At 47.4% G+C, this 117,419-nt stretch overlaps 1 protein-coding gene across 3 annotated transcripts; it reads left to right on the forward strand.

The window, feature by feature from the left end:
• Positions 1-6,617: 6,617 nt before the first annotated feature.
• Gel (Gelsolin) lies at positions 6,618-115,824 on the forward strand. Of its 3 annotated transcripts, none has more exons than XR_012825990.1 (20): positions 6,618-6,938; positions 28,604-28,678; positions 67,843-67,911; positions 69,655-69,785; positions 73,990-74,270; positions 81,979-82,120; positions 87,435-87,513; positions 88,353-88,451; positions 91,835-91,988; positions 95,471-95,586; positions 97,031-97,168; positions 100,212-100,298; positions 104,291-104,480; positions 105,595-105,674; positions 105,803-105,864; positions 106,559-106,742; positions 107,440-107,550; positions 109,944-110,069; positions 112,029-112,092; positions 114,485-115,824. XR_012825990.1 is itself a non-coding variant. In XM_075680792.1 (20 exons), exons 1-20 carry the CDS (start codon positions 6,867-6,869, stop codon positions 114,530-114,532), a joined length of 2,283 nt encoding a protein of 760 aa, XP_075536907.1. In that variant the 5' UTR covers positions 6,618-6,866; the 3' UTR covers positions 114,533-115,824. The 3 variants fall into 3 exon arrangements, 2 of the variants coding, with proteins under 2 accessions (XP_075536907.1, XP_075536908.1); XM_075680792.1 differs by lacking the exon at positions 112,029-112,092 and adding an exon at positions 112,785-112,823; XM_075680793.1 differs by lacking the exon at positions 112,029-112,092 and having other exon boundaries at positions 6,619-6,938.
• The last annotated feature ends 1,595 nt before the right edge of the window (positions 115,825-117,419 follow it).

Consider the following 117,419-nt stretch of genomic DNA (forward strand, 5'->3'; position numbering starts at 1 on the left):
GGAGGTCCCATAGTCAAAGACTGTATCAGGACTACGCTCCACGGGCCCGTCATCTGTGATCACGGGTCCGCGGATTCTGTGATCTGTGAATTTGTGATTGCGCAACATGTTTATTTGCGTTGTTTGATGCACTATACAGGGTGTTTCAGCGAACTTCAGCCAGAGTAAAAAAAAATGTCGGTGAACTCTAAGATGACGCGACCAAATCAAGTTGCTCACTTTTGTATGCAGTGTGTCACGCTATCTTTTATTTTGTTTAGTTAAACTATTAGTCAAGATTAATTAACCAACTTCTGAAGCGACGAAGCTAGGAAAAAAATTCCAATTAGAAAGTTGCAGAGCCGTTTGCAAAACGTCCGAATAAACAGTTTCTGTCTTTCTATCTATTAAGTGCCAGTTTTTTTTCAGTTTACTGTGGATGCCCGCAAAATACAAAAAAAAACACACACACACAACGTGACATTCTAGATTGCGCGTCGTGATTGCACTGCTCCCAAGCGTTCCGCGCACAGACAGCCATGCTGCCGTTTAAAAAGCGACAGAGCAGCGCCGCAAGCGTTGGCTGTTCGATTTAAGCTGGCAACCGTTATCGCTTGCGCTTAGCGACTGGCGGACGTGATGGTGGTGGTAGTTCCAGACAGCAATAAACAGACTATCGTGCATCGGCTGTTAAAGCGCGAGAAATTTCGTAATGCCTTATTCTTTTTTTTTTATTGCGATAAAGACTTGCCCTTAAGGCATAATTCTTGGTGCGTATATGTGTATTATATGTGTGCTGTTAGGTCTGTGTTGTGTATGAATTGAAGCAGTGTTTTGTGGAATCTGTTGTCATGTATCCAGCGGTCATAGCTGGTTGTCGCACTGTAGCGGAGGCCGGCTTGCAGTAGGAGACGCGAGCGTTCCGATTTTAAACCAGTACGTGTTCATATTAGGTGGTATGTATCTGCTTCCATCACAGGAACGGAGCAGTATGGACACGTAGCACCCAGTGGTAAATGCGACCAGTTCCACCTTGAGATAACAGCCGGTGTAAGGGCCACCCCGGCCCGAAGCCTCCTAAGCACAACTTCCTCCGCCCTAGTAAGGTGAAGGGAGAGGGAGCAGACACACGGTGGGATAAGAGCGCGTGTGTCCTGCCGGAGAAAACTTTTACAAGTGCGGAGCGAGTCAAGGGGTTGAGGTGGGAGGGGAATAAATGCCTTTCTCCAACGAGGAAAAAGCAGACATGATCCTTGTCCTAGAAGCTGCAGGCGGACAGAGGCGGCAGGCTGCAAGAATATTTCTAAGCTGGCCCCCGGGTACGCGGCCCAGCCCGATGACATTAATGAACACCTAGGATAGGATAGGGATAACTTTAATAAAGTGCCGGCAAACGACGGTTTAACGCGTCGTGACGCTGGCCAAGAGTTGACCCGGGGTTATACCCTACTCTGCACTACCCCAGTTGGGCCCGTTTGTAGTGGGTCATGAGGCTTGTGCTTTTCGAGCGCACCCCGGGCCTGCTGGACGGCCCATAGTTCTGAGTCCTTGTCTGCAGACTGCAGTGCAGCTTGAAGTTCGGGCGGGTAAGTCCTGGAGGTAGCTGCCGTCGGGAACCTGACACAGTCCCACATGATGTGCCATTGGTCCACCGGACCCGCTGCACAAACACCGCACAGCCCACTCGGATAGAGCTCTGGGTGAAGCAGTGCAGCATTGCGGGGGCGAGGAGTGACGCGGTCTGCATTTGCCTTAGGAATACGGCCTCGTCCCGACTGAGTGCCGGGTGGGGAGGCGGCATAGTCCGTCGAGCTAAGCGGTAACACTTGGTTACTTCGGCATAACTCGTCAATCTGTCCTTGGTTTCGAACCACAACACGGAACGGTCACTCTCGGGGGCGCGAAAGGTAAGCGCTCGCGCCGCCGAATGGGCCGTCTCGTTGTAGTTCGGTGAGGATGCACACTCGCCAGCGTGCGCCGGGAACCACTTAATACGGACGGTGCTGCCGCGGTCTTGAAGTTGGAGCTTGCCGATGATGGCGGCCGCCGGCGCGCATATTCGCCCGTTGGCAAAGTTGCGCACGGCATTCCTCGAGTCGCTGAGCACGGTGCGACACTCAGCCTCGGTGACCGCCAGAGCGATGGCAACCTCCTTAGCGTCTGTGGCGTTCGTGCAACGCACGCTCGCTGCCGTTGTCTTGGTTCCGGTAGCCGCCGCAACGACCACTGCCGCGAAGCCTTCCCGCTTGTATTCCGCTGCGTCCACGTACCACGCGTGCGGGTCTTTGGCGTGTTGTTCGGTGAGAGCCTTGGCCCGCGCCTGCCGCCATTCTTGGTTGTACTCTGGGTGCATGTTCTTCGGGATGGGGTCCACGTAAATGTGGGCCCGCGCCTCATCTGTGATCAAGCACGGTTGCCGTCTGGGAGCTTGGGGGTTGTAACCCAGGGACGTTAGTATAGTGCGGCCCGTCTTGGTGGTAGAGAGGCGCTTGAATTGCGCGGTGAGCTGCGCCTCGGCTATTTCTTCGAGGGTGTTATGGACGCCGAGCTGCAGGAGCCGAGCCGTACTCGTGGTCTCCATTAAACCCAGCGCCGTCTTGTAAGCCCGTCTGATCAGCGTGTTGATCTTGGTCCTGTCAGTGACGTGCCAGTTGAGGTAGGCCGCAACGTAGGCGATGTGACTGATCACGAACGACTGGACAAGGTGCACGAGACTGTCTTCACGCATGCCCGCCCATCGTGTGGAGACTCGGTGTATGAGCCGGATGGCGTCCATTGCCTTGGTGGTAAGCTTGTTGATGGTCTCGTCGTTGCGGCCGCTCTTGTTGAGCAGCAGGCCGAGGACCCTGATCTTGGGAACTTCGGGGATGCGTTGCCCCGATGCAGTCACAATCTTGATGTGGTCACACTCCCGAAGGGGAGCGCGCTTCCGTTCCGGTCGAAACGGTGTGAGGACGAACAACTCGGATTTGCCGGGCGAGCACATTAGGCCTGTGCCGTCAAAGTGCTGCTCGATGGCGGTAACCGCCGCTTGCAGCTGTTGCTCGATGCTGGCATCGGTGCCGCCAGCCGCCCACAGGGTAATGTCGTCGGCGTAGATCGTATGCCGGACGCCGGTCCCCGCTACTGCCCTCGCTACCCCGATCATGACGAGGTTAAAGAGCAATGGCGAGATGACTGAACCCTGCGGAGTACCCTTACTGCCAAGCTTGTGTTCGGGGAGCTTTAGGTCTCTGGCGTGCAGTTCCACCGTGCGGTTGGTCAAGGAGTCTTTAATATAATTGTAGCTCGTTACCCCCATGTTGAGTCTTGATACTTGTGCTAATATGGCTGAGTGTTTGACTTTGTCGAATGCACTTTGTAAACCGAGACCCAGAATTACTTTGAACACCTACGAATCGCTGAAGCAGACCAGAAGCTTCACAAGAAAGAGGCAGATATCTTCAGTCATAAATAATGAGGTTCGCTTACACGTTTTGTCTTTCATGGCAGCTAATCCGCACGCTAGCACGCGCAGCATGGCCCACAGCTCGGTGTGTCCAACTACCTGGATGATATTGAAAACAGCTGAACTGCGCCCCTGTCATCTGCAATTGCATCAATGCCTGCAATCAAGGGATCTCCAAAAGAGACTTGACTTTGCGAATTGGATTCTGATTCAGGAGGAGCAGGATTCTCATTTTCTCACCAAGGTACTCTGGACTGACGAGGCGAACTTTTCCCGAAATTGCCAAGTAAATATCCACAACGCACACTATTGGGGTGAGCGAAATCCCCACTGGCTAGGACGATTCCGCCACCAACATCAGTGGTATTTTAACGTTTGGTGTGGAATCTATGACAGCACAGTCATTGGCCCAGTGTTTTTTAACGACACTCTGACCGGCAATAGGTATGTGAATTCCTCAAAGGGCCGGTTGAAGACTTCTGCTGCAACATGACATAAGCCCAGCTTGACGCAATGTGGTATCATCGCGACGGGGCCCCAGCCCACAGCTGCTGTCAAGCACGAGCATGGCTTGATGTTACCTTCCCAGGGCAATGGATAGGGAGAAACGGGGCTGCCCTTTGGCCGGCAAGGTCACCCGACCTCAACCCTGTTGACTTTTGCTTGTGGGGCTATATTAAGGATCACGTATATACACGATGGAAACGGCGACTCCAGAAGACTTGCAGGAGAAGATAATTGAAGCCTGCCACAGCATTTCACCTAGGGTTCTCAAGGCAGCGACAACAAGCCTTCTCGTAAGTTCCCAGCGTTGTATCGCTGCAGAAGGTGGCCTCTTCGAGCACTTGCTGGGAAAGCGCATGAAAAATAAACGTAAATTCACTGAAAGACGGCGTCTGGCCATTTAGGATACTCTTATTCTACCATTTTCAGCCTTCATAAAACTGAGTTTTTTTTATTTAGGGATGTTCAATTTGCTTACAGCTATCGCGAAATGACGGACTTGTTACTTCCGGCAGCACAAGCGATAACCACTGCGTCTGCTTATCGCTATAACGAACATTCGCGAGGGAAGCACATCGCTGGCGTAAATGGCACACCCAACGCCTACGTCGCTACCCTGTCGCCTTTTAAGCGGCAGCGCGCCTATGGCTGGTTGTGCGCGGAAGGTTTGGGAGCAGTGCAATCACGACGTGAATTCGGGTATGTCACTTGGTGTTTTGTATTTCGCGGGCATCATTAGTAAGCTGAAATACACTAATACTTAACAGATAGACAGAAACTGTTTACTCGGACGTTTTGCAAGCCGCTCTGCAACTTTCTAATTGGAATTTTTTTTCCCTATAGATTCGTTACTTCACAAGTTGGTTAATTAATCTAGACTAAAAATCTAATCGAACAAAATACAGGAATAGCGTGACACACTACATACAAAAGTGAGCAACATGCATTTGGTCGCGTCGTCTTAGAGTGCATCGGCATATTTTTAAACTCTGGATAAAGTTAGCTGAGACACCCTGTATACAGTGCCTTTTGCTTAGATTGGTGGATTTATTGGAGACTTATACGTATATTTAAATATCTTGTTGCGAGGTTTCGTGGATACATGCAGTGAACTTTGTTTCCAGTGACACTTTTTTGCCCTTTATCAAGCTATATCTTCGAATTTGTGTGTTCCATTGTATCTTCGCATTTCTAATGTATATTGTGCAGAACTTCTGCTTTTTATAAGTTATCTCTGTCGCGACTATAATTTTGGTGCAATTACAATACACGACCGGTAACAGCTGCTCCTACGCAATACATTGGAACGAAGGACAGCGTCATTGAGATTTCTCCCTGGCCGTTGCATATGTACATAAATGTAAACAAGGTTCTTGAATGACAAAGTTCCATTAAAATATTTGTCCTCAACTCGTTCATTTCACGTTCTTTACATTTATCATATCAGCGGGATGCACTGCTTTGCTGGTTTCGAACTGACATTGTTCTAAAGTTCGTGTGATATTTTCTTTACTTATTAACTAAATAAAAAACGTGGAAGCGTTCATATCATGCAGTTAATGGCACAATTTTCTGGGACATACGAATATATTCTTTTATGAAAAAATACATATTTTACTTGTCTTGATACATTTTTTTACACTGGCGTCTACACAAACATCAGCGCGAGCCGCTATAACGACACTGCTGAGTTATCTCAAATATACCGGACTTGGCGACAAATTGTTATTGTGCGACAATGGGCACCGTGTGACGCTGTATTACTCAGTGGGACATTGATACTGTGTATGACTATGCGGCGTCTTCACATGCTGTGCGCGAACACGCAAACAGTTTTATATCGTACATTCCCTCATTCTTTTTCTCTTATCTTTATTACCACTTTTCCCCTTCCCCATTACAGGGTAGCCACTTGGAGATATCCTTTGGTTAACCGCCCTGTCTTTCACTTGCTTTTAAAGCGAATAGCATAATTTGGTTCTTTCGGTCGTTTTTGTGATTGCGCGGTGGTCGGTGGTAGAAGGTCGGTTGATGGTCGATAGTCCTACTCAGCAAGGAAAACATTCGCTCTGTCGCTCTCTCTCATTCGCTCGTTTGTCTGCTCGTTCGGTCGTTCGTTCAGGTTATTCTCTTACATTGACAATCATTGCTGATGGTTCCTGCGCAATTTTTATCTCCCTCTCTCTCCACATGTTGTGCACCAAAAAAAAAAAAGAAAAAAGAAGACTTTCAGGTTGTCTCCTGAGAGTCCTTTCACGCATCTAATCTGGCTTCGAAGCACTACCTCTTGAATCACCATAATCTTCTCTTCCGATTTCATATTTTTGCTGTTCGATATTGTTCCAAAACGGCTTCCTAATAACTGCCACTGTGACGTTACATTTAGCACCCCTTTCTTAGCCGCTGTCCACAACGCTATAGCGTAATAATTACTGGTTCATTTCCTAGTTCCTTCTCTCCACTGTGAGTCAGCAAATTTCTTCACCGTTTGTCAACTTATCCACAATTCTTTTCTTTTTTTTTTTCGGAATATTGCAGCGCCATCTCCTGAGTAGCATGAGAAATGCGCCGCCGAGCCAGCCGCCCTTATTGCCTCCAGATGGCTGTAGGCGCAGGGAGCTCCTGCGCGCATTTTTTATCCTGTTTCATTGATTACGCATGGCGGCCATGCGAAGCTGCAACCGGCTGCAACATCAGCTCCCCCCGGCCTATTTAGCAGCCGGCAGGCAGTCGGTGTAGACCCATTTCTTCTTTGCGGCTTTGGGACGCGTGTGATAACCGCTCCGAGAGGCTGAGCATAAGCACAACCTTTTTGGACTGCCAGTGTCGTCTGCAAAACGTCGTCCACTGCGCGTCGTCTGCTCTCGTTCGCCGCTCGCCTTGAGTGTAGCCGACGTTAATATCGTTTGTGTGATCCGAGGAAGAAAAAAATAACATGGGCGTCACAGTCGATCCGGCATTTCAAGGAGTCGGGATGCAGCCCGGCCTGACAATTTGGAGGATCGAGGTAAGCACTGTATACGCCGCTATTCGTATTAGGGCGATGTCTTGCGACAATATTTCGCTACTTGAAATGAAGAATGCAGAAGATTTACTAGTTCAGATTCGATCTTTACGCTGCATGGGGAAATTCAATATTATATACGCAGTTAAATGGATAAGGGACATGATTTAATTTGTGTTGTGTAGCGATTCCGCGTCCATTACCTCTACAAGGAAGACATATTCTATTTAGTTACATAAGACGTATTCTATTTTGTCAAATGAAGTGCAAAAGGAAGACGGTAGTGTTGTGGTGTCTCATTAAATGAAAATAATGCTTACTTAGTAAATCTTATCTGCGATGATTATGTATGCAGTGGTTTTGCATCAAGCTCGCTTGTGGCTGTCATTCATAATTTAGCATTTCTCCACTTGTTGCATCTTATGAATGTAAATATATACTTTTGAGGTTCTCTATGCATTTTTGAATTATTCAGAAAAATATCATTTCCCTTATTTTATTGACTGTGTAAGCAAAATTTGCGGCTAGGACGAGTTGAAAGCGTTGTGGCTGAAAGCTGTGTGCGACTCACAAGGCGGAAAAACGCCGCGTCCTTGCTTTTATTTCGCGTTCTTTTACGACCGGGTCGCTCTGAACAGGGCACAGGTTTTGCGACAGTCCAGCCTTAAAAGTGCTCGTATTCAAAATCAAATGCACCCGTTGAAGCTTTTACGTGCTGTAAATCACACGCTGCCAGCTCGCTAAGCGTGTTCGTTTGGTTCAGAAAGGAGCTTTCGCGCCACATGAGCCCTACGATGCATCTGCATGTGATGTCAACCTCTTTACACAATGTCGTTTCACAACAAAACCTTTCGCATACTACGACGTCCATTGGAGGATAAAGGTTCTGCGCTCAGTTGATTGAGTGCATAGTTTAGAAAGCCTTTACACAGCCGTTTCGCAGCAGGCAAACACAAGTGAGAGTAGGAACTTGCGGTATGTGCGTATAGGTGACTAATCTTCTATACCTTGGGTATCTGAGCTACGGCGATCGGGAAATAAGTATATAAGGCTTAAAAAAATGCATTGGAGTACTATAAGGCACTGCCATTTCACCCATCTTCACACTCGCTGAGTGGTATTTACGTTGACATATGTATGGTGGGCAAAACAGAGTCTTGGTCCTTTCACCACTATACTACGTCACTACTGGTGCTATCAGGGCTGCGTACGTCACATTTCCCAAGCAGCCTCACGGGCAGCAAAAAATTACGTAGTTTTGGTTAATTCTCACATATACGGAAAAATAATAATAGTGTCATTACGTAAATTAATGCGCGACTACTGGTAGCGTTTTTTAACGTTCGATTCGTGGTTTCATTTATATGTATTTAGTTAATTTCGACATAACCGTTAATAGGGCTATCTGCTTAACAATTCTGTTTCGTTCACTAATTATATATTTTACTTTTCTTCCCATTTTCTTCGCGAAGCTCGCTCTCCAGTTTCCACGTAGGCACCGATATTTGAGAAAAGCGCACGCGAATATATAACATGAACGAAAAGCCAAGGAACGCTCCAAAGTAAAACAAATTTTGGCTGAAGCGTGCCGATAAAAAAAAATTGAAATTGCTTAAAATTCGTCAATTCTCCCAGTAATACGTTCAATAAATGTTATAGGATGAGTCACAGCTATTGTTCTCCGAAGTACACATACGAAAAACAAAACTCCGCTCCTTTAAGACAAAACGGCTGTTTCTCTGAAAATGAGCTGGTTAATTATTCCTTCCTTTAATAATGACACACAGACAGGAAAATAAATAATAAACAAAGGAAACAGGAATGGCTCCACGCAGCTGTAACTATAATTTGACATCCGTTGAAAAATGAGTGATATCAGAGATAAAAAAAAAGAAGAAATAAATGCGCTGTTGTAGCAATTTTGTCAACGCGGCTAAAAGAACGAATGCAAACGGAAGGTCGATAAAGAAAAAAAAAATGCGAACTAGCCCTAATGTGGCTCGGTAGTTACAAGCACGTTATCGTAACTGCGAACAATCATTGCAGAACGTCCTCTGCAACATTTAGGGAACCTCTGAGCGACCATACTATAGTTTGGGGCCAGCATCGAGACACGCCAATCAGCTTGGGAGCGCGACGCTTCGTTGTTTTCATTTCTTTCCGCGGTCTTTGCGGTGGAGACACTGACGATCGGGTTTACTTTGCCTACGTAAGAAATACGTTTACCCCGACCTGCAAGCGGAGCGCTTTGATAGCGCCCTTTTCACGTTCCGCGGAAAGAGGTGAGATAGGAGAACGGTCTTGCGGGAGAATTCACCGTATGCTATCGTAAACGTCGGTGAGCGTTTGTATTTCTTTTCTTTTTTCAGCGGTACGGGGCACTGCTGGCTTTGTGAGCTCACTTAAAGCAAATCGACGCTGATAGCAATTCCTCGAAAAATTCTTCGCAATCCCAAGCGGAACACTATGTAAACGGCAACCATCTTATCCAATCGTACATTGTGCATCACATCTTATATACGTCAATGCTTTACCGTCATCCGCCCGGTTTATGTCAACGTTTCAGATGGGAACGAGAAGGAGATTCATGCGGGAAGCTGATGCAGGCACCTACAATATTTGCAGTCTATAAGACCTCTCTAGCTGTGACTGATCCCCCAGCTAAATCTATTTAGTCTGCAAGGCTTAGTTATTATAAGTAACCGGTACTAGCCTATTAAATAACTTCACTCTCCGCGGCGCGATAGTTGTCTTCGTGTATAGAATATGTTCACACTTTCGAGTAGCGGCCATCATCTTTTCGATGCTGCCTTTCGAAGTATTATACATGCATAGGGGTGTGCGAATATTAGAAACGTTCGAATAGCGGATCGAATAGTGTCCCATTCGCTTCGATGTTGGATCGAATAGTCACTATTCATAAATGCGTATATTTTTCGAATACATTTAGAATATTTTCACTACGTCAGCTGCACCCAAATAAACATAAGATTGGAGCAAAAGTACGGCAAGTTTTCAACCCCGCGGCCTATAGTATATACCGAAAACATGAGAACTTGCGTATTGGAGCAGGCTACATACCTTAGGTAACCATACTTTAGAGGCTGTACAGCAATAATTCCCACTCTCTGAAGAGCCCTGTTTATGTGAAGAAACTACGTGTTGAGTGGCTATGGTGTTGGGCTGCTGAGCATGAGGTCGCGGGATCGAATCCCGGCCACGGCGGCCGCATTTCGATGGGGGCGAAATGCGAAAACACCCGTGTACTTAGATTTAGATGCACGTTAAAGAACCCCAGGTGGTCAAAATTTCCGGAGCCCTCCACTACCGCGTGCCTCATAATCAGCAATTTGTTTTGGCGTGTTAAACCCCATAATTTTTTTTTAAAACCTACGTGTTCTCTCCTAATGTTCCATTCGTGCTTTTAATAAACAACGCTTCGTAATGTACTATGTAATGACAGAAACTTGCTAACCTTAAGAATACTGGGATGTTAACATCGCTCTATATTAAGTGAGATAACGGCTATTTAATATTCGAAAGATATTCATAAAGTATTCGATATTCGAGTCGATTCACTTCTGGCACTATTCGATTCGTATATTCTATTAGACCTGTCTCAAAAGTCAATATTCGCACAACCCTACACATGGATGTTTTCGCAGACCGCCCTATAAGCATACAGTGGAGGGGTTAAAGGTTCAAATGCTCCCCAAAATGTTTTCGACAACCAAGGCGTTTCGTGTGATATGTCTAGCTTCAGGGATACGCATGGGATTCCAGTAGGTATCTTTTTAAATATTTATTGCCTAAACAACTGTAGCCAGCGTAACTGCTTGTCCGTACTGTTATGAATCCATGCGTAGAAAGTTTCATACGTAGCAGTGACCCTCCAGAATGGTCACCGTGGGGAATCCTCGTGGCAATCCTTGAAGAAATCTTCTGGAAATCCTTGGCACTTGGCGTCCACATTCAAAGTAGTGGCCGCTTAGGGGAGAAGACTGCCTAAAGATGTATTTCTAGTCCAATCCAATCCGCCTACTACGTAGCGTCATGTACGACATACATTTTTTTTCCTCCGTTTATCACGGCCACGCATGTCTATAGCTGCTACCTCGTTTAATGGTGAGTGCTAAGCAGGCACGGTTTCCGTCTCCCTTCGTGCAGCTTCAATTATCACTGCCGCGTCCTCTAGCCACTCGACTCTTGCTGAAGGAACGAGCGCCAAACACGCATTCGACTTCATTCAGCCCGCGTTGCACGACACTCGAACACGTCCGTTCCACGCTTACACTGGGTGTAGAAACTGCACCTTGTACCGCGAGAGCTAAGGTTTGGCCTGCACACGTGCAGTCCGCCACAAAAGCTTACGGGACATGAGTTGCACGAAAATTGTGAACTTCTCTGTTAAATGGACACTATAAATGGAAAAACGTTATTCGAACTATTGTACCAGTAAATCATCTTGCCATAATGCAAAAATAAGAAGCCAGTCTTACCGTGAGAAGGCGCTTATTAGATTTAAAAAATATAAGAAAGGTGCAATCACGATATTAGAGCGGCGCGGCCACCTCGAATTGCCCGCGCCAGCTCGTTTTGACGTCTGGTATTTTCGGCGGCGTCCGCTTGAGCCGAAGGCTGAACTAAATTAGCAAGTTTCAAGAAGGTTCACAGAGCCACGATGGCCCTATAATACGAAGAGATTATTTGAAATTTATGCCGTCGAATCGGGACGTAGCGTAGCTGGAATTTCGCCGCTAGATTTAATTTTTAAATTTAGTTTTCCCATTTTGCGCCGATATATTTAAACTAAAATTTTGACATTTACCTCCTCCTTCACTTGATCACCTATTATCGCAAAGTAGGCCGAATTGAATGTTTTAAAGAATACATTACCTTTGTAAACCTACAGGGTTTCTTCTCAGTGTCCCTTTAATGTAATGCATTGCGCTTCTAATTTAATGGTTCACAGTTTAAGTCGCAATAATTACTACGAACTGAAACTTTAAATTCGAAGCTATTCACCCAGGGTTTGCGGGTTTTATTCTTTCTTTCTTTCTTCCTTTCTTTCTTTCTTTCTTTCTTTCTTTCTTTCTTTCTTTCTTTCTTTCTTTCTTTTAATTGTGATAGCATCTATACGGACGCTGGAGGTTTACTTGCGCCGTCGTTTTCGGCGTCGTCGTGCTGTACCGCTATCGAGGCCTGTGCAACGCCGCTGGTATGCTGATCATCACGGCAGCGTGTACGACGCCTTCAGCGCGGCGCTAAAGCTTTGCTATACGCCTCCGGGTGGTATTGACAAATTTCTGTTTTCACAAATCCCGCGTGCAGTAAAAAGACTTGCGGCCGCATATATACGTTCTCCGGATGACATCACTGGTTTATATACGTAATCAAGGAGTGTGAGGTCCAAAAGAAATTGCGCGCGAAACGTGTGTATGGGGCTAAATTCAAATCCACAAGAATATGAACAAGAAAGGAAACGGTTCCTCTATTTCTTTTAACTCCTCATTTCGGTGTCCCTCTCTTTTTAGTTCACCGTTTCGCACGACTCTATTATAGCCCTAAGTCGATTTACACCCTCAGGACGTGACACATATATCGCGTGAATGCTTCAACCGGAACAATGTCGCACAGATGAATTGTGAAACGCAAGAAGCTCGCGTGTGCGTTTTTCTCCGTGTCGCATGCGAGCGCTTTCCTCCGTTTTGACAAATATATACCGGGCAGCGGTTACAGTTGCTTTTGTCCAAAAGGCCCCGTCTTGCCGTTTTACGTATCCGTGTTCTTTTTTCTTACTTATAATGGCGCGAAATGTTGCCATTTGGTAGGAACAGAGAGAAAGAAACATTTTTGAATTAATGTACTAAAGGCGTATGCCTGGCCATGCAGGAGATCGCCGACTGTGAAGATATGAGTTCGCCTCGTGGTTGGGCCGAGTTAGGAGACCATCGCGCCTCTTACAGATCTTTCTTCACTTTTGTTTTGTTTTCGGCCTAACAGCTATATCAGCTTTCCAAACTCGATGTTATCAGAAATAAAAAAAGAACGAGTAAAACAATATAACAATGAAGGCGCCTCCACGGATGAAAACTGCCACCTATGTCGTTACAGGTTGTCTGCCCTACAGTTAGGTGTGCATTTTATCTCGGTTCACGCATTCTCACAAAATTTATTGTAAGCTTTTCAATTCGTAAATCAACTGCAGTAGTGTCAGTGAGAACACTGTGGTGCAGCATTCTGGCTCTACCGCAGTGTTAATGTAACTATGTGGGCTTAATTCTGCAGTACTGCAAAAAGAACTGCAGTACTGATGAACAAACAAACAAACGAAGGAAGGAACGCACGCACGCATGCACGGACGGACGGACGGGCAACAGGACAGACAGACATCGCAGACATAACCCACTAACCTCAACTTAAACCGTTGTTTCTCACTTCTGCTTTTTCTCCAGTGAAAAACAACCTTGAACAAGTTTACGCACAGGGAAACGCTATCGCAATGCCCGTTCATGGTCCAGGTATTTATATATTCGAATTGCCTCCGCGTGGCTTACTTCCTCGCACTGGGGCCGCAAGAACCGCATATCTCGTCAACTTGCCTTTATTGCCCTTTTCAGTCGAGCTTTCCGTTACCATCTTATCACAAAGTAATTCTAGCAATTTTCCCGAGCTGTATACTGTCAGGCGTAGCGCGATGTGTGCCGCCCATGTTTTTCTTTTTTTCTTTCTTTTTGCTTCCCTCCTCCAATTTATCACCTCTCAATTTCGCTGGCGTTTTCTTTTCGTCTTCTTCTTTTTTCTTGTGGGGAAGGCGCTTCAATTGAATTCGCCATGTACAGAGAGAGAAAAAGAAAACAAAGGAAAGGGATAGCTCCGTTGACTACCTGTACTGGGGAAGGGGCGAAGGGACGCGAAAGATGGGAGAAAAAAAAAGGAACAATAGAAAAAAAAACTAGCAATACAGAACTGTCTCTGTGGGTGCCGTCACACAGTCTGGAAAGGTGCCACGTACTCATACACAGCGTCAGTGTCCCACTAACACATTCGACGGCACACAGCGCACATAGTCGCAACTTGTCGCATAGGCCGGTATCACTTAAATAACGCAGCAGCGCCATTATAGCTGCTCGCGCTGACGTTCGTGTTGGCCAGTTTCCAAGCATTTTACTTTCCATGAGAAAGCACTTGTCCAGTTGGCCTAGCGCGGCTGAGAGCACTGCTCTTCGCGGATTAATTGAAACGAGAGCCCTGGCAAAGAAGATGCGCGATCGTTTCACTGCACTCGCAGAAGTCGCATATAGTGGGCTATTGGCAATTCCATTCATAAGGGAGTATACGCTATCCACGCACTATCCTTGAAAGTTGGCCGGTGGTCTGCCGTTACCGGCCAAAGAAACTTCCCTCTCTCCCGAATTGGTGCTTCGGCTTTGCAACTAATTTTGTGAATGCCCTGATTCGTGACGTCCGTTTCATTAGTCATTGTAATTCTTTTATCACAATAAAGAGACACTTAAGGCACTGTTAGCTGCAGAGTATCGAACTTTCAGGGTGTCTTGCCGCTGAACGATAGCAACATTGTACGTTCCAGAAACAAAAATCATATGATAGTTTGAACTGGGGCACTAAGCGCGAAAAACTGCGGCAGATGCATCAGGTTCAGGGCAGCATGCATAGCAGTACAACCTGTGCAAAATAAAAAAAGCACACGCTTCCCGGTGGCTGAAATATTGCATAAATGCATTGTTTGATTGAGTCTCTTTCTGAAGCGGTAGTTAAATTGATTTCGGTTGTTTTAATTTCGATTATGATACAACAAACACTACACCTAGCAAAATTTGGTCGGATGCCACATGGGAGCTCTTTCAGGTCGACCTAAGTACACTCTGTAAAGCTGGCGCAATCCTGCTGTCTCTGCAACATGTCATATCGCAGGAAAGACGGATTGGGAAGTATATGTCTAATGGGGGCAGATTTCGCAAGCAACAAGTGGGATGAGACGAGCATATGGTGTTATATTTCTCACTCTGCAGTGTGCAATAATTTACAGCCACCTAGCGAGCCAGATATGGACTAAGGGCCTTCGATGCAGTCACCGAACAGGCAAATCAAATGCACGGCACAAAAGGAAAGGTCGTCCACCACTCCGCGTAAATCAGTGTTGGGAAAAAATACTTGTAAATCTAATCGTGGACTTCACTAGTCGATTAGGACAGCAGGTCGTTCCTGCTTAGTTGCTGAGAACACATGCTAGTGTGGTCGACCCGGTGCGAAATGGCACGCCCTGTTGACAAATTCAGAGCAAGGGCCCTGTTTTCAAACGACCCACTCCATTTCCCGTTATTTTTTTTTTTATCGCGCCTCCTCGCGGTAACGGGACTACCGCGCGGTGTCGTTCGAGCAAGCGAGGCAGGGTGAAACGGAATGGAAGGAATGGTTACAAAATAACCCCAGCCTTCTTAATAAGCGTGACGTCGCACCGAGCGTTCATCACTCGTGGAGGCACAGAAAATACACATTGATCAGTGACATCCGCCATGAAATACAAGTCCAACCGAGGAGCTGTAGGAAAGAGCGCGAATATATAGTAGATTGATCGCCGCAATGAAGTCAATGGCGCCGCGATATTGACACGCGCCGTGTCGCTCACGTGTCGCTAAAGGGCGCGACGGTCCCTTTGAGCGGAAGCCGGCTAGCTCTTGCCGAGCGACGTGGCGTGCGTGCGCCGCCGTCCGCCAAGACGTTGGCCAGGCAAGGCGCGATCCAATCTCTTTTATGCGACCTGAAATGGCCCGCGAGTGCAACCCGAGGCCCGCGCCTGCGAACAATTTGCCGCTCGGAGCCGCCATTTGCGTTTCTCTCTCCCTCTCGTGGCCGCATATAGTGCGCAGCTGCGGCATTTTTAACATCTTCTTTTCGCGCGCAGGACGCGCCGTGCCGTCAGTGTTTCGCGGAACCGCAGCGCGCTTGCGCTGTGTCGATGTGTGATGCTGTAGACGGGAAATAGGGCCACGAGGAAGGAGAGAGAAAGACTGGAGAAACTGAACGGAAGAGACGAGGAGGAGTACAAGGAAGGGACAAGGCGAATAGAAGAGGTAAAGGTCGAGAATACGAGAAAGAAGGGGTAAAGAAAAGACCCCCTCCCCCCTTCTCTGCCTGCTCCTTCTTGAAGAGAGTCGTCGGTGACGGCTGTTGGTTGCAGTCGTTATGCTCGCTCGCGCATTGCTCGGAAGACGAGCAAGCACCTGTTCGGGCTTTAAAGAAAGGAACTGGCGGAGAAGCGCGTACTTTACGACGCCCTGCACTCTGGAAGAACGGTTGACCCTTCCCCCCCTCTCCCCCCCCCCCCCCTCTGAGCACTTGAAGGCTCGAGCCTCGCCTCGGGAGCAAGCGCGCGTGCGTGCATCATCATCATCATCATCATCATCACCATCATCATATTTTTATGTCCACTGCCGGACGAAGGCCTTTCCCTGCGATCTCCAATTATCCCTATCCGACGCCAACTGATTCCAACTTGCGCCTGCAAATTTCTTAATTTCATCATCCCACCTAGTCTTATGCCGTCTTCGACTGCGCTTCCCTTCTCTTGGCACCCGTTCTGTAACTCTAACTGTCTACCAGTTATCCATCCTACGCATTACATGGCCATCCCAGCTTAATCTTTTTCTCTTAATGTTCATTACAATATCGGCTATCCACGTTTGCTCTCTGATGCTCACCGCTCTCTTCCTGTATATTAAAGTTATGCCTAGCATTTTTCGTTCCATCGTTCTTTGCGCAGTCCTTAACTTGTTCTCGAGCTTCTTTGTCAACATGCAAGTTTCTGCCCCATATGTTAACACCGGTAGAATGCAGTGATTTTACACCTTTCTTTTCAATGACAGTGGCAAGCTTCCAGTCAGAATCTGGCAATGCCTGCCGTATGCACTCCAACCCATTTTTATTCTTCTGTAAATTTCCTTCTCATGCTCAGAGTCCCCTGTGAGTAATTGACCTATAGAAAACGTACTCCTATACAGGCTCTAGAGGCTGGCTGGCGATCCTGAACTCTTGTTCCCTTGCCAGGCTATTGCCAGACTTTATCTTCTGGATATTAATCTTCAACCTCACTCTTACACTTTATTTGTAAAGGTCCGCAATCATTTGTTGTAATTCGTTCTCAGTCTTGCTGAACAGGACAATGGTACCTGCAAACCTTGCTGAGATATTCACCGTTGATCCTCACCCCTAAGTATTCCCAGTTTAACAGCTTGAATATTTATTCCTAGTACGCAGTGAATAGCATTGGAGAGATTGTGTCTCCTTGCCTGATCCCTTTCTTGATAGGTAACTTTCTACTTTTCTTGGGGAGAACCAAGGTATAGCTGTAGAATCTTTGTAGATATTTCCCAAAATATTCACGTAAGCCTCCTGTACTCCTTGATTACGTAATGCATCTATGATTGCTGGTATCTATACTGAATCAAATGCCTTTTCACAATCTATGGAAGCCATATAGAGAGGCTTATTGTACTCTGCCGATTTCTCGATTACCTGATTGATGACATGGATGTGATCCACTGTAGAATATCCCTTCCTAAAACCAGACTGTCTTCTTGGTTGACTGAAGTCAGATGTCGCTTTTATTTTGTTGGAAATTGTCTTGGTGACTATTTTGTACAATACTGAAAGCAAGCTAATGGGCCTATAATTTTGCAATTCTTTAACGTTTTCCTCCTTGTAGATTAGCATAATTTTGGCGTTCTTTCAGTTCTATGGTACACTTGAAGTCGATGGGCATTGCGTATAAAGGGCCGGAAGCTTTTAAAGCATGATATCTCCTCCATCTTTGATTAAATCGACTGTTATCCCACCTTCTCCTGCTGCTTTTCCCCGGGTGATGTCTTGAAAGGCCCTTCTAACTTCATGTCGAGTTATAGAAGGAGTTTCTGTAACCTGTTCATTACTACTTCGAATGAAGGTAGCGTGGCTGCTCTGGGTACTGTACAGGTCCATATCGAATTTTTCCACTGCTTTTACTAGATTTTAGAAATTGCTGATAATATTATCCTGCTTATCTTTCAGTGCTTACATCATTCCAAGTTTTCTTCTCACTGATTTCATGTTGTGTCTATTTTTTACTGCTTCCTGAGTCTTTCTCACGTTAAGATTTCGAATATCTCTTCCTTCTCCTTGCTGATCAGTTCTGACAGTTCCGTGAATCCTATCTGACCTCTTGTGTTGGACACTTTCATGCTCGTTTCTTAATTAGGTCCTTTGTTACTTGAGAAATCTTACCTACTGGTTGCCTTAGTGCCTTACCTTCCACTTCAAATGTTGCTTCTGAAATCAACATAGTTATGGTTACATTCATCACCTCTACGTCATCTTCATCTCTATGTTCTAAAGCTGATTATCTGTTTGCAAGCAGCAGCCTGAATTGCTCTCATTTTACCCTTACTGCATCTGTTGGCCTTTTTCTTGTTCACTAATTTTACTCTTTTTCTCTTCATATCGAGAGAAATCCTAGCCCTCACTTTTTTGTGATCACTGCACTTTACCCGATCTAACACTTCTACATGCTGCACTATGCTGGGATCGGCAGAGAGTACGAAATTTATTGCATTTCTAGTTTCTACATTAGGGCTTTTCCAGGCCCACTTCCTGTTGCTGCGCTTCCTGAAGAAGGTATTCATTGTTCGGAGCTTATTCGATTCTTTCGGCGAATTCTACCAACATCTCTCCTCTGGTGTTCCTAGAATCGATGCCGTAGTTGTCAATTGTTTGTTCACCAGCCTTCTTTTTTCCCACTTTTTCCCAAAGCCGTATAGTGAAGCGTAGATCACGTTTTCCTGTCGGAGTTTCTAACGGCTGGACGGTTCAATAAACGGTGTCCCTTATTTACAAGAAGTACTATACGTAAATTTGTCACTCCTAGAAGCTGTGACATACATTCCGAGTACTCGAGTGGTCTGAGAATGATGAGCGATGGCAGTGAAGTGACCGGGAACTGATACAAGACGGGATTAGTTGGCCCGTCATAAAACAAATCTCAATGCGTAACTCAAAAGTTGAGTGCGCAGCCTGTATCTACAATTTCGTCTGCGTCAATGCCTATGACCAGCTGCGGATGGGCACATCATATGTCGGCAGGCGAGCGAATGGGTCAGTGTGGGACGTCTTGTTTGACAGAGAATAAAAATAAAGATCACTAACTCAATAAGTACTGCCGAGGAGACGCCTGTATGTTCCAGTGCTTCTTTAGAGCATCTAAAGAGCTACGTGCAGAATGCTAGACGCCTTGCGCGGCCACTCAAATGAATGAATGAATGAATCTCTGCCCTCATGTTGCGCTTGCGACGAATTGTACAGTGTTTGACAAATAATGAGCTTGCGTTAACATATCTCGTCGGCCGTGGTGTGCATGTTTCCTGTTCCAAACTTGTGGCATGTGTTGGAATGCCAGTTGATGAGGGTTCTGGATTCTTGCAGGCGTAGTATTCCTTTCGCTCTTTTTCGCGTACACGTATTTCGAAAGAGAGTCGCGCGCGCTTTTCAACATCGTGTGCAGTTCGACTCAGCCGTCTTAGCCAAGAACCAAGGAATCAAATTAGATACGTAGAGCATGCTAGAAGGACTGCACGTCTTGCGTTCCGTTCCGCGTCGACGGTTTGTTCCCGTAAACGTCCGCTGCAGCGGATAGCGAAGGCACCCGCGTGCACCTTTCCATTGTACGCGAGCACATCGCTCACCTTTCGACGAGCAGAAACCAATGTTGCGCGAAGTTGTACACTATTCATTGAAATGTTTCATGAAAGAGGGGGCAACAGCACAGTCTACACACCTCGCATCCTCGCACTTCAATCCTGGCAAAGGCGAGGGCAGCGCCACAGCGGTCAAGCGTGACTGCGCGACACCATGAATAGCTCGATCGCATCCGCTCGTCTACTCGAGAAAGAACAAGCCCCGGTGGATGGAACATTACGCGCCGTGACACGCCGTTTTCTGTGCGACTGCGCATAGCACTATGTGCGACGTAACCGTTCATTATTTATCCACACGCCCACGCGACTCGCAACTGTTGACAGTCGCAGGACGCATCGCTCGCGGTCGCTATCGACTCCTTTAACTCGTTCGACGCCTGAGTAGAGCTATGCTCGCATATAAGCAGCGTCGAGAAGCACGCTTCGATTGTCTTGTAATGCACGCGCCACCGCGAACCGAGACTGAATTATGCAGTTTTCGCAACTGTCGATGATAGAAAAGAGAGCTAGCTCGATTGACGCACCAAGAAAGCGTATGCACGGCGGTTTATTGCACTCGACCACCACCCTATCCTCGCTCCATCGCTCGTTTGCTCGCTCGCTGACCCGTTCATCGCCTCAGAACAATAAAGAGACGCACGAAAGACGCTGGGCTCTTTCGTCGAGTTCAGCTGAGGAGGTGAACAAGATTTCATCATCGAAGAGTTGACGTGCACGCATGGCGAGGTGTTCGTCGGTCGCTGGCGCTTCCAAGTCGGTAACAGCGCCCGAACCATATCACTTTTCCCCCCTTTTTTCTTTCTTCAGTGTTGTGCGCGCGTTAAATATAGGCAGCGTGACACTACATAGCCCCGGTAGCCGCCGGAGGCATCGTTCTACTTTCGGACAAACTTTCAGCTTAGGCGCTAAATGTTGCCAGGGCCGCACAAATTAATTTTTTTCATAATGTATACGCACGAGAAAGACGTAATTGTCGTCATGGTGCAAGTACGAAGAAATTATTTTAATGAAGTTTTTTTCGTTTCTAACATGCGCTATGGGTCTCGAATAAAGGCCTAAAACGAATTTTAGGAAGTTAATTATGAAGCACGCTTAAGCTAATTATCTACCTAACGAGCGCACTCAGATGCACTCAGGCGCATTCAGTAACATCCGGTACTGCTGTTCAAGTGCTCCCATTGTGCTACGTGCTTTAATTATGTGCATTTTCGGAAGCATACTATACATGTAGATGGCGGTGCGTTGCAGCGCGAAATGATATCTATTTTAAGTCATAGCTTGCGCAGCAGTAAGAAATTATTCTATCGATTTACTTGTAAGAGTTAAATACTAGGATAATTTCTTACTTCTACGCAAGTGCCTCTCCTTGTCGGAGTTGCGCGTTCAGCTTATTTAACCACGAAGATGCGAAGGGTGTGTATTGTATGTGTTTGCGTGTTTTTACGCCTGTTTTATTTTTATTTGTCCCTCTGTCATACCGAAGCCACATGCAGTGCCGTTTTCTATCTGTAAAGGGTATCAATCAATCAATCAATCAATCAATCAATCAATCAATCAATCAATCAATCAATCAATCAATCAATCAATCAATCAATCAATCAATCAATCAATCAATCAATCAATCAATCAATCAATCATTTTATATGTTAGACATTAAATAACACCTATTCGCAAGCGAAATGATTACAGATGGCGGCAAGAGAGAGAGAGAGAGCAAGAAAAGGGCGAAAGAAAAGGCGGGGGGGGGGTTGTGTTAAGTTAACCACCGAAGGACTCTTTATACCACGGGCGGGGTAAGGGGTATTAATGAAAAGATAAAGGCGGAGGGAAAGGTCATAATTACGTATGCGCTGATGTGCTACGTCAGTCTTTCACATAACCTAGTCATCTTTAAAAAAATGGAGCAGGGTTTTGAGGGGTTGATCCGCAGTCGATCGAGGACAGTAGCCTAGAGGTCTATCTATATTCCGAAAGCGGACGGCTGTTCAGATTATCAGTGACAGAGGCGAGCGCCCGTTTCTCTTCGTGCAATCTGGGGCAGCCACACATGAGATGCTCGATTGTTTAACACAATAGCATTCTTTGAAAGCTGGGCTTTCTGTCATGCCATTGTGTTGGAGGCAAATGCCTCTAATTCCGTATGCAATGAAGTTTTTCTACTACTACCACTACACTTCGGAGTCCTTCAGTTTACCAGCTTTGATCTTGGGGATGTTGTAATGCGTGCACATTATAAAATATGACAGAAGCTATTGTATTTCAAGACATGAAGCAAATATTGTATCAACGCAAATGTGCAAGATTTATAAAGAAAGAATCACCGTTGTACTCGAGACAATTAGTTGATAAAGGAAGTACACATATGGGGATGTCTGACGCGGTAGGCTATTGTTAATAGAGTGGCCTGCAGCTCCAAATGTTCATTAAGTGGGCAATTTTGCAACGCTGTCAGATTTTGATGCCACTGAGGTTAAGAATCTTCGCTCGTTTCTGCTTATGAAGAGCTCAATATTTACCCTTTGCCATTATATGTTTGCTACTACTTTACAGATTTTTTTCCTGGAGATTCTTTAGTGCTGCGCACGAAATAGAGCACTTCATCATGGAAGTCTTACTGCCTGGGCGTATTCTAAAGCAATGGTGATAGAGTGGCGCCGCAATACTTTTGCAAAGAACTTGAGACGTTGTTGGCGCTGAGTAGTTCAATCTTTCGGCGTTGATTTAAGTTTACAGGAGCGTGGAGATTGGGATCCGTGATTTGTGTGCACCACAGAACCTGTTTACAAAGGAGAACAGCCGCGATCATTTATTGTTGTTGGAAGTGAGTGAGTGAGTGAGTGAGTGAGTGAGTGAGTGAGTGAGTGAGTGAGTGAGTGAGTGAGTGAGTGAGTGAGTGAGTGAGTGAGTGAGTGAGTGAGTGAGTGAGTGAGTGAGTGAGTGAGTGAGTGAGTGAGTGAGTGAGTGAGGTTGAGAACTTGCGCACGTGTGAGCGTTGCCGGAACTCTCACGATTCGCGTTGCAGACATGTTAGCTAAAATCGAAACAATGAATATGTATGTTCCCGTAGCCGCACGCGGGGGTTGGGGGTGTCTTTGTGTGAATGCGCGCCTCGAGTCCTCCGCCGGTCATCCTCGACTGGTGCGCAGTGCGCGTCCAGCCCTCCATTCTGGTCATCGCGACTGCTGGGATTTACTTCCTTTGAAAACGTTATGGTCGTTCGTGACGAACCACACAAACATGTCATCTCAGAAAGACCGACTTTCATGTGCTTTGCTTAATTGTTTCAATAGCTATCCTCGTGATTTTTTCGGGCAGCGTGAACTGCAGTTACGTAACATGTCGCAACCACGTCGTCGACACCGCATCAAAAGGCTTCATGCTGAGTCCTCTCACAAACACTGCGCCCAGAGTAGCGACCCGCAATTGAGCACGCACTTATACAACACGGGCTCAACAATAGAGTGTTATGAAATAGACAACAGGGAACTGTTGAAAAGAATGGATCCATACAACGAGGGAGGCGGCAGGCGAAGCAACGTCCACATCCTCGCTTATCGATGGCTGCAGCCATTGTATATTAAGCAGAATGGTGGGCGTGTGAAGCGATTCGCGCGTGGTGCCGCAAACCGAAAGGATGCCGCCACTCGACGGAAATATGATACCCCCTTCACTAAAAGGGCATCGCACACGCCACCCCCATCCTGCTCCGCCGGCGCAAGGAACTTGCACAGACGTATTACACCGGATGCCCACTTCCCTTCCTTTTTCCTTTTCTTTCTTTTTCTTCTTCTCTTCCTCGTCCACTCGACCATCACGAGATCGAGTGGGTGTGGCCCGTCCCCCCGGGAGCGTCCACGGGCCAGCGAAAGCACGACTTCTCTCATCGCCACGTTTGTTTCCATAGGCCAGCGTAAACAAAAGCGCGCGAAGGAACGGCGGCGCAGACGGCTTCGGTATAAATCGTTTTAGCCTTTCTGCAAGAAAGACGTCGATCCAACCCTCCGCGAGTTATTTTGACGAGCTGGGCAGGCACTGCCTCGAGGTTCACTTCGCACGTAGCGTTGTACACCGCGCGAGAGGTTTTGCTGTGTATTTCCGCTGACGTGGCGTCAAACAAGCGATTCCAAAAGCTTACCTAATACAGGAAAGCGCTATACCTTGCGTGATTATCTTAGAGTGATTTGAACTGTAATTCAACAACGGTTTCAAAATTATGTGGTGGTAGCGCCAGCAAACATCTGTGGGTAGTAATTACAATTGTAAGTCCAGGAACTGTTTTACTTTCTTGCATCATTTCCGCAGTAAACTTAAGCGCCAGCCCACATTCTCCAAATACTTTGAGAATGTCCACACTTGCCGGCTGTAATCTAGGCAGCGAAAAATTACGAAGAAATCGTCGACATACCAAAACACATGCTTTACCATTGCGTCAAGGCCCACCGCCAACTGCCTATCAACACGGCTCAGAAAAAATGTCGCTTAGTACGGGGGTAACTGTAGATCCTGTACATACACGCCGCTTTTCTGCATGTACATGCTACGGTCGTGTTGGACAACAGTGGATTTAAGGTGAAAATATAACAGCTCGAGGAAAGATTCGATTGAGATGCCGCAACTTTCGTAGAATACGTATTTGTCGTTGTAGTCACAGATGCACATTTTTACGCTTTTCATGAGCTCATTGTCTGGTAATGAGTAAAACAAGAGTTCCACATCAACGCTGACAAGTATTCCACATACGCATCCATGCATTGTGCAAGGAAAAAGTGCAGCAGACAACTGACAAGAACTTCGCGGGCTTCACTGAGAAATTGTCGAAAGTTAAACAAAGAGCCCTGTCCATGCTAGACAGCTTCAAGTTATACAGAATGGTAGCAGCGGTTAAGAAGGCTTACATAGATTCCTTACATATAAGGTAAGTTTGCTGATGAAAAGCGCAGACCTATCATTGCTAAGCGGACATATTTTAAAGATAAAGGACGCATCTTGGCTTCTGCGCACAAACTAAAAAGTTCTGGTTTCTACGTTCGAGAGGACTTTTCATTTTCTACACGACAAGCCAGAAAACAATTGATCGACCACGCGAAAACATTAAATAAACCATTCAAACTTTCAGTTGACCGACTGCGCATTGATGACAAATCTTATGCACATGATGCCACAAAGCGTTCAGTAGTGGAAATCAGCAGATAGCTAGACCGAGACACATGTGAATCGCCGTTAACTCATCGCATTGCTACATCGTTAACAACATAATTCACTAATATTAGAAGCCTGATGTCGAAACGCGAACTCGTCTCATCTTATCTTGAAGACTGCGACTGCACTATTCTTGCTCTCGCCGAAACCTGGCTTTCCCCCGACTTAGCCGATCGCTAAATTCTTCCCATTAAGCTAACCTATAATATTTATCGCTGCGATCGCTCAGATAGAAGAGGTGGTGGCGTCATCCTGGCTATTAAAGAGACTATCGCATCGTACATTACTGACACATCTTCAGGTCTGGAGATTGTCTGGGCCGCATGCCGCTGCCGTTCTGCTAAAGTTTTGATAGGCGTTTGTTACCGCCCTCCAAATTATAGTCATTGCTACGTTGATGAACTGCGCAGCAGCATTGCTAAAGCCACCCAGCTCTGTCCAACCGAGTTCACATACCTTATTGGCGACTTTAATCTTCCTCTCCTTGACTGGTCAAACTTGTCGTCATCCTGCAGTTTTTCATCAGTATTCATTAGCCTAACATATATTTTTCGCAGCAAAAACACGTAAGCCCGAGATACCTTTCAAAGATATGGTTACTGAAAATGGCACTTGGCAGCACTACGTCGCAGGCTATCTGCAGAGGCAGCTGAACACATTGAACAAAGATGACCCGTACCGGATGGCAAATTCCTTTGCTTTGAACCAGTTTCTAAGTGAAAACAACCCAGGAAACTGTCAAGCCGTCAGCGTGGATGTGGAAGACTTGTTTTACTCACTACAACACAATGAACTCATGAAAAGCGTAAACGTGTGCATCAGTGGCTACAATGACGAATACGCACTCCACGAAAGTTGCGGCATATCAGTCGAATCTTTTCTCGAGCTGTTACTTTTCACCTTAAACCAACTGTTGTCCAACACGACAGTAGTATGCACTGCACACAGAAAAGTGGTGTGTGTATACAGGATCTGGAGTTGCACCCGTACTAAGCGAGATTTTCTGAGCCGTGTTGATAGGCAGTTGGCGGTGGGCCTTGAAAGAGTGGTAAAGCCTGTGTTTCGGTATGTCGACGATCATTGATCATATTGCAGCCTAGACTATAGCCGGCAATGTGTGGACATTCTCAAAGTATTTAGAGTATGTGGGCCAGGGCTTAAGTTTACTGCGGATATGCTGCATGAAAGTTCCTGCAAGAAATTCAGTTCCTGGACTTACAGCTGAAATTCCTACCCACACATGTTTGCTGGCGCTACCACCACAGAACTTTGAAACCGTTGTTTAATTACAGTTAATATCACTCTAAGATAACCAAACAAGGTATAGCGCTTTCCTGTATTAGGCCAGCTTTAGGAAAAACGTGCGTGCACGGAGTGCGTGTTAGTTTTAACGAGCAGGTAGAAAGGCTAACACAGGCAGGCTACCCTGTTCACATTGTCTTCAGGGCTTGCGAAAAAAATGTTCAGATGAACTAAATCCGAGCAACAAGCGACACAAGATAATAAGAACGGTCGTGGACAGAAATGCGTGGTTATTCCATACGCACACAAGCTTTCGCATGGCTTGAAGAAGGCTGCCAAGCGCTATGGAGTAGACGTCGTCTTCTCTTCACTCAATAAATTGTCGGCAACGAGTGTTTAATTAAGTAAATCGGAAACTAAGAATTTCAACAATGTTTCTCCAAAATGTCTGCGCCATTAGTCACAAGCCTAAGTATGTTGACTGTGAAATTGGCATAGTTTATCAGGTACCGCTTTCCTACGGAAATAGGTATATAGTCCAAAGAGGACGGTGTGTCAACTTGAGACTCGGTGAGCACAGACGTTCGCTGGCTGATACCAAGCCGTCTCACCTAGAAGGTCGTTGCCGAGAATGTGGTTGTAAACCATGGTCTTATCGAGACACAAAGGCCAGTCTGCGCGTGAAATAATCGAAGCATTTCACATGAGAAGAAAAGCGGATAGATGTGTCAGTCAACCGTCAATTCGGCTATGGAATAGGGAACTTGAATATTTGTCGAGCACGCGTGGCAAAGTCGGATAGGAGCTCATGATGTGCTTCAAATTGGAGTATGCGCCAAGAAGACAGCAACGCTTCGGGTGGTTCGGCACGTTTTCAAAGACTACGAATGGCTTTCTTTATTAATGTTTTTTTTTTCAAGATAAACGGCAGTTGCGACTCAGCGCCTGTCCCGCGTGTTTCTGCTTCGTCCTTCGTCGATTTGTGAGCGCTGCGCAAAAATACATCATAAACTTCGAGTGTAAAGCGCCTTGCACCATATTGTGCGCCCTCTGAGATAGTTACGCTGCGGCAAGATTGCGACTCAACAGAATGAAGATAATATAAAGCATTTCGATAAAAATAAAACAAAAACAAAAAGACATAAAATCAGAGCTCTGCTTATGCTCCTGGCAAATAAGATGAAGCACGAAAATCAGGACAAAGACTACCTTCGGTTTCCTTGAAAAATGTATTTAGAAGTGAAGAATAATGGCATTAACGTACAAATCTGGTAATACAGCTATGGAAGAGTTGGTTGCAAACAGTTGCGAACAGCGGCTATTAATAAGCGCCAATGTTGCAAAGACGTAAATACTCCACTTAAATAAGTAAAAAAAAAAATTCGAGCTAGCAGATTCTAAGTACGAATGTCGAGAACGATACAGTATAGAGTATATCAAGTTCAGTTTGGAATAACGCGCTTCTAAGCAAAGCAAAGGCGTGATACGCATGGCGCCTGAGCCTTCGTGATAGGGTAGTGCTTAGTTTGTTTAGTATTATCTCATGGCGCATTTGGGGTTACTGTTTAGTCGCGCGTTTCTTGTCGGTTTGTGTAATACACTGAGCGAGCTCATTCCGGATGACGAAAAGACCGACATTACTGTGGTAGTGTCACGTGTTTGTCCTAGAGTGGTCTGAAAAGCGAAGCTTCACTGCAGTACTTGAACCTTTTACCTCTAACAAAATGAATAAATAACAAAAATATAGAGAAGAACTTGTAAACTCTATTAGAATGGCATTGCTGGGCCACGAAATATTCGCTTCTAATGAACGTAATGCGACGCAAATGTTCCCGCGTACACCTCAGGTTCAATTGCGTCGTCTCATTGCTTTAAAGAAAGAAGTGCATAGACGCGAGAAGATGCGTCATCCTGCGCATAAAAGAACACAAGCTGCTGTTGGAAGGTGTTACCCATTTTCGTTTAAACGCGCTGCCTGTTTATAAGACTTCATCCTATTACCACCTCAATAATCCTCGATCCTCTATTTGTCAAAGCAGATTAACTTTGCAGTGGCTTTTAAACGGTTCCTTTTCGCTTTCTTCACCGGTGAATGCTGCTTTATGACGTTTTACTGGAATGGTACAAAAACATCCACCTGCTTTGTGGGAGTGAAATAGACTAAATACTGGGCAAATTGGCAGCCGCGGATGGCGTAGAACGTGCGTGCGATGCGCACGCGCGAAAGCATACGACCTGAAAGTAACGTAGCTCAATACCGAAACACGTACAGCCGCCTTCGTTGTTTTGAGGGGACTGACGCGCAAAGCCTTGACGACGATCGCGCGGGCCCACCTGTTGGGCGCTACAAGACCTGCTGACGAGAAACGCTCTTGTTCTTGCATTGTTTGTCGTCCGTACAATTTATCTGCCCACGCTCTCCGGTGTCTGCGGCTAATTCTCTTCTATCTTCTTCTTTTTTTTTTCTTTTTGGTTTTGCAGAAGCTGGAAGTGAAGCCTGTCGACCCCAAGATGTACGGAAGTTTCTACTCGGGAGACTCGTACATTGTCCTCCACGTGAGTGCCTAAGCATTTTTTCTTGGTCAATACATGTGGAAGTTGGTCCCAGGGCATTGCATTTATTCAGTGTTACGCAGTGCTCAACAGCGCCTTTATTCACCATTGACAGCATATTAGTGCATCAAGTGACGATTCACGCCGCCAAATTGTTGTTGTGTTGCATATGGCTTCCTCCATCGTCTAACGCCTTCCATTTCTTTCTTCTTTTTTCTTCTCCTATAAAAATATTTAACCAATTCAGTTTCGAAGTATGACTGGGTGTTTCTCAAGGCCTCCAAAATCATGCATTTTTCTGGAAGCACGAAGCAAACTATGAAAGAAGGGATATTTGAACGCGGAACATAAATATTTAGGTCACGTCAGGCTAGAAGTCGTAATTAAAAAAAAAGGAAAACATAACTGTTACGGATGTTCACCACTTATGCGTTGATTTTATAAAAAGAAACCCTGAAATATTTGGCCGCAAATAGATTCGCTGGTTAATATTGAGTAGAATGTCTTCTGCCGCCCGAATGAACACTAATAATATCAGCGATACCGAATGACACATTGAACTTTTCATCAAATCTGGTAGTGCTTAAAGTGCCATTGTTTTGCATTACTCTCCGCACTAAAGTTATTCATGAACTTTTTTTTTTTGTTAGCAGTATAGATTACATTTGCATGCAGCGCTATGTTAATCTTGTCGTCACCAGTAGAAGCGTACAAAAGCAAGTTGCGTCTTCACGTGTACTCACCGTGACTGAACGAGATAAATATATAGATTTTTATGGCCGTATCTCCTGCGTTATCCCTTACACATCTCCACCTTGCGTTAAACTAAAATGAATGAACAAAATAAATTAAAAAATACAGAGGGCGTGAGACAAGAACGCGACAACCATTTTACTGGATCGTGGTGGCGCTTCTCTGCACTGCGATTCTCACCTACTAATGACGACTCGGGTCACTACCGCTCAAACGAAGTTGAAACGCAAATTTTTTGTGCTGGCACTTTGCTGTATCGCCTGATTCCATCGCAGGTGCTGCGTCGACGTCACTGCTGCCACACAGCAGGTGGTCTTCAGATATAACCGCTTATTTAAATATTAGACGCTCCGTCATTAGAATGACCGATTGATAACCCACGAAAGCTGGCTTCCCCAAAGATATCGAATTATCTGTGTGCTTTGTGTACCGAGCTGACATTATGCCTTCAAATTTCCTAATCTCATCAGTCAACGTGAACCTGCAGAAGGGAAACAGAACGGCTCGACATTTGTTAATCACGACCATGTAACAGGCCATGAAGCCAACGAAATCATAAGGTCATAAGGTCAAATCATAAGGTCAAATCATAAGGTGCTATGGTCGAAATTGAAATGTAGAAAATAATGAAGGGAAAATAGGAAATGAAAGTAGTCGAAAAGATAAGTTGTCGCCAGTGGGGACCGAACCCACAACTTTCGCATTACGCGGGTCACACGCTCCACCGCTTTTCCATTAGTTGGCAACCGTTCGGTTATTGTAATTCTGCGCCGTTCTGTTAACCTACAGAAACTCCGCATCGATTGTATTTCAAAATGTCCAAACGCTCCATTTCTGTGAACCTTCACCAACGTGCTTCTGTGCTCGCCTAAACGCTCGGGATCCCTTCCTCAACCGTGCACGTCTGACTCGGCCATGCTGCTGCTGGCTCTAACCGTGGAACTGCGACCTTCAAAGGCCAGACAAACATCGGAGCGCGTACACGTAGGCCGACAACCATTATGGGCAACACGCATGCGCGCCAGAGTACACTTTTGTCTGCGCCCGTGCCGGCAGCTGACACAATTCTCTAAAGCTGGCGAAGTGTGGTTCCGCCCGCGGGAGTAGTGGGCCGCCTCGCGACGCTCGCAGCCTCTCGCGGGCGGATGCGTCAGCCACGACGCGACCAGAATTCGTTAAGACGTCGTCGTTCGGCACGGCGGTCGAGTCGACGCTATCTCGTTATCCACACTCAATTGCATTCGGTGAGTCGGCGCTATTATGCTGCCGCGAGGAGTGAGTATATACACGCGGTCGACGCTGGCGCCACTAGGCGGGGCGTCCCTTCATGAAACGGGGCCTCGACGGCGATTCTCCTAACTTGCGATTTGGGGAGGTACGTTTACATAGACCTTTGTCAGATATGCCCGCAGGTAGAGAGCTCTGCGCCCCGAAGGTTAGTACTGACCAGCATGACAAAAAAAAAAAAAAGAAAGAGGAAGAACTCGATTGAAAGCTTACGACCGCCGAATGAGCGCTGCAACAGAAAACGATAGATGTAACGCTAAGAAGTATAGAAAGACGGCGGTGTGCATTTCAGAGCAAACTTGGATAGATGACGTTATGGCTAAGCTCAAGAGGAATAAATTGAGTTGGGCAAGTTGCACGAGTCCAAGAACGTGAAAGTTGGTCCAAGAGAGATTCTGTGTTTCGCGTTGTGTAACAACGTTATCAGCCATGTGTTAGCAGTATATTATGTACAGAAAGTGACCATTTGCACAGTCAGAGCAACAGTTGGTGCCAAGGAAAAGGGACTGCAATAAATGGAGGCGGATGAATTGGTCGATTGATGAGGCTATATGCAGTTGGCAGACTAGGACGAGTTCGGCTAACTTAGGAGAGCGGTAACTGGAGATGATCGGGTGACTTTTTTGCAGCGCATTAGATTTAAAACAAGTTACTACTGACGATAAAAGATGCGTCACTTTTAAGCAGAGCTTAAGTAAGAGTTGATGAGAGAAAAAAAGCCGTTACTTCTGGGGTAAGTTTATGTTACCCTTTTTCCTTAGACATCGTGCTGTGCAGCAACATTTACTGCCGTTCTTGTGAAGCTTTTCACCCGTCGGCAATTTACTCGCGTGTAAAATGCTCCGTTCGAGCAGCCTTCGGTGCCTTCCGTGGTCTCATGGTCACCACGTTTGTCAACCTCCTCGCTAAAGGTTCGGTTGTGGCGCCATCTCTGAGACGCCGGCAGACGGTAGATCAAGGCCAAAGCAGCCGGTTTTTCACGGAAACCTTGCACATGGCGTGCGGGGCCTGGCTTCACCTGCCTCGACAACTCTCGTGTCTGAAAACAAAGAAACAGTCGTAGCGGCTTGATTTTCCATTCTGCCGGCTTTTACTGCTATTTCCTTCTCTTCTTGCTTTATTCAGCGCCGCCTTTTCTTTTTTTTTTCTTCTGTAGGCGCGTGTGCGGTGTTCGACTATTTCTGGCATTTAGTTGTCAACAATAGCCAGCCCGACGTCCCTTACTTTCGCCTCGACTGTCTCTTCACTATCATCTCTCGTCATTGTTGTCGGAAGGCAGAACACTTTCGCAGTTTGTAGTTACGGAACTTTGGTGGCAGGAGGCACGAAACAATACCGTGCTGACGGCAGCTGTCGATACCGAGGTTGCGTAATTCGGCTTGGCAAGAGGAAAGCAGTGCCGAGTCGTTTGTGTCTTTTGGTATACCGCAATAGAGTCTTGGTACGAAAGGCGAAAACCTTTCGTATGTCCTGAGCAAACATAAAAGATAAACATAGAGAAGGCGCGATATGAGCAATGCGGCCGGGGAAAGGCCCGAGCATCGAGCGGATGTAGACTCACGAGCCATGTGTGTTTCATATAGGAGGTGTGAATGTACGGAAGTGTACGTGGCAATGTTTGTGGCCATTGCAAAATGCGAACTTCTTTTCTCCTTCTCACCGTTCAGTCTCTATTCTCTCTTCACCAGTAGATGGTAGCCGACAGGGCTCAGCCTAGTTAACCTCCCATTCTCCCCCCCCCCCCTCTCTCTCTTGTGGCCTTGTGACGCAGTGTACTGGTATAGGTGAAAAAAAAAAAAACATGCGTCTGCATGAAGCCATGCGAAAATAACAGAATGGAGGGTTGGGCTATTTGGTACATTATTTAAAGGAGGAGCTTGGACAAAAAAAAAAAAAAGAAGGAAATCGCGAGCCATTCTACTTTGTGAAGGTGGATGACCAGCGAAGCTGTTTACCACACGACACAGAGGTGACGCAGAATTTTGAACAAAGGTGCGAACTCATTTACCGTAATTTTTATATGCATTCGCGTAGACGACGGGAGCGCCACCTCGAGGAACCGGAGGAAACTAGTCAAGCATGACGTTTATGCTTGGAGTGCTTGTAGTCCTGCTTGCTGAGAGCTTGTAGTCTTGCTTGCTGAGCGCTTGTAGCCTTTGCCTTACGAGGGTATGGGCCATGGCTGGGGATGACAGATGCTTGTTTTGAGCTTGTTCTTTATTGAAACGTACGCCGTTCTGTAAGTTGTATGCGTGATTCCGATGAATGTATGTACTGTTCGCTTCACTTTGCTGAATGCCTGTAGCCTCTGCATAACGAAGGGGATGAACCATTGTATTTTGGCTTGATCAGAGGGGGGGGGGGGGGGGTGTATGAGCCATTGCTGATGATGATACTTTTTGTTGACGCACACGAAAAACAGATGGAACGCTAGTCACATACAGCTGCCCTGTAAAAGATAAGTATGGCTGAACTAAACTTAAAGGTGGTCGGAAACTTCTACAGCCAAGTTCGCGATAAAGGGTCCCGACGTTTCGAGGCCGATTCGGTCTCTTCTTTGGAGGTGACTATTTGAGAGGAGTCTGGGAGGCGTCTTTATGTGGTTGTGATCGTGTGTGGCTTTTGTCGTGAAATACCGTGTGGCATGCATGCATACTAGTTCCCGTGGACCTTTTGATATTTCCTGTTGGTGCTCCCGGCCGGGCAAAAGACGAACGAACAAGAAGGTGCACAGCACGTCACCATACTCTCGGCTGAGAGAGAGAGAGAGAGAGAGAGAGAGAGAGAGAGAGAGAGAGAGAGAGAGAGAGAGAACTTTATTTGGTTCTTTCAAGGATTTAGCGTCTCGAGGTCTCCGTCGTCTTCTTTGGCGCCGGCGACTTGGAGCCTCTTCCGGCGAGGGTGGGCCCATATTCCAGGGCTCCACTGAGCCTAGCTACCTCACTAGCGTGCTGCACTAAGGCCCTCTGGGCCGTGAGCTCGCAGCTGGTAAGCCGACTCTCCCATTGCTCCGTACTCGGGTTATTGTGTTGGTGAAATGATTGATTGTGTTGACATTCCCATGTGACATGATAGAGTGTGGGTGTGGCCCCGCACCATGGGAAGGTGTCTCTGTATTGTGTTGGGTACATTTTGTTTAGGATGGCTGAAATGTTCTGAGCAAATCAGCATAGATGCAAACATGAGGTTGGCGTAGAACGTCAGAAAATATGTATTTTGATCCTTACACGTATCTAACTGTTTCATCAACACTTGAAGTAGTGGCTATGGCTGAGGGACGAGAATTTTATTCCAACTGGCGTTTCATCCTGTACCCTCTATAGTGACAGACGCACGTCATAGTGTTTCCGTTTACAGTAGTTTTCTTTAAACAATGTCTGCTTCAAGTCCACCGTAATCTTGTGTACTCCTTCTTGTTCTTGCACTTTGTTACGCTCTCTGGTTTTGCAGCCGTTCAGCTGTGGGTAAGAAGAGCACCGAACGAATGTCGAAGCACTGTTGGTTTTAATTTACGTAACTACTGCCGATATCCTCGTGCTACCCCTTCACTATAATTACCATTGCCTTCAACCACTTCTAAGAATAAACTCAAACGCGATTATGTAGAACATTCATTCCGGATGGGCACGGAATTGTGTGGATGCGGTTTCAGCATGCTCTTGCCGTCAGCGTTCATAAAAATTCACACTAATTTGATCTAGACCATTTTATCTTTACCTGCGACTCAAAGCGCCCGTGAAGAGGGTTTCGAATACCACGAGTTGACCCAAAAATACAGGACGTAGAATCGATACGACGACCTATACCACACGATGTCAGACGTCTATCTTTTCTTTAATTATCTTTCTTTAGAAGAGGAGTAATGAGGAGACAGTTACGTTAACCACTTGCATGGAGGTGCTGTCTTCGGCATCTAACCATAGATGTGTGAAATAAAAGGGAAGACGCGAGTTAAAATTATATTTTCCCATCCAGTTTTAGATACCACTGTACTCGTCCCTCAAGAGCCGAGCCATGAGAAGACTTGCACCCCATTGTTTGATTTGCCTCGAATTTAGGCAGCGAGTTGTTTTGCAGGCGATATATACAAGCGCACGATATAAGTAAGCATCGATTTCTCTTGGTGTTATATCGGACGCTCTCGACTCAAAGCTGTCGTTTGAAAGTGCAATGTGTAATAGCGGGCTCACTGCAACGACCCAGGGTAAAGATAACCCGGTGAAGCACATTGGGAGTAACGCAGAAGCCTGACTGCTTCTAGATTAGGCGCAGCGCTTCTTCGTTAGCGCACTCAAGCAGCGCGGTCAATAAATTTCTGCTGCTACGCGTCGTAAAACAGCGCATGACGCCAACCGAGCAAGGCGGCTTGCGTCACCACGGAGTCGTTGCTGTAGAGTTTCGTGCCAAAGATTGGTCTAAATGTCAACACTTTCTCTCAGTTGACTCAATCGCGGAATTTTTGCGTACTAAATAAACTAGGTAGCTTTTTTTTTGTTATTGTGGGCGTGACAACAGCTCAGGATGGTAATTTAAGAGCAACAGCCTCACTCAGCAAATTGCTTTCAATATTTCATGCGATTTGTCCCGTAGTAAGTTCTTAAGACAACCAGATTGTGGCAGCTGATCAGACGTTATATACAGAATTGCCATAGAATTGCCGTAGAATAATTGCCATAGAATAACTTTGTTATGGCAAATAAGGTTTACGAAGATTAACGTGAGAGCGCAGGAGGGTTCTCGGAGTCACTTTTCCCATATATGAGTATAGTGTTGGATTAAGTAATTAGTAATTATGCAACGCGGACCGCTCCGGTTTCCAAAAAAAGGAGCTAATTAAATATCTTAGGGTGTTACTTGCCGAAACTACGGTCCGATTATGAGACACGCCACAGTGGTGGACTCAACAATAATCTAATGTGTTGTGAGCTGTCTTTCCTACATTTATGGGAGAGGAGCTTACGTTGAAATTTGTTCTTGATTTTATTTGTGCCATGAACTGTTTCAGTGCATTTACGTCACCTGACTGTCTGAATTTTTCATTGTTACCTTTCTTGTGTTAACTGCCGGCTTCCCACGTAATATTTAGTATATACTTATCCTATGATAAAAGCAGTAGCCGGCACCGCCTAAAGGCGCCAACATCTCCTAAATACCACGTCTTCACAAAAATATTGACCACCTGGGGTTCCGTAACCTATATGCAAATGCACCGTGCATGAGCGTTTTCGCATTCCGTCCCCATCAGAATGCGAAAGCGCTCGTGTACTGTGCATTCGGATGCAGTTATTAAAGGAGCCAGATAGCAGTTGGCCAGATGTTAAATGCTACAAATAGTTGGCATATTTGGGGTGGCAAATAAGTTTCATGAGAGAGAGAGAGACAGGAGGAGAGGAAAGAGAGGGAGGTTAGCCAGTGTAAGTACCAACTGGCTTCCCTGTGTTGGGGAAAGAGATAAAGCGAGTAAAAGGTTTCAAGAAGATTAACGTGAGACTGCAGGAGGGCTCTTGGTGCCACCTTTCTTGTACTAGCCTACCTTTCCCTCTTCTTTTCTCTCTCTAGTCTTGTTTATGGCTGTCTGCTGTTGAAAACGAGGTCGCGGTTTCGACTCTCTTACGCGGCGGACGAATTGCGACAGAGCTGGTATGAAATAAATGTCTATGTAATGGAATATCACTACAAGTTCAGCGACCACGGGTGGTCAGAATGGATGAGGGTCTCCCCCATTGGATTGTCTTCTGAGGCGCTAAACGCCGTAAGCCAAATAAAATTATTGCTATGCCCGCATGCAGTCTCCGTCAAAAGTTTCGAAACCACACTGTCAGTCTCGTCGGTTCCTGTGGCAGCGTTCTTGAGGCCCGCCTAGTCCTGCGAAGCTCATGAGAGGGAGGAGCCCTGTTACTCTGAATCTTCGGGATTTTGGTGATGCTAGAAGCTGCGCACTACCAGCCGCCTTTTTAGGTGCAGAGACTCTTGCAGTGGCTTCAGATATATTGACAATTACCGTATACAATCCATCAATCTCGTGCAGGTAGAACAGACATATTTGCTACGGTAGCAGACATTAAATTATGTCAATTACGGGATTCAAAACGCCCCAAAGCAACCTACAGGCTGTAAGAGACGCCGTAACGGGTCCGGGGCTTCGTATTTTGACTGCGTGAGGTTCTACCGCGTGCACCCGAGGAACGGTACACGAGCGTTTCTGCGTTCGCCTCTCATGTATAGAAAGCAGCCGTCGTGGCCAGCAGTCGAATCCGCGATCTTGTGCCCAGATTAGCCCAAAAATGCATTCGCAATAATACTTGTACACAGAACTGCATACATCTGCGGACGTGGCGCGCGGGCTGGCAAACGTCGTACGCGTGACACGGGGGTGCAACCAAGCAGCTCGAGCTGCGAATACCGGCGCGCGCTGCCGGCTGAACGCACTGTCGGCGTCATTCAACAAGCATGACGGCTCGCCGGCCGCAGAAGCGAGAGTGGGGCCCCCTCGCGACTAGAGTTAAGGACGCTCGAGACCCTGTCGCGGTTTTCACCGATGAGCAGAGCGGTGATTCATGTCGACGGCCTTGAAGTTCGCTGCGCCCGTGCTCCACTTATAACGACGTTTTATGACCAGATAAGTCTAGAATGAGCGTCAGGTGGGGATGTCTACGAGTTCATACGGTGGCTGGAGAGGGGAACGTATATGTAACAGGCAAGCCGTGTCATGGCTCCGTACACGGTTGCGAAGCCCGTGTTGGTTGTATATCTGCCGGGTTGTATATGTCACGTGTAAGGACGCGTTAAAGTCTCTCGTCACGCATCCAAAGCCAGCTTGTTATGATTCTCCGCTCACGGCGAGTTAGCGATGCGTTCAATGTGGGCCGCTGTGACTGCATGCGATGATCAGCGCACTTCCACGTGTAGGTTAGCGCTCGGTAGCGAACTCGAGCGTGTTGTATTAACGAGAGTTTTGGTTGACGGCATAAAATATGTAATGTCCTATAGCTACACCATATGTTCAACGTGATTTAAACTGAATTGAAGACTTTATTCAACTGTACATCTTCACGCAATAGCAGCAACGGCCTCACTGGGCCCTCCAACTTCGGACTTGATATATAGGTAATTTTACCTGCTTATTTTCAGCTACAGAGACTTCTTGTGCATTTAGAGTGCGTATACTAAAATGATCAATTTATTTCTACTTTTTTAACATTTGGTGTGCTTCATATTGTAAATCTGTTATCTTAGTAAGTACCAACATCCACTGTAATTGCGACATGTTCGCTTTCATTTTATCGTCTGTAAAACTGTATAATCAACGTCGCATGTTGCCAATGCAAAGGTCTTCAGCGACCCACTCAAGCTGCCTAGATCAGCTTTTAGCCCTGAAGACCATCCAGATTTTCTGGATAAATAAATAAATAAATAAATAAGTAAATAAATATTGATTGATTGATTGATTGATTGATTGATTGATTGATTGATTGATTCATTGATTGATATGCTTCGGATTCGACACTAACGATAAAAGGAACTGTTGCTAATATTGTCGGATCATTGAGGTGCCGTCGATCACCGATTGGAATGATTGGGTCGGCTGCCGGCGCCACGCGGCGTTAGCTTACGGATCGCGCAATACTCTGCTCTTATCAGAGCAAGCGCCCGTAGCTAAAAGTCAGAGCAAGGAAAGAGCAGGATATACGTTGCATTGGGACATCGCGGACAGTGCCCGTGAGTGAGGCGAGCGCCTCCGGCGCAGTTAATCGGCCAGCGCTCAGTGACGATTGCAGGGAGTCTGGACAGACTTCTTGACCATAATTCGTTTGTTCTGCCGCGCAGACCGCACTGGGGTTACACGCCACAGTGGGTTGCTGCGGATGAATTTTCACCGGATGATGACGTGCGTCCAAATGCACGGTACACGAGTGTTTTCGCGTTCGGCCCCGACATGAATGCGGCCGCCGAAGCCGGGATCGAACTCGCGACTTCGGGCTCAGCAGTGAAACACCATTTCCATACACTATACAGATATCGCGGGGCGTAAAAATAGCGCTTCGTTCGCTCCAACGGTTCCAGCTGCTGCTTCTCATTTGTGAGGGCCACCTCGGACCCTGCAAAGAAGCCAAGTCGCTTCGAATTGCCAATCGCTTCGGCCGATATTTCTGCCTTAGGAAGTGCTACGATTCTATACGGAAGTTTGACATTCACTTTATTTCAAGAATGTTCCATAGTGTGTCTGTGTGGCAAGTCGAGTGTAAAGTGCTTGACGGTTTCTGTTCGGGGCTGGGCCATTGCATTATTCGCGTTAGGCGTTGATAAGGGACCTTTCCAAGCTGCGCTACTGTGATAACGAAATATATCGTGCCCTAACGCAACATGACGGTTTCGAAGGTATACTCAGGACACCGACAAAGCCCGCGTGCAATCAGAGGCACTGCCGCTGTGGGGCAGATGGTTCGTATGTGCTGCACGAAGCGCCTCGTTCGAGTCGCCGTCGCTGTACTGTATATCGCCAACGAGTCCAAGCCGGAGGCTCCTTCGTCCCGTAGCTCCTCCTACCGCTGCAGCGTAATGGTCGACGTTTCCGCGAAGTTGTATCCGCGCACAGCCCGTGTTCGCGCGGACGAGAGCACGCGTGTCCGTGGGCGCCTACGGCCGTGTCTGGGGCACGCTTCGCTCCGGTTATTGCGCTCGCTCGCACGGCTTCGCGGCGGCCGCGTTGCCGTTGCCTCGCGCAGTGCGCCATCGCGAGGCACGCGGCGCGGTCGAGATTTACGCTTATAACATTATTGTCCGCTTCTCTCCCGCCGGGAGGAGGCGGAGGAAACGGAGCAACAGCAGCAGCGGCGTCTGCCGAGGTCGCTGTAACTAGCTCTCCCGCGCGTCTGCGTTTTGACACGCGCTCGTCTCCATTCCTTTCCCTCCGTTCTTTATTTTCCCGCCCTGCCAGAGCGTGTTACGCACGTTTTTCTCGCTATAAGGGGAGAGAGGGAGAGAGGGGGCTTGCCACTGGCGTTCCGGTGACTCACGGAGACACAGCCCTTGCTGAGGAGGAAAGAAATGTAAACGTGCGGCCCATATATACACCAACAGCGCGGCGCCGACGAAGCTAGGGGCCGAACTTGAAATAGAAGGTAGCTAGAACGTGTGGGCCTCTTCGGAAGGCAGTTCACGCCTAAAGGCCATTTTTTTGCTTTTTATTTGTCGTTTCTTCTTCTTTTCTTTTCTTTGCTTTGTTTATAATGACCCCTGTGGCATGCGCGCCGTATGCTGTCGCTTCGAACGAAAACACGCCAGGAAGACGCGGGGAAGGCGCGGCGCCTGCGTGAAGCGATCGCGACGGTACTTGTTTAGCATGGCTTGATGGGTTAGCGGCGAGCCTGGGCCGCTCATGGGGGTGTCGTCCCCGGCTGTGTTCTTTTGCGCATGTGCCTTGCAAACACTGCGGCACTGCAGTCCCTGCCTGTCTCGAAGGAATTCCTTGCGTTTGCAATGCGTTTTGACAGATCGATGTTCTCCTAACTGTGGTTGCGGGAATTTTCGCTTTATTTTCTTGTGTGGACAATTTTTGGCCGCGAAGACGCACGCAGTAGGACGCTGACTGCAAGCACACTCTGCAGTAAGGCGGCAGCAAGAAAAAAGAAACAATAATAATAATAAAATGTGAACTCAGCCGACTTTTGAGCTCCGTTGGCTCGCGTCAGTCGGAGAGGAATTCAGTCCGTCAACAGAAGACTCCAAGTGCGAGCTCGTTTTACCCTGTCTTTAGGGTTGGTAAGACGGGTGCAATTAACACTTGCGTAAATAGACCCTTGAGCCTGTATGAACGAAGCTTTATCAGCCTGCTCCGATGCATTCACATCGACAAACACAATAAGTTCCGCGAAAGCTTTGAAACCGACGTTGAGCTGAGCCTGCCACGTGGAATTCGCTGGGGTAACATTTCGAGAGAGAGGGTGGGGGGGGGGGGAATGACTCCATGTGGCTGTCAGCGAACGATTAATCAGCGGTGTGCGTGCCATACAGGAAGTTTATTTTGCTCTCAGCTAAATAAGCACGCTTTAATTAACACAACATCACTTAGCGAGGTTTTTTTTTAGTGTATCGTCTCACTCACTGCCGTCTAGACGTCCGCAATATTTACTTCAACGTGGTTACTACTAAACGAACAATCCCTAACGGACCAACAAGGCACACCCATTCTTATCAGGTCATTGCAGCGTCATGGGCTGTCGTTGCCTGCGCGTTGAGCCGCTCGCCCTGCCAACACGCTGTTAGTTTCACGCAGCGTCACTGGCGACCTGAAACATTAAGACTTCGGTGTGTTTGAAGTATACGTATGTGCCTGCGAATATTTTGGTTGTCATTAGCATTAAGGCGTAGCTTAAGAGAGGCGAGTCAATGGTTACGCTTGTGTGTCAGCACGTTCATGTACCACAGAGTTGAAATTGTTGCTTACATAAACTTTGCAATCTCCCTTACATCATTTTTGTATGCATTTGATCGCGCATATTCATCTAGCATATAGCCACATGTGACTGCTTATGCAGCGCAAAGGTACTGAAGACAAATTTTATTGTACACGTTTGGGATGAACATATAGAATGAAGTTATGGGGTTTAATGCATCGGAAGTTGTTGGAACCTTAGCGCTGACGCCCGTTGTTGCACCTGGGTCGCAAGCCCCAAGGGTAGCGTTGGCCTGGCGGCCTGGGGCACAACTGGAAGCATCCGAAGGTCCCGGCAAAGCATGAGTCGACTGGTAACAGAACAACTTGTTTATTCAAGCATAGCATAAGAGCGGGCGGTCAGGTCGACCGAAGTAGAGAGACGGGAGTGCACGTTACTCAACAGAAGAAATCGGAGCCTTTCTCTTGGCGTCCGGGGGCAGCTGCTTTTATACTCTCGCAGTTGAGGGCAAGAAGGAACGCCTCTATAGACGCGCACGTGACTGTGCCGCTCGGGAACGTTGGGATGAGTAGGTGGCGCATCCGCCGGGCCGGCGCCGCTCGGGAACGTTGGGACGAGTAGGTGACGCATCCGCCGGGCCGGCGCCGCTCGGGAACGTTGGGATGAGTAGGTGGCGCATCCGCCGGGCCGGCGCCGCTCGGGCACGTTGGGACGCGTAGGTGACGCATCCGCCGGGCCGGCGCCGCTCGGGCACGTTGGGATGAGTAGGTGGCGCATCCGCCGGGCCGGCGCCGCTCGGGAACGTTGGGACGCGTAGGTGACGCATCCGCCGGGCCGGCGCCGATCAGACCTCCTCGCTTCACAGTTGGGGGAGCTCCTCTCCCCGGCTGCCGCGCTTCGACAAGCGTGGGCACCAACATGCACACACACACACACACGCACACGAAGACACGTGGCATTGGAACATGCCTGGACGCGCTTGGCGGGGAGGCGTAGCGGCGGCGCCGAACGGGCCAAAATGTCTGCCGCTTTGAACGAAGCCCCGGCGTCCGTTGCATCCGCGCCGGCTATGGGCACCATGCAATGAAGTTTGCCTGTACATGCCGCGCCACCTAGCAGCAGCGGTGAGCACCCGCGGGTAGGCCCTCGCCGTCATTTCATCATTGCTCGCGGTGCGCTCAGGCCCACCTCAAAGCCTGCTTTTCCAATTTTATAGTAGATTCACCGTGGCCTCTTGTTAGCTCCTTCGTGAGAAGTGTGAAGAAAAAGAACAAGCGCATATACAGCTGCGTTAAGGATTCACACAACCGCGAAGGGTACGTCGGCATCAAATTGTACCGCTTCCCTTCAAAACCGGGGGAAGCAACCCGGCGGCTGAAGTGGATCGTCGTGGTTCGTGTAGGCCTTGCGAATTTCTGTTAAACAAACTAAGACGTAAACGCAAAACACAAGAAAAAAAAAAGAACCAGCAGCGGTATCCGTAAAAACACGCAATAAGCGTAAACTGCATAAAAACGCGTGAATTGATTCCCGCTGTTGTAAATCAGTTTAGATAGTTGTTTAGCTCATCTTGTTCCAAAACCAACGCGCAGTGGTTGTTACGTGTCAAATCTAGCTTCGTAAGCGTTCCGTGCTGGAGCTTTGTACGCGCTGTGCTTCTCCTTGCGCTAAGATCAAGGCGCGAATGCTGGAACCGAGCTCATTCGTGCTGTTTTCTCGCGCTTAGAACAACAGAACTAAGGTTAGCAGAAATGCTGCAGCACACGTCGTGTATTTGAAAATTAGCATTTGTCACGTGCATGCTAGCGCATATTTGTTCAGTCTTCACGCTGTTTAGTCTCAGCTGATTGCTCTCTATGATGCTTCAGCGGTAATGCCCTCTCACATTCGAGCCCGAATGACAATACCAGAATATGCTCGAGGCACTTTGTCAACCGAGAAAAAAGCACTTACCTGCCAGTTCGCCAAAACCTCTACAATTGTGAGGTGCAAGGCACGCTACAAATAATGAAGCAACAAATGACAGCTCAAAGACGTCCACAGCCGTATTTGCTCACTTATGTGGCATAAAATAATTATTTGTTAACTCACTTTGAGTTCGACGTCGTAAGCATTCTTGCTTTGTTGTGAGAAATACTTGCGGTGGCTGTTTAATGGCTATGGTGTTGGCCTGGGCTGCTAAGCATGAGGTCGCGGGATTAAATCGTGGCCACGGCGGCCGAATTTCGATGGGGTCGAAAGACCAAAACACCCGTGTAATTAAATTTAAGTCCATGTTAAAGAACCTCAGGTGGTCCAAATTATTCCGGAGTCCCCCATCACGGCATGCCTCCTAGTCAGATCGTGCTATTGGCACTTAAAACATCATAATTAAATTTAAGCACCTCGCTGCGATGTCCGTGCTGTTTACTTCTTTGACACAATATACATGTTTGCAGTCGTAAATTTGACGTCCTTTCTCAAGCGTCGGTGTTCCAAAATGGGCCTCGATATTTTCGATTACCTTAAAACCGCAATTGAGAACGTCCGACAAGTATGAAACGAGCGCCGCAAAAGCATGCCTCCGTAGTAGTGGCCGCCTCGGTGTTTCGCGCAATTGACACGGTGGCGCTGACGGCTGAGCCGATCGCTGCGCCGCCTGACCATTGCAGGGAGCCCATACCGCGCGTCGTAGGCGAAACGTAACAAAGTGCACAGTGGCTTATTATGGATACCACAGTGGGGGCCTCCGGGTTTATTTTTGAACAACTGGGGTTCTTTAGCGTACGCATAAAGCACGGTGCACGAACGTTTTTGCATTCCGCCTCCATCTGAATGCGGCCGCTGCGGCGAACTATTAAGAAAAAAAAGTACATCTAAACGAATACGCGTTTCACAACGACACGAACGTTCTTTTTTCGCATGGAATAAATTTCAGGAAATAAAATTAGCTTTGTGCAAAAAAATTTATTACTCCAGGCCAGCCGATACATTTCTCTCCAACCCATAGAAACTGTCCGTTATTCATTTGTCGTGTCTTCCACGCTGCCTAACACGGAGCTTATTCGGATTAATCGTGCATGTGTATACAGTCACGTACGGTACGTCACTTTTACGGGGCTCTTGTATATATTGTCGCGAAAGGAAAGGACAAGCAGTCAGTTCCAAGCGAACGGTCGTTTACTGTTCGTTTCTGCAGTAGCTACCACAGACACTCCTTCGTCCTCGGCTTCCACCGTTACTAGCGCGTGGCATTACCTCTCCCTCCCCCGCAAAAAGAGACTTCATCTCGATGCGACTACACAAAAGCTAAGCCAAAAAAAGTTGGGGAAGTGTTAAATACCACAGGAAGAAAATGAAAGAAATTAGAAAGACAGGGACCGCACCACAAAGTTTGTGAATGGGAGTCAGCGCGAGTGGTGGTGCTTCATCCTGGTGACGTGAGCAATGTCATAGGAACGTGCACGTCTACGAGAGTGGTGCGGTGTTTCGGCTGGGACAACTTCGTGGCGGACAAGACTTACGCGATGCGAAATCATGTAGGGTCCAGAGTAACGGCGCAATAATTTGCCTGGGCGGCCTCGTTGACGTATACGGTCCAAACTCCTACGAGATGTCCCGGGTTGTATGTTACGTCTCGGTGGGGTACGTTGTATCGACGAGCATCTGGACTTTGTCGAGATAGAATTCGTTGCCGGGCTTCTTCGGCACGCTGAACAAAAAGCATCTGTATCTGGTTTGAGCGTATCAGACGAAGTTGGTAGGATCATCACGTCGAGCACAGTGATGACATCGCGTCCGTAGACCAGACGAAAAGGAGGAAACCTGGTGGTTTTTTAAAGCGCAGTGTAATACGCAAATGTTACATACGGGAGAAGTTGGTCCCAATTTTTATGATACGTGGCGACATACATGGAAAGCATATCTGCAATCGTTTTGTTGAGACGCTTAGTTAACCTGTTGGTCTGTGGGTGATACGCAGTTGCTGTGGGTGTATACGCAGACTATCGGCGTCGGTGTGTTTCCGACCAGACTTATAGACGACTGTCACGTCAAATTCCTGCAACCGAAGGCTCCCTCTTGCGAGACGGCCTGAAGGATCCTTGAGATTCGCCAGCCAGTAGAGAGAGTGGCGGTCGCTGACGACGCGGAAGTTGCGTCCGTACAAATATAGCCGGAACTTCTCGATAGCGCACAGGACCTCCAGACATTCTTTTTCAGTTGTGGAGTAGTTATTTTCAGCAGCACACAACGTGCGGCTGGCATAGGCAATAACGCGTTCAACATCAGCTTAAAATTGTACGAGTGTCGCTCCGAGGCCAACGTTGCTAGCATCACTATGCACTTCTGTGTCGGCCTCTGTGTCAAAGTGACCAAGGATCAGTGGTGTCTGTAGACGTCGCTGAAGGTAGAGGAAAGCGTCGGCTTGGTGTCGGGCACTCATAAAAAGTGTCGTCGTTCTTGATGAGTCATTGCAAAGGTTCGGAAATCTCAGAAAAATTGGGCACACAACGGCGGTAATACACACAAAGCCCTAAAAATCGGCGCACATCGTGCTGTGTCTTCTGTATAGGGAACAAAGCAACTTCCGTGACTTTATCAGGGTCAGGGCGAACAGCGGTATTGCTGACAATATGACCCAGAAATTTATGCTCCTCGTATCCAAAGTGACATTTTCCGGGCTTCCGTGCGGATGGCCTAAGAACCACATCAAGCCGCTCGGTGTGTTGTTCAAACGTGGTGGAAAAAACAATGGTTTCGTCTAAGTACACTAAACACAAGTGCCACTTAAGGTCAGATAAAACTGTGTGCATCATGCGTTGAAATGTGGCCGGTGCGGAACACAATCCAAAAGGGAGGACCTTAAATTCATAGAGACCGTCAGGTGTTTTAAACGCCGTTCTTTTCCTGCTCATTTTCGTCAACTTCAATCTGCCAGTACACCGCTACGTAGATTCATTGAAGAGAAGAAACGGGCCTGTCGCAGGCGGTCCAAAGAGTCGTCAGTCCGAGCAAGGGGATAAACGTCGTTCTTACAGCGAAAGCTGTATGTGACTAACCTCCCATAGTTTTTTCGGCGTCCGGTAACAGAAACGGACTTAGCGATTTCTAACAAATCCATACTGTGCGGCGGCGCAAATGTCAAAATGCGTAACAGATTATAACGCTCGCCGTGAACAATAGTGCGACGACAAGGTTATCGCAGTATATAAGCAGGAGAGGTATCGGCGCTAAAAACAGCTGCGTTATCGATGAGGCGGACACGTGTAGTTCGTACACCCGAAGAACAACATGCGTACAAGGAACGCCGGAGGCAACAGCAACGAGAATGTAAACGGCGCCGGCGCGAAACGACCACTGACGAAGAACGTTCCCGCGATGCTGAAGGAAAAGACAATCGCAAGCCCGGGCGACTCCGAACGCCAGACTCGTAATGCAAAAAATGACAACCAATCCACTCTGTGAAGATGGAATAGCAGCGAAAGCACTTTGCTTTTCGTTTGAGAGCTCTGACTGTCGTCAGCTTTCGCTGCCATTCCATTTTCATAAAGTCGAATGGTTGTCATTTTGCGTGATCTTGTTCAGTTTACGATAATCGACACATAATGGAAGTGAACCGTCTTTCTTCTTATCTGGTGCAACAGGTGAAGCCCAAGGACTTTTCCATGATTGAATGACATCATCACCTAGCATTTGTTTAACTTGTTGACGAATAGCATCCTGTTCTCTCTTCGACACGCTGTGAGCGTGTTGGCCAACAGGTTGGACGGTCGGGTCACTGATTATTCTGTGCTTGGTTAGAGGGCTTTGCTTGATCTTCAACGGGGTGGCGAAAACTTCGCTAAATGATGACAGTAGACTGAGGGGCTCTCCTTTTCTGGTCGTTCCAGCTGTGGATTGACGTTGATGTGACTGGTCAAGGCCACATCGTTGTTCCTGAATCGAGATTGTCGTTACCGAAGCACGGGCGTTGGACTCGTCCAGTGTTTCGAAGTAGGTCATGCATGTATGCCTGGCAAAGTGCTTGTATTCGCCACTGGGGTTAGTAACTATGATCGTGGTTTGCCTATTTTGGAGCTCTGCGAGACCTCGCGCGACGGCGACTACTCGATCCAGCAAAATGGTAAGATTACCCTCGGCGATGTCTATCCCTAGTTGGTTATGTGCGCACTCATTGAGGACGAAGATGCTGCTTCGAGGTGGTAACGTCACGCAGTCATTGACCAAGCGTAAAGCCGCGCGATGATGTTAACCCTCCACACTCGAATCCGAAGAAACATAGGAAAAGTCACGAACAAGTACTACGCAGATTAGTGATCACCCCATATTCCAGAAGAAAATCCATGCCCAATATAACCAGCCGAGAACACTTGGGTAGCACAAGGAAAGACGCTAAGAAGGTCGAAGTACAAATTGCAAGTCTGGCGGTGCATCGTCCAATGAGCGACACGAGGTGTCCTGCAGCCGTTATCAGATGTGGGCCGTCCCACGCTGTCAGCACCTGTCGTAGCCGAGTGGCGATTGAGGCACTAATAATAATAATAATATATGGGGTTTTACGTGCCAAAACCACTTTCTGATTATGAGGCACGCCGTAGTGGAGGACTCCGGAAATTTAGACCACCTGGGGTTCTTTAACGTGCACCTAAATCTAAGTACACGGGTGTTTTCGCATTTCGCCCCCATCGAAATGCGGCCGCCGTGGCCGGGATTCGATCCCGCGACCTCGTGCTCAGCAGCCTAACACCATAGCCACTGAGCAACCACGGCGGGTGATTGAGGCACTCATAATCGAGTACTCTGCTCCGGTATTGACAAGTACAGTTACCGGATAGCAGCCGACGGAAACAGTAATAGCAGCGGAAGTTCTTTGGCGGTTTCGAAGGAAGGCGTCAGTGGAACGTCGCGAGGGTGTGGCGTCGGCGGAGGATATTTGACGGTTCGCATGACAGCGGCCTCGCCTTCAGAGGTCGCCGTTTTCAGTTTCCCCGGCGCGGGTTTCCGCCTTGATTCAGTGGAATCAAAGGCTGATCGAGCACGGTTTCCTGACGCGTGCCGATGAGGGGATGGCGACCGTGACTGTCTTCGCTGCGGGGCAGGAGAAAGGCAGTTGCTTTCCAAGTATTCCTCGACTTCGTGCTGGCGTTCGCCATAGCGCGGGCAACGGGCGTCCGGGTGGTGTCCCCGCATGCTAACCCGCCGGTGCAGGCAGTAGCGATGCAAGTGTCCAGCCTCCCCACAGTGGTAGCGCAACGGACTGTTGTCGAGAGCGCGCTATACCGTGGGCTTGTGTGGACCAGGATGAAAGACTGCTTGCAGAGTCGCGCGTGGATTGGACTTGGGAAGAGTCGATGAATCCCAGCAGGCGGCTGCGATAAACGGGCCGTCGACTGCGTAGAAACCCGAAGAGCACCCGCGCATGAGAACATGGGAGGTTCGGTACGTGTTGGGTGGCGAGGGATGAACCACCTGCCTAGTTTTCTCCCGGCTGACGTCCGTAAGACCCGGGGCACTCGGAGGTGCCTGAGCCGATGCATTTGGGGTCAAAAGGAAATCTTGCTAGCACTTATCGGATTTCGCACAAATCTTGGTACGTAGATTAGACTTGCTTACACCAAGGATTTGACGCCGTCCCGCCAGCTCTTGACACTGAGAAAACAGATTGTTTGTAAATAGAGCCTTCAAAGTTAAATTTCCACTACGCATATTAAATAGGCCATGAGAGCTACGCGAATGCGCCTTTCACAGATGCTTTATTCTCCGTGACGGACACACAGTGTGCAGGAAGTTACGGGATTGGCCGGGGCGTCACTAATATTTGGTAGATTTAGGCACAATCGTAAATTCGTTCTATAGATCCCCCACGCAGCACATCGCGTCATTTGTTTAACTCATAAAGCATACGACGACTGCGTGGTTCTACAAAAACATTTAGAGCGCACCTCTTGGTCGCCCGTTCCTGCGGCGAGCGTCAGCGTCGGCGTCCTACCTCATAACCTAGCGAACGAGCACAGCGAAAGATGACAGCGAACGCAGAGCGCAGCGGGAGATGAAAGATGGGCATATCGAAGAGAGTGGGAGGAGGAAAGGGCAGGAGGAGAGTGCAGTGGAACCACGAGGCGGAAAGCGGAGGAGAAGGGTACGTCGAAAGCGTGAGAAGAAAAGAGCAGTGCCGCACACGACGAGCTTTGCGGCGACGATGGCTACGAGATGGCGCCAGAGTGGAGCGTGTCGTCTGTCTGGAAACAAAGCGCTGCATGGGCGGATGTCTGTCTGCGGTCGCTGCGGTGAATCGCGTCCACGAGTGACGATTAGACAGGCGGTGGCACCACACTTTGCTCCGTTTGCGACGTGCCGGACGAGACAGATTGTCGGCGCCAGCCAATATATTGGGAAATTAAAACACGTATACAGCTGCACTCAAGTTTCGCATTAGGAAGTATGGTAATCTTCGGTGAATTTCTTTGACCGATCGTGTCTTCTAGTTGCGATTAAATAGAATACTGAATTACCGGATTCATTTCGAAGTGAACATAACGCGTCAAGTTTCCGAGAGTCATTGTCACCTGTCTTTACAGCCAGCTACACATTCAGAGGCTGATATATTGTTACTGACCATATTTATTAATGTATAACGCTCCCGTGTTCTATTGTCCAGATCATACCATGGCTAATGTATGTGGGCCTGTATTCCCAGAAAGCCCTTACGGAAGAATCGTTCGGTTACTGTAGAATTCCAGCCATTCCTAATGCTAGACATGTTAGCGAAGGCGCCCGACCAATGGCAAAGCTCACCAACGAACGAAACGCTTCGTGAATTCGGCCCCTCTCATTAATTTTTTTCGTCGTGTTACTGTTTTATTGAGATATTATCACGATGTTATTACTTCTGTTCAGGCTTCCGAAGCTTCTTTTTTAGATTGTGTAACTACCTATATTCATGGTTTTTATTTCTTAGTGATGATTGTTCGCGCTTACGTAATACGCCGGCCGCAAGGGGGACTTATCTACCGACAGATAAGCTGGCCGTGTAAAGTCGTGCGGGGAGCGCCAGCTGAAGTGTGCATGCACTCCGCTTATCTCCGTCCGAGAAAGGTTCTGGGGGAGGGGGGCGTGTCAAGTGACGCGCAGGTGCCGCAACGCCGTATTCGCCTATCTGTGCCCACGCTCGGTGTATTAAACACGCCCGCCGGCGTCGTGAATTGACCGTAAAAGCCACGGGTGATGCACGCGTGCTCGTGCCCACGCTTGCTATACATAGAACAGCCGGCCAGCCCGTCTACCTCTGAACACACAGCACAGCGCGCGTGGCTGTCGAGGCACCGGCGGCTTCCTTTGGTCGCCCGCGGTGAGGCGGCCGACGTAGCGCGCAAAAGGCCGGGCCAGCACAAACGCAGCTCGCGGCACGCGTGTTCAAGCCCTCCCATTTGCTTTACCTGTGCCGCTTTTCACGGCGCACGTGCACGAGTTAAGCGTGAATTCGCACTGGCAGTCTTTATGGTCAGAACTTTCGAGTCGCGTGACATCACCGATCTATTCAGTCGACAATAATTGGCTTGTCGGAGTCATGGCAACAGCTGCGTATACGATGTATGCGTATGGCAATATTATAGCCAGCAGCTCTGCGCTTGGGGAAAGAGAGAAGGGAAACAAATATTAACAAGGTGGATTGCGATGGACGACAGAGGCAAAACACATAACAGGCAGGCCAAGAAGGAAGGGGGAGCGGTGGTAGGGCCATATAGTGGGCAGACGCCGTGGAATCTGGACAAAAGCTTAACGTAAAATTTGTGTATGTATATGTGCGGGCTCCGCTCCAAAAGTTCGCGCAGTGCGCTTAAAAAAATCATTTCACATGCTTTTAAACATATCGATGTGGTCACTTTAATATACTCCCCATTACACAATACACTGGCGCGCACCTCTTTTTCCATTGCGGGAAACCTCCTTGGAATTCCTCTTCTCCTAAGCGCTCCAATAGCGATGCTGCTTACTTTTAAATTGTCATGACATACCCGAAATGCTGCCTCAGGGGCACCAGTTTCTAATTGGGGAGGAGGAAGGAATGAAAGAAAGAAAGTCACAGCGTGGCAAATCTGGCGAGTAGACAGGTTTTTCTGGCAAACTGGTAGGATTGCGTGCCACAAGCACACGCAATATCAACGCAGAGTGTGCAGGGGCATTACTGTGGGGCAGCATCCAGCATAGCTCTTTCGATGAATTCGGTCGCACTCGGCTCGCACGATCTTTCAGACGCTTCAGGATCTCCACTTAGAAAGCTGCATTGACAGTTTGACCATCTGGTACAAACTCATGGGGCACAATCTAATGGCAGCCTGAAAACACCACCAATTTGACTTTTATTTTTTTTCTTTGTTCTTCCGTGCTTTCTTGGTCTTCAACGTTCTTTTCGTCTCAATTTTTGCTCAGGAGTCAGCAGTTCCGACACCACCTTGGCGCAAACCGCCCTAATATCCCAACTTTCGATCTAAATCCGGTGAACGGACGACTTTCCCAAACCAAGTGCTTCTGCTAATATTATAATAGTGGTTACAGCACTAGAAACGCAAACGATCGATGTTGTCCTCTTCGCGCGATATGGAGGCGCGGGCGTCCTGATGTTGCATCGTCCTTGGGGTCATCACGGCTTTTCCGACGGAAAGCGCAGTACAACCTTGAACACAGTTATTTCCTTTAGGGAACACTTTACACAGGCCCTTTGTAACACTTTATGAATTTCTGAGTTAAGGGAAAATCAGACATCTACCTGTTCGTAGCAGTTGCTACAAAGGAAACCCATAGGGGTTCCTCGAAAGAGGAACCCGTATTTCTGCAGCCTTCTCACTAAATTTCACAGGAAATTCGGTATAGATCCTTTGTTCCCTCTGTTCGTCGATCTCCAGCCTAAAAATGGGTTGCGCAACCCGTTTTATACGTGACCAGAATTTATATTTTGGGTGCACGCGTAACATTTTGCCTCGTCATACAGCTGTCCGGCTCGTACTAGAGGCCAACCAGGCCCTTTCAAATGGATAGTGCGAGAGAGAGAGAGAGAGAGCCGCGCCGTTGCAACCTCTCTCACTTTCTTGCTCACTCGCTGCATGAACTTTTGGGACAGACCTCGTATATATTCTGTAAGGCTATTAATGACAAAATTAATGACATTATAGCACTTTCCTAACGTAAAAACTTCTTTTTCGCCGTAACTCGCCTTATTAGCGTAAAATGGTGAAGGTCTATACCCTTGCGTTCTACGATAAAGCGAGAGGCGCTCGCGACATGGATATGCGTTGTTGGCACCACATACGTGCCAGGCAGAGAGTTCACGGTGCGTCTGTGAGAACCTCCACCGTCAAATACATCCAGCCATCCAGATAGTAGGGTTGCTACCAACCGCGCCCCAAAACTCCTCCCTGAGAACGGCCTCTCGCGACGGGACCGTTCTACACTCCTTCGTCTGCGCACGGGCTCCGTGTGGACGGCAGCTAGGCTCCATGCCAAGGGACGCATCGCCTCGCCGGCCTGCAGAAGGTGCGGTGACGCCGAGACCCTTGAGCACCTACTCTGTACCTGTCCTGCATTAGCCCAGGAACGCGCTCCAGTCACTGCCACCTACCGACGGTATGGTCTTCCGGCTACGTCAGAGACACACCTGCTCTTCCCGGCCCGCTACCACCTCCCAGCTCTGGCAAGCCTGCTTGAATATGTTTACACAAACGGGCTTCTAGATCGCCAATAGACTTCGGCCTCACACGGCCTCTGCCCGAGCGCCGGCCATCGCCCCTGGATGATGCTGACGTCTGCTGCCTGAAGCCTACTCTCCCTTTCCCCCTCTACCCTCTCATCTTTCTTTCCCCGCCCCCATTCCCCATTACGCTGCGCCGTGCTCCCATATGGGCTGCAGAACTGAGCGTATTTTCCCTCTCCTCAAATCACGAAGAAGAAGAAGAAGAAGAAATACAATGGAAGGTCCGCTGGCTAAGGACGTAGGAAGTGAGATAAGGGAGACCTTGGTGCTGCTTACCGGAAGGAAATGTCTCGCCATAATTTGGCGCGTTGCTCGGGGTGACGCTGCGTCGACGACGTGCGTTTTAAGTGCGGGATCAGTGTCGCAGCAAACGGGGACAGAATTCGATTTTTTTTAATGCGATATCATGATATGCGGACTTCACTCAATTTGGAACTATCACGTTCTTATGAATAAAGGAAGTATGGTCCGATCCCGAAGGCGGTGTCGTCTCTCACAGCGTCTCAAAGCGCTGATTCCGCGAAACTGACACGTGTGACGCACACGCCAGACATTTCGAGGGGCGATTTTGGCGCGAGCTAAGCATGCGTGCGATCGCGGCCCAGTGGTCAGAGCATTCGGCTGCTCTGTGCTGTGAGACATAGGCCCGATTCATCGCGACCGAGCATTTATTTATAGGTGCACAACCCCCAACGAGACGGCCAACTCGGCCGCTCGAGGACTAACCAACCGCGCAGCTGCAAGCACGGCCGACTCGGAGTGTTGGTCGCGGTGCAGTGCCAAGGACAAGATGACCACCTTCAACGAAACAGTGAAGTGGTACAGACTTAACAGACAGACTATGCCGCCACCTCACCCGGGGCTTACCCGGGAGGAGGCAGTGTTATACAGGCAATTACAGACGGGGTCCCTGCTCACCCCGGTGCTAGCTAAGCACGTGTGTCCGAGCGTGTACGCGAGTGACGTGTGTAGACTGTGCGCTAAGGAGAGAGCCACCGCGGCTCACATCCTTTGGGACTGTAGTAGAAATCCACGAGAAGCCAGTGAGAAGACGACGATCCCGCCGCGGCTAGAGGCTGCAACGAGGACCTATGACCAAGATACACAACTAAAGGCCGTCCAGCAGGTCTCGGCAGCTCTAGAGAGGCAGCGACCTCGCGAAACCGAGGAGAAGGGGGGCAGCACCCCCAGGAAGGGGATGGCGGCCCTCTCGGATCCGCGGAAGTAGCGAGGAACCAAGACCTCGAGGAGCACAATGCACGAGACTGACGTAGTGGCCGCGTCGCGGTAAAAGCTTGTCCTCCCTGCGTGGAGGGAGCCTAACTGACTCTGCAGGCATATTTACTGAAGTTGTTCTCTCTCTCTCTCTCTCTCACAACCCCCACTTTGGTGGCGTCTAACAGGAAACTCGAGGTACGTGTATAGCGGATACGCTAGCGCGCCACAGTGTGCACAAATTTCCAAATTTGTAATAGATGACATAGAAACGTCCCTCGGATAAATGAGAGTGTAGAAGGTCGCCCGAGGCGGATGGCACGTGCAGCTGGCGAGGCATCACACTTCAAGTATTCTGTCGCAAAGCTCGGAGAGTTGGCGGGGCGCAGTACTGGCCTAGTACTTCTGTTTTCTTCGTCCCACTTGCAAGTTAATATAAAACGTCCGTCTGACTTCTGCATAGTAATTCATTCAACCGCAGTAGTGGCTTTGGCGTTGAGCTTAAGCCCGCAGGCGCGGGCTCGAATCCCGGCCGCAGCGGCCGCATTTCGATGGCGGCGAATAAAATAAAAAATAAATAAAAAGACGCCGGTGTATAGTGCGTTTGGCTCATGTTGAAACCTAGGCGGTCAAAGTTAACCGGGAGTGTCCCTCACTACGGCATGCCTAATACTGATATCTTGGTTCTGGCGTGCAACACCCCGGAATTTAAATGTAATTCCTCCAGAAGTGCCGCGATTTCTTTTTTGCAGCATCTCTGTGACAAATTAATTTGCATCCAGGAGGCGTTGGACGACGCGCTGCCCACCTGCAAAACTGACACGAAATGTGTGCTGTATTCACTTTGCGCGCAAAGCCTCATGCGGGAAAGTATACCATATGTGGCAGCGAAATTATTCACGAACGTTGATGTCCTTTAATTTGACATGCTTCTAGCTATTCCCTCCGTTACGCACTGCGGCGGTTCAGTGGCTATGGCTTTCTGCTGCTGTGCACGAGGTCACGTGTTCGACTGCCTGCAGCGCGGCAGCCGCATTCGTCTGGAGGCGAAATGAAAGATTTAATGTACAGAGCTTCGTGTGTCCGTGAGAGAGTCTGTAAATATACATTTGGAGCACAAATTCTGCGGCGTTTATTCTAACTATTTTGTTGCTCGGAAAAAGAAAAGTATTCTGGTATCTTTCTTTTTTTTTTGGGGGGGGGGGGGCAAAACCACAATTCGAGGCACAAGGCCTTATACGGCACAAGGCACGCCGTATAAGGGGGGACCCCGGATTAATTTTAGCCATTCTAGTGTTTTTAACGTGCACCCACAATGCACGGGACACGAGCGTTGTTGCATTTTGCCCCCATCAGAATGCGGCTGCCGTGGCTGGGATTCGAACCCGCGACCTCGTGCTTGGCAGCGCAACAGCAGAGCCACTAATTAAGCCACGGTGGGTGTTGCTTTGAAATAACCAAAAGCCTCCGCTTATTTATTTAAATAGATTTTTCTGTGAACGGGTGCCTGGATTACTAACTTGCCAAATTCTTTGTGAATAGTGGCATGCACAGTATTTTATTTGTTTCTGTTGTTCATGCTTGTGTTGTTCTTGTACCTCTTATCATTTACTTTTATATATATATAACTTTTTCATACATGAACTTGCTTCTTTGTTAGTGTTTTGTTATTTCGTGCGGATTTCTTTTATAACAACATACTACTTTTCTTTTTTGTTATTTTCCTTTGCTAGCGTCGGTATAGCCGCGGCCCTTTTTTGCAGCCGCACCTCCCATATTTCACAATTAGTAAAGAAGCAAAACGATGAAGGAGTGTTTCTGTAACCAAAGTACGGAAACTCACTTCCTTCTCGCCTGGAGTAGTACGCGAAGTGGCGTACCTAGAGGTCACGTGGCACCCCAGCAGCATCCCCGCCGAGCCGCCGATGTCTCGGCATGCCACGCGGGGGTGGGGGTAGGGGAGGGTCTCCGCATATAACAAGGACCTGTCGCGCAGCGCAGTCACTCACGCGGGGGCGTAAAACTTAAGCAGCCGACAAAGAAAAACGACGCGCGTATAGGGGCCCGACTGAAACGTGAATGTCTCATTGTACGAGGCGAACTGGTCACGAAGTGTTAGTAACCGCGCGCCTTTACGGCGCACGCACGCAGTTTTGGTCTTGCGCACGCGATCGCAGATCTCGCGCTCCGTCGGCGACGCGGAGTTCCCGCTAGGCGGCGGAGGTAATTTCGCGCGCAGAAGAGCTGATAATAACTGCAATCCAGCAGGCAGTGAGCGACGGAAAAGTGATTCCAACTATCAACGCGATTCCGCTTTAGCATGTACTGTGCACGTGAAGCGGATACGGCTGCCGCCTCTATACGTCGTCACTCACGCAATGCGCTTCTTCGGCAAATATCTCTCTCCGAATGGGAAAACAACTATTATTTCCCTGCACGGGTTCTTCAACATTGCCACCGATTCCGAGATTTTGTATACATGTAAATATATGACGAAGCCTGTGCTTATTCTGTAAAGCAATGGGCATATTGCTATGGTTCATTTCTGAAGTGCGCCAAGTCGCGCATGCAAGATATCCTGAGTGTGTTGAAAAAATAGCTTTTTTTTTCTTTTTTTTTTGGTTCTGACTGCTGAGCGAAAACTTCAGCGTGGGCACAGGTCGGTCTACGTGCTATGCCGACCAACCATATTGAAGTGCTCTACAACCACGACGTGCCTGTCTTTCTTCGCCGATTTCCTGAAGATGACTTTCGCCGTAAAACGCAATCGCACTCGATATCGGGAATATTCAGAGCCGCCTCGTCGCAGTGACATTCGAGTGGCACGCACACGCCCCCGTATGCTCACTCAGCCGCGGTGTATCGCGAGCTGCTCCAGTGTGCCGCGGTTAATCCAGTCGGCAGGCGGAGGAAGCCCGTGCCCAGCGCTTGAGCTCCGAGGCGCAGCGCGCAAATAGGGCTGGCCGCATGCAGCCACAAAGCGACCACCTTCCCGGCCCCGAAGGGTCACAGCTGTGCGCGCGCTTTTAATTTACGGCCCGTCTGCATCCTCGCCACCACCTCTGCGCGGCGTGAGAGAGCGCTGTTTGTGCGTTTGTGCTCACATGTGCGTTTGTGTGTGCTCATGTCTTCTGCGTAAGTGCGTTTATATATATATATATATATATATATATATATATATATATATATATATATATATATATATATATATATATATATGAGAGGCATGGCGCCTGTCGACGCCATGCCTTAAGAGATTGCTCTTTGCTAGGGTAGTTGGTTCCTATCTAATGAAAGCGCTAATGAGAACCTCCAAAACGAACACGAATACAGGGCTATAGGGACGCGTAGAACCTTACGTCCACGTGTTTCAAAGCTGTCTTCGTCCTCATCTCGCGCTCATTAATCTTTTCCATGGACGCCGATCGGATGCACATTAGAAAACGTTACATGACGAGAAACTGCCAGACGGCGTGTTTTGGTAGCCCTCCGCCCCCCTTCTCGCCATTGAGGGGCGGTCTCTTCCACCGCCTCAGCGCTGCTGGTTATCAGAGCAGCAGCGCACGCGCTCCGTTGAAGCTCTGCCTGCCACGTCTGTCATCGGCACTCCACTCTCGCGGGCCGCGTACTTTTCGCTTCCACACCTGTCCGCCTGCGGGCGGCCAACTCGGCCTGACATAGCTTTCTCGTTTTCCCGTTACGTGGGACGCGGGCGTTGTCACTTTGGCAGCCAGCCACAGCTCGCCCAACCTCCGTGGCGTTACGTGCGCGTACCAACGCGCGTCGTGTCGCATTTGTTTTGTTGACAAGAAGTGGGGGGGGGGGGGGAAGAGGGAAAAGACGCGCGTGTTCGTTGCCGTTTTTACTTCCCGCGCAAAACCAGACGCGCTCGTTTATCATCATTGTTGCTCCCAGACCGCATACGCGCGTTACTGGAAGACTCCAGACAGATGACGACGCTGAGAGATTGTCTCGTGTGAAGGTTGCGGAGTATATATATATATACTATGGCGTGGACGCTTGGCTGGAGGTGTACTGCCGGACTATATAGGTGTCGATGAAACTTCTTTTGCAGCATTTCACGAATAAGTCATGTTCGTGAAGAGAGAACCGTTATGCTTGGTGGAGGCATTTGCATACCATCCGGAATGTGTCATACCTATCCCACGTTCCTTAACCGTACCATACTTGTGATTTTTGTTCTGTCACCCAGTCCCTACATCCGTGGTTTGAGTCGTACACAATCTGTCTGCATTTTTTTTTACGTGAACAGCCCATGCGAATTTTCGCTGACGACTTGCTCGGACACCATGTTTTAAAGATAACGGCCCTCATCGAAAAGCCCAGCTTCCAGTCGCGCTATTTAACCTCTCTATACTTAATACATTAAGACTGAGCGTACGGAGGGAGCATCAAGGGGAAATAATTACTTTGTGCGAAGACATCCCTGCCTCAAGGAGTTTAAAACAAGGAGGTTTAGTTGAACAACGTTCGGACTGTGGTCGTCATATGATATCGGGCAGTTATAGAGAGAAGACTTACCAGGCCTGCCTGGCTTCGCCGAAGTGTTATATGAAACAGATCGCCAGGCTAAACCCACCTGTTGCTACAACCCACCATCACCACCACCACCAGACGCCCTTTTCTTGTTATTATGGTTATATGCGTAGTGGAGGCGCCGGCTACACTTTACCGCTCTGACACATTAAATATGCATAAGTACATTCCGAGATGCAATCTAGCGCATCGGTGCTGCTTTTTTTCTTTCGCGTGCTTTTTTCTTTCGCGTGCTTTCGCGTGCAGCCGTTGTCAAAAAGCCTCGCATGACATGCAGTTCGTGTGCGATCGGAGTTGCCAGTGCTTTCACTGTGCTGTAGTGTGCTGCTTCTGTACTGAGAGTTTTCTTCCCTCCTCGGTAAAAATTGGGCATTATCGATAACAAAAGAGCGATGCTAGCACTAGCGATCGACCACTGCTTCCCTTGTAAAACGTCCTCGTATGCACCTTTTCTCTGTCCAATATGTCGTTGTTAGCGCGCCATATTCTGCAGCAGCAAAGCCGAACGATTGCAAGCCAACAAGGCTTACGGAAGCGCGCATGACGCGCATATGATCAACGTGCTGTCTTGCTCGCTCCTACGAGCAACCGCGTTTACATGAACATGACTGCAACACATCTCATTCGCCACCGCGACGAGTCTGCCGTTTACACGTAGCGCATCAACTCTTGGGCAACGACATCTGAAGCGAGATTACGCCCGTTTTCTGGCGAACCGTTACACAACGAGAAATTGCCAGGCGGACTGTTTTAGTATACCCGCTCTCTCCTTTGATGCGATGCGCTACCCGTTTGCCTGAGTCCGCTAAAAGGGACGTTACCCACACGAGCTACCTCCCTCCATCTGCCGTATTAAGGCGATGCTTTAATTCTTGTTTACCATGAATGCGGTACTATACTGTCGCGCTAAGGTCGGTGGCTATTACTGGGCAGTACTAGCGGTATTGCTGGTCACACATTTCAACAGCGAACGTTCTTTATTCGGTCCTCATAGTTGCATCGTTGTTCTATGCACCACATCGAACCTTGCACTATAACTACATATGGGGCTTAGCTAGCGTTCCGAAACAACAGAACGACACCGTAATAAAATGTTCCTGATTAATTTTGTCGACCTGAAGTTCTTTAATGTGCCCCTAAATCTAAGTACACGATCGTTTTTCTGTTTAGCCCCCACCGAAATGCGACCGCCGCTGTCGGAAAACGAAACCGCAACTTCGTGCTTAGCAGCAAGCAGAACGTTGTAGCCACTGAGTCACCGCGGCTGGTCGCTTATGTAGGTATATGACTTTCTAGAACTTGTCGCTGCGCAAGCTATTTATTCGCGCAGCAACGGCGACTTCATGACGGCTACGGCGGCGCACCTATGCGTGTCCACGTATACGTGTGCGGTTGGCGGATAGAAGGAAGGCCTCTTTCTGAGCCTTTTTCTTCGAGATGCTGTTGTGCACGTGTCGCATGGAGAGATGCATCTGCGAGAGAAAAATCAGAGGCGCTTTTCATTTTTCCACCTTTTCAAGGAGCCACCTGCATCCCCCCGGTCCGCTCTTGTGGAGACACGGACGGTACATCACACGCAGAGAAGAGACAGGAACGGACGGCGATTAACGCTCTAAAGAAGAGCCTGTTATAACTTCGCCGGCGGCGCCTGTTTTCCTTTTCGACTCACGTCCGCGCGTGTCGTTCATCTTCCTGGGTTGCTCTCTGAAAAGGAACTGGATGTTGTTGTTCTTTCTCTCTCCCCGCTGTATGCGCATCGCTTGACAGCAGTGGTTGCGTTGTTGTAGATGGACCAAGGAGTGTCGTCAGACTTCTACTCAGACGCCGCGACGCGTTAGTCGTTGCCTGTTCTTGCTCTCTCTTAACGGTTTTCATTTTTTTTTTGTAATTATTCTATATATAGTAAAAAGATGATCCCTCTCCAGCAATTTACAATGTTCGGATGACCGTGAGGAATTTCAGCTCTGATGTCGTAGGTCTGTTCATCTGTTCATAAGAAAGTCAGTTATGCTTTAGCTCGAAGTGCGAAGCAGAACGCTGCTTCGCACTTTTTTCTCTCCTCCTAAACAGCCTTTTTTTTCTGCTACACTTTTCTCCGTTTCTCATTGTGGGTCCCCAGCGAACTCTGATTTTTCGTTGATCTATCTATTTTTCCCTCGTCACCTTCGCCCCGAACTTTTCTCAGACGCAGCTCCATCTAAACTCCGCCACATCGACATAAACGTTCCAGGACGAAATAACGCGAGTTCTTTTTGAACTCGCTCTCAATGAGTGACAGCTACGAACGTTGTAACTCGAGAGAGCATCTGTTTACAGCAATCGTAGGTTCTCTCGACCGCCGCATGACGTCACTCTAGCTGCACGTAGCGATGTGTTGTCAGCATACCACTCAATCCAAGCACACCTGTGTTTAAATGTGAGCGGGGGCGATAAATTGTAATCACCACCGAGAAGTAAAACATACGAGTCGGAGTAAATAAGGGCAGGGTTCGACTTTCTGAAAGAGACGAAGCAATAGCAAACAGCGGAACTGCTACAATACGCGAGATGAGCAAAAATGGAAAGTGACTCGAGGCAATTTTAGCAAGGTTGGCTTCGCTCCCGGTGTCTGGCAAGCTGGGACCATGGCGAAAATTGTACTCTAGCCCGGAGTAGAGCCATTCCGCGAACATAAAGAAACCAGTCACCTCCGTATTTTGCGGCCATACTTACACGCATCGTTCATTCCACCACTCCGTACGCTTGCTTTCTTTTTCTTTTTTTCGCGACGAATTTCACTCTCGGGTGTACAGCAGCTGTAGGCACAAGACCCCGTGCGCGCGAAGTCAACGCAAAACTGCCAGGAAAGCTGGGTGCCACGAGTTCTTTTTTCAAGCCCCCCCACTCCCTTCATTTTTATTACTATATTTTTTCGTTTATATTTACATAATATGAATAAAGGGCAGATTTCGATGCATTGCCGCGCTGGTTCTACTTCCATACCGGGGGCCATAACTAATATGTTCATTCACCAACGCAGCTATTTTAATGAAGAGGCAGAAGAAAATAAAATTTAGCGATAAGAATGGTGCGGTCATTTTAATGAACACGTTTATTATTAATCGTGGAAACATTTGAACGCCACGCAGGCAGAAAGAGAAGCGAGCTAGCAATTGTCTCGTAAAGGGGACACCACGCCCACCCGCTTGCAGAGGAAATAAAATGAATTAGAAGGAGAATGTTAATTATTCATCCATTTCCAGCGCCACATATGCGGACGAGCATTCGAGACTTATGCGTAATATTTAAATGGCACCGCGTCTATACGTGCAGTGCAAATGCAACATTTAGTTACTTTCCTTGGTAACTCAGGTAGTGTGGCAAAGCGGCAAATTGGGCTGGGTGGCTGGGACCCGTACTTAAAGGCAGGTAACCGCGCTAACCACAGAAGACAAGAAGGACACCGGTGGTCGTAGAACTGATGCTGCGTAAGCACGTTATGTATACACTGAATTCACCTGTCAACTCGACTTGTATAGCAACTTTCTAGTGGCTACCCGCACGGATGGGCAGAGCAGACAAGGAGACCGCTGACAGTCTCGCGTGCGCAGCGTTGGAGTGCATGCTGGAGCAGCACTGCCGTCTCTAGCGCTGTGCCTGGCAGAAGAGGAGGATGAGAAGCGTGCGTGCGAGCTATATAGAACGTTTCAGCTTACTGAGCAACAGCAACCAACCAAGCAGCCTATGGGACTGAGCTGCCACGCAGGCAGCCGCTTTTGCCTCATGTGTGCGCACCCTAAAATAAGTCTGGCCGCGGTGGCCGCGCTGCGGACCCCCAGGATCCAAGCGAGCGGTCTTAAGCCGCTTCGGTTCGCTGTAGACTCCACCGCACCAGCCTTGTGTCACTAAGGGTCTTCAGTCACAGAGCGGAAGTAGCCCTCCTTTACCGCATCCACACGGGGTCGGCGTGAACGCAAGCGGGGTGGTTCAAGACATGACTTGCCTCGTTGTCGTGTAATGCGCACTGTCAAGCCATTACTTGTTAGAGCGATTCCAATTTGATGCCGAACGCGACGTGCGAATAGATGCACTCGAGCGTATAGAATGGCCTCGTACACAATCGCAAGTGCCCTTCTTCTTTCCGGGAGGACCACGGATATTTAGGAGGGAAGGTGTTCCCTCTCCTTCTCAATTTAATCCGCGACACAGAGCGAGAACGGGAATGGCGAGCCATGTAGGAGGGCTAGCACGGTGAGGTGGAATGGACGGCGTGCAGCATGTTGCGCCTCGGTTCAAATCCATCGTCGCAGTTAGCTTTCTTTTTATATATAGAAATGAAAATAAAAGAAAGAGATGCAGCCACCCTGTAATGGTGACGGCTACTCCTTTTCTTACAGCACAAATCTCTGTGTGGTAATCACAGCCTTCTGACTCTGGCGCACTTTGGCAGTGGAGCAACCACCGGTAGTTTTCTCCAAAGCTGTCAGCACAATGGAGGCTACCAATACTATGTTTGTCTATACGTCATTTGTCGTTCCCTATTGTTAATAATTCGTTACCTGTCCTTAACATATATATATATATATATATAAGTCGGCGAATTCTATATATATATATATATATATATATATATATATATATATATATATATATATATATATATATATATATATATATATATAAAAGTCGGCGAATTCTTGACGTTTGTTCCACCGGTTAGCGCTCGCTCATATACAGTCTACTATTAAACTGCCACTTAGGTTCTTAGCTGTTCTGTGACATCTCCGTAAGCCTCACGGAGGCAGTCGCATGCATCTATCGCTGCTAAAACAATAACATAAATCCGAAGAACCCAAAACAGACGGCAAAGAGGGGCGACATGACGATGGTACGACGTAACAGGCTCGCGGTGGTCGTTTCCTGTTTACAACTCGCCAGAGACGGTAGTTAAATGCTCAGCAAAACGAAGGGAGCCGGTGGGACGTGACTATTCCCCTGCGCGGCGTCGTGAAAAGCGCTCGACCAAGACGCGAAAGAAATCGCCCCGGCGCCGCTGAAAGGACAGACGTCGCACGCGGGGGCTTCGACGCCGTCGCGCGCGCCGTCCTTGGTGCGTCGTGGACGAGGAGGAGGAGGAGTGCGCGTCTCTCTCGCCGCGTCGTTGTTCGGCTTCGGCCTGGCGCCCCTCTTTCTTCCCTCTTCGACGTCGTCCTCGTCGTAACGATCCCGCGGCGCGTGCTTTCCTGGCCCTCGGCTGAGGGGCGTGCGCGTGGCTTGTCGCGTCGTGATCCAAGGCGGATGCTTCGTTTTATTTACTCGCGCGGACGTGTTCACCGCGCCAGTCGCACACCGTTTCTTATTATTCCGTACCGCTGGGGACAGACAGGCGCCGCAAGTGGACACGGCTTGTATGCCGGAACACGCGGTCGGCAGATGTGGAAGGAAGCGCGAAAGCGTCGCCGGAAACTTTGAAGTGCATAGTCGGCAGACTCGGCTGCGTGCTTTCGTGAAAGCCGACGCTGCCATGTAGCGTGAGAATGGGGTCCGAGAGTAATGCCCGTTCTTGCGTAGCGCACTCGCATTTGGTTTCGTTTCACGCCCAGTGACATGAGCGTAGGTCTGCACAGGCCTGTCTCTTAAGCGGGAGGAGAAATGAAGTGAGGTGGGTATGGCGGAACTGGAGGTACTGCGGCTGCCGAACACCGTGGTGAAAGCCAAAATCGGGCCTCGTGGTTTCGACTGCATACCGATGCCTGTAGTCACCTTAATCTGTATCATCACTTTAGTACGCCAATAATTAGGCGCAGTGAAAAAAAAAAAAACATTGCCAAGCCTTTCCTACCGGAAAATTGGGGCAAGCGAAGCTTCTCCTGCTTGCACCTGACCTTCTCCACGGTTAAGTAACCCACAGCCAACGGTGCCGGATTGCTTCGGCCTCTTGCTCCCTCAGCTCGGGATCTTCTCGTTGCTGTTGCTCGGCCGAGCCCAGGCAATACAACAGCAATCCAACAGCAACGACAAGATCCCGCGCTGAGGGAGCGGGAGGCCGAAGCAATCCGGCACCGTTGGCTGTGGGTTAGTTAACCGTGGAGAAGGTCAGGTGCAAGCAGGAGAAGCTTCGCTTGCCCCCATTTTCCGGTAGCAAAGGTTTGGCAATGTTCTTTTCACTGCGCCTAATTATTGGCGCCCTAGCGGCTCTAAAGTCTCATCACCTTCTGCGTTTTCAAAAGTAGCATTGCTCTGAAGTCTAGGTCAGTAAAGGCAGATACAGCGCAGTCAATAGATATGCAAACACGAAGGGGATAAATAAATACACATACCAGCTACCATTCCCGTTTTATCTATCACCGTGCCCGTGTACCCTCTAGTAATTTTGGTAGAAAACTCCGTGAAAATGCCCGAGAATTGCTCCACATCTAACAAAATTAAAACAACGTGCTCATATTTATTTTTGGCCGTGGAGAGCACATGCGTAAGAAGAGAAAGAAAATGAAAAAGGAAATGCGGAGTGTAATAATTATTTAATTCATTCATTAGTTATAGGTTTGCTGAACTATCTACAACTTAAAGCTCCCTCCAGCATATCAACAACGCTATTATGGGCTTCGCGCTAAGTTTACAACGTTTAAATCAGGGGCCGACGTCCCGAAGCTTTCATTCGTAAGTGCGCTTTGCCAGTGACCGGCCGCCTTCGCTAATGATGTACCGAGCATCGTGATTGGTTAGAATTCGCTCTTACGAACAATTCTAGCGTAAGAGCATTCTGCGAATGCGGGCCCCGAAATGGAGGGTGCCACATGAATTCTCTGCTTGCACACAATTCTAAACTTTGGTTTTCTCCTGCAGTATCAAAAAAAATAAAAGTGAAGCTATGAAAATGAGAACTCGGCTGGCAAATGCGCCGCGACAATAGTTGTCTTTGATATTGTGTTGTATATATACTGATGTACTGTACATATATAGTTCTCTGCTTTCCCCACACGCAACTATTATTATTCTTATTTGTTTTGAAAGCATGCACACATTTGACAGGAAAGGAAAACCGAGGCGCAGGCTGGCAACTGTCACCGGAAGCTGCCTATACTCTTCAGAAAGGAGGTGGCACTCCACATGCAAAGATCTGCCGACATAAAAGGGGTATCGCATTCGATGCAGAGATTCCAGGAATGCTGCAACTTCGAAGTAACGTGGCTTAGGGAATGTCCGCCAGAGCATATTCCGCAGCAATACCGTGTCTTGGTTCGCAGCCTCCTCACCCCAGGTCGCGATGACTCGCAGATTGTAAACTTGGCGAGAATCGTCGCGAAGGCTCGGTGGTTACGCAACGTTCTGCCATTGTAGCGGAGGTCGCGGGTTCGACTCCCGGCCTTGGAGGTTGCATTAAGAATGAGAGACTGGATGCAAAAAAAAAAAAAAAAAGCTTGCCTGTCAAAAAGGTGACCAAGGTTTGTCCCGAGCCCTCCACTATACGGCGTTTTTTTTCGTATTCTTTGTACTTGTTTGGGACCTTTCAATCGCATCCTTGTTAATTCAAGAAATATGCGTTCTTGTTGGCGATTACTTAGAGTGCACCACATCGTTATTGCGCCTCATCACTCGGGCTGCGAAATCTGCAGCAGTACCCATGCAATCTGCACAGTGGCTTGATTTAGGACGCACGAATATTACAGAAACATAACTGCACAAGAAAGGCGCACGTATGCTTATTTCGGTATGATTCTAAGCACCACGAAGATGATTTGACCACACATTCAACTCAGAAGCGCAGAACTGTAATTCGGACCGGTTGTTCTCTCATACTGGAATCATAAGTAGTCTAAAAAGTATATAGTATGCGGTATCGTTCTTATGCCTATCCTTATCCATTAACGTTACCTAGGACGTAGAACCCATATCGATTTTCCACAAACAAATACCATTTTGTTTTTTCAGAGATCCTACTCTAAGCGGCTGTGTATACTTTCTGAAGAGTGATTCAGCCTTCCGCACCGGTAAAATTTACGTAACGCCTAATATGAAAACTTCCCTGCCCGACAGTTTTGTGCTCAAGTGAACGTGCAGCCACTTATGTTCTCTAGCCTTATTTTCACAAGAAATATTTTTGTCTCTGAAACTTGCCCTGCCGACTAAACTGCTGGTGCTGATTAAAGTTCACTCTCTCTCTCTCTCTCTCTCTCTCTCTGAAACTTTCAAGCAACCGTTTTTCTCAAACCCTACCGTTCTTCCATCCCATGTATCCTAATTTCTCATTGTTTTCACTTTACCACCTTGCAGAAAAAAAAAAATGCTTGTCAGTCTTTTTCTGTTTCCATCCCGGCTGACATGTAATGGCTCCGTTGTAGAAACACGTGCAACCGAAGGTGTTAAAAACGGGTTACGAAACACAAATTTCTGGACTCTGCACCACCATCAACTCTGAACAGATTCGTCATACCGATTCCGATTGGATGATGCTGACTCTAACCTCCACACAAACATCCTAACGAAAAAGGAGAGAGAGGAAGTGACCGAGAAAACGAACGCAAGGGTGGTAACCAGGATTGTACCGCTTGCTATGGTACAATGAGGAAAGGAAAGCGAAGCCGCAAAAGAAGAGGATAAGGATAATTGAAGGTGTGTGAACACTCGCACGTGAGTTTTGAGCATGTGTTCCAAGGCAGAAGCCGAATCCTGTCGCCTTTCAGAAACACCGCAACGTTGTAGAATGAGAGAGAGAGAGAGAGAGAGAGAGGTAGTATAAATAGACGAAGGTAGAGAGGTTAAGTGGAAACGCATCTTGTTGGCTACTCTACAAAGAAAAAGGAGAGGAAGCAGTAGAAAGACAAGAGAGAGAGAGAGGGTTCCCTGAAAACGTGCGCACACAATGAAAGTGTCATGCGGCCGGTGTGTAATAAGTGCAACAAAGCCTGCGTGCTACTGCGTCGCTGATGCACCGAGGACCCTTGCTTACGCAACGGGTAAAGATGGAATCGGTTAGGAAAAAAAATAACGGAACCAACAGACGCGCATCCGAAAGCGAAGGCTCTTTATTCGCGCCCACGCTCGCGCGTGACCCTAAATGCATCGCAGGCGGCATATTCGCGGCGCGTCGGCTTTGTCGCACTCCCAGAATTTCCGGCGGGCGGGCCCCGCGGCGCCCGTACGTCTTTCACGGACCAGACGCGAACAGCTGCCGATGTCGATCTCGAAGCTAAGCTTTCGCTTCTCAGCCCTCGCCTGCTCTGTCTTTTTTTGTTTCTCCCTACTCGCAGACGAAGCAAGCCAAGAGCGGCCGACTCGAGTGGAACATCCACTTCTGGCTGGGACGAGACACATCGCAGGTTCGTGCTGTGTCCTGGCGTTCCGCAGATCGTGTCGTCTGCTAGTTTCCCACGATGCCGTAGCAGAAGGCAGATAGATTGGAGCTTTGATTGCGCTTGTTTTCGAAGCAACAAGTGAAGCTCTCGCTGCGCTGACGTGGTGGGAAAATCTTGTAAATCAAGTGCCGTGCTATAGCGAAACATAATATGTTTAATCATATGGAATCACGGGACACGTAAGACTTAGCGTGGTCACGTCAAAGAGGTCAGAAAAGCATGGTAAGCTTTAAGTGATCACCAGTGGCCGAACAGGAGCTTTGGCGTGGAGGAACTATCTCCGCAAGAAGGCTAAATGTCTACTCGAAACGTTGACTTTATACGGAGGCTTCTCATGTTCGCCTACTGTAGATAACTTAGCGTGGTCATTACTTCTCACGGTTAACGGCCCTTGATGTTCAAAGCCTAAGTTCAGAACGTGAGAAAGCAGGCTCTTGCTGCGGAACTCAAACTTCGGGATTCATTTAAATATACTCTGTCAGGATGAAAAGTATATATATTTTTCATTGCACAAGATGGAGGGGGGGGGGAACCAGTTCAATTTAAGGTGAATACGTCATACAGATAAACATCTTCAGGTATGCGGCAAGATCTATTAAGGGTTCCAAACCAATAATGATGTTCCAAACCAAAATTCCTATAAACACGGAACAGGTGCAGGCGTCCACGCTTACTATCACACTAAAATGGGTAAGAAAATAGGAGCACAAAAGGAAGTGCGAACCCAAGGAAGGCGACATAACAATTAGGAAGACGACGTGACGTCATCTTCCTTGTCTGAGTACTTTCTTTTCTTTAGCTCGTTTTTTCCCCCTATACATGCCCACAATAATGTAAAAAGCACAACAGCGCTGCGCTGAGAGAGTGAAGAAAGATCGGTAACACTGCAACGGATATAAGTTCAAGGTACTGCATATGTGTTAAATGCTGTATGACCCACGCGTGCATCTAACTTCGCCGTACGCAAGCATTGTCTCTCAAATTGGCCATTAACGAACGGCAATCGCAATGCGCCGATTCATTGCTCTACAGAAGACTATAGGCTTAGGCTGGTTGGCAATACATAGTTACACTAGAAGCATAGCGCGGGAAGGACGATCGACAAAGACTAGACAGGACAAGCGCTAAAGCTCGAGCTTGTCCTGTCTAGTCTTTGTCGATCGTCCTTCCCGCGCTATGCTTCTAGTGTAGTCATTGCCCTAGACAGAAGTCTGGAAAATTACCGGCAGAGGATTACCGTACAGCTGACCCGCCGACGTGGCACGGCTAACTTATTGACATCGACACGCGGCATTAAGGGCGCAGAGGCAAAAAAGAAATTATGTGCAGAAGTAAAAGGAGTGTCTATGCTATTCTTTTGTTTAATTCTTTTCTTGTTGTTTTCATTGACGACTCTAACTAACCAAGTGGTTTTCGTGAAATCTACATGGGAGTGTTAGCCTGTTTGGGGCCTTCGCGCGAGAATTTCTCTAATAGTATTCTTGTAAAGCCAACCCGTATTTGGATGACGTAACTCTTAAAGCTGCCTGATGAACAAGCGAGGTGACAATGATCCTTTAGCGAGACAACGTGAAAGAGTTGGAAATGGCAGAAAGAGGGCGCAAGAATGCTCACTCCTAATGTCTAGTTATTGTCTGTCTCTGTTCGCGCTGGCCCTCGTGCACGTAACAAGCATTCTATTCTTTCGGTGGCTCGCGGCAAACGCAGGACGAATACACGGTCGCCGCCATCAAGAGCGTGGAGCTGGACGACTCGCTGGGCGGCGCTCCCGTGCAGCATCGTGAAGTGCAGGAGCACGAGTCGGACCTCTTCCTGTCGTACTTCAAGACCGGCATCAGGTGAGCGCGCCGTTTTACGTTGTCTTGCAGTGAGGTGTTCTATCCCGATGCCTCAGCAACTCACCTTCCGTGGGCCCTGTAGTGACAAAGCGAAAGAAAAAAAAATAATAGGAGACGCGTTCAAGAGAACATTATCTGGTGATCAAGTATATCTTATTTTAATTATATACAGTGCCCTCACGGTCAAATGACGCTAATGAGGCGAGTGGTTACGCGAAGGAGTTCATAACAATGCAGTGCATGCACTTGTGATAGAAAATACCGCTAAAGAACAAATACGCATTATTATAATATACCTATGTACGTGAACAAACTAAATTGAACAAAAGCATGATGAACAAAACATGGTTTAATAACCGTGTTCAAGGAGTGTTGTTGCAAGTTCTCTTCAGCATCGCTATTATGCTTTTCTTTTGTTTTGCCTGGGTTACCACCCCCGATAATGTGGGAATGAAATTACATATAAGCATGCAAGCTCGTTTAATGTAGATGCTGCAACAGCAACTCTTGAAATGGATTGTCCATGAGCCTTCGCTCATAGTCTTCAAGTTGGTCAGTTTTCAAATTCGTATCTCTAGAGCATTCTTGCGGACTGTCTCTTTTCCAATTAAGGGCACATGTCCAATGTAGACGACGCGTGCTCGCTGCAGACGCAATGGCGGAGCACTTCGTAGACTGGAAATTCTCTTCATCGCATTGCCTTCAGCCCCAGGTACAAGTGATGGCTGGTGTAAGGGCTACCCTAACCCAAAGTCCCCATGTCCTGCAAAGTGGGCACCGCGCAAACCGGCTCGCACTTTTCGAGGCCGCACATCACTTATCCATGTCCCGCTTACGCCCAATTGTTGGATGCTGCGGTTGTGGCTTCAACACATGGCTCATACCGAAGAAGGGCACTGGCTATACTAAAGGTAACGAAAAGCGCACACAACAAAGAGCAAAAAGGGCAAAAAAAAAAAAAAGCTATTGAGAAGGAGATAATGCGCGACTGAATCACTGTATAGAAAGCGTTGACAAATGTCGACAAATTAAGCCCCACTGAACAACTTCGTGGTGATTTGGTAGTAAATGCGAGAGAAATGCTTTAGAATTATGTAGTACCTCTTTGAGGTTCTGACGCCACGATATAAACTGCGTTCAACACATTGCAAAGTGTTGTTCAGGAGCTCACTCGACACACATCCTGCTTCTTCGAGGAGCAAAGTGCAACTGACGGGGGTCCGGAGCAGACCACTGTGAGTTGCACTATGTACATATATATGCATATATATATGGATGGGAAAACTTAAAAGAGTATATATATATATATATATATATATATATATATATATATATATATATATATATATATACCCTTCTAAGCTTTCCCATCCCCTCTCCGCTTCAATGAACTTATCCAGAGCAGCTACAGTAGACCTATGGCTATAATGGACATGCGCCAAATGATAATGCGTTTAAAATTGATAGCGTTGGGCCCAGATTGCTATAATAAGATGCAGTAGTCATCTTTCACAAGAATATGAATCAAGTGTCTGAGCTAACGCGTGCGGTGTCATGGAAGTAACCACATCCGATTGCTTCAGCGCCTCGCAAAACATATACTAGACGCACGTGCTAGCTCCCATGCGCCGATTTAAAATTCATATAAGTCGCCATCATGCTGGCACGCCGTAATGCGCAGGCTGGCTCAATCAACAATACAAAAGAAAGGACTCGGGGTGCATGCCTTAACTTCGGAGCTTATATGTTACAGAATATTACGGATGGATCGATGGATGGATGGATGGATGGATGGATGTTATGAGCGTCCCTTTGGAACGGGGCGGTGGGTTGCGCCACCAAGCTCTTGCTATTATACTGCCTAATGTCCTACCTAGGTTAAACAATAAAAAAAAGAACACTATGAACTCCCACAACCAAATTTTTTCATCCCCTATTGCGAACTGTGCTTTTGTACGTCTCCGTTTTTTGTCGTTTCTCTACTTTTATTCCACCAATCCTCCAATCCCCTCTTACTAATCCCTACTGCGGACATGTTTACTATTCCACTTGTCTTCCTGAACCCAAGGGCTTCAAGGAGGCCAGTGGTGCCTAAATCGACCGCTAAGTAGACGTCTTCACATTCTAATAAAACATGCTCCATAGTTTCCCTAGCTTTACCGCAGCAAGCACATGCTTGCTGCGGAAGGGTACGGAAAGGTATCGACACCTGCCACCTACTGGGCAGATTGGTTCTATGGACTGTCGAGGCGAGGAAGTCAGCCGAGCGTGGTGGTTGCCTGCACAATGGGAGTGTGAATAGGAGACAGCGGTAGAAATAGAAAAAAAAAATGTGTGCTAATGAAAGTGCGTGAAGAGTGCTGCTCAGTCTTGACATTTATTACTGCGAGTTTTCTGCCACAACAACAGTAAAAATCCACTGAAATCCACCAAAAATTGTCTGTGACACATGCTAAAAATTCGTCCTTACAAATTCTAGCAAAACATAGATCAAGCACTAAACAAATGTATTCCTGAGTGCCCGAGAGGTATAAAATAATTTGCTAGCCACACGCATATGCAGGAACGTCACGTACAAGACGCTAGTTTACACCGACGGCAAAGCGCTTGCTGAATGTATTTCGAAAAGTACGCCATGTTTCAAGATAAAATCTGCGAGAAGAGTTGTGTGCATAGTCATTTCATGTCAGGCAAATTGTGCTTCGAGTGGCCAGTCGCACGGCGATTTTTTGTGTATTTGCGGGCTTCTCTCGTGATTGGAAAGACAGTTTTATGTAGCACGTGTTGAGCAACAGAAAGCTGTTCCGGGAATTTTTCATGTTGCTCTACAATTTTCTCATTGGCACTTTTAATCTACTTACAATATTTGAAAATGTAAGTAATTATTTATTATTGTGTAATTAATTATGCTAATTATATCACTAGGCGGAATGCAAGAACAATAAAAATAATCTGAGTATCGCCTAGCGACGGCAAAGAGCATTACCCTGGTTCCGTCCAGCTACGTGGCATTTGCATCTTTTATTAAAATTGGGCTCGAGTTACGTGGGACACCCTGTATACGCACGTGCACGTGCGCGCTGGTGAGTGTGTTCCAGCGTCGTATTCAAGAACTATCGCGGCAGCGCATTCGAAACAAACAAGCTCAACCGGCAAGAAAAGCCGACATTCCCAGAAGAACAGAAAGGATGCAGCTAATAAGTGTAAGCAGGTGCAATCTGACAGGGAGGGGCTGAATGCCGAAGCTCTTCTTCAACAGGTCTGACTGGTCCTGTTCGTACACACAACTGACTTTCCCGGAAGAGAAAGTCCGGGAGCATTCGGCACACGAAAACTCTTGAAGCAAGAAACAAAGGGAGAACAGGCGCCCGCAGCTTATTTGCCAGAAATGAACCGTTTCGCCACTTGTGTTCTAGGATAACGACTGGGATTCTGCATTTCTTGTTTACATTTCTCGCGCTATGTTTTTGTTACTTCCGACCACGATCCAGCCGAGGCGGTTTCTTTCGCTGATAGTCCAACCGCCAATGCCAAGATAAGCGGCTGTGACGATTGTTGTTGCTTCTGTAGCCGCGGACAACTTTCTGTGGCAGTGAAGGGAAAGCCACGGCAGCAGAGCTTGTTTCACCTGCGCTACCGCGCCACATAGTCCGGCAGCGTTTTAAAGTGATCTTGTTTTCTTGGAACATGAACGGAATCAGCGTACCTTCCACCTGAAGCGGTATCGTATTTGATCAGACGCTGAGGAAAAAAAAAAAACATAGATATAAATCCAGTTTAGCACTAAGTAGTGTTTTATTCCTTATTTCGCTGTTGCGAATAATGTGATTACGTTTCCTATATTCCCAAGCTAACGCGGACGAAAATGTGGGACTTCTTTCAGAAGCGCTGTTACTTGAGCGCGCTTTGCACCCGCGACTTTCCATTCATTTCCACAGAAAGTTGCCCACGAGTCTACGTCTTTGTAGTTCTGCAATTCCTTTATTTCGTTCTTATTTACGTTTACTCCTCCATCCTTATTGTTCTAATGGCCCGGTTCAACCGAGTCAACCGAGATCTTCACTGGTTAGCCTGCATGTCTTACCTTTATTCGTGCCCCATTTACTGTGCCAGCCATAACGAGAAAGGGAAGATGCGGTAGACACGCCATGAGACGCCTTAGATGTGCACGTCTTTCGCTGAACAGACCGCGTGCCACTCGCAGGTACCTGGAAGGCGGCATCGAGTCCGGCCTGCAGAGCGTGGACAAGACGGTGCAGAAGCGGCTCTTCCAGGTCAAAGGGCGCCGCAACATCCGCGTGGGACAGGTGCCGCTGGAGGCCAGCTCGCTGAACCACGGTGACTGCTTCGTGCTCGACTGCCGCGACAACGTGTACGTCTTCGTGGGTCACCGAAGCGGCGGTCATGAGCGGGTCAAGGCCATACAGGTCGCCACGGGAATACGCGACGATGTCCACGGCGGCCGAAGCAAGATCAGCATACTCGGTATGCTGTCCGCTCGTTGCAGTTCTAGTTGCGTTGTGCTGGGCGGGTATGTTGGACGTACCGGAAGTGCGTCCAGCGACGGACCTGCTAGTGCTGCTTCCGCTTCGTTTGACCTTCAGTCCGCAACTCAGCACCCCAGCGGGCGCTGAACCTGCGTATAGCATATATTCAATCATATATGAATATTGATTGTTTCTGTCAGTTGGCACTGCCGTTTTTAACGGGCTTGTCTGCCGATTATATCGTGTTGCATTTTAAAATTTCAATCGTTATGTGCTACTTTCACGTCTGTACAGTTGAGAACCCTGCGACAAATAATTGATTGACATGTCCGATAGCTTCGATACGCGTCTCGTGAGTAATTTAAAGGCTGTACAATCGCATGCCAGTTGCACGTCAATAACCGAGAAGAGAAATACCTATTTCTCCATATAGTCCATATAGTTTACTAATGAGTAACAAGTGACCCCCCCCCCCCCCACTCCGTTCCACCCCTATTTCATGGAATGCATTGCCTCCACCATTCGTTACAAACAACCGTATCACCCCATGCAACGGAAAATTCCAAGAAAGTTAATGCAAACCAAACTTATGTAAACAGCTGCGCGACTGCCGGGCTGTTCTGGCTAGAGCGACTTGCGCGGTTCAGCATAAGCCTGGGGAGAACTAAACAAAAGCAGCGCGATAACAATGGCGCAAACAGCTGCGCCCAGAGTTTCTTAGCTTCCCAATTAGCGCGGCACTCGTTGCAGCTACCTTTCTTGTACGACCGCCCAAGGTTTTCACGCCTGTCAGGCAAAACATTGCGAATATACCCGACAAATCAAAAAGAGGAAGCAACACGAACATTGTGCGCATGTTGACCACTGGTTGGGTGCCGCAACCATGCAGACACGTGAATTGAATGGAACTCGGGGGTTTCACGTGCTAAAACCACGATTTGGTTATGAGACATACCGTAGTGAGGGACTGATGATTAATTTTGACTAGCAGGTTTTAAGGTGCCCCCAATGCATCGGACACGAAGGTTTTTGCATTTAACCCCCGTCGATATGCGGCCGGGATTTGATCCCGCGACCTCGCGTGGTTAGCAGCGAAACGCCACATCCACTAAGCCACCGCGGTGGGTTCGTAGACACATGCTTTGTCATAAATTTTTCACACGTCGTTATTGATTCAAACGGATACGCGCTCTTCCGGTCACAGGACCTCCACGTCGCCCCGGGCCTATTTCTTTGAGCTATTCTGTTCTCTGTCGTAAGTGTGGATAGTTGTTTAGTATCATTTGTTTCAGTGGCTGTGTGAGTCAGAAAACAACAAAATAGGGCAAATAATGTGGAAATTGATTTAGTGCTAATGGACTACATCTAGTGTGCGGCGAAGCAGTGCTGCAAGCTGCCGGCGGTTTCTGCGTAGGGAGACGGTCGGGGTCAGGGGCGACAGTGCCGCGTACCTGCTTAATATGCGCATCTTGGTGTTGAAATTCGAGCGCCATAAACGTTTGCGATAGGTCACTTCCGCCGTAACGCTGTCACCTCGGTCAGGAATGAAACCTTCATCTTCGGCAGCGATGGGCTGTAGAAGGCCGCAGAGGAGAGTAGACGACGGGCACAATCTTTGACACTACTGGTATGCCCCCCGTGGAATTAAAGCCTTTAGCCGGTGAGCGCGAGGTCGCGGGTTCGACTGCTGGCCGCAGTGACAGTATGCTGATAGTGGCAGCATGCAAACAAGCGCTCGTGTACATTGACCTAAATGCGCAATGAAAATCAATCAATCAATCAATCAATCAATCAATCAATCAATCAATCAATCAATCAATCAATGAACTTCGCCGACATTGTTGGAAGAGGCTGAAGACCCTTCCAACCATCTCGTTCCGACTCGATTTAGCAACATTTACATGCCAGCGCTCGAGCAAAAGAAAAAAAAGTTTGCTTACGCTTAACGAGGCATCGCGTCTCTCAATACTTAGTCTACGTGTGCGGGCCTGTCATTGGCCCATTTTCTTGCATGGTCGAGCGTGAAATCTGCGCATGTGGTCGATGAAGCGCACGAAGCTATAGAGCACGGAAACACCGACAGTAGCACTGTTGCTCAATGCAGCGTAGAGATTACAATGTAGCTCAATTGCATCGGCCGTATTTGGCGAAAATGTGTCAGCGGAAAGGTGATGGAGAGAGTGAGAGAGAGAGAAAAAAGGAAAATAAACATTTCATATTAGATGAACAGATAAAAGTGTGCTACCAACGCTGCGTTGCCTCGGATCAAAGTTGCATATAGGAAATCGGACATCCCAGGGACTCGCGAGAGGCTGTATGACAGCGCAAGAAATGAAAAAAAGAAATAAAATAAAGGAGTGGTCCCTAAAAAGTTCCTGTAAGAACAATAGAAGCAGAGTTTCAACTTGTAAATTCACCTGTTCTTTACGGGTTAGTTTCAGGTCACCGTCGCCAACCACGATTTGCATATTACCTCGTTGAAGGGCTTAAGTCCATGTCGCAAGAGTCTGTATACTTCGAGGTGAGCCAGTGTCACACTCATGAAAATTAAAGGTAATTGAACATATGGTCACAAAAATATGCAAAGGCGTTAGTGCAGAATTCGCTGTGCCTCGTGTTAAAGTTTTGCGAGAATCACGCGGAAGAAAGAATATGGAGCATCAATCAAATCGGGGCTTGCATATTATGTAGTATGTTATTTACAGCCAAACATAATGCTATGGGAATCTTATAAAGGGCAGCGTTTGCACTACGGCAACCTCATTCACAGAGAAGATGTGTCCGGGTTCAAAGTCGCGTTAGACACAGCCGGAACATTTTTTTTTCCCGTGAAATATGCTGACTGCCTCACTGGATAGTGTTCCAGCGCATTTATTCCCAGAGAGTGGCCCTACAACATGTCACGTAGAGAACGAAGAGAAGATGAAGAAGCGGGAAAGAAGACCCGTACAGGGAATCGGTAGACTACGGACCAGTATATCGCAAGGATCTACATATACATCTACATCTACGAATGGGCGCTTGTGTGACCAGTTTTGCTCACATAAACGAAGTCTGGATTCACATTTCCTTCGAGTAGCCCGTCATATTCTTAGGTCCTTTGTCGACATTTCTTCAATCTGTTTTAATTTTTCGGGGTAAATTCCCACCTTCATCAACCCTTTCAATTCTTCAAACCTTCGTGTGAAATTTAATACATCACGTCACATCACTCTAGTCAGAAACCAGGAGGGAAACCGGGCTAGTTGGTAATCCATGATGTGCACAGCACGACAGCACACACACACACACACACACACACACACACACACACACACACACACACACACACACACACACACACACACACACACACACACACACACACACACACACACACACACACACACACGCATATATATATATATATATATATATATATATATATATATATATATATATATATATATATATATATATATAAGGGAGGCAGGGATGTTAACCAGTCAAGAGTCCGGTTGGCTACCCTGCGCTGAGGGAAGGGAGAAGGAGAATAGAAAGGAAGAGAAAGAGAGAGATGGGGGTAGAGAGGCGTGGACGAACAGCAGCACTACAGAGTCACAGGCGCTCGCACAAGCCAGACGTTCTCAGAAAGCACAAAAGACCCTTCAGCGCCTTCTGAGCCGATGATCGGTGGGGACATAATGGGCAGATATAGCCCACACACTTGGCAAATCGCACATTTCTAATTTAATCGAGGAGCGTACTCTAAATAAACCGCTTGGATGGATTATTACGCTTGTTTTAGGCTATTTGCAGACATGCCACGCGGCGTATTTGTGTTCGCTTTCAGATCGGGCTTCCCGCTTGCGTCCCCAAGTTCACCTGTTCATCGCGCTGCGTGCTGGTTCAGCAGAAATTATTCGAGCCGAGAGGTGGAGCCGATTTGAAGGGCCTTGGAGTGAGCTATTGTGTCGAATGTCGAATATACTCAGATGCATCCGCACACGTGACATTGTATACATTCCAGCGTCGGGCACGTGAGGCTTTCGAAGACATTTGTCCTCTACAAAAATTTAATTTTGAGCGAGAGAGAGAGAGAGACAGAGAGATGGGGATAAAGAGAAATCGCCTACCCGTATACCTTTCAAGCTGGAATCATGGTATAGCTGCTAGTAGAGATGACTAGAATTCTCGGAAATCTATGCATGGCGCGGTACATACATCCTCACGGTACAGCGCTTCCTGTGCAGTAAGAGGATTGGACAATAAGCGAACATGCGGCATAACTTCTTCCCCCAGGTGGTGGGACCCAGACAGGGGTGACATCACGTTCTGGAACCTTGCTAACACATCCCGAGAGCACGACCAACCCCGGTCTCGTTATTAACTGCGACAGGCGCACTTTATAAACAACAGTGTCAACCACGAGAGACGTGTCGCGCAAGCGGACAGCCGGCGTGCGCGCCGCGTCCTAAACTGAAATCCAAGGCACGACGGAGGGTGCGCTAGAAGTCTAATTGAGGTGAAAAAGCACCCTAGTGCCTCTAGCAGCTCCAGAAAATGCACCCTCAGGTCCTATAGCTGGTGTACTGGAGTGTATCTCTACTGCTGCTGCTGGTCCGAGACGTTTCAAAATAGTATTCAGAACCTTTGAAACGGGGAATCTCGACACCACTGGTCATCGGGGGAAGATGCCGCTCGTGTATGACCCACTGTCAGCGTCTAAGCAATTGCCGAGCTGCTTTTAAAGGAGTCGCACCTTGTAAGGAGGCTTAACCTGCATTGAATTACGATTCGTTCTCCGAAGCGTGTGGGCCGGGAGGAAGCAACTGAACCGCAGACAAAGCGTCGCAACGTGTCTCGACATGTACGGGGCTCTCCCAAGCGACGCGCAGCACCGTTGCTTGCGCCTTGCTAGGAATACAGGACCCCTGCAGCTCATTGTCGATAAGCGTGCTGTGTGACGCTGTGTAACGCAGGAAGGAGAGAGAGAGAATTAGGGAAAGAAACAAAGTAAAGAAGAGGAAAGTAAACAAGGTGTTGTTTTGGTAGATGACATTCTCCAACAGGCATAGGAGGGTGTTACAAATATGTACGAGGATGTGCAGCACGGGGGCGAAGGGCATCAACTAAAGAAAAAAGTTCCTGCCCATTCCTGCCGTTTGGAGGGGCCTAGGAAAGGGTAAACAGGATTTCGTAGCCTACACCACGCGGTTGTCGATGTTGGTTGTGAAGCTTGTCAAACGCGCGAGCATAGTAAGCGTTGCACTGTGATGAAAATGCACAGCCAAAGCAAAACTCGGTAGGAGGAGCCTTGAACTGTATCTTTCCTCCCGTCGCGCGGTCGCCGTATTGCTCGCGGGGTCGTCGGCGCGTCCCAGCGAGCGCCCCACGGCCAACCAAGGAAAAAAAAGAAAAAGAAGGGGGTTGCCGCCGCCGGAGCAGCGCATTGCGGGTGGCCACGAGGTCGTGCCGCCGCTTTCGGTCGAATCATCATGACCTGCGGCTTTCGCCCCGGCCCGTGGCGTTCTCGACGCCTACGCTGTCGCTGCGCTTGATTGCGCGCCATTAATGACGCCTCGGAACATCGAGGGCCGCGAGCAACTTCGTCTGTCGAACGCGGCGTTAGCGAGGGCGCGAGTAAACACATGCGCGCTGCGGCGCGCGCTTTGCGGCAAACACGTGACGCTCGTGCTGTTAGGAGGCGCCGCGCCGTGTCTCCGCGGCACGTGTCTCGGAAAAAATAAACAAACTGCAGGACGAGCGTCGATCCACTTCCGAGAAAGTCCTCCCGCTTGCAAAGCCTGCGGTGCAACGGCAAGCACTTGCGTGCGATCACAGAGCGTGCGTTCACTTCCATGCAAGGAAATAACTGCTTGGTCTTCGTATAAGCGTGCGGCTGAAAGGACCGGTGATAGCACGTACAGTACAGGTCTGAGGGGCCACCGGCCGTTCCATGTGCACGTTGTCCAACTCGTGATACTCAGGCGTATGTGTGCATACCACACGCCTTGGTCGAAACCGTTTTGTATGCTACGGTACGGTATTATAGCACCATTCAGCATGCGCTTGGTGAATGGCAGCTGTTGGCTCGGAGATTTTAGTGCGGACCTTCTTTTCGCCCTTCCTTAATGTCTTCTCCCCCCTTTTCTTTTTCTTTTTGCATTGTTAGACGTTTGACACACACGACGTTTCGTACGACATGACATAGACCATTGCGCACTAAGTATAACTTCCTATTGCAAGAAAAATTTGGCGTGATTACACATCTCGGAGGCACATAAGGCACGCAAGAATCTTAAGACAAGGGCATTCACGAAGCAGTGCAAACACTAGATATAACTTGCTGTCAAAGGAAGAAAGAAACATTTCGCGGAATGAGTGGAAGGGGCGTCCGCAGCCGCGGACACCGTCATGGTCTCGCTCAAGGTGCGCACCAAGGTTATTCCCCGAAAGCTGGGCGGGGGGCGTCAACACTAAGCGTTTTTGTGCAATTCATGTGGACGGTGCGTCGTACGACTTTTACCGTTCGGACGAGGATTTCCAACACATTCACTGTCCTTGCTATGACGACCAGGCACTCGTTGCGCGATGCCCAAAGGCGACTGGATGACACACCGATGATGATGTCGCTCGCTGACCTCGGGCGTCATCTACGCACAAAGCTGCAGTAATCTGACCTCACCTGAATGCGCACGCAGAGCTCGCTGTCATCTGTGCTTGTGCATTAAAATAATAATAATAACAATGAATAATACGCGAGATTTTATGTGATCACACGGCATTATGAATCATGATCTATTTTAAGGCCTATACCTATCGCATGTCCTTCTCACATGCTAGTGTAGGGCGAAAGAAACCTGAATCTCTCTTCCTAACTTCTTCGTCTTTTCTCGTGTCGCATGTATTTGAATGAGGAGACGAATGTTGTCCTCGCTAAATATGCGGAATAAGAATTTCACTATGTTTTTGTTACACTTGAATAATATTGCAATATTTACTGCCTCTTCGGAAAAGCTGCGCCAGTGTCTAACTATTGTAAGACTAGATCCGCCTGTATACAGCCAACAAGTGCGCTTCCGCTCACCTCGCCCTTCTCGAGACCATAATAGCCCTTTCACTTTGCAACGAGAGGTGAGAAGGGGCGAGGTCCGGGCCCACATTGAAAATATCATTTTACGTCGTCAGAGGTGCGGGTGCGCGCTAGCTTAATAGTTAATGAAAAAAAAAATGAACCACGTACTGCTGAACAAGTCGCAAGCGCGCTGGAAAAGAGGTGAACAAGAAGTGTGGATGCCATCTATTGAATGCCTTTCCTATTCATTTCCGCTCACTCAATTCTCTATGTGTTCTTGTTTTGTTCTACGCCGGTATATTTTTGTACACTGAATCTGTTTAGGCTTCCATCGGACGTATCTTATCGGTCGTTTATTGCCATTTGTGTCGTCTCTCCAGCCACCCTAATGACGCGCGCCTTAATGCAGAAAGAAAAAAAAAAGAACGAAGAAAAATAAATTTACCATCGTCGGTGCGCCTGCATAGATTTCCAAGCGTGTGCGCCCGTTTCGCTGTGTGCAGCTGTGCCCCGCACTCCGTTCTCCATAACGATCAAAGTGTAGCGAGCCGGTGACGGCGAAGGCGTGTACGGCTGCGGGAGAGTTAATTCAGCCTGCTCGCGTATCTCACCCTGGCCGTGCTGCTTTTTGTTCTCCACCCTTGCGCAGACGAGCACAGCTGCGAGGCCGAGGTGAATAAATTCTTCGAGGAACTCGGCTCCGGCTCGCCCGCGGACGTCAAGGATGCCGCCGAGGGGGGCGACGACGTCGAACACGAACGCTCCAGCGACACCGAGGTCTCGCTCCACAGGTACGCCAAACTTTGCATATGCGCGCCCGCCCGCGAGCCGATAAGCGTGATTTGTTGGCGTGTTCTTGTGTGGGCGAGTATTGTTTCGAAGCCGCTCTGCCAGGGTGGTTGGTTGGGCGTTGTTCTGAGTCGCCGTTTTGAGGACGCATTCCGTGCCTTGAATTTCTGCAGCACGGCTGTATACGTTGGCAACACGCGGGGTGCGTAATACTGCCTTCCTGCCGGATGTCCGCCGCGCTTCGGTTTACATTGAACAGGCCTCATGGGCGCGTCAATATGCACGTTCGCAACTCGCGGTAAAAGACATGTTTTTTGCCGCAATTGAACACTCACAAAGGGAAGACACATAAAGACAACACAGGCGGCACTTCCAACTGATTTGCGTCTTCCTTTTGTGAGTGTTCAATTGCGGCAAAGAACATGTCTTTTAGCAAGCACCAACTAGGCCAACAAGCAGTTCTGTTGCAACTCGCGGTATCGGCTGAAAAAAAAAAAAAGCTATGAATTCTCTGCGTAACCTTGGCGTATGCAGTCCTAAATTTAGAGTTGCGATCAGCACAATGCCCGTGCAATGACGGTGGCGAAAGTATTTCTTTTTCAAATGCTATATGATGTGTTTGTTGTTGAGGACTGGCGTACGATGTGTGCTTTTCAGCCAGTGGCCGTTGGCGAAGTGGGAGCCGCCTTGCGCTGTGATGTTGCTAAATTCTTGTGTGCAGTAAAAAAAGCTTTCAGTGAACCAATCAACATGTGCTGATTGGAATTGAATTTGCTGGTATAGCACGCAGACACAACGGGAAGCCAACCCCGGCGTACAAAAACAAGCGTGACACTTCCGCTTGCACGAAGCAACGCCACCAACGCAAACAAAATTTGCACCTTGTTATCATTCAGAGGTGCATTTATCTCGCGTAACAAGGAGCACAGACGAGCCACGTGAAGCTGACTCGCGAGACCGTTTTACTAAAGAGAACGTGTTGTCTTCTTGACATCGAACCTCGACGCGAATGGGCCATCGCGCTGCGGCTGCCAAGCCATTGTGCTTTGGAAACGGGAAACGTCGAGAACGAGCGTGCATCGGTAGAAGTCTTGCCGCTTCAGCCGGTCGGCATCCGTAACAACCGCCATCAGCTGAATAAGTCATTAGCCTGTTGGTTCCTTGTTACTGCAGAGCTCCATCTTAATAAGGGCTCTATATTGATGTCGCTGGTGATTTCTTTATCAGCTTAAAAGTGCGAGTGAAAGGTTTCGATTTTGCTTGGTCTTATTAATAGCACCGATTCAGATGCGAATACGTTGAGCTTTAGCTAACAACCACCATTTTCTGCTATTGAGTTCGTCATCCTATAATGGATACACGCTCAAGAAATACGTCTTCACGTGATGCTAAAGGCAGTGGGAGACATGCGTCAGTCGCGAGAAGCGACTGTGAGGTTTTGCTAACAGCAAAACAGTGATAATTTCGATGGGGCTGAAATAAAAAAAAAAGTGCCCTTGTATCGTGTATTGGATGCGTGTTAAGTAACCTTAGGCGGTCAAAATTAATCTTGAGTCCCACAGTACGGCGCGCCTCCGAATAATATCGCTGTTTTGGAGCGTAATAGTCGGGATCTTTTTTTAAATTTAGAAACTGTGACCAGAGACAGAGCTATGGCTTCACAGCACGGCATCGTGGATGATACGAAAGCTCGGGATAGGGACAAGCAGCTCGGGTTATTGTCATTTGTTGACGATGTCGAAGTGGCTGGCACGCCGAGCGTTTTGCGACGACACTTGCCTCTTACCTGTGGCGAGGCAAACGAGCTCCGGTAAATACTGCTCTCCGAGTAAGCCGCTCCCACGAAGTCTCGAATGCAAGCAAAATTGTAGAGAAGGCAGGAGCTGGCGTAAGCTAGATAAGCGTCTGCGAGCGATGCGGGGTGGCTGATGGCGTTATTTTTAGCGCGAGAAGAGGCATGCCTTGTCAGCTCTCTCTCTCTCTCTCGGCATATCGAAACAGCGGCGTCCGTATGTCTGTAGGCGCCTTCGCTGAGCTCACATGAGGCACTCGTAGGTCATACATTGTTTTCGCAACGCGGCCGAGCATCGGTGCAGCCTGAGGAAGCATGAGGTCGCTGACCGCATATGCGTGCTCTTTCGTAAAAGCTGCTGCTTTAGACTGCGTGAGTTCACTAACCAAGCGACACGTTTACGGCAAGTGCTTCGCTGAGACTACCGTTTCCGTAAAAGGTTTATATCGACCAATGGCGTTGCCGTGGACTCAGTTTCGCGTGGCGTTGTTAGCCTGATGCTTTAGAATAAATAAATAAATTAATGAAATAATTTCTTGTGTGTTTACTTTATAAAGTGTTTTTCGCCCCCTGGTAAGCTGTACGTTCCTTGTTTTTCTCGCAAGAAAATAATTCATTTTTTGAAGGAGGGGTGGGGAGGATTGGACACAGAATCCTTCTCGCCTGGTTGTGTCACTAGTCTCGGGAGCCCCGGAAAACCGCTGATCACACTTTGAGAAGGATGAGAGGAGACGAAAACGACATGGAAGGACAGGGAGGTTAGCCAATCTACAGACCGGCTGGCCGTCCTGGGCAGGGTTAAGGGGGATGAAGGAAACTAACGGTGATAAAATGTAGGAGGAGAGACGAGCTGTGTATTCTGCGTGGCAATCACTAAATACTGTGGCACTGGGATGGAGGCTACAGCTTGTGCCTTCTATAGTCACAAGCGCAATCGTAAGCGTCCATGCAAGTGACCCTGCACCGTGCGAGTTTCAGCGTAAAAGTCTGTTACGCTCAATCCGCACGGTTTTTTCGTACGCCTTCCGCACGCGTGCGGACGTGCGGAAAACTGCACGTGTCGCACACGCAAATGTGTGCGACAAGTGCAGCTTTCCACGCTTGCATGCGGACTGAGCGCAAGTCAGCCGAGAGTGTGTTGTCCGAACAGTCTCGAGCATACTACAGTATATAGCCGTCGTTGCCAGATTACGCGTTGTAGCTTCCAATTCGTTATCCTCTTATTCTCGAATAAGACGATATTAAGGCTGTTGAGCACTGTCCGTCCCTGTCATAGGTGACGCGTACTAATTGATTTGCGCTTTCATAACGCTGAATGCATCCCTGGGATGCCTGTCAGCGATCCCGGTTCTCAGAGTCGACGAAAGCGTGCCGCGATGACGACGCTGTCCGGGTCTTCTTTCTAGCCTTTCGCGCAATTCAGATCGTTCCCGTGTTCCTCGTAAGCGCAGAAAAAAGGCAAGCATTCGCTCTTCTGGCGCCCAGTTTAATTAGCGCGGTTAATTTATGCCTCTCTCGCGCATAAAACGAGCAGCAAGCGCGCGCGCGAAAGTAAGAGGGCTCTGTCGACGTGGCTTTTATGCATCTTTGGCGCGCCCTTATTTCGTTTCTTTTTCTGCTATCTTGTATCTCCTTCACAATTTGGCTAATTAGAAAGCGAAATCACGAGTTTCTATCTTCCCGTTATTTGCTATATCACTTGCCGAAACGAGGTTATTATTTTCCACCTGCTAATATAGAACACTGCTTTCGCTTCGTGCGTTGTCGTTGCTGCCACTCAGATTTAGAAAGCCATCTGCCGATTGGAAAACGCAACTGAAAGTTGCACCCTTTACGTTTACAACTAATTACTATAGCGTTCGCGCGCTTTCTCATAGACGTCGCTTCGTATCTCAATAATACGCGAGCATGGCCCTGTTTATGGGTGGTGCCTCTTGCATTCATTTCTTGCGGAGGTACGTCAGTTATTGAGCGAGTGGGATGGGCTTCCAAGGTATCCCTCCATATTGCAGCGCCTGACTGGCGCCTTCTCATGTACTTTTTCAGCATCTTCCAAGGCATATTTCGGCAGAACTTGAAACCAGAGGCCAATATCGTGTTAAATTTTAAATTAGAGCATGCTGCCGCTGAATCATCGAAACGGAGATGTGTCGAAAACTACGCTTTTTAATACCGCAGGAAGTTTGAAATTCACAGGCTCTTCTACTTTTCTTTAAAAGATTATCACTAATATCGCTCAGGTTTTAAGGGAAACGACTGAGTTTAAAGGAGTGTTTAAAGTTTCTTTTGTGGCCCGAAATTTCTTTTCGGTTAAGGCAATATGGCAAAGAAGGACATTGAAGAATGCGTTCTCCCAGTGATGATTCGCGCCCGGAGGATCACAATACTTCCACTTGTTTGGCCCATGCTTCGGGCGGAGCTGTAGTAACGTGTACATAGTGATCGATGTATTGCGCACGAAAGCAGTCCAAGCAGATACACCTGTCATTACACGGAGTAGAACGGGAGAAGGAGGAACGTTCAGCTGCTCTCTATGGGCGCCTTGGAAGAAATGGCGACACCACCGGGAGTGTGTTAGTGGGGAGCCCAGAGTTTGATACGGCTGTCGTATACCATGCCTTACACCAGGCGATGAGAAAAGGACGAAGACATTCTCAGCTCATACCTCGCTTCGATGGGATGCCGCGGGTCTTACAGTGAAATGAAGTGGGGAATTACACTGGCGACGAGGATGGGATACCACTGAAATTATGGCGAAATAAAGAAGGGCATTGACAACGGCCAAGTTTTAGCCGAGGCTTACGGTTTCATATAAGACGCTCGTTGAAAAAGCTGTCTGACACACCTTTTTCGAAGCTGCAGCTTTTTGTCCCCCAAGATTTGTCTTTCCTTTAGAGTAATTGTAAACGCGCTGCGGGAAAGAAGGGCGGGTGCACTGAAGCGTGGGCAGCCCTGCACTTCGATGTCAGTCACACATAATTATATGCCGTATATTTCAATTCCTTTATTGAAACATTCTCTCATGTTGGCACGCTTTTGAGCACGCTGTATTTTCCTGCGTATTCAAATCCGTTAGTAGTTGATGTCTTCGGCGACCTAACTCAAAGCCCTCCGACGAAGTAAAAGTGACAGAAAGAGCGCGAACGACTGCAACGCGGCAGAAGGCTTACCATAGAAGAGCGAAGTGGTCGTTCTTATACCTTCCAAATAAAAGCGTGCTGCTCAGAGCGAAAAGTATGTCATATCCTAGGGTGGAGTGTCGCATGACATTTGGAAGGTGGTCACTTGTGCAAGAAATACTAGAAGAAAAAAAAACAGGAAGAAACGGAAAGTGGAAACATTTTTGTCTTGTTCTCCTACTTTTCCTGTGAACGCATGAAATATCAATTTCAATGTTCACTTTTCCTCTCCTTGATTTCTCTCAATCCTTTTACTGTCGCTGTCTTGAGGATGCTGCTATAATGCAAAAAAGAAAAAATGAAACTTGGTAGGCGGAGGTACGTGACGGCTTTCACCTTACGCAGGATTTCGGACGCCGATGGTGAACTCAAAGTGGAAAAGGTCGGTGACAAACCGCTGGCTCATACGCTCCTGGACCCCAACGTGAGTTGAACAAAATTTCTGAGCTGCAAAGGTGCCCATTGAAAAGCCGATGATTATTTAAATGAGAGCTTCTCCTTGATACTTTAGAACAAGCCGATATATATATATATATATATATATATATATATATATATATATATATATATATATAATGAAAAGCCAACAAACAATGAAACCAAGGGACAGCGTAGGGAAAATTACTTACTTAATTACTCTAGTTCTTAACGGAAATAATTCAATTAAGAACTACAAGTAATTTCCCCTATGCTCTCCTTGGTGTCATTGTTTGTTGGCTTCTTACAATATGACTAATAAATATCGGTCCCCTCGGTTTCCTTCCTTGTCGTTAATATATATACCATTTCTGAAGCTTGTTCAATGGCATAAATGATTAATCATGCATGACCACGCGAGTTTAGGCAATATACGTCGCTAGCGCTCGGTACCATGATCCATTCAGCCAAGAATCTTAGTTCGGTGGTTTCGTGGGATGAAAACACACTGCTCACTGGTAGCGTCACGGGATCTGTCTGAGGCCAGGGCGCGTGCTTTTCACTTCGAGTGCCACGTATGTCAATTCAGTAAACGTAAGCAACAGGACCAATGTAGCTTACCTTTTTATTCTAGTCTGATAAGGAGATAGTGTGGTATCGTGTAGAAATATTTAAAGCCGATATCATGGATCTTATATACGTACTACGCGCACGTCACTGTTGGCAATACGTGGAAATATCTGCGTTCGCACTTACGTGTCCCATAAGCGCTTGAGCATGGAAGCCTTGCGATTCAGTTTACGCGAGACATCATATTTACTGCGTGCCTCTTCCTTACTCCGCCAGGACTGCTTCCTTCTGGACGGCGGTATGTCCGGCGTCTTTGTCTGGGTCGGCAAAGGGGCGAGCACCAAGGAGCGCAAGGAGTCCATGCTCCTGGCTCAGGTACGTCAGTGTCTCTCTCTCTCACGCGTCTGGCTAGTAAATACGAGAATACGGACGGAGAGGACGAAAGCTTTTCTCTGGCAAAGAACCAGTGCACTCTGCAAAGTAACTAAGTTACTTGTGTAGGTCCTCCGTAAATGTGATTTTTCGCTCAAGTACGATACTTTACCGGCTACTTCAGAAAGTGTCGCTACTTGAAATCTCGCTTACACTGGTATAATAGTTACTGCTGCCTTTCGCGTAGTCGTCTGTGCTTTGTGTATCAATTGACCCCCCTCCCCCCCTTGTCTATTTTTCTCTCATACTTGAGAGCATAATAAATCTAACAATAACACACGTGTAGCAAGCACTGGTCAGATAAGTGCTTACACAACGCTCGCTACTGCACTTTAGGAACAATGGGAGTGCTGGTAATTCCTTTTGCAGGAGTGATTTATTAGTTTGGTTTTTTAATAACTGTAGATGAATGGGAAGGTAGGTTACGTTAAAGCCGGCTATCCTGTCGGTAACCTAAACTGCGGCTAACCCTGTCCCTATAACAGCATGTCGCATGTATAACTCTATTCTAAATAGTTGTCGTGTTGACTGGTGATTCGTTGGAGTAAGTTCACTCTTTTTTATCACTGAGTGAGCCTGCTCTATTATAGGAGGTGGAATGAATAAAACAATGGGCTGAAATATTTGACAGACAGGCACTCTAGGAAGGGGATTAGCCAGTATTCTTCACTTCTGTTTTTCTTGAGGGCGACTGGCCTATCTGAACGCCTTTGACTCGTCCAGGCCCTCCGCGTGCTTGCGCAAGCGCAACGTGGCTTTCCTCCCCCTCCCCTCTCACTCTCTATCTCATCTTTCTATTTTCTCTTTCCCGTCCCCCACAGTAGGGTAGCCAACCAGATGCATTTTTGGTTAACATCCATGCCTTCTCTCTTTATTCCCTCCTCCTCCTTCTGGTATTTAGGCGTACCTGTTATAGATATTATAGAGATAATCCCACGGTTAATAGCCTTTATAGATGTGGCTTCGAAACATATCAACCCGGATAGCAGCCAAAATTTTAATGGTTCATGGCCGAAGTTCTCGTGTTGCTTGTGAATAAAGTGCGGGAACTTGGACACTGCAGTCACCGTAGGAGGTCACCACGTCTTGCATTTTCGCTGAATATCTTTGCTCGGTGACGTCGGCTTGTTCTAAGTCCGTAGATGATTGTTTCTCGAAATGTATGGGAAATGTCTCGGGAAACGAGGCCGCTGATATGTCAGCGCCACAACCTTGCATTTACAGAAGATAATTTCTGCAAATTTGACGACGCTAGACAGCTTATATGCCAACACCTACATCACTCACAGCTGGATGAACTTGTCGCCAAGATATCGTACCCTTCACCAATCTCTGGCCATGCTTTAACTAGTCGCAGTAATTAACTATCGTTCAGGTTACGCATCGGGTGTGTTAATGTCGCATATCGCCTTCACGCACAAAAACGTTCGACGAGGCCCTTCATGCCTGGCTACTGGACGCTGCAGCTAAACGCTTGAGCACTTGGCTGTTAAAATGTCCTACTTTCCGCAGTTGTCGCTGCGTGCTGCTAAGAAAGTTGCAAAAAGCTTGTTAAAGCTTCTTTGGCGTGTACCCCGGAGAAACCGTGTATGTCTCGTAACACCTTGTAACTGGGGATTAAGTCCGTAATTGGTCAAGTTAAATCATTTAATCGTTATACTAGGGTAACTGTATTTAGAAGATTGGTACCTTTAGAATCAATAAGTAGGAAAGGTCACAACGTCGTCACCTCGACATGGTCATTGAATGCATTAAGAAAGTATCAAATGATAAGAGTAACTGATTGATTGACGTGGTTTGACAAAAAACGCGTGTTGGTAGGGGTTAGGCTTAGCCTATATGATCGCCTTGAAGGGGTCGATGAGTTCTCGCAACGGCACCGAAGAAACGTAAGCTTGGAGAAACGGAGAAGTGGCGTAGGGACGCTGCACGACAACTGGAATATCGTAGTCTGCAGAGGGAAGAACGAGCACAACGACAAGAACTAAGAGAAAATCAACAGGAAGTAAGGGAAAGGAGATGCTGAGAACGGACGGGCAACAACGTTATAGGGCGATTCTCGATGAAATAACTAATGCTACAGAAATTCTGAGAGTTGTATACTAATGCGAAAGCATGCTTTCGCTCCAGAAAATGCAATTGGTAGACATCACAACCTAGCAACATAAGTAAGCAAAAGCGAAATAACAGCAGCGTCAATGAATGTTTACGCCTTAGTAGACAATTCCCAGAATTCCTGTAGCACTTTCTGGCTATAACTGAGATTAATGACTTCTTGTTTAAACAACGTCGGGCTTCCATTCAATATGAGGCTCACAAAGCTGTGCTAAAATTCTTGTCAACCATGGCACTACTCTGGTCTATAATGTTCATGCTCTGCATGCGACTGTACGATGTCTTATTCCCTCCTCTCTCCTTTTTTTCTCCCTTTGTCTCCTCATTCTTTCTATTTTTTCCATCCTCTGCAAACAAGTGGGTGTGGTGTCCTGTTGCTAACCCGCCTCTCTCCCGGTGGTGTTGATGCATGCTTGCATGATTAATAATAATACTTTTGTTGCCAACTTTTGTTACCTTCTTTTTCACGGCATTTGTGTTGCATGAAGGGGCACACCAGATCCGATGGCTTGTTGGCTATGGCGGTCTGCTGCGGAGAACCAGTTGACAGGTTCGACTGTCGGCCCAGACGGCCACACTTCAGTGCAGGTGGAATGCGAAACGCTTCCGCACCGTGCTTTGTGGGCACCTCGGAGTACCACAGGCGGTGAAAAAAAATAACCCATGATCCTCCATAGCGGCTTCTCTCGAGGCCCTGGTGTTGCCTTAGAAAGTTGGATGGCATCAATACTATACATGGATGACGTAAGCAGCCGCGTAAAAGCTGAAACTATTCGCAGCCGTAGTGTGCGGATAGAATTCTTAAGAGTGCTCAGAACTTCTGGTTTGCTCGAGCGACTTTAACTGAAGTGCTGTCCGTACACGTATCTACACCTTCTCTCTCCCTTCTTTCTCTTCCCCTTCTCCCTTCCCCCAGTGTAGGGTAGCCAACCAGACTATTGACTGGTTAACATCCCTGCCTTCCTGTATTCTTCTCTCTCTCTCTCTCTTAAGAGTGCTCTGTGCATGTATACATTATCCGTACACTGAACCCGTTTTTGCAAGCGGCTTGCCACGGTTGCGAATATGTGTTTTTTCTTTCATTTTAATGCTTTCAGTATTTCCAGAACTTTTGCGTGCGCACGTGTATTTGCAAACCGACAGTGCTCCCACGATTACTTACTTAACCCCAGGTGTTCTCATCCGTCTGCTCACTCTCTCAAATTTCGCAGAAATATCTCAAATACCGAGGCTACCCGGCATGGTGCCAGGTGACGCGCGTCATCTGCGGCGCCGAGCCGCCCATCTTCAAGCAGTACTTCGCCTCCTGGAAGCAAGAGCAGAGCGCCATCTTCGGCAGGAAGGGCGCGCTCAATCGCATCGCCGGTAAGGATGCAGTGAAATGACCCGTCTGTGTGGGCACGGGTTCGTATCATTGCAGAACAAGTGGGTTCACAAGTTGCGACCAGGGTCGTTTAATGCTGGGGGAAACATTTCGCACCTTAAGCTAAAACACGTACTTTAACTGCGTAATAGGACCACCTGTGGTTCCCGCACAATGAAAGCGCTCTGAGAGAAACAGGGAGAGAGAGGGAAATCTCTTTATTGAAAAAACGGAATTATTAGCCAGCATATTTTCGCCGACATGCTGCTCAGCATGGAATGGAACGAAATGGAAGGGAAGCCCTAGAAGAAGGCAGATAGCAGAAGAAGGATGAAAAAGTCCGTTGACACCTAAGCACTTCTTATAAGTTGCGAATGCGATAGCATTAATGTCCGATTGAACGCCGCTTAGCGGTGCTCCCAGTTATAAACTTCTCGCGGGCAAGTGAGCGCGTTCAGAGGCTTGGCGCCTTTTGATTTGGCCTTGGTGCAGTTAGAGCGCAGACGAGAGGTGGCGCAGACAAGGAACGCGTAGATAACGCAGGCTTCCGAAATCGGGAGTGAGGATGGCGTGGCGTCGCGGCGATGACCTCGTCACGCAATACCGCGGCAGCAGGTACCCACTTTCGCCGGCTCTGCTCCGTCGAGGTCCGAGCCAGCAAGCGCTAGACAGCGTCGCGAGCGCGAAAGGCGCTAATGACCTGGCGTCGCAGCCAACGGGAAGTTTCGCTGCTACAGTCGGCGCCGGCTTTTTAGCTGAATGGGCCATTTGACGCTTACGCGCAAAGGTCTTGCGATATTATCAGCAGCGGAGTAAATGTCGGCCCGAATTCAACGTTTTCTCGGCGTTTTCTGGCATTTCGTCACCCGGCGATCTGGCGTCGGTTGGCGTAAAGCATAGAGTTTCATATTACTACATGGATAACTAGAGAAAAATGTTGCGCCGCGATCGTTCAACCATCATGGGAATGATGGGAAGTACAGGCTACAGATTCGCATTCTGTTGACTGGCGAACTAGTCTACAGGTATTTCTTGGCAGTTTCGTTTTCACTCCAAGCGCAATTGCTATAATCCGCAGTGGGACGGTGCGACGCAAAGCTCACGGCCCAGCGCTGAGCCAGCGACTGGGCCGTTGTTTGCGTCGCGCTGTGGTGTTGAAGCCCTGACGAGAAAGCGACGGCATCGTAAACGGGGAAAGAACGTGTTTTGACCGTTTTGACCTTGGTTCGTTAAGTGTGTTAGGTTGGCGCTGTAGCGTTACGTGCTTTATGAAACGTCAGAAGAGCAAAAGGAAGGCACTACCGATACACGACATGAACAGTTGTACTTCCAGTGGCTTGACAATCAAATTTTATTAAGGGCTTCATTACGCATTGCTCATTTATGTGCTCATTGATATGTGCATTTTAGGACTTCGAAACGCAAATTTACTTGTGGTAGGAAAGGTTGCTGCTTCCTGGCTGTATACAGTCTGCTGTCGCGAAATTGGTAAGTGCAAAGCCACACCATAACAGCTGCTGGTGGCCGCTTCAGAAGCGGTACGTCAATACAGAATATAATTAAGCATACTGGTAGGAGGCCGCAACAGTTCTAGCTAGTACTGCAGCAGATGTGATTAAAAGTACTTGAAGACGTTCAGCAATTGTGACAGCCGACACAGCCTTTCGAAAGAGCGAGACAGTTCGCAAGTGCCTGTCGTTTGCGAGAAAAATATCGCGTTCGCAGCGACCAGGCGTCGTAAGAACGACACTTGTAGCAATCCTCTCAAAGGCGCAACAATTTCTCACAATACAAAATCTTTATTTCCACAAATACTTGATGAGTATTTTTATATAAGTACATGTAGGGTTGTTATTGCTGTTGTAAAAGTAAATAAATAATTATTCTCTGGCACTAAATCGGGGACAGAATTGCAGAAGAATGCATACATACCCTGGTGTGCCCTGGTGGCAAACCGTGCTTCAATCTCAAAGTCATACAAAGCTTACTTAATGTGCTGTGCATTATATAAGATACTGCTGAAATAAAACTAGATTTTATACGATAGAATTTGAGTATAGCTTCGTTTACTGCGCCGCAAGCAAACGCCGCTAGTCTAAAGATCGAAGTCGATACGAAGCCTGTACTTCCCATCATTCCCATGTAGGTTGAGGCAACGCTCAGGAGAGCCCCCGTAGACACTAGCACCGCGTTTCCCTCTAGAGCATTTATTTAGAAACTCTATGGCGTAAAGAAACAGATCTCGCCGCCGCCGGAAGCGGCTCGATGAGCGCAGACAAATCAACGCCGGTCCACGTGCCGCTCGTCCTAAAGCCCCTTAAAGTTCGAGCGCGCGAGGAGGAGGCGGCATTCTTCAAAGCGTGGCACTACTTTACAAAGTTTAAGGGGTTTTACGCTCGTCAGGCTGGACGCTCCCTCTGGCAGCGGTCATGCGACGATGCTGAGAGACTCAACGCCAGAAAGCGCCGGTATAAACACTGAATGTGGGGCGGCCTTAGGTGTTCTAGGCGATGAAGCCCTTAACTTTTCTGAGAAAAAAGGATCTCAGTGAGATACCTTATCATTATATGTTGCCTTTATGTGTGATTTGAGTGCTGTTTGTCCTGTGTGTACGATTTATTTGTAATCGTATTCGCTTGGAGTACCACAAGTGCGCTACCAGGGCATACCTCTCCAGTTTTCATTCCGAGAGGGCGCCTTACTTTCTCATCAGTATAGCGGTGAAACGCTGTAAAACGCAGGCCGCGAGGCCTTGAACTAAGGGACTTGAAAATTGACGATATTCAACAAATTTCAGTAAACTATTTGCTACTCATCAGTATAGTTCAATAATGGTTCCTTGTGTAAAGCAAGGACAAAAATGCGCGCTATCAGAATAATTAACGGTAAATGTGTGAATTTTTACATCCTAGTGTTTTGAACAGCAGCGTGTGTTTTTAAAAAAATTATTTACAACATCCTTAAAGATCCTCAAGGGTATTACATAAGGGGGGGGGGCATTATTGCACTCCCACAGATAATAAATAAACAAGAAAAAAAAAGGCGCAGGTTTATACCGAAGATACAGCGGCACAAAATGAATCAGAATTTTTTATAGGCGCAACGTCTTTCGGCAGTTCATTCCAAAGTTTAATAGCTAAAAGAAAAGGAGAGAACTTGAACAAGTTAGTCCTGCAATGGGGTACGTATACTTTGAATGGATGATCAGTGCGTTGGGAGATGTATGAAGCAGGGTGAATATGTTCTAGTCGGATAGTACAAGTGCTGTGGTAGAGTTTGAAGAAGTAATGAAGTAAATAAATGCGTCTTCGTTGCTGAAGTGTTTGAAGGTTCAAGGTGTTTCTAAAGTGTGTAATACGGTCGTGTGTGTTGTTGCCCGATGTACTAAGGGCAGCGTAACTTGGAAGGCCCTCAGTATGATTTCAGTCAGCATTCGATACGCAATGAACAACTTTTGAATGAGACTCACATTTCGATTTTTCAGAGATGGACAAGACATTCAACGTGAGTGAATTGCACCGCGAGAAACGGCGCCTCTTGACCAAGAACCTGGGCAACGCATGCAGTTTCATGCCTGACGACGGCTCTGGGTCAATGGAGGTAAGATTGTTTGCCTGATGTTACCTGCATAATAGAAATCATGCACGCTTTGAGCTGTGAGATGACAAGGGGAGGATGACAGCCCATCCATCTATATGCAGGACATGGGCAACGTACGTCTACCTAAAAAGTATTTTTTTCTTTTCTGATAGCGTGGCTTTCAATGGCAGCGTCGGGCTTCCTACAGACGACGTCACAGTGAGGGCTTGTTGGCCTTCTGTTATACAGGAAGTGTTAAGCTGCCTCGGTTCTTTGCCCCGCACCCTGTGCAAGCGCGTGATACCTCTGCACAGGCTCGGATATGCAGCACATTCCTGCAAGAAAAATTTACTGCTGATCTAAATATAATTTATTAATATTTATAACGCTTATTTCGCCCGCTGACACCAAATTTAAGATTTTAGATACGCAATTCTGCGCTGGCAGTTTTTCAAGGTGCAGCAGATATTGGAAAGAAGTCTTAACTTTAAGATACCTGACGTTGGCCTCACGGAGCTGCGTCCAGAATTCTTGGCCAATGACAGATGGTGATCAACATTATTCTCACCAAATAGAAAAAGAAACGGGATGCAATTACCGGAACTTATGCCTTTTTAGCACGAACTAAGTATATTGAAATGGATTAAATGAAATAAGCGGGGGCAGTAAGGCTTCGCCCATGATTTAGCTAGATTGTGAAGTGATAAAGGGGATACTTTGTGGTGCCTAGGACTATGGTCGTAGCAATGGTACACTAAGAAGTTGCGTTAATTAGTTGAACAAGCCTCCGTAGGTTGCCATTCCTCAGTAAACATAAATGATGCGAAAAATCATTTCACCAGTTGCATTTTCCACCTAAGATTGTCCTTTCTAGAAAGGCGGCCAGGAAAGTAAGCTTACGGGATCGGTCACTGAAGAACTGTAGGTCACTATGTGCTCAACAGGCTCCCTCTTATTGCTTGAGAAAGCACACAGGCTCCGCTTTAAAAGCGTGTCACTAACGAACATTGTCTATTAAAATAACAAGCAACGCATTTGACGCGGGTATCGCAGCCATCTATTTGTGCGAAAATGCATACTATACTCTGGTTCAGAGCAAAAAGAAAATAGCAAATATAGGATTTATTTTGAACCAACTCTTGTGAGACAAAATTTTGGAAGGTGCGAATAAAAAAAAAATTGTTCGACTCGTTATAAGCTTCTCGGCAGTTTTGCTGTGTATGTTTTAGCTAGAAAGAGAGGGGGAAAAAAGAAGTATAATCCGTAGAACCTCTGATCGAGCTGCCAGTGCATCAAAGTTTATACGATGATTCATTACGTGAGAATAACCGCATTAGGACACTGTCCCTGTATGTAGAATCATCCTGCGTTTGTTCACAATAACTTTCTTTTTTGTAGGTGATTTCCGTAGAACTGCGTTTCCTGTTCGAATCGGCGCATGTCTTAACATTACTTTTCTTTCCAGATCTTTCGCGTGGAGAACTTCGAGCTGGCACCCGTAGACCCGGCAATCTACGGTTTCTTTTTCGGTGGGGATAGCTACGTCATCAAGTACACCTACAAAAAGGGCTACAACGAGCGCTACATCATCTACTTTTGGCAGGTGCGTACACTTCGTAGCAGCCTCACGGGCTACTGAGCCAACGAAGTAATTATCCACGTGAGAACACACGCTTAATATGACATCTTCGCACCGGCATTATAATTTGATCGTTGTACATGCTCACAGCTCTGTGTGCCGCATGTAATGGATATACGTAAGCGTCGGGAAATTCGGGAAATTCCGCAATGCAGCGTTGCCCAAAATTATGCGCCCGTGATATTTACGAATAAAGCAATCATTCACATTTTTCGGCAGACACAGTCACCTATAAACTGTCCCCGTGGTCGTTCATCGATATATAGAAGGCGGACATGTTGTCTAACAGATTTATTGTAGCAGATGCTTGTAAGATATTCATTGTTCGAGATCTATTATACAAGGGCTAGTTTTGAGCTTTTGTCGACAGCAAAGAAAGCTACAATCTCTTTTCAGGGCAACTTCGCTTTGCACCGTAAAATCATCATCATCATCATCATCATCATCATCATCATCATCATCATCATCAGCCTGGTTACGCCCACTGCAGGGCAAAGGCCTCTCCCATACTTCTCCAACAACCCCGGTCATGTACTAATTGTGGCCATGCCATGTCTGCAAACTTCTTAATCTCATCCGCCCACCTAACTTTCTGCCGCCCCCTTCTGCGCTTCCCTTCCCTTGGGATCCAGTCCGTAACCCTTAATGACCATCGGTTATCTTCCCTCCTCATTACATGTCCTGCCCATGCCCATTTCTTTTTCTTGATTTCAACTAAGATGTCATTAACTCGCGTTTGTTCCCTCACCCAATCTGCTCTTTTCTTATCCCTTAACGTTACACCTATCATTCTTCTTTCCATAGCTCGTTGCGTCGTCCTCAATTTGAGTAGAACCCTTTTCGTAAGTCTCCAGGTTTCTGCCCCGTAGGTGAGTACTGGTAAAACACAGCTATTATATACTTTTCTCTTGAGGGATAATGGCAACCTGCTGTTCATGATCTGAGAATGCCTGCCAAACGCACCCCAGCCCATTCTTATTCTTCTGGTTATTTCCGTCTCATGATCCGGATCCGCCGTCACTACCTGCCCTAAGTAGATGTATTCCCTTACGACTTCCAGTGCCTCGCTGCCTATTGTAAATTGCTGTTCTCTTCCGAGACTGTTAAGCCTTACTTTAGTTTTCTGCAGATTAATTTTTAGACCCACTCTTCTGCTTTGCCTCTCCAGGTCAGTGAGCATGCATTGCAATTGGTCCCCTGAGTTACTAAGCAAGGCAATATCATCAGCGAATCGCAAGTTACTAAGGTATTCTCCAGTAACTTTTATCCCCAATTCTTCCCAATCCAGGTCTCTGAATACCTCCTGTAAACACGCTGTGAATAACATTGGAGATATCGTATCTCCCTGCCTGACGCCTTTCTTTATTGGGATTTTGTTGCTTGCTTTATGGAGGACTACGGTGGCTGTGGAGCCGATATAGATATCTTTCAGTATTTTTACATACGGCTCGTCTACACCCTGATTCCGTAATGCCTCTATGACTGCTGAGGTTTCGACAGAATCAAGCGCTTTCTCGCAATCAATGAAAACTATATATAAGGGTTGGTTATATTCCGCACATTTCTCTATCACCTGATTGATAGTGTGAATATGATCTATTATTGGGTAGCCTTTACGGAATCCTGCCTGGTCCTTTGCTTGACAGAAGTCTAAGGTGTTCCTGATTCTATTTGCGATTACCTTAGTAAATAGTTTGTAGGCAACGGACAGTAAGCTGATCGGTCTATAAATAGTAAGGCAAAACGCAGTGGTACGGAACGTTAGTGATGTCTGAACTTTTTTGACAGTGCTGTCGTTAGCATCTAAAATGAACTGATGCAAGTATTATGCAGCATCACGCGTCTCACTGTTTTTTCATGTGCACGATTAGAAGCCAGCGATAGTCGTTCTCTGCCTCCTCACGTGTTGCTCTAGCTGTTTAAAACTGTCACGGTTACAACGTAAGTGACCATGCACGTTGATTGCACCAATACAGTTATAAATTAAAGCTAAGATAGCTGCTGATGGCTTGAACGTTTCCGGGAGGCCTCTGTATCTGGATGTCAGAAAAATTGCCTCGTTCATTTTTGTTGAATGACTGCTAACTTAATCTTAAGTTTCTTCTAAAATAAAGCTCTTGTTTGCTAAATTACTTGTATTTTATTGTATGATTTGATCCTTAAGTCTCGTCATGTATAGTTGTTGACGGTATGCTGACAAACCAAGCACGTCGCGTTGCAACGAGCTTCCAAGGAGCTTCGTGCAGGGCTAAACGAACTGCCTGCGCTAAGTACACGTCTTCGTGAAACGATAAACATTATTCTCCTTACAGGCTCCGTAATTAGCCTTCGTTCTGGCTCAGCTGCTGGAATGGTGGTCTGTTTGCGAGAAGGAGATGGAGGAGGGGGGAGTGCTTTAAATACGTTGTTTTTTGGCACATACGCCCAGCGTCACTCTGTATGCAGTTGCTTTAATATTCGCTGATTAACAAGAGACGCTTGACGTTACACGAACAACTGCGACGCAATCAACCATGCCCTGCAGCAGCATGCCGGATTGTGCGCTGTGACCCCATGTGGGGGTTACCTGAGCTTCAGTTCTAAGAGCATTGAAATAAGGCTTTGTGCTTACAGCTGCTTTGTTTTAGTTCAGATATCGCAGTAGAGTTGCATTCTCTTTTGGTTCGCAAACCACTTGGCATCGTTTGTTGCCCGATTAGCGGCAATAGTCTCCTGCGATGGCATAGGGCGCTTACAACGGCGACTTTCAATTTTTTTACGGACGAACGAGGCACTTATGACATAGGGAATATGTACGGGTACATTAGATATGAAATCTGTGATATTAGTCTTATTCTTTATTGTACATATCGTTGTAAAGCTCTGTTTGTCGACAGCTGTAGCAACCTTCTTTTTCTTAAGGTGATGGATTCAATAGTAGTCATGTTGACCGTTTTGAGCTTTCCGCCTTTATTTGCGTGCTTTTTTTTGTGTTTCCTAACAACTGACTCGAACGCTGCAACCGCAGGGAAACGAGAGCAGCCAAGACGAAAAGGCTGCCTCCGCGATCTGGGCCGTGAAGATGGACAACGACCTCTGCGGAAAGGCCATTCAGGTATATACGTCCATAAAAATCGTGTTCGGATTCTTATGCTTTTCTGTGGCGTAGTTACAAGTTGGTTTAGCAAAATAACAGCGAACCGCCAATTTTTCACAAAAGATTGGTCACCTATCTATGAGTACTTCGCTACAGACGACGTTTATAAGCGTGCAAGCATCTTTGTGCTACGTCACTGCACGGCGTAGACGTCAGTGCAGGCATCACATCAGTGCCCTAAAGGTGTGGTTCTAGTTCCTTTTATTGCACACGGGTGCTTTCGCATACCTTGCGTGAATACTTCTGACCGCATGGCAGGAATTTCAAAACACGACAAATTTGTTTCACGTGTTTTATATAGGTGTTCTAAAGTTACACATACTTTCATTCGATAAACATGCCGCGTCGACAAGGATAAAGTATTGTTGACGGCGCAGGAGCTGCATTTGTACCGCTACGGTAGACCAGGGGCTATGGCGTTGCGCTGCTGATCTCGAGGGTGGGGGTGAAATGCAAACTACGTTCGTGTACTTAGATTTGAGCGCATGGTAAAAAAAAAAAAACTTAAGGGGTCAAAATTAATCCTGAGTCGCCCACTATACTCCGTGCTTCACAATCATATATCGTTTTTATGTCACGTAATATGTTATATTTTAACTTTAATTAAGGCGCATTTATATTGTTGCAGATTGGTTGTCGAGAACCTCATGATAGCGTTGATCCAGCTGTCTGAAGCTCTTGACCAGCTGGATTCGCGGAGAGGGCCTAGGCATAGCGACGTAACGAACAACAAAACGTTCAATTACATCGCTGCATACAGAGCGAGGAGCTCGACAAAAGGCTCGCAACGAAGAACTAAGGCGAAGGCTCAAATCTGAACCTGTCACTGGCAATGGGCGCGGGTGATTTTATAGCCACTAGCATTCTTTGGATACTCCAAGTACTTTTCGTTCTGCCGGTGCCCAGCCAAAAATACAGGCCGATCCCGAATATAGTGCAGCCTAAAGATGAAGGCCGACCCCTAAGTTTGTGCACTTAAAAATGTGGGCCTAACCACGTGCCTACATTGGTTTTAAAAATAAATGTTTGATGTCTTTCATGAAGCCCTTCAATGAATAAAAGATCCTTTGAAATTTCTCCGGTGCTGGGCGGAACCGAACCCGCGTCACACAGGTCCCTCAAGCACAAAAGCCTGACGGCTTAGCGCGCCGCGCGCCATGAACGTCCGCGGGGAGGGGGCGATTAATCCTCAGTGTTCGCACGCACCGGCGCACCACACATCTCGGAGGTCGGACACAGACTTCACGGGCGGGCCGCTTGATGGCGCAGCGTGTACAGAGAGAAGCGCGAGATAGGTGTTCGGTCGCGGTGCACGGCTCATAGCCAGTGGCGAGGCACAGGTGCAATCTCTAAGACCACGCGTTCTCAGAGGCCACGCAAAGGACTTCGCGAGGAATTCACGGCGCCGTCCCTAGACTGCACAACTGTCCAGAGGGAGGCGCGAGAGAGGAGCCTGGATGCAGCACACGCGTCGTGCATGACGCGTTTCGGCAGTGGGAGTGTGGTGTGCCGCTACATTGCTTCACTGCTAAACGCATGAACATCGGTATCCCTTGTGAGATGGTTTCTGCCGGATTTCTTATAGCTTCCAAGGAGAACGAGCAAATTGTCACTATCGGCGCTCGTAGCCTGGCGCGACCGTCTTATCCAGGCATGTTGTCGTGAGTCAGACACCGCTTGAGCCATATAGAAAAGGGCAGAAGGCTTCGCTCAGAGGTGCCAACGTAAGCATAGATGCCGAAGCGCAGGGGCACGCCGATTGACGTTCGTTGTAAGCACATGGTTTTCGGCGTACTTAATCGTAGGAATTTGCGCCGTTGTTCAAGCAATGGCAAGAGGAATTAGGCTTCGTGCGTGACATGAATGTTTGTCAAAAAAGAGAAACGTAGCAGTGTCTTGAATAACAGACTGCAGCACGTACCCGCCGTGGTGGCTCAGTGGCTATGGTGTTGGGCTGCTGAGCACGAGGTCGCGGGATCGAATCCCGGCCACGGCGGCCGCATTTCGATGGGGGCGAAATGCGAAAACACCCGTGTGCTTAGATTTAGGTGCACGTTAAAGAACCCCAGGTGGTCAAAATTTCCGGAGTCCTCCACTACGGCGTGCCTCATAATCAGAAAGTGGTTTTGGCACGTAAAACCCCAAATATTATTATTATTACTGCAGCACGTGTCTCGAAAGCTCTCATGTTTGGCTGTGCTTGCTCTTCGCGAGTACTTAGTCCTAAGGGCCCTTAGAAATAAGAAGTTTTACTGTCGGCCAACTGCTATTTTCTTATTCAGATGCATGTAAAACGGATACATTCTCTCGCTAGACAACCGCTAAAACTGCCTAAACTAATACTCGTTGCATTTAAGAGAGGAATTTCAATTTTACCAACTGCGGAAAAACAAAGTGTATTTGGCGCCTCGTAGGTTCTGCAAAAATGTCAAATACCGGCATTTTAGAAAAATAAACACGGAGTATATATATATATATATATATATATATATATATATATATATATATATATATATATATATATATATATATATATATATATCCACCTAGCGTTCCTCTTAGAGATAGAGAGAGAGAGGCCACGGAAAGACAGGGAGGTTAACCAGAGATTATCTCTACATGGTTGGCTACCCTGTACCGGGAGGGGCAGAGGGATGCTATAGGTGAGAGAAAAAAAAATAAAATAAACCCACACATAGACACATATACACGATACAGAACTGTTTCTGTGGGCAATGTTAGGCAGTCTGCGAAGACGTTTCTAGTGTTATACAGTGTCACCATCCCATCCTACGTCACACAGTGTACTATCACAATTTGTCACAAAGTCCCGTGTCTTTTGAATATAAGATAAAGAAACGAACAGGAAAATGAAGGGAGGTTAATAAAGACGTGCTCGGTTGGCTATACCCTAACCTTGGGTAGGGGGCTAGAGAAATAGATGAGAAGGAAAGATAATAAAAAGATTAAAGAGGCAGTCGATCTGAGCACACCCGCAGGTTAATTTTTACTAGCTGTCACAAGCGTTCGTACAGTCCAGTCGCCTTCAAGGTGGGCAATAGGGTGTTTGTTAGATTTTTCACTTTAACGAATGGGTGCATCAGTGCATGTCGTTGTTAATGTTCACGACAGACAAGCAAGAAGCTTAGTTGCATCTGTACTCTCAAAAGCAGAGGAGTTCCGTCAACCACAGTGTCACCACAATGGCTTACGCCAACAATGGTCACTGTCACGGTGCTGTGATTGATTACGCACCTCGTTGTTTTTTTCCCCTTTTTGGCACATGATGGACAGCGTCACTTACTAGCACGAAAATGGACGTAAGACATGCTTTCCGAAACAGCATGTCCTATGAAACACCATTTTTGGAGAAGGCAAAGCGTTGATAAGATCTCTTACAATACCAGTAGCAACAATACTGCTAGATACGATGACCTCGCGGTGCGATTAGCTAGAACAATGAATTGAAAACAGGGGCTCACTGATAAAGTAATTACAGAAGAAGAATAGGATCGAATGATTAAGAACTGCGCCGGCACGATGTGAAGATTCCTTTCGCTCGATCTTGTTCCTTTCTTATCATCCGCCATTCTTGGACGGCCGGCCCTGGTTAGAAAGGGGGCGGAGCGCAGCTCGGACTACTGAAGAAACGTGACAAGGGATTGCGTTGAAATATAATCATCATATTACATCGGCCCTGAAAGGAATTCCCTCCAATTGTAAAAGTCATTACCTTTATGCAACTTTTTATATCCCCCCACCCAACAAAAAAGAAAGATAGAAGAAGAAAGAGAAAGAAAGCGCGCAAAGCTGCGATCCTTGCCCAAAGCATTAATAAACATCGCGGGTTGTTCTGTACCCACCCGCTATGGTTGTGGCTCCCTGCGCGTTCATAAATACACGCTTGCTGACTGGCATACAGTGCTGAGTTGGTCTGCAACTCTGTGCAGGTGCGCGTGGTTCAGGGCCACGAGCCGGAGCACTTCCTGCGCATGTTCAAGGGGCGCATGATCATCTTCAGCGGAGGACACGCCAGCGGGTTCCGCAACCTCAGGGACCACGACACCTACGACGTCGACGGGACGCGCATGTTCCACGTCAAGGGAACCTCGGACGTCGACGTCCGAGCAGTGCAGGCAAGTTCCGTGGCTAGCGCAATTAAGGAGCCATTCTTCATGCAGCCGGCTTTATAAAAGAATAAAAATATCCGGTCAGTTTGGGGAGTTTGTGAATAGTGCTGACACAAGCAGAAAGCCGGTATTCTAGCGTAGTAAAGCTGGCAGCTTTGCTCTTATACCTCGGTTTTACAATGCGGACACAACCACCGCATTTGCCGGTGCAAATGACATAAACAGCCGTTCCTATTTCTCAATGATTTCAATTGCCTAACGTCTATATCTTCCATAAACGTACTTAAAGTATAGTTAAAGCGAGTGGCAGGAAGAAACTTCATTTCTGAACATCTCTTAGTCCTAGTCGTTGCTCTCGGTAGTCTATAGCTGAGTCCCCGGTCATGGTGCTGAGGCCAGTTGTCTGGGCCTAACGTGTTTTATGTGGACCAACAGCAGCAGTCGTAGTGTATGGCGTAGGTCTTGAGGTGGAGCGGCACAGCTCTCGCAGGGATAGGAAAGTTACGGTGGGAGGGTTGACCGCGTTCATATGTTTTGAGAACGAAATGTTCCCCCTGGCATTATCAGTAACTATATACAGCGTGTTGGGCGTATTCGCCACATAGCTGACACACCGGCTTGCCCAGGCTGATTTCAGTGTGTTGTTGGACAGCGCCGCTGAGCAGTACGACAGCCTGTACCTAACAGAGTAGTACAGCGTCCTCTTTATAGTGCTAGTTCATTTCCTGCAGTTTACCGGCTTGTGAGATATAGGCTGTTATATGTGATAGTGACCTGCGTTGCCTCAGAATTTTACGCGCCAGTTTCTGTTTCAAACTAATATTTCTCCCGTATTTCTTATTGCTTTAAATCCCGTTTTTCTTTCCCCCGTACAGAAAAGTCAACTAGGATATTTGTCTGGTTAACCTCCCTCTTTTTCCTTTGTTTTGTTCAATCTCCTGTGTTTTTTAGATATGCATGGCAAAAAGTGTCTTTCTGTCAAAAAAACGCGTTTTTTATTCGCGTCATTTAACCAGCACATTTATTTTGTGTCCGTCGGTTTCTTTACTTTATGCAGCATGCTTTGACTGGCACGACAGTATTGTGACGAACTGTATTACCTTCTACGCTGTCCTTGCAGGTAGATGAAGTGGCGGCGTCATTGAATTCCGAGGACGTCTTCGTGCTAGAGACACCGAAGACAACATTCTTATGGCTGGGAGAGGTAGGTAGTGCTACATATCGTAGCGATTATTGAAATACCTCATTTGACGCAAATCTCGTTCCCATGACGTTCGAAGATGTGCACGTGTGGCCGGTGTGTTGACTTTTCACTCCTTTGCCTGCTTTCAGTTCGCCGACCCGTCGGAGATTGCCATGGGCCACAATGTGGCGAAGCTGGTTTCGCCAGATAGGTAAACGCTGCAAGCACGCCGGAAGCTGTAATTTTTCAAGCTTTCTGTATTCAGTCAAACAGTTCCACAATCGGGCGCCAATCAGTGTTGCATTCGAAAATTTATATTTAGGGCCGTTCTCGTATTTCCGGCTACATTCAAAGTTGAGCTTAGTAAAGCTTGGGAGAAAAAAAAAGAAAGAAAATTAGAGCAGACAAGAACTTGATTTTGAATTCATTAACGAGTTAATTTGGTTGCTTGTATGAGCGCCGCACTGCGGTACGGGAAGTTATTCGTACCTTCTCAGTGGAAAATTTTAGTAGTATGCTTTACCTCGGAGTCAGCAGGCGCCTTCGATGTTCAAGCACACGTGAAAAGCGGGAAGGCTCTCACCAGGCAACCGCTGAACCGGTTTGAATTCGAAAGGAAAATGATAAATTCCAGAAGCTGTTCAGAATATCCTCAAAATAGTTTTTTAACCTAAATTAAGATTGGTAAATTAAGATGGAATTAACAGTAATATTGAAACTCTTTATCGAAGCACCACAAACAGATATCGCAATTTTATAATCTGCATCTAACAGAACCTTCAGTGAGTGAACGAACACATCTCGACTTATTGATGAACACAGCAGCTCTCCAAATTGCGTTCCATAAACCGTACTTTGAGTTCGAACCTCTGAGCACAGGTGCCGGGCGCGCGTCGCGAACGCAGGCAGGCGGTGGAGCTGAAAGAGGGATCGGAGCCGGAAGAGTTCTGGAAGTCGATCGGCGGCAAGGGCGAGTACAAGAAGGGACACCAGGAGGTGCACAACCCGCTTCTCGAACCCCGGCTGTTCAAGTGCTCCACGGCCACCGGAAGGCTGCGCGTCATCGAGATCTGCAACTTCACCCAGGAGGTACACTGCTAACTTTCTTTCCAATATCACGTTCTCTTCTCCCTTTGATTTCATTATCTACAAGCGAGTGCGTGCGATGTCTCAGCGTACTTTTCTTCATATTTCGTGTGATGTTTGTATGCTGTCATGCCAACAATGAGTAATCTGTCCATCCAACGTTAAGATCTGAGTGGATGAAAGACATCATTCCAACCGAACTGCTGCTACCACACCCCCTAAATGCATTAAGTTTCGATAATTGTGCTATCCAGCGTATTGATTGGGTTGGACGATTCAGTCGCTTGAGAGATGGGCTGTAACACAAAGGGCAGCTCCCTTCCACCAGCTCAGCGTGCCCTTCTGTCGAGGGCGACGTCACATAGCAAACTCGTATGCGTCTTCCTAAGTCGAATAAAAGCATGGAGGTTGGCCACGGACTGTCGTCCCCTCCAACTGCAGTGACGAACCCTACAGTGACGACTATACTAGGTCGGGGCGTCTGCCCGTTTTCATATTCCTATTTCGTGCTCATTTAGCAAGAACCTCTACGCGCCCTTATGCGCGGGTTTCGCAGGTACCGTGCAGTCGCTTTGCTTTCGAAGGGCGAAGTAATCTGCAAGATAAACGTACTACGTGAGCCGAGAGGCTTATACTCCCTAACGAAGTGAGCTCGAGCGAGCTTTGCGAAGTCGTAATCGATCGCTGTATTATGTCGCAGGATCTGGACGTGAACGACGTCATGATGCTGGACAGCGGCGAGGAGATCTACGTCTGGATCGGCAAAGGCTCCACTGAGGAGGAGAGGACCAAGTCGCTCGAGGTGGCCATGGTACGGCGCCAGTTCTTTTTTTTTTTCTTGTTGCCATTTCTTGTACGGATTCTTCACGGCCTAATTTCAGCTAGTGCATGGCTACCTGGGGCTATTAGTTGAGGCGCTGCCACGCTACAGTAGCTGGGTTAGAGCCCTTGCGTCTCCATCTCTCATAATGTTGTTATTAACATTTATTGTTTTAGCGCGGCCCTTCCAGTGTTCGATTTCGTTCCGCACTTCCCGCCGCTTGTCGGCGAATATCCTGCTGCTATTTCTCATCTCACAAATAAACAAGCTTCACCGAAAAACAGGAAATGACGCGCGTGTTCTCAGGTATTGCGGTATGTAAAAGTGCTTTTAGAATGACAAAAATTAATTCCTAGTATTTCGCTATGCAGTTTGCTAGAGCTTGCGTGCAACTTTTGTGTGCGACTCATCACATGGAATGTCTTGGTTTACCCTTGTCTCTATATTTGTTATATGCACATGCTATTGTGTACGTTGTAGAAGTTTTGTGCACTGACTTTGCTCATCACTTATTTAATGAGCTCGCTCGCTCTCTCACTCGCAGCTTTTTAGCATGAAGCTGTTCATTTTACCTATTACAAGACAGCTGCTACATGGTGGTCTATTTTTCATTACAAGCACATATAAACAGAAAAAGATAAATAGGAGTGGAAAGGAAAGAAAAATTTTCCAGAGTAAATGTCCGGTCGGCTACTCATGCGTGCAGGGAATTTTAGAGATGCCAACGTCATAAATAATTGGAAGCATTACACTAATGTTAAGAAACGGCATATCAATGCATAAAAAGGGGGAAGATCCACCAGTTTACTGTTTACTGCATATAGCTTGATGCTAAAGATTTTATATGACGCACTGTCTACTAGATTGTTAAAGGTAGCTTTACGTACCATAGAAGGCACATTAAATCGTTAAGTTAGCAATGAGGCTGAAATCATGTAGCGCTTACGACAACTTATGCCTCTTCAGCTTACTCTTTGCTTAGCGAAGTTTCTCATCATAGAAATTTTACCTCAAGACAGCGAAGGTACAAATTAACAGTATAACTTCAATGAATTAGGTGATTAAGAAATAGGAAGAAAATAGCACCCCTCCTAGTTAATGTCCATGAAATAGAAAAACAAATGTTAATATACTAAAAATAGACCTTCTCACTTCTAAAAACATAACGAAGACACAGGTTGACAAAAGAAAACTACTTTAGGATCCCGGTAAATATGCATGTGTATGTGTTTATGTAGAGGCGCAAAATTAATTAGTCTGTATAGTTTAGTTGCTTGTTGAAACCAGTCATCAGCTTGCGCTGAAAATGCATAAAAATGTGCCTCCTATTTTGCAAGCGCTTCGACATTTTCACTCATGCTACTGAATCACTAAAATGATCTCAGCGACACCGTTCGTGCAGGCGATCAACCAGTCATACGTACCACTTCGCGTCACACCAGCCGCAAGAGAGAGAGAGAAAGAGAGAGAGAGAGAGAGAGAGAGAGAGAGAGAGAGAGAGAGAGAGAGAGAGAGAGAGAGAGAGAGAGAGAGAGAGAGAGAGAGAGAGAGATAGAGGAAAGGCAGGGAGGTTAACCAGAGGGGAAGATCCGGTTTGCTACCGTACGCTGGGGAAAGAGGGGAGGGGAAGGTAAAGTGATAACATAGTAGAGATGAATAAAGAAAGGAGCACAGACATACAATCACAGTTGGTCACTGTCGCCGCACACTGTCACCGCACCGCACAGTAGCACTTGCAGCACTATAAACATTTGTTCATGCTACAGCCGCTTGTCCAATTCTGTAGCCCTTAAATACTGCAACAGTGACCTCGTCGCCCTCTGCTGCGATGGCTTGTGATGGCGGCATCTTAATATAACTTCCTCTGTTAGAGGTCTTCGGTCAAAGCGCCCTACCGCGTTTGCGAGCGATCGTCTCTGTACATTATAGCGAGGACAGTCACAGAGAAGGTGCTGAAGAGTCTCCTCGTTACCACAGTTATCACGCGAGTCGTCGTCGGCCCATCCGATTCGGAAAGAAAAAGACTTGGTGAACGCCACCCCTAGCCATATTCGACAAAGCAGGGTAGCTTCGCGAGGGCAGAGTCCAGCTGGAATGCAAAGGCGTAGAGAAGAGTCTAGGTTGTGCAGCCGGTTGTTTTGAAAACCAGCCACAACTTTTCAATTAAAATAACGGTGTTATCCATGTCTAATGAAATATCGACACTTATGGTATCCTCGAATGTTACTGACTTTCCAGAGACCGCCTTGCAGGCTCTTTGTTTACACCTGAAGCTGGACACGTATTCCGAGGGAGACACATCGGCTCAGGGCTGAAGCAACTTCCTGCGTTCACTTCTGGATTTCTATGCAGTTTGTTGACGTAATTTGGAAATCGATTCGCAGGAGTACGTGAAGACGGACCCAACGGAGCGAGATCTGAACAGCACTGCCATCATCACCGTAAACCAGGCGCAAGAGCCGGATGCATTCACGGGACTCTTCGACCACTGGGACGCCAACCTGTGGGAGGTATGCAAGCTGTTATTTTTGCACATTGTGCCAGGATTTATGCGTAAATGCTCGCGAGTTTCTCTATACGCACGTGCAAGTGGAATTAATTGTTCCGCGCGAGAAGATACATAAGGCCCCGATCAGGCGAAGCTAGGGTGCTATTCTGCATATGGTTGAGTTTCGCTGTATTATCAACTTCTGCAGTGGCGACGTTTCGAGCCAATCAGAGAGGCCACAGAAGCCCTGTGCGCCAATCAAAACTTACAAGATGGTTAATTCGACAATGCGGCGTAATTTGACTGTGGCCAGGATACCAGCCTTGGACGCTAGTGCCTTCAGCATTCAGTATCGTTGCGCAAGGATATTACATACGCGGTATATTTTAGACGTTTCGAAAACCGTTACAGTCAGAATGAGCTATCTTATTTCTCACGCTCACGCTCAGATAGCGTGTACATTGAGGCAGGTATTGAAGAATTTTGAAAGTATGATCTTTCAACGTGTTTTTTATGACGTTTGCCTGTTTTCCTATTCGCCTCCAGAGATACAACTCTGCCTGCTCAATATCCACAGCCAAATCCTTGTGAGAATCAGAAAATACTAATTTAGAGAACTGTGTGACTGAAAAAGAAACATAGTATAGTAAGAAATAAAGAAAAAACAATTTCGCCCGTAATGTGACGCAGTAATTAGTGCTATATTATACGCAGCGTATATAAAAGACGAACGCGAAGAGAAGACGACAACGCAGGTAGCACAACTGCCAATCTAGCAATCTAGAAGTGGAAATTGTGAAGCTTCCAGCCCAGGGGGGAAAATGTTAGTTGATCTATGACTGACTAAAAATTAAATTCTGGGGTGTTACGTGCCAAAACCCCGATATGGTAATGAGGCGCGACATAGTGGTGAACTCCGGAATAATTTTCACCGCCTGCGTGTCTTTAACGTGCACCTAAAGCACGGCGCACGGGCGTCCTTTCGCCTTTCGCGCGCCCGTCGAAATGCGGCCCCGTTGGCCGGGATTTGATCCCGCGCAGTTGGGCTTAGCAGCACGACACTGAAGCCACTACGCCACCATGGCAAGTGTCTCATGGGTGGCACAGGGTGGCCTTCTTTTCCTGCTCGTCTGTGTGCGCAGTTACTTCATGCAAACATAAACCGACCGGCCTGTGTTCGCACTTTCAAGTGTTTTATGTAGAGCTCTCGTCGCATGAGACTGCTAAGCGCATGCTGTTTGTTTCAGTGTCAGTTCCACTACTTATTGGTGGATATTAACCATTTATATCCCGTAACATTGATGTAACTACAATAGAGTGAATGTGCATGAGATAAAGCCTAACAGGATTCGCATGATGTAGATTCTAACAAGTAGTTTTCAGTGGCACTTTCAGTCGTACGTTTTTTATAATCATTGGAGTGCCGTTACAAAACTGCAATGGTAGCTGTCCACCGCAATGTTCACATATCCGGAAAACCGAAGTGCAACTTGTTAACTAAACAATAGAGTGTCGTGAAATGTCGATTAACGACTAACGACAGAGTACACGTTGCAGTTTCATGTGTGTACCCGCATGTACGTGAGTGCGACAGCAGCGCACCGTCTTTCGTGGCGGTGGCGGCTCCTAGCGTCGCGTTGATGAAACACAGGGTCGTATTGCCCATTTCTGTCGGACGAATGCTCGTCGGCGGTGAACGTCTGGGAGCGCATCTCTGTCTCCTGAAGCGGCGTTCAGCGACTTACAGAAATCATTTGAAGGTTACTTCTTATTCGTTGTCGACATTCTGAGTGTATTAATATTAAGCCCGTTTACGTCAAACGGGATGTGATAAAAAAATAAATAAAGGATGTCATCCGCTGCTGGCGCATTCACGTAAACGTCGATTGAGACCTGTCCCCGGTGCTGACAGCATTTCCAATGCGTTTTTTTTCTTTCTTCCCGTTCACTCGTCCTGTCTTCGCTGGCGGCCGCACTGAAGAGCCGATAAAAAAAACGGCCTCCGGTCGCTGCGCCAATACCAAAAATCATTGTTGGCATGGCCCGTACGTACGTTGGGTTCTAACTCCACCGGCCCAGTCCGGTTCGCCTCGGCTTTGCCACTAACTCTCCACGCTGCTTACGCAAAGAAAACGAGCGCTGAAAAACACGCCTGGAAGCAGTCAGGTGAATTGTTGTCGTGGCTTCAAGTTATGGCAAATATATTGTGCCGCTGAGATATTAAAGTTTTTTTTAATTTCTTTTTTTCTTCTTGCCATTTCGCATGAAACGGCCTATATATGCTAATTTTGATTTTTTTTTGCGGTCTTGATACAAAATCTACCTTTTTCCTGCAGTCAATCAACACACGGCGCCTTAACTAACGCTGGTATCAAAATCGGACGTGCAATTTTAGCGCTCATTCTCTTTAACTCACGCGTACTGACTGATACGTGCAATTTTATTTTTTTCGAGCATCGCATGTCGTTCGAGGCTGTCGTTCCCATGCGACTGCTTGGCTTCTCGTTTTGCTTCCTTTTAAGACAAATGTAATATGTTTAGCAGCATTCCGTAGTGGTACCAGTCACTTTGATGCTTCGATGTGAGTGGCGACTTGAAGTAAGCGTTCTGCTGACGTTATAGACAAGTTATACCGCCCGTCATCGATGCAATGCATGGCGTCGAACCTGTAACTATGAACTTAGTATGCAAGACAAAGCTTTCCTTACATCAGCTCAATTTTGCGATTTCTCCTTAGGAGCACCACAGCCGACGCGTGGAGGTGAAAACGGAAGAAGTATATATAGCCGCTTTCAATTTGGGGTTCACACACACACGTGGTCACTTCGCATCCCTGCAGTTGGACACAATGCATGCCCATCTGCACGAACTTAATGTCTCGCATGGGACGTTCATGTGATTGCCTTGAGGCTACGATCACCAGCAGTGCAATGTGCCTCTGTACGAAACGCATGGACATCAACTTACTGGGCTGATCCGCTCCCCCTCCCCCCAACTCATGCATCGATATTTAAATAATTATAATTTATTTCAGCAGCTTGCATTACAGGTCGCGGCATGATGTCGATGTTTTATAAACTCTTTTTTTTTTCTAATTAGCCCTCCCACACCCCTCACCTTTTCCGAACCTGATGTCCTTTTTTTTTCGGCGCTTAATATAAACGAAGGAAACCGTTCTATATTCGTGGTTTTTATACGGCTGCGTGAAACATTGGGGGCACTGCATGTTTCTCGACGCGCAAATTGTCAAGGTTGTTAAAGAGGGACATTAAAGTGGATGTCAGTTTCTAATGCACGTAACTTGTATGCATGCTGTAATAAATGTCACAATTGGCTTTTATACGTACGTCGTCGGCAGCTGGGAAAGTACAAAATGGCTTTAACGAATTCGCGTTTTCCGAGAAGTGAGCGTTCATATGAGCGTATAACACGCTAATCGCGATGCAGCTAGGGGAATATGAATTTGAGTGTGGAAGCGAATAAACAGAATGTAACATCTTCTCTGGTGTCCCTCTATTTCGTCCGTTGTGTCGTGAACCCGTCGCGAAGTAATCTAGGCTAGAAGGCTTTAGCAATTGAGCACTTTGCAGAACATGTTCGCCGGGAAAACTGCACACGCTTAGTACGCTTGCTATTCGCACGTCTTGCTGTTTTCACCTCGCACAACTGAGCACAATGGCTTGCGTTTCGCAAGCGTCTAGCAGGTGAGTCAGCTCTAAATTATGTTAAGCAAGACAACGGATTATAATTACTGTGACGATGGATGGAAAGCGCGTTATAGTATATGCTCCTGTGTAAGCTCTTGGCTGAACGTTCCTTAGAAAAGCTAGGTGCGTTTCAAACTCCACTGTTATGATAACGGTACACGTTTCGCAGCAATGTTGTCAAATTATATATATATATATATATATATATATATATATATATATATATATATATATATATATATATATATATAAAGAAATAAGGTTGTTTTTAGTAACGCTTGCACGTCCAAATGTGATAAGAAGTCCCGTCGATTCTGCAGGATTGGGCGACTGGCCGTTCGATTAGGAGAGGGTTACTCTGCGTGCGTGCTGTATTGAAGAAGAGAGTGAGAAAAAAAAAGTGGACGCGATCGCGAGGGTAGGCAAATTTAACATGAGTTCATACGTTCTTTCAGCTAACTGTTATGTATTACAGCTATACACGCGTAAATATTACTGCAGCTGCCTGCAACAACGCCTCGTAATATTATTATTTTACTCTTTAACCGAGGTAGAAGAGTGAACGTTCGCTTCATTGAGAACAGGCTGGGCTGACGTCTGGTCACACACTCGTTACGCATGACTCACCTGCGTAGCACTGCATGTCAAAAGGATTGTCTGCACCCGACGAAGGTGCCCGGTTCAGGTTTCTAACGCTCTTTCGTCGGGTGGCGTCGCGTTCATCTTTCAGAACATACCCACGTACGAGGAGCTTAAGCGCCAAGTGACCCGACTCTGAGCCTCGGGGGCCGACGGAAGCCGCCGCCCGGAGCTTCGCCCAAGCGACGCCTTTCGATGCACCTGTTGGGCAGCGAGAGAAAAAGCTGTCCGTGCCCGCTCGGTGCCGAACGGTCCGCGACGCTCACTCCTCCCTGCACTCCGCACTTTTCCTCCTCCTTTTTCTTTTCTTTTTTTTTTCTTTTCAGAGTCACATCCGACAGGCGACTTTTGCCGTCCAAGAAGGCCGTTGCGCTTCGCACCGAGTCAGTGTTATCGAGAATGAGTACGTCCGCAGATCCCACAACCGCGTCAGAAATCCCGTCCGCTAACTTCTCGAAGTACTTGAATTGTGAGCGCATGTTAAAGGGGACCATAGGATTCGTTAGTGAGCATAAATTAGCTAGCTTGGCCAGTTGGTGTGCCTTGTCTGACAAACCCGGCGCCAAGTAAAGGCGACATCATCTCCTAAATACCATACAAAAAAAAAAAAGGACAGAAAAGAGCGTGCAGAGTGAGGGTTGCAGGTAGACACAGCCAAACAGGAGTGATGGCTTTCGTGTGGAACTACCAGGAGTTTTCGAGGTGTATAGAGCAGTGGCTGCCTCAGGCGTGGCCTCTGTGATCGCCTGCACGCGGTATCTTGGAGGCCATTACTAAGGGTAAGAAATTGGGCGCAATTTCACATGCAGCACTGATATCGCCGCTGGTTCTTACCGGCAGTGCAAAACAATGTTTCCTCATGGTTCAAGTCGAGTCACTGCAGTTTTCGACCTCGCGTCTACTTGATAAACCACGGCTTGAATTTTTAGTGCAATTTTGTACTGTGCATTGAAAAGCTTTTGTTTCGAGCAAATTTTAGTGTAAAGTATATTGTGTCCTTAACGCATCCTGAGAGAATGAACAGCGTGAGGTTTTTTTCTTTTTGTCTTGCGAATTGAAGTGGGGCTGCGGTCGTGTAGCGTACTTACGTAACCATATCTTTCTTTGCGCAATGTGATTGCCAGTCAAATGCAACAGCCTTTAATATGTTACTTTTCCGAACAAAACAAATCACACCGCCTTTGCAAACTCTGCCACCGTCTTTCGCGTGCGCTAGTATATTTACCTTTGCGCTGTGTGTATGATGAAGAGCACTTTGAATGAGTCGCGACGTTCTGTGTGGCATTCTGCAAGATACATAAACTCTTTTGATGCACTTGTGTATTATTCAAAGTGCCGACGTAAATTATGTGACAAGCGCAAATGTGTTATTTTAGTATGCTTTGTACTTTTTTCAATTTTTATTAAGAAATAAAGCATTGAATGTTATCAGAGTTGCCTTGACGTTTGCTGGGTGACATAAGTGTTATTGCAGCGACATCCCTCTTCTCTCTTTCTTTTTTCTCTCTCTCTCATTCTCGGAACGGATACCGAGATGTTAGTGACGCAGCGGGAATTGCGTGCGACTTCAGAGGAAAATTCTTGTAGAAAGTGCTGACGAGTATCAGTCTTTCTCGAATGATGGCCATATAAAATACCATATAAAACTTTCTATATAGCATCAACAGGCACGTACCTGTTTCAACCAGTGCTAAATGCCACGCACTGAAACAAACCGTGCCTGTTATTGTCACGGTGACATTTTACCGGCTTACTTACTGCAAACCAGGGACAATATTTGCGCATATTGTACACTAGTTATTCTGCAGCTGAGGGAAGATCAGTAGCTGGTATCCTGCTCGGTACTAACGTCTCGTTCATATGCGCGTGCATAAAATTTACAAATGAGGCACACCTATGAACAAACGTAGACAACACGAATAAACGTTTTGCGCAGACGCTCAAGGCATCATAAACCTTCTGAAAACGTGCAACAGTCTTGCTGGCACGTGTCATCAGCGTAAATGGAAATGCCAAGAGATGAAAACTGCCCGAAATGCGTGTTAATGTATGTCGTATAGGAGTTTGTCAATGGTTGTCATATTGGCATGATTCAGGCTTCCAGCACCGAAGTGTATGGCTACAGCATGTTTATAGAACGTTGGGGCTTATTGATTTGAACATAGCCCTGTAATGTAAGCGCGCGTAAGGGTGTTCTCACTTGCGTTCCTGCTCGTATAATATTATCCCTACTATAATATTATCCCTCTGGTCTCTCGCTGTGCGTCGAAAAAAATATAGACGGGGAAGAAGTGGAGGAGAGGGTAGGGGGAGCGGCGGGATTGATATTAATGCGTTTCGAAGTGATGCCTGTAAGATTGCAAGAAGGGTTGACGCGTCCGAAAAAAAAAAACAGGCCCCGTACTAACGCCGTTTGTGTCGCTGGACGTCTTGTATTCCAGCAAACGCTAGGTGTTGTTCATAATGGCTCAAAGAAGGACAGGAACATAAGCGAATTTTTTAGTCTTGAATTTGTGTGCTGCAAACAGACAGGATGACTACCTGTGCGGAAAAATAGGAGAGCCTCCACTCCCATTTCAAACTACATTTCTGTCCCAAGTAGCAAAGGCGCTGTTGTCACCGACCAAGCCACCTTGAATACACCTTTTCCTCTCGGAAAGCCGATGTCATAAGTTGTCTTTAGGACGCTTTTGAGAGAAGATTGATGCGTCACAAGGCGTAACCGCAAGATGGTGTTAGTCGAATATAGTGTCTTTGATACTAAAATAATTGATTGATTGATTGATTGATTGATTGATTGATTGATTGATTGATTGATTGATTGATTGATTGATTGATTGATTGACGTAATAACCTATTCTGACGTTGCAGCAATCCTGCTTTATGGGTGGCATTTGTAATAAATAACATTAGGAATCCAACAGAGCTCAAATGCAGATGGACAATATAAGATCGCCACACCGCCATGGCACTCACAAATCAACCACTGAGCCTTCCTTGGGCAAACCATCTCAAATGCTGCCCGT

Source organism: Dermacentor variabilis, chromosome 2 (genome assembly GCF_050947875.1).
Source record: "Dermacentor variabilis isolate Ectoservices chromosome 2, ASM5094787v1, whole genome shotgun sequence".
NCBI lineage: Eukaryota > Metazoa > Arthropoda > Arachnida > Ixodida > Ixodidae > Dermacentor > Dermacentor variabilis.

What these genes read in the sequence shown, in the direction of transcription:
- Gel (XM_075680792.1), top strand. Translation starts at nt 6,867, where the DNA reads ATGGGCGTCACAGTCGATCCGGCATTTCAAGGAGTCGGGATGCAGCCC. An exon ending in AAGCTGGTTTCGCCAGATAG is followed by an intron (nt 105,865 to 106,558) that starts GTAAACGCTGCA and finishes TCGCGAACGCAG; the next exon opens with GCAGGCGGTGGAGCTGAAAG. An exon ending in TCTGCAACTTCACCCAGGAG is followed by an intron (nt 106,743 to 107,439) that starts GTACACTGCTAA and finishes ATTATGTCGCAG; the next exon opens with GATCTGGACGTGAACGACGT.